Raw genomic sequence first — 120,992 nt, forward strand, 5'->3', positions numbered from 1 at the left:
TTGGTCCTCCATACAGTGCTAGTTGCTAACACTTTTCTGTGCAGATAATAAAATCACAGCAGCAATCAGTCCTACTTCAAAAGGTTAATTAGACCTTCCTTTTACTGTAGGAATTACATGTTTTTTTGACATCTGTAATAAAATTTTATGACATTTTAGTTTTTTTTGTTTTACTTGTAGAGATTTATCAGAACTAAATGAAAATAAAATAATAAAGGCATATTTTTCCAGTTATTTTATTAAAAAAAAAACTAAAATCTCATGATATGAAACAATGATTTTACACATTAAGTCAAATTTGTTTTGAGGAACAAATTTTTACCTGATAAATAAATCATTTGAAAAAGTATAGTTTAAAGAGTTTGTTTCATCAAAACATTTTACTTAAGTCTATAAAAAGGTAAAATTAGGTTATTTTACTGTTTGTTAACCTAGAGTTATAATTATAATTTTTATACAATGTGAATGTTTTAGAACATAGTAACGCACTTTTTATAGCATCAAATATTATAAAACTAAGACTTAGACATAACATTAAAAAATGTTATGTTTAGAGGTAGTGAGAGACTATTGCTAATTAAGTTTTTAAATCTTAAATTTAAGTGATAGAAACCACAGGATGAAGAATGATCTCAGAGAATATATAGAATATATTTTTTGGCACTTGTCTTCAATATTTAAGGTGTAAGACTCTGAAAATCAATTTTGGAATAATTGAAAAGGGAATTTTTACAAGAATTTTTATTCCTTCTGCTTGATTTTCACTCGTGTTCATTAAAAAACCTGATTCATTTGCTAATTAATGTCAAAATTGTGAAATCAAGTGAATAAACTAAATTGAAGCAAATATGTTAAATTTTATGCTTTAGTCGGAATGTTTTGTTCGAAAAAAAACAGCTTAAAAACTTTACATTTCTTCATTCCTGCTTAGGAACCACAGAGCAACACATTAAACACCAAAGGAGGCGGTTTTAGTGATACAATTAAAGAAAAGTCTTTTTTATTGTCACTGTAAAACATCTGTCTCAAAGTGACACTTGAATAAGTTTATAAACACCTGAAAATGTCATATACAGATGAGATTGTAAGATATTTACCATGAGAACATCCCCTGTTCATGTTTCTACCCAAGATCACACACATTTAAACCTTTGAGACACGTCACGGGTTATCCTGCCTGACAAAAATCACTCTTAAAGAAGAAGAAAGTGTGGAAAATTGTTTCTTTTTTCCAGTTTCCATCTGTTGATGACATCCAAGCGGCCATCTTGGACCATCTGATTATACTGAGAACCTTGAAAATAAAGATCTGGGGTTTAGGAGGAGAAAGATTAAGGTTTAACCTTTGTTACCGATAAAAGCAAAATGAATACTGAGGCAAAGTCAGCACAGCATCTATCAAAGCTCCCTCCAAAGCACATTTCATTAAAATACTTTACATGTAGACACAATCACCCCCCCTAGAATAACCACAGCATCTAGCTTATCATTACATCTTAATTTCTGTCTGGCTGCTGAATAAAGAGTCGGCCTCTTTATTCTGAACAAAACAAGACAAACGGGGAGTTTGGTTGTTCCTTTGTGCTCAAATCTGCTATTAACCCGGTGAGGTCATAAAGGCGTTCAGAAAAGACACTTCACAGCTATGCTTGCGATTATTAATATCCAGCATTGAATTAAAAGGGTGGTGGCGTCTGTGACAGTCCATCTGAGCTTCCAAACTCCCAGCGGCCCCCGTTTCAGTGGCATCTTCCGTCTCCTCCTTCATCCCTCTTCTCCGTCCATATGTCAATCTCTCTCTCCCGCTCCTCCTCCAGTGGATGGGTTTGTCTGTGCTCCCACATCCGCACCGCTCCGTCCCACTGTGGACACACAGAGTAAAGTTAAAATTCTGAGAAAAAAGTCAGAATTCTGAGAAAAAAAGTCAGAATTCTCAGATTAAAGTCAGAATTCTATATGTTTGTAACTGTTGCTAAAAAAATTTATTTTTTCAAATTCCTGTAAAAAGCCCTTTATATTATTAAATTAAAAATAAAAACTTAAGACAGCTTAATGCGTAAACTGAAATAGGAATTTTCAAATAAACTTTAAAACCATGTTTAATCAATTTTAACATTCAATGACTGTATTAAAAGTCTATAAAAGTTATTTTTGCTTGTTTTTTTGCTCCAATTGAAAGAAGTCAATAAGATTTAATTAGTACCCGCAGGTCATCAGCAGAATGTCAAAATAAAAAATTATGGCTTTTGAGTTTCTGTTACATGTTTCTAAAATATCCCCTTAAAATTAAGCCTTTTTATTTTTATTTTGTTAGTTTAGACGACCTAGTTTGAGAAAAAAGGGGTTAAACAGCAGCCTGAGCTTTGCTCCAAGTTTATTTAATACCTATAAAATAAAAAGACTGCCAATAGCTTTGACAATTAATAAGTGTGAAAGATGCCTGGTTATAATATATTTATTATTCTGTTATAAATCCTTTTGTCTTTGGCCTCCTCATAAAGATATAATGACTTCCTTCGTGTTATTCTGGTTGTTGCTATTGTAATCATTATAGCAGTTGCTTGAGTTGGCACTGGGAAACCAGGCAGCTGACCAAGGGGGTATCTTTTTTTCCATAACTCACAGTCTGCTGCACAGCAAATAAAAAAAAAGGCATCAAAAATTGACTGTGTTTACCATAATCTATGCAGACTGAGCAGAGGATGACAGGCAGTGGTGATAGAAGTGGGTATGCACTATATGCAGCGCCATGCTACAGAGGGACGATGGCTTCTGTTTGCAAAAGCTGTTTGACCTCGTGAAAACATCAGCAAGAGAAAAACATCACTGAACTAACTTTGTCTTTAATGCCGAAATAAGAAGGATTTTTTCTGTACAAGCATGAACTCCCATAAGGCAAAACTAATATATATATATATATATATATATATATATATATATATATATATATATATATATATATATATATATATATATATATATATATATATATATATATATATATATATATATATATATATATATATATATATATATATATATATATATATATATATATATATATATATATATATATATATATATATATATACTAGTCTGTGGTAAAGAGCTGGTTCACATCATTTTTATTTATTAATTTTTTTTAATGGTACTACTGGCTCGATTTTTACGAGAGAAGGGGAGAGACATGCGGTAACGGACCACAGGTCGGATTCTAAACCAGGTCGGCCACATCGAGGACTAAAGTCTGATTTATACTTCGAAACTAGGGTGTCTACGTCACGGTGAATGCAGAGACGTTCTCGCCCCCTCTGCAGACACTCTGCTTCACCTCTCCCAAATTATAGGCCTCTGATTGGTCAAATCTACATCCGCTTTATCCTATGCGTATCTCCTGTTGGGTACCTTATCGGCTTGTTTTGTTTGTAAGACCGCCATTGCGGAAAACATCTTGTGAAGATGGACCAGCTAGAAGAGTGAGGTGTGAGAGAACGCTGGGACTCACCTGGATCCCCGCTCTTTTTCGCCCCCATATCTCTCCATTTTGGACAAACTTGCCCCCCACTTCCTCACCACCTCGGCCGTATCTAGACCCATAGCTAGTTCGTGATTGTCCCTCTTGCATTGTGGCGTGAAATAACACAGAGCAGACCATGCTTCAATATTGAGCTGCGGGAGTATAACCAGCCCATAAGGCCTCTGTACATGGGTCGTGTGCGCCAACCACTGCCCCATCGAAGCTGCCCCCAGTTAATTTAACTAAACAAAGGATGTTTCCAAGTTCAGAGAAGCTACTTCTGTCTAGGAAGCTAAAAACTCCTACCTTGCGCTGCAAGCTGGATTGTCGCGAGATCGGAGTTTTTAGTCTCACAACAAATTAATCTTGAAAGACACCCGCTAATACGTCCGTCTCGTAACAACCAGCAGCTCGGACCAATGACATGCCAGCAGTGTTTTTTGGGGCGGGACACATAGGAATGACGACAGCAAAAGGGCCTTGCCGGCATCGCAAACATGGCTACGCTGGAATACTCACCAACTATTTCACGTTTAAAAAAGGAGCAAGGAGAAGCACTTTGTGCATTTGTAGATGGGAATTACGTCTGTGCTTTTTTCTGGCAGGATTTGGAAAAGGTTTGATTTATCAGCTTACTCCGCTAGAAGTGAAAACACTCAAGAAGCTGCAGATGAATCCTTTTCTGATGCTACGATTGGTCAAAAGCGATAATGGAAGGGTATTATGGAAGTCCCCCAATCAGCTTGAAGTATTGTACTAAACTTCCTTTTCACGGACTGACTAAACAGCAGCCATCCCAGATTGATAACGTTGAACACAACTCAGTTATACACTTATTAATCTGGCTACTGCCATGTTAAAAAAACTCCACAAGGATCAAATTAATAAACGCAATAATAAACTTTAGAACCGCCCCTGGTTTAAAGTTATGCATGAAGAGAGAAAAGCTCTAATCTACACTTACATGACAGATCTGCTTCCTCTAGAGCACAACTGTCCAGTTCTTAGCCAGCTCTTCAGCGGATCTAGTGAATCCTTTATAATTAAGTCAATTCTGAGTTTTCTAAACTTTTTTTGGATGATAACCGCCTGCTGTCTGGCTGACTGCTGTTCAGAGCGGCTCCCTTAACACTAGGACTCCCAGAATTCTGATCCTGCTAGAACTCCCACCGGCCGTCAATTTGACGGGAGACATTTTTCTCAATGGAACGCATGAGTAGTGATGATGTCATCAACTGAAATTGTTCTAGTGTGGCATATAAACCCATTGTGGATACGTAAACCTTAAAACAGGTCTAATATATATTTTTCAAAGGCTGTATTGCGTGCTATTATTATTATTTGTGTTCTAAATTCATATTAAAAACAAATCCGTAAAGTAAGACCGTTTTACTACACAAGTTCAAAGTTTGAAATTACAATTATATTTACAGAAATTGATTCCCCCCCAAACATTTCACGCAGACCACCTTTTTACATTTATGACAAACGTATTATGAAAATTTTTTGTGCAGCGCAGAAGCTCCTGGCGCTGTTTTCTGCGCCTCGCCAAAGCTGCTCTACTGCGGGGGAGGGGCTGTGTGATTATGGTAGACTACCGGCTCTGGTTTGGCTTTTGGGCCGCTGAGTACCGGCTGAGGTGTGAGCAGAGATTGAACAAAAGTTTTACTATTCTCTGATGGGTCACTGATTCTTGTGCGTTTTCCCCGGCCGTGGTTGATCATCCTCGGACTCGCTCTCAGAATCTGAGCCGCTTCCTCCCCAGTCCTCCTCATCGCTCTCTCCCCCTCCATCTGAATTGCCATCATCAATAATTTGAAGCATTTCTAAAGCCTGTTTCGCTGTTAGATTTCCTCTGAAAGCCATTTTTCCGTATTAGCCAAAGAGTTCTAGGTAGAATGTTGGTTGCTAGGCAACGGTACCAAACATCAATCAACCGTGGGAAGAGTTTACAATGCATCTAATAGAGCTGTCAGAATGACGGCTGTGGGAGATCAAGGTAGAATTAACCATAATTATTTTTTACGTTTTAATTTTATTTGAAAAAATACATAAAAATGAAGGAAATATAGAAACAGAAAAAGTTAGTTAAAATAAGAAACATAAGATTAAATTTTATATATATTTCTTTCCCTTTAAAATCTTAGAACCGTCAGAATGACGGCCTTGGGAGTTCTAGATGTTCTGCTCTATGCAGGATCCTACAGTCGCTAAACTCACAGAGCTGCTGATGATTTTGTCATCATACGGATGCCAGCTGACGTCCCTCACACACGCGTCGTGACCCGACAGCCTGGACACCACCAAGCCAGTCAGCACGTCGTAGACTAGGACACAGAACAGGACACAAATCAGCCTCAGGAGGTCTCTACTCAGATTTTAATGTCAATAGATCAGCGAGCGCACAGAGCTACAACACTCACTGACGATCTTTCCTGTGGAACAGCCGGAGTAGATGAACCTCTGCCCAGTGCTGAACTCCGGAGAGAACCGGCAGCGAATGAGCGTGTGCAGGACGCCGTGGCCGCGGTAGGTCATCACTGAGGTGTCGCCGGCCAGCTTGTGTTTCTTTAGGGCTGCCAATTAAACAGATTAAAAGGTTACATGTGTAAAAAAAACATTTTGAACAGGATCTGAAAATTACATTTTCACTTAATATGCAACACACCAGAATATCATTGAGAAGGTCAGAAGCTGAATTAAAATCATCTAATAAAAGGATTCATTAACCCTAAATGCATCGTTGTAATGTGGCGACATGCAACAAAGTCCTCCATCTTTACGCCCATAAATATATTTCTGTGATAACCATCCATTCCATCTTCTCTTTTAAAGGTATAGTCGAGGATTTTTTTCCCCCTGGGTGAATCATCTAAATAAGTGGTCCGTCTAATAGTCAATCATTCAGCTGATATATTTAGGTAAGGCCGCCATACGTCCTTGCCTAGGTAGCCATCATTTCCTGAGCATGCGCACTTTCAGGCATATATCTGTGGTGAGCTACAGCTTCAGACATTTCTCACGGCGGTTCTTTGAAAATGGCCGAGGGTCGTAAGAGAGAAAAAGTGTCTATAAAGTGCATGAGAAGAAAAGAAGGTCCTCAGAAGAGGCAGACATATCACGGAAGGCTTTGCGTGGAGAGCTCTCCTCACAGAGCATTATCGGATTTGCTGCCACAAGATGGCGCAGGCACCGTGTAGTGGAGTGGACTGGAGTGGGGAGTTATGTAATCAAACCAGGGAGCAAAAAGCAGTGATCATCTGTTCAGTTAACTTTCACTATAAAGTCCACTATATATTCCCCGCTCTATATAGATATTGAGGGATTTAGGGGTTACAGCAGACATTTGGTCACAGTAGGATTGTATGAGCTATGAGAACAGCAACTTTTAAACAGAGCGTGCACAAGGAGAAATAGGCTTGTGCACGCTCTCGCACGTGTTTAATAGGCGTTCCCTCTCGGGAGCGGGTACAGGGTTGTGTGTAGGGGTGTAAATAATAATCGTTTTGTATCGATGCATCGATCCAACAGCCGGCGATCCAATGCATCAACGTGTCCGCAAGAGAATCGATTCATGTTTTGTTTTTTTTTCCCTCCGGTCTATTTTTATCCATTTGCTCCTTGACATAATTCTCCCTCATGTGCTGTGGTGGCGCTAAACCTATTTTGCCCTCCTACCTTGCTTCCTGGTTATACTCTTACAGCAGTGTGTTGTAGTGAGCAGACATTTTTGATTTATGCTCAATATTGAAGCGTGGTCTGTGCTACACGCTGTGGGTCTAGATACGGCCGAGGAGGTGAGGAAGTGGGGGCGAGTTTAGTCCGACGACGGAGGGACATGAGGGCCAAAAAGAGCAGAGATCCAGGTCGAAAAAGGGTCCCAACATTCTCGTGCACCTCGCTCTTCTAGCGGGTCAAACTTCACGAGTTGTTTTCCGCAATTTTGGTAATAAAAACAAACCAAGCCGGCCTCCTGTCTGCAGCACTGTCTGTGGTCAGCTACAATTTGGGAGAGGAGCAGCGGAGCGTTTTTGGAGAGGGGAGGAAACGTCTGGAGCTGAGGTATTGAATTGCACTCATTGAACTGATTTTGTGCAGTATTTTTTGATGCAAGGCCTTTCAGAATCTATAACACAGGGGGATGATTATTTTCAGTGAATGAGGTTCTAATAGGAATAGATGGAGTGCAACTTTTCTACTTCTGTTATTTGCTGTAGTTTCTAAAAAAAAATGCACAACGATATAACAGCTTTCATTGATTTATTTCAAACTTGTCTAGCCTATAAGGTGTTAAAAAATGAAAAATAGTCGAATCATATTGTGGTGTATTCTTGAGTATCAAAAATAATCGAATCGTTGGGTCAGAAAATCATTACTGAATCGAATCGCCAAGTTGGATGTGATTTACACCCCTAGTTGTGTGTGTGCATTTTTTTTTAGTGGAGAGGGCGGGTCTTCTCAATAGTTCACGAAAATCCTCCACTAAACTTTTAACTCAGCTAAGATGTTCCCTTTGGTTCATGAGGAGCTCGCCACATAGAGCCTTTTTTATTCTGGATAGATCAGAGTGGACCGTCAACACTTGGATTTCACGTTAAGCCCGGCGTACACAGTGCGATTTTTTTCAATCGTTGCATGCATCTGCTGCACACACTGTACGACTAAATGCAGGGTTTAGTCGTACAGTGTGAGCTCATAGCTCACGATTAATGTTCGGTCCGACGCTCTCATGCGATCTACCCGCTCACACTGTACGATTAAAAACCACGTCGGACTCAGCTCCGCAGTGAGATGGAGCTGTTCTTTAGCTCTCTTTCCTGAAGCTAAACAAATAGAAGAAGGATATTATGCTCAATATAGTGAACCGCGCTGCCTTGGCAATTTGTGCAATTTTATGCCTGAGGGCCCTAGAAAGAAAGGGCGACGACGTATTTGGAAAAAAGGTAACGGCTGAGCCGGCATGGCTGCTGTGGTCCGTCAATTTTTGCAGATTGAGCTGCATTTCACTCATTGCATCCCTGCCATGCTGCTGTGTTTATAGAAGAATCCTTCTTTGCGCATGCACCCTGAGCGAATTGCCCACGACGGTCGGGAGAAAATCAAAAATGTTTGATATTCTCCCGACCTCACGATTCCTGACCGGGAGGTTTTCGTGAGAGGCTGATCTCCACCTGTAACCCTCTGTATAAAACACGACTCACAGTCAGGCTGAAAGTCGGCCCGACTGAAAGCTTCTCGCATGACTGAAAAATCGCAATGCCGGGCTTTACCCTAGAAGACCTATCATGCTGCTATCTTTTGTTTTAGAGCACCTTTTTTTTTTTCAGCCAAACGTCTTCCTTCCACCCAACTTTCCATTGCTTGCATAAAACACACTGTGACGAGTCAGCTTATTGAGCAATAAGCTTTGTTTTCTACTTCTCTAGTTTAGGAGGTCAATGACTGCCTGCTGGATAAACATCAGAGCCTCACATCATCATCATCATCCTGTCAGTTTTATGCTTTTTTCTATTTTCCCGATTAACCACATTTCCACCTCCCTCTAAATTAATTCATTCTTTAAATATGTTCCTCTGACTGTAATGACTGTTTTGCACAGGTTTTAAATGAATTATTGAATTAAATTAACTGTTAGATGATGCTCTATTTCACTTTAATGAACGCTCTCTCCTCTTCCTCACCTCTCTGGGGAACCTGCTGCCAGCGGTAGTCCCAGTTTTGTTGGGTAACCGCCAGGCGGGATGCAGCTAAACCCTCTTTGGGTGAGAACTTTCGGACGTCCCACAGCTTGATGGACTGGTCCTTGGAGTTGCTGATGAGATAGCGAGCGTCGCCCTGGCATGCAAAGCAGACCCAAGAGAAACTCATCATTTCCCCATCAGAGAAACTCATCATTTCCCCATCAGCTCAGAAGCTTGGGAGAACTTTTTATGATGACAGGTGGACAGAAAGGCAGCAATCTCTCCTTCCAACGCCCACCTTGCTGTGGATGAAGGTGATGCCGTCTCGGTGGCCGGCCAGCTGTCCGACGGGCTGCGGCCTGTCCTCTCGCAGAGTCCGTCTGTCCCACACCTTGCACAGAGCGTCGTCACTGCCAGAAAAGAGCAGCTGGGACGAGCTGTCGGCGAACGCCACCGCGTTCACGTCGTCCTCGTGGGCATCGATCTAAAGGGAGGGGATGGTAGAGGAGAGAGTAAGGGATTCTGAGAGGAGTGTGGGCGAAAAATGAAGCGCAGGCACACAAAAAAAATCAACGTAGACGGTGATGGAGCAGATGGTGGCGGGTGGGGTCAGGTACTGACTGCTGCACAGACTGAAGCTGTGGGAGGAGGAGGGAGCGTGGTTCTAATGCTGCCCTGAATAGAAAAGGAAGGAAGGAAAAGAGATTTCCTTTTATATCCCACAGTGGGGAGATGTGAGCTCGTCGTTTAACCCTTAGGAAGCAGTGGGCTTCCTCCCTGATCGGCAATCTGAGGTCAAAGGTCTCACTCAGGAACCCAGAGTGGTTAGAGCCAGGGATACAGCAGCCTCTCTAACAACTGACCACAGAAGGAATACACTAGTGAAATACAGATACGGTTTTCGGTTCGGTATATGTTGATTGATAGCCTGACATGGTCATGTTGCTGTTAGCATAAACAAACCGTGTTGCACAATGCTTGCACACTGTTGCACTTTTATCCACCACTTTCTTTCCGCCGTCATCGTAGGTCACTCTAAATGCAAAGTGGTCCCATACAGCAGACCTATAAAGTGCTGCTGGCGCGTCTTCCAACTCCTGTTCTTTCCCACTCGCCATACCCACACAAAACTCCACAACTGATTTTTTTCTGCTACACCCGGCTACGCCGCTTCGCTTCTTCTTCTTGTTTACTACTGGTGGTTGGCTTTGTTCCAGTACCGCCACCTTCTGCTCTGGAGTGTACACGCTTCACCTATGAGAAAAAGGAGCAGCGCATGAACCGAACGCAACACACGCGAACCGAACCGAGACAGTAGAACCGAACGGTTTTCATAAACCGTTTCATCCCTAATGCAGATCTCTACCAGATTGAACTCTGACCCATTTAATACAACATTTCTATAGTTCTGCCTTCATAATGTCGTCCAGAAGGTTAAACCTCCATCCATCCTCAGGCCGTTTTCTCCTGTTTAGCTGCAGGATGACGCTGTCACTTTGCACATTTACGTTGCCATTTGCGTTCTAACTGTATCAAATGTCTATTTCAACAGACCAGTGCCTCTTCTTCTAACCGTTAGCCATGTCTACTGTTAAATGTGTGTTTTTTGCCAAAAATCTAAATTGTGACAGTGGTTTTATTTTGATTTTATACACGCCTCCCTCCAGGTTTTCACTCCCATCATGACCTCAAATGCTCTCTGGCTCAGAGCCGTCGCTGCAGGACTTTAATGTTGTATGAAAAGTCGGCTGATTTCAACCCACTTTAAGCTTATTACTGCCACCTATAGGGCTGGAGTGTGAAAGTTAGAGTCTTACCCTTGTTTAATGCATCAAAAACCATAAATTGAGGCCTTTGAGTTTTGGATTTTTTTTTTTTGTTAAATTGCAATTTTATTAAAAATGTAATTAACTGTCCTAGCTGATATTTCTATCTCCCACCATCTCCTTCCTTTAGAATCAAGTTCTCAGAGCTTCCCTCACCTTCAGCGTTCGTTTATTCTGTTCCAGATCGAAAACATAAAGGCAGCCATCATTTGCCCTGAAAAAAAAAAAAAAACACAGACAGGAAATATTAAATTAATTCCCTGTCATAGTTTATACGCCATTCCAATTCCTGCTTAATTAATTAAATAAATGAAATGTTGTCCGTCAAGACAAACAGCTGGAACAAGTAATCCATTCTTCTAAGCTCTGCCTGTCAGTCAGAGCTTTCAGACGAGTCGTACTCACCCGCCCAGGATCTCTTTGCCATCTGTTGACGCAGCCAGCGAGAACACGCAGAACCTCCTCTCATCTGGACTACAAAGCACACATACAGACACCATTACGACAAAGCAACGCGACTGAATCTCAACCACGCAGCCTTCAGCACCGTATCCCACACTAAGAACAGCTTAATGAGGTCATTCATCCCCTCCTAAACACATTTTCTACAGGGAGGGAAACTGACACACATAGAGGGGAAGGAGACTAAATCTGACAGCATCATTCATCCAGGTGGTGATGGAGGAGGAGTCGATGAGGCCGGCTGGTAGGGAATGATAGATTACCTGCTCCGTACTGTTATAAGTTACTATGAGGGGAAACACTAACTTGAGGTCCAGGGCGGTGTGGTTTTCACTGTCGCCATCTATACTGCACATATGAACTGTGGGAGGACACAGACAGAGAGGACATATGAGAGCAATGAAAGGATAAAAAAACACTGAATATGAGGAGAAAAACTGAGATTAACCATCCCTGCAGCAATATATTCTCACTGAACAAGACTGCTGGAATTAAAGAAATTAAATCTTAAATTGAGATAAATTATCCAACGCCTCTAAATCCAGGTTGGTTTTCTTTTAATCCTATCTTTATTCGTATGGGCCAGAAAACAAAAACAGGGACAAATCAACAGATATATATCAACCTGTTCTTCTTTGGCATTTATTATATGATTGTTCCTGATTTTTCGAGTATGAAAATGCTAATAATTAAATGTCTTTACAGAAAAAATAAATGTACCGTATTTTTCGGACTATAGACTGCACCTTGCTAAGAAACAAACAAAACAAAAAAAACGGAAATGTACATATATAAACCATAGCAGGCTATAAGTCGCTGATATCTACTGAACTGTTCCCCATCAAACCTGTAGGGGGAGCTCTACATATCAGCCCTGTAGAAAGGACGAAGAAGAACCAGCTCTTTATTTCAGCTCTGCAGGAGTTGAGCCCAGTCTCTTCATTGGTTTAACAGCTTTAATGCTCCAAATAAATGTCAAAATGTGTGAATTCGGGACATTTGTTCTCCATCCTGCCTGCTGAAAGCATGTTCTTTTGCTAAAAAAAAAATTTAGCCATCTTTGACTTCCACCCGATGGCGGTTAGGAAAAATCCACACAAAAGCCGCACCTTCGTTTAAACCGCATGGTTCAAAGGGTGGGAGCAAAGTAGCGGCTTATAGTCCTGAAAATACGATATAACTTTGAAAAAAGAAGCATTAACTAATGTTTTTCTCTATTAATTTAAAGTTTATAGATGCAAGTTGAAAACTGTATTTTAACACGCTGACTATTCATAGATTTCAGTTATCTCTACAGTCCGCCTTAAATCGAGTCTCCAGAAAAGAGATGCAGCTGAAATTGAATTTAATTGTTTTAGCTATCTGCACTAAATGCTAAACTCGGATGCCAAAAAAAAACAAAACATTTATTTAATAATAAAATGTTTTCTATATTATGACTATACCTAAATCATTACTTCACCTTTGTGTTTATTATAAAAATTAAAAGACCTATTAATGGATTAAATTGGTATCAGAAGTTCAGAAACTGGCCACTGAGATCTCAGCACTGCATCTATTTAAAAAGACCAAGAAAACAAACCATCTCACTGATTTGGAGCTAAATCTCTACATGCATCTTCCTTCCGTTTGAACATACTGAGCTGATCATTAAACTACAGTCATGTTGACAATCACTTAATAAAACTAATCTGTTAACCAACCAATGACCTTTATAGCTGATTTCTGAAACAAAGGGAAAGCAAGAGACTGGTCATAATGGTCGCAGAGCCTTACTGTAGTCAGACCAGCTGGAGTAGAGCACATGGCGAGTATCCGGAGTGAAGCAGACGTCCAATACGCTCCAGCCTACGTCACGGGCCTTCACCGTCCGTTGCAGGTGGAAACGCCCCCTGGAGGTGTCGTAGAGGCGGATGTTCTGGTCTAAATGGTCATATAGACGCATGGACAGTTAAAACCTAAATAATTGAAGGTTTTATTCTCTCATTATATGGTAGCGTTGTCTTTTAAACTTGCATTAGTGTCAAAAGTTTTGGGTTTGCTCCTCACACTAGTTTGCTAAGATTTTGACCCATTCCCCCAGACAGAACCAGTGTCACTCAGTCCGGTTATGAGATTAACTTGTTCCTACCAACCCTTCAGCCCTGCCTACACTTTTTTTTAATAGGACTGAGGTCTTTATGACAGCTGCTGCAAAACATTAGATCTGTTTGTCATTTGCAGACATGTTAAGGGTCTTTTATCCAATTGGAAGAGCCATTAAGCTAAGCTTTAACTTTCTTGCTGATATCTGAAGATACTGCCTCAGCTTTTCAGCATCATGTGCGGTTTTCATGATGCCATCTGTTTTTTGAAGTGTAGATAACTGTATGTAAACAATCCACAGTCTTAAACGTCAAAATTGGCTCATTTATTCCTTCTAAGGTAAAATTTGATTCCAATTGTTTTTTTTTAAATGTAGAATATTGAGAACCAGGTTTAAATTCAACATTAACAGTTATTTGTCAGTGACTGTAGCAGCACATCAACAGAGATGTTTTTAATGAATACAGAGGAAGGTGGTGGCTATATTGCATGTTTCTAAAACACCAACAAAATAAAACAGAAGTACTATCTGAAAGATGGATCAAAATGGAAAAAAAAAACAAAACAGGATTTTAAAGCCCCTTATTTACCTTGGCAGGCAGAGAGGAACATGTTGCCCTCCTCGCTGAACACTCCGCAAAAGGCTTTCTGTATGTATTTATCCTTATGAGACACATAGTTTGGCAGGAAACTGTAAAGAAGGACCAAAGAGAGCAAACCTCTGTATTGGGTGCATAAAAATATCAAATGGAACTGAATTTATTTCTAACTGATTCTTATTGTCTTTCCTTTGCAGCAATTTCTTCAAAAAACAGAAAAAGGGAGGTGTACTCACTGTGTGCGGATACGACTGCACTCCCCGTGAGAAAAACTGGAACCTCTACATCTGCCTTGTTCTCTCTGGGCAGAAAACAATGAACATTTAAAACAATTACCCCCCCCCCCCCGTTCAAAACGCTGCCCTAACTGGACTCCCTGTAAGTTCAAGGAGCGGTCCTGTTAAAAACCGGCCGTCTTAGGCATTAGTTGGAGCTAATTGCAAATGATTCAGATGCCATCTGCTCAGATTTTTCATTGGGTCTCACCTCTGTAAGCAGGTGGGTGAAACTGTGTCGCGTTTTCAAGGACGATGAGGCTGTAGCCAGGAGGACCTGCGTTCGGATCTCACTGCGGTCCACTTCTTGTGTGTCAGGCTGGGTGTCCACTAGAAAAAATAGCAAGACAATAGCTTTAAATAAAAAGTTAAATCTGTGTATCTGTAAGGAGAAGCTGCTACTTTTTTTTATAGCACAACTCAGTGAACCTATTTACATAATAAACAGATTTGATCATTTTGAAGGCGAGGACTTATTCTGCAGGAAGAGTTGACAGGAGGTTACCTGGCGGGTTGTAGCGGTCGCCCAGACGTCCGTCCCAGGCTCCGTCGCTGTCATCATCAGAGTCAGAGTATGACTGGACCAGCTGCAGCCCAGTAGCTTCATGGCCATGGACCACTCTGACCTGGCCCCTGCTCCAGCAAAAGCATCAACAATTAGCATCCATGGGAGACGATGCAATAAAGCTACGCTGCTGCAACAAAACAGGACTTTAAAAAAAGAATGAAATACCGCTTCCAAAAAGTATACGTAGTCCCAGAGAACATGGCTCAAACACTGAAAATTATATGGTTCTTACCAAGATAAAATATATAAATACATATATTTTAAAACTTTTAGACCGTTTATATTGTTTTAAGACATACAGGTGCTGGTCATAAAATTAGAATATCATGAAAAAGTAGATTGATTTCAGTAATTCCATTCAAAAAGTGAAACTTGTATATTATATTCATACATTACATACAAACTCATATATTTCAGATGTTTATTTTGTTTAATTTTGATGATTACAAATGACAACAAATGAAAATCTCAAATTCATCATATCAGAAAATTAGAATATTACTGAAGACCAATAAAAACAAAGGATTTATAGAAATGTTGGCCAACTGAAAAGTATGAACATGAAAAGTATGAGCATGTACAGCACTCAGTATTTAGTTGGGCCTCCTTTGGCCTGTATTACTGCAGCAATGCGGCGTGGCATGGAGTCGATCAGTCTGTGGCACTGCTCAGGTGTTATGATAGCCCAGGTTGCTCTAATAGTGGCTTTTAGCTCTTCTGAATTGTTGGGTCTGGTGTATTGCATCTTCTTCTTCACAATACCCCATAGATTTTCTATGGGGTTAAGGTCAGGAGAGTTTGCTGGCCAATTAAGAACAGGGATACCATGGTCCTTCAACCAGGTACTGGTAGCTTTGGCACTGTGTGCAGGTGCCAAGTCCTGTTGGAAAATGAAATCTGCATCTCCAAAAAGTTGGTCAGCTGCAGGAAGCATGAAGTGCTCTAAAACTTCCTGGTATGTGGCTGCGTTGACCCTGGACCTCAGAAAACACAATGGACCAACACCAGCAGATGACATGGCACCCCAAACCATCACTGACTGTGGAAACTTTACACTGGACTTCAAGCAACGTGGATGAAGTGCCTCTCTTCTTTTCCTCCAGACTCTGGGACCTTGATTTCCAAAGGAAATGCAAAATTTACTTTCATCAGAGAACATGACTTTGGACCACTCACCAGCAGTCCAGTCCTGTTTCTCTTTAGACGCTTCTGACGCTGTCTGTGGTTCAAGAGTGGCTTGACACAAGGAATGCGACAGCAGAAACCCATGTCTTTCATACGTCTGTGTGTGGTGGTTCTTGAAGCACTCACTCCAGCTGCAGTCCACTCTTTGTGAATCTCCCCCACATTTTTGAATGGGTTTTGTTTCACAATCCTCTCCAGGGTGCGGTTATCTCTCTTGCTTGTACACTTTTTTCGACCACATCTTTTCCTTCCCTTCGCCTCTCTATTAATGTGCTTGGACACTGAGCTCTGTGAACAGCCAGCCTCTTTAGCGATGACCTTTTGTGTCTTGCCCTCCTTGTGCAAGGTGTCGATGGTCGTCTTTTGGACAACTGTCAAGTCAGCAGTCTTCCCCATGATTGTGTAGCCTATAGAACTAGACTGAAAGACCATTTAAAGGCTTTTGCAGGTGGTTTGAGTTAATTAGCTGATTAGAGTGTGGCACCAGGGGCCATCAATTTTGAACCTTTTCACAATATTCTAATTTTCTGATATGATGAATTTGAGATTTTCATTTGTTGTCATTTGTAATCATCAAAATTAAACAAAATAAACATCTGAAATATATGAGTTTGTATGTAATGTATGAATATAATATACAAGTTTCACTTTTTAAATGGAATTACTGAAATCAATCTACTTTTTCATGATATTCTAATTTTATGACCAGCACCTGTACTTTCTCATTTTAAGTGTTCAAAAAGCTTATTTCTACATTTAAAAAGCTTAAGTAAACTGATCTTTCTGCAAGGAAAGATCATTGCACTTGTCTTGAGTAGCTTTTCCCTGGGATTTTATTATTATTTCTTGATTTTAGACATGCTATTTTTGCAGTGTACGTTTTTCTTTTGGGGGACGCCTTTTGCTAAAGTGAAGAATCAGCAGCTCAGTAATTAGATCAATGCAAAAGGTCAAATTTAGTCATTTACATTTTTCAAAAATCACTCTTAAAGGTTTTAATGTGACTATACATCCACAACCTTTATATACAATTGGGCAGATTTCATGCACCAGGCAAAGCAAGGTGATGTGGTTATTATTGTATAATAATAATAATTTTGCAGAGGGCTGCTTAAAATGCAATATTATTTGCAATTATACATCAATTGCGATGAGTTCATATCCTGCGTGTAACGTAATATTCAGTGAGTTGTAAAGTTCAACCAAGATCAGAAACATGTAACAACGCCAAAAAGTCTAAAGGTCAGAGAGATTCCTGGAAGCACACAGAAAAAAGAGGAGTGAACCAAGTGTTGATTTATAACAACTGATATCTTCCTTGTTTATTCATTTATAGTTATAGCCTGACTTTGTAATGTTGCACATTTGGATGAGAACATATTATAAAAAACAGTTTATAAATTGTAGCATAACTGTTTTTAGCACTGAAAGGTTTATTTCCTCCTTTGTAGACTTTCTATCTAAAACCAGGGATCTGCGGGGCCATAAGGGGCCCTTCTTCAGTGGCTATTAGCAGTGACAAAAAAATAACAGAGAACCAGCGAGTGGTTTTTGATGTATTATAATAACAAATACAAGTTTTAGAAGCTTCAGCAAATGTTTTCAAAGACTATTTAAATCAGATTAAGACTTTAACTTTTAATCTTTCAATTTTAATCCACATGAGGACAAAGAATCACTGAAATAAAACTTTAAATAAAATATTTTTTTCCCCTTCAGCTGACCTCCTTCATACCTAAAAAATTAAGCATACATTTGATAAATTTAGCTAAAGGTTTCTTTTTATCTGCAGTCAGAATTAAGGAAAATACATATTACAGATGCATTACGATATTGAAACTTAATCATACCCAGAAAAAATATTCAATACTCGATACTATTTTCGATACCGCAGGAATAAAAAAAAGCCAAGTAATTACAGCCGTAAAAACATATTAATTAACATAAAAATGACCTTTTTCAATCTCACCATGGAACATGCTCGCAACAGACTGAGAGATTCTATTAGTTGGTAAAAGTTAATAATAATATGTTTTATTTAAATTGCCGTTCAAGAAACCCGAGGAAACTGTACATATAGAGTAAAAAAAAGGGGGAAAAGCACAAATAGTCGGAATGCATTCAAAATACATGAATAAAAACAAAAATAAAAAAATACATAAAAATGTATTAATTGTGTGATACATTATTCTTTTAATAATCAAATAATCCAGAAATATCATATCCATATTCAGTATCAATACTACAGAGAATTATAATTTTATCCAGACACAGCGTTTTATTAACCCTAAGATTCTATTATAGATGTGAGAGGTCTGTTCTCTATGCCTCATGCATGTGAAAACCGCAGCCTTTCTAATTTAATTTTTACATCAAATCTAGAGTTTCAGGTGACCTGTCGGCCCAACTAAACTGACCTATTTAATATTATACGCACTATAAAATAACTATCTTAGTGTACTGCTGTGAGGTAAACAGTTATTCAAAAGACCAATTCTGACTGAGTGAGTCTGAATGCATTCGAAATACATGGATAAAAATAAAACCAAAAAAATATATAAAAATTTATTTAAGAGCCAATGAAAGATTAAATAAATATAAAAAAAAATAACCCAACAATTTGAAATAATCTTTAAGTTATTTGATGTATTACTAATTTAATAATCAAATAATCCAGAAATCCTAAAATTGCAAAAATATGCAAATATTATCTGTATTTAGTATCAATACTATAGCGAATTAGAATTGTATCCAGACACAGCGTTTCATTAACCCTGAGATAATATTATAGATGTGAGAGGTCTAATCTATATGCCTCATGCATGCGATAACCGCAGCATTTCTAATTAAATTTTAACATATAATGTAGTTTCTGGTGACAGACCTTCTTAATGTTATACACACAATAAAATACCTATCTTAGTGTATTGCTGTGTACGGAAGAGGATAAGGGCCACTGAAAAAATTAAAAAAGTTAACTGATTTTTACATTTTATTTCAGTTTAATATGGAAAAAAGTCAGAATTTTGACTTTGATCTCAGAATTCTGAATTTTTTTCTCAGAATTCCGACTTTAATCTCAGAATTCCGACTTGAATCTCAGAATTCTGACTTTTTTCTCAGAATTCTGACTTTAATCTCAGAATTCCGACTTTAATCTCAGAATTCTGAATTGTTTTTAGAATTCCGACTTTAATCTCAGAACTCCGACTTTAATCTCAGAATTCCGACTTTAATCTCAGAATTCTGAATTGTTTTTAGAATTCCGACTTTAATCTCAGAATTCCGACTTTAATCTCAGAATTCTGACTTTTTTCTCATAATTCTGACTTTAATCTCAAAATTCTTACTTTAATCTCAGAATTCTGACTTTTTTTCTCATAATTCTGACTTTAATCTCAAAATTCTTACTTTAATCTCAAAATTCTGACTTTAATCTCAAAATTCTAACTTTAATCTCAGAATTCTAAGTTTAATCTCAGAATTCTGACTTTTTCTCAGAATTCTGACTTTTTCTCAGAATTCTGACTTTAATCTCAAAATTCTGACTTTTTTCTCAGAATTCAGACTTTAATCTCAGAATTCTGACTTTGATCTGAGAATTCTGACTTTTTTCTCAGAATTCTGATTTTATTCTCTGAATTCTGACTTTGTTCCCCCATAATAAACAATAAATGCAAAAATCAGTTCATTTTTTTTTTCCAAATTTGCAGTGGCCCTAACCCCCTTCTGTAGCTTGGAGGTTATTCAAAAGACCAATAACTGACTGGGTGAGTTGTCTCATTGATTAAGAGTATGTTACTACTTCCTACATAAACAATGCAAACTAAGGAGCTGTAGTATTGAACACAAGCTGCTTTCTGTTATATTTACCTTCTCAGTAGGTAAGCCAGAACTTCAGCTAAGTCTACGTCCTCCTCAAAAGCAGACTGTCTGTCCCCCTGCTGCCTGTCAGCCGTCCTCCTGCCCCGGCTGCTGCTGCTGCTGCCGCTGCTGCTCTGGTTCGGTTCTGCTCCTTCTGACTGCTCTGCTGGGTTGCCACTGGAAGAGCCCCTTCCACAAGACATCCCAGAACTGGACTGAGAGCCCATAGACTGAGAGGGCCTGAGAAAGAGAGGCAGTATTATGCGGAGGGAAGGTGCAGAGCGCCGTCTATTGAAAGGAAATGAGGGGAAAAGATGCGTTAGGTAATCATCTAAACTCTGACATCCGCTCAAGTTTTTAGATTATTTTACTTCTTTAAACCAACAAACTTATACGTTCTGCTCAAGAAAATCTACCGTTTAACCAGAGGAGAAAATAACAAAGGGTTGCATATTAGGAAGAGTTAGCTAAAGTTGCTAACGATAACATTAGCTACCGATGGACAGTCCTCCTGACAGCTTCCAGCTCCTGCGGGGTTCCGAGAGGACCTGTCCGCCAGCTGGCTCCGGGTTTCCAGCCCGCTCCTCCACACCGTGCTGCTTTCACGGAGAACAGGCGGCTTGTTTTGCTAAAGCACCGTGTTTGGTCAGTGGACAGGCTGGCCCACTCTATTAATCGCCATGTTGTTTACAAAAGTGTGAAGGGGCTCTGCGCGTCACGTGACCAGCGCTCCTCTCGTCACATAACCTGAGAGCTACGTCACCACGACACCTCGCTGCTTGCAAGTACATCCCGCAATAAAAATACCATATGGAAAGCCGTTTTAACATAAATTCGGTTTCGTCTGACCATCCATATCGTAAATAACATTTTGCCTAGTAAAAATTCGTAAATTTTTTTAAAATTAGTAAAATGGGATTTAAGATATCTGGAATTATTATTCTTCCTAATCAGAATGTAAATAGAAATATCTTAAATTACCATTCCGGATAGTCAAAATGTGGTTTTGTCTAGTCAAAATGTATTTTAAGATATCTGGAATGTAATTATGGATGGTCAGACGAAACTGAATTTATGTTAAATGGGTTTGCCATATTAATAGGTGTTTTGACTAGTCAAAATATAATCAGAGATATCTTAAATCGCTAAAACGTCTAGTCACAAAACAATTAGAGATATCTTGAACGTAAAGGCGTTACAACCCTGTTTATGTTAAAACGGCTTGCCATACAGAGTCTTTTTGTACTTGTATCTCAAAAATGTTACTTATGGTTTCATCTGACCAGAGTACCTTCTTGTGCATTTTTTTCTTTTTACTTTTAATGGGACTTCTGATGCTTTCCTCTTTCCAGCCATAACCAGATTTGCAGAATTGAGGATTTAAGTTATCTTGGCAACAGAATCTTCCACCCAAACTGGATCTTTGCAGCTCTTCCAGTTACCTCTCATATGCTTATCTGATTAATGTTGACTCTGAAATATGCTTTTTCTCATAAATTATGACAGAGCTTTAATCATTTTTGTCACCTATATGTGATATTGAAAAAAAAGATGCAGGTGACATTCATAAAACTCCCCCAAAAAGACAAAAAATTGTCATATTTCTACAATAAAATTCAAACCCTATAAGAATTAAAAAAAAAAAATATGTTAAAGATTTTTACTTCTCTTTTACTTTTCAGGAAGAGTCTATGACTGAAACCCACCATGAGGATATTCTTCATCACTTGTGCCAGTAAGTATGGAGGGTTCAAAGGGACAAAATGACATAAATAACTGTATCATTAAATAATAATTGTAAGAAGCAACTAATCCAGGTCATTGAGTTTGATAGATAATATTTACAAATTAAATAATTTGATGATAAATCTATGCAGAGAAATAATAAAATCTTTATATAAGTGAATTTATTCTTTACAATTTTTTAAATATAATTGCTTAATTTCATCATTTAAATGATATATTTTATCATTTAATTGCACATTTAATTTAATTTCATAAATCAGACTTTAATAGTTCTTTTAATTGTTTTACGATGAATTGGTGAAATGAATGTATGGTACATTTAATCGTAGATTAATTTATTTCATTATTTTACGGTACATTTAATGATATACTTCATTGTTTAAAGATTTGTTCCGTAAATTGTACATTTAATTATTAAATTATTTAATTAGATTATTTAATTTTTTTCATGGGACCATTTTTCATTTCATAATAAATTTACATACACTTATTTTTATGACATATTCATTTATTTTATTTGATATTTTTTTGTGAAAATGCTTATCATGCACAAGTCCTTGTTGCCCACTAGGTCTCAAATGGAAAAAAATAATTAGTATTTCAGGACCAATAGTTGAAAATATCTGAGTTGATATTTCATTAGTAGGGGGAATAACAGCCCATTTGTTGGTTTAATGGATCCAAAAGTATATTGTTCCTGCATGAAATTATTCTATTAAACACAGCATAAGACATTTCTGCTGTCTTGATCACAGCATCAACTAATTTATGAGTGAATCTAGTCCAGAATAAACAAAATACTGAATTACTGAGGGAAAAACTCAGCATAACCAGGATTAAACAGGTTTATGTTAAACCCTTAAAGTCTTTGTGTGACTAAAAAACAAACAAAAAAAATGATTATTAGGGGTTCATCAAAGGATATAACCTGAATAAGTTCTTGCAAAAAGGCTGAACCTTTTTAAAGAAACTACTTTCCATACCATTTTTTTTTCTTTTTTTTTTTTTTGGTAAGGGCAGCTTAAAAGTCTTGAGGGCAGTTTCATCAGTTGGACCCAAATAAAATGCTCCAAGGTCATTAAACTTTGCAGACTTTGGGATGGTAACTCTAGACAGCTCAGAAATATCTGGGGTCTATTGGTGTCATTAAGACCCAACAGTACCGGTAAGCATTACATCTCCAACTCTGTTGCTCCGTGCAGGTAAACATTTCAGGGTGTGACCTGCCTCTTGCTCAATGGCTGCCTGGACAAGCTCCAGTAATGGGTGAATAGACTTTATAATTATTTCCTTTAATTCACTAAGAGCTTTGCTTTTGGTCCTTTTATTGAATAGGCTGTCCAAGGCTGGACCATTTTATTTTTGCACTCTGTTCAGCTGCAATTCTAACTCAAAATACATAGAAATTAAATACTTAGATTGGGATTTGTTCTAGTCCATTCCAGGTTTTATGAAAATCCCAGAGCAGCTAGTTTAGACTAGTACAAGTGGGTTTAGCTCGGTTTGTTTACTTAGTGCAAGCCCCAATTGTTCAGGAGTCTTTAATCCTGAGATCAAAAAGACATGTTTGTTCAATAGTGCCTATGCCAGCTTCATGAACCTGGGAAAGTTTGTCAATCTGACATCTTTCAATAGGAAATATTATAAATAACATGTTAAGAATTGCAGAGCTTAATAACTGATAGTTAATATTTTATGTCAGAACATTACTTGTTAGTGTAATTTAACAGTTTTGGGAGTTTGTAGCTAAAAATAGACATCTGCTTTAATGCATGTTTGCACATGATTATTGAAAGAGAAAAAACACATTTTAGTTTTGCACAAACATTTGAGAAAAATAAGGATGTATGAAGGATAGAAGTTTTGTTAATAAAGAGAGGCTTTATATCCTACTGCTGCTGCTACCTTAGCCCGTCTTTGACGTAAAAATAACTGCCTTTTCTCTATATTGTTGGACAAAAGGATGGATTATTTACAGCTGCACACACATCCACAGAAAAGTGCAGCCACAACAGACTGCTGGGGTTTTGTTTTTGACCAGCTCCATGGTAATGTCTCATACTAGCATTGTTAGCAGCGAGCATCCTTCATTCATGGTGACAAACCGGTTGGTGTGTTGGGGAAACTGTCATACTGACTTTAATCTGATTAATTAATCTAATCTTGTCTCCCTATATATAGGACAAATGCAGTAATTTGATTGATTGATCGACTATTGATCTGAGAAATTTACATCAGCTCGAATAGTCATAGGAGAAGAATGTGCCAAAGAAAGAAAAATGTGCATGGGATATATACAGTATATACATGTGACAGCTTTTTTTTTTTTTTTAAACCCTCTCTCAGGCTCAAATTAAGTTGTAGTTGCAGGAAAAAATATTTGGATATTTGGAGAAAATTATCATATGGGGTAGTAATATACAATTCAGACTTTTTTTTTTGAGAGAGAGACCTTCACATGTAATGAATTCTGGGATCTTGCAGATTTGCAACAGTGTTCCGGAGTGGTAAATTAACACTGAAGAGTGAATCTGATATGAATGTTAACTTTATTTGAATGTCACAAACAAAAATTTAACAATACAAAATAAAAATAAAAACTTTCTCTCGCAAAATTAGAGACAACTTTTTCTCAAACTTTTTCTCCACTGACATCTCAAAACCTCTTGAAAAGGCAGTTTCTGTTAAACTGTTGCTCAAAATGTAGGCAAACTAGTAGATAAAGCATGTAGCATCCATTGGTACCTGTTTGGGCACACGTTGCGAATCCACAACATTGAAATCGAGATGCCTCTGGTGAAATACCCAGAGGAGATCAAATCTACCAATTGGCATGTGTCATATTTTAACAGACATGATTCATCTTATGTAGTATTGATTTCAAAATAATGGAAATTGGTAGTGATACTTACATGAAATTGGTGCTTGAAAATCTCTTTCAGTGACACCAAGGACTCAGCCATGTTGAAAGTGAGTCAGCAGTGCTATCTGATGAGCTGGAGAGAAACTGTTTGTTGCAAATGGACAACTAAGTCCTTCTGTTGTACTTCTGAGTAACAAAAGCTCTTAAAATATGGATGTGGAGTAATTAGCTAAGTAGCATTTAGCTGTTGCAAATCTGCAACATCTGTTTGGAGAGGGTTATTAGCAGGATTATTATACAGAGTTATTGCACAGGGTGCATACCTGGGTATTTATATAGATGGATATTTATATATATATATAGTTATTGCACTGGGTGTCAAATATAAAGAAACCATCTATTGCAGAGGGTATTAAATAGTAATTGTACATTATACATTGCACAAGTTATTGCCTTTATAGTTTGGCATTGTAGAGTCTGTTGGCAGCAGAGTCCGGTCTGTTGTTTTTTTTTTGTAAATTCTTGTAAAACAATGGGAACTACATCATTGTCGATCCAAAATTTAAAAGAGCTTTACAACTTTGTGTTATTAAAAATAACTAAATTTTTTGTTACTATTGTTTGCAAATAAAACATTAAAGTTTAGCTACAGTAACAATAACTGTCTATGAGTCAGTTCAGCAAATGGATGCAACCAAGTCCATTTCTGTAGTTGCATGTTCCATGAAAGCAAAAAACATAGTTAGTAAAGGATTAATACTTTGAGTTGAACTGAACATTTTCCAAGAAGGAAGATAAAAGTATATAAGAATCAGTCTGAATAAAAATCCTCCAGACAAAGGGGTGCAATTTTTTTTCATTCTACCCCCTGTGTTTTGATACGAACCATTTATAAGGGTCTGTTTAACCTTAAAAAAGTATTAATGAATTATTTGAACATCCCTGTACATTTTATTAAGCTAACTTTACATTTTAAAAAATCCTGCAAAATTATTGCCTCAAAATGTTTGCGAAGATTCTCAGTCATTCAGGTCATGGTCATTCCAAAATAAGACAGTTAAAAACAATCCACTGGACTTAGTTTCCAAGTGTGAAGACGTTTCGCTTCCCATCCAGGAAGCTTTTTCAATTCAAAATGTCAGGAACAGCGAGTTCGAGGTTTTATACTGTAGCCCAACAAAACCTTGTTTTTGTTTTAAAAACATGCAAATTGAAACGGACGAAGAGGTCCACCCCTTTGGAATGGGGGGTCGTTTGGCTTCTTTTGTTAGCCTGCAATGCCCCATACCTGTCTATGTATCTGAAACGATGGTCGTTAAAGGGAATCATTGGCCTGGCTGAATAGGAGAGGTCCTGTACAGGAGGTGGGGCTGCAAAGATAGCAGGAAGGAAGTAACTCAATTGCTGCATTGTAGGTTTTTGAAAGCTGGAACCTGAGTCTGCCCTCTCTGTTTAAGGTTGTTTTTTCTTTCTTAACATAAATGGCTTCCTTCAAGTCCCGCTCAAACCACCGATTTTCTTTATCCACAATGTGAACATTCTGGTCCTCAAAAGAATGTCCTCTGTCCATTAGGTGTAGATGTACTGCGGAGTCTTGTCCAGAGAAGGCCGCTCTTCTTTGTTGGGCCATGTGTCTGTGGAGAGGTTGTTTGGTTTCTCCAATATAAAGATCAGAGCATTCCTCACTAAATTTAACTGCATCCAGCACTCCGCTCATATATGGTTTTGGGGTTTTGTCCTTAGGATGCACTAGTCTCTGTTCAAGGGTCTTATTCGGTTTGAAATGTACCGGGATTTTGTGTTTGGAGAAAATCCTCTTGGGTTTTTCATACCAATCCATCAACATATGGGATGGCGACATTTTTTAGTTTAATCTTCTCACCATTAAGTCCTGCTGCGTGTCTTCTGGATTACCTTGCTGATTTGAAAAAAAGCCCAGTTTGGGTATCCGCAGGTTTGAAGAGCATTTTTGATGCGTTTATCCTTCCCTTCTGTTTCTGTAGAGACATGCTCAGCCCTGTGTTGTAAGGTTCTGATGACTGAAAGTTTGTGTTCCAGTGGGTGGTGCGAGTCAAAAAGCATTGCCTCCAAAAAAAAAAAGTATTTTAAACTTAAAAAATGTGTGTGCAACTGCACACAATCAGTTTGTGCCATTGATTTAACTTCATAATTTTGGGTAGACGTAACAGTGATGGTAAGTTCTTTTTGGGGAACCAGCCTTCATCAGAGATCGTCTGCTTGCATGGAGCATTCTGTTTGTATTCCAAGCTATTTTGCATAATTCCCTTATTATATTTCCACATTAGTCATGCAATTCCTCATTTGCAATTTGAGCAGACATATTACCCAGCACACTGAGATGTTAGAGTCATCACACAACCAGCAAATCACTGTGTTTCACCTCTTAGGGAGTCAAATACCTTATTCACTACAGTGCATACATTATCAACTTTGCTTGCGGTGTCACCCAGCCACACGCATTCCCTGAAAATATCACTCAATATCCAAATTGTACTTAAGTAAGAGTAGAAATACTTTATGATATTTCTACTTTAGTAAGGGTAAACAAGTATTTGGTAAAAGGCCTGTTTAAGTACTGAGTTACTGACAGACCAAAATGTAAAGTTATGTGCAAATTCTGGTATTTTAAAGACCAGGTGTAAAGTAAGCTTGTTTAGCATTAAGCTTGTTTAGTTAAAACACTGTCTGTTAAAACACTTGTTTATTAAAGCAATATTTCATAAAGATATTGCTGAAGCTAAAGTTAAAAAGAAAGTCTGTCTGAAAGTATATTTTAGTCATAGTTATTCAAGTAAATGTAGCAGTAATTACTACCTTCCTTTGACTGTGCTTAAATGCACATGTCTCCTCTTCTTTCAAACACTTATAATAATATTTAAGTTATTAAGCCTGTTTTTAATCTAATTGTACACAGCACTTATTTAAAATGAGTATAAACAAGTTGATAAGAACTGAAGTTTTTAATTTAACTGAATGCTGGATTCTACAGTGCAGCTTTAAACCCTTGTTAAAAGACATCACAAAGGGCTGTGTATTTGAACTCCATCAACAAGTGAGACTTCCTTTTTTTTTAATTTGCTGCTTTGGTTAACCTAAAATAACCATCACACTTCATTATTAATGTTCCAAAAATAATCTAAAACCACTATTGTAGTTTCTGTTCTCGTTCTTACTGCGTACTTGATGTTTTCATTCAATAGATACTTTTTATTTGAGGTTGGGCCCCCATTATTAATGTGAGACTTTGTCTTGCTAAAATCATAACCATCAAATATCTTCAGGGCAGCAAAATAAAAGTTTATTGTATACTGTTGCATACCTAATCCTGTCAAAGTCTAATTGAGCAGCTCCTAATGGCCGAGCTTCTTTTCTTGTCTCTAAGGGCACGCCCAGCCACCCTTAAAGGAAGCTCCTTTCAGCTAAATGATTTAAGGATGTCATTGTTTGGGTCGTGTCTCCGCTCTCATGATCATAGGTGAAGGTAGGAAGGTAGACCGATTTACCATGACTGCTGAGCCGATCCATGTGGTGATCTTCTAAGCCGCGGTTCTTGACCAAATTTCTTGGGAGGGGGTACTAAGTGGGAGCAGTGTTTTTTATTCCTGGGGGCACAGAAAATAGGCAGAATTTTTAAAAATGGGGTAATAGAACCCAAGGACTGTTAGTGTTTCTAGAGAGCATAGATGTAGCAGATAAAAACTCTGATCCAGTCTCAGTAGGACTGAACCCTATAATCAGAGATGGGAAGTAACGAAGTACAAATACTTAGTTACTGTACTCAAGTAGATTTTTCTGATATTTTTACTTTATTTTACTACTTATTTTTATGGCGACTTTTTACTTCTACTCCTTACATTTTTACACAAATATCTGTACTTTCTACTCCTTACATTTTAAAAACTTGGCTCGTTACTTTAGTTTTGAATCATTTCAATGGAGTTACCGTTATTATTTTTCACGTCATCAATACCAAATTCAATCTAATTGGATGGGAATCTACGTTGCATTTGACGCACCACTACAAGATGAATCGACAGATTCGGCGGTATTCATTCGCAGGAAATCATTGCAGCTTGGTGGCGGTGGCGTTAGCATAGTAGCATGGACGACGAGATGATTGAAAATGAACACAACGGAGATCTAGTCCTATTGGCAGACATCCATTTAAAATGTAGGCAACGGCATGAAAAAAGTGGTTTCTACTTTTACTTTTATACTTTAAGTAAATTTACAAGCCTGTACTTTGTTACTTTTACTCGAGTAAAGAAGTTTAATCAGTACTTCCACTTTTACCAGAGTATTTTTTAACACAAGTATCTATACTTTTACTGAAGTACGGAAAGTGAGTACTTTTGCCATATCTGCCTATAATGAAATAAATCCAACAGACAAATCAGTTACGGTTACTTGGACGGTGCATAACACCATAAGACATTAGGGTTACATCTACATGAGCCATAACACGGGCCAAGAACAGTTCTACAGGAGTGGTGGTACCTGTAAAGAACTGCCCATGTATCTCCCTTCAGTCAAAACAAGCCCCTCAGGTATCTCAGGGGCTTGAACTCTTCACTTGAGGCCGGAACTCTCCTGAACTATAAGAGGGGTAGCCACACCTTTTAGGTCAAGAACTTGGGGGGAGTTGATTTATTGACTTAATTGATCTCAAGGTTGAGAAATGTACTTGTTACTTCGGCTCAAATAGTCAAAAAGAAGAAGGTGACAAAGAAAGAAAAGGTGCATGGGGGTATGTACAAGTTGACCTTCATCCCTTTCTGCCTTGCACTCACCTCAGCTTATGCTATGGGTCTAAGGTCCCCTGACTCCTGGTACCCCCCTCCCACAGGGCAGCACATGCAGATCCATTGAACAGACTCTGGGGAACCCTCGATGACCCCTCAGAGGATGTAGAGCTGGTCCATCTCTCAACAGCCAAGACAAAGACCATGATGCTCCTCCTGAAGCAGAGGTTGGACAATCACCCAGACTCATCCTTGCCTTCTCAGGCATGCTGAGCAGTGTGATACTCCTGTAGTTATGACGTACACCCTCTGGTCCAGCACAATAGTCTGCCCGTCCAGGGACACTGTCCCCAACTGCTCCATATTGTTGAAAAGGCATTTCAACTTCAAAAGTCCACTCAGACAGACTCCTACCCCAAAAGCCTTGGCACCCTGGAGGTTTTGACCCCCTTGGTGATGAAGGACTCCAACTCCTCTCCAGTCTCTGCTTCCATCAGGAAAGGTTTAATCGCACAATGAAGTTGATCTTCAAAGTATTCCCTCCACCGTCCGACAATGTCCTCAGTTGAGGTCAGCAGCCGACCACCCCAGATGTAAACAATGTTAGCAGTGCTTCATTCTTTGAAGGCACCCAACAGTTTGCCAGAATTGCTTTAAGGCTGAGCATTAGTCTGCATAATGAATAACTTCAACCTTTGAGCATGTGTATGGAGTGGGGTGGACAGGATCCAACATGAAGAGAATATTTATTTTAGTAACATCGGCAGTGACACATTTCTGGCACTCCCAGTAATTCTTTTTAAGCGGTTGGGACTGCAGCATTTGTGTCCTTTATATTAAAGATAACTGTTTCTCTGGTGATATAAAAAGCCTAGCCACTCTGAAAATAGAAAAGAAAGTTGATCTTCACCTAAATTTGAACTCTTCCACCATCAGATGGATCATTTAATTTAAATGTTACAAGCAGAACTGTAAACATCATGGAGTAACACCATAAAAACAATTGGGTTCCCTCTACTTAAAAACCACTTGTTCATGGAGTAAGTCAGAAAAAAGAAAATAGACTTTTGGATTTTGTTTTTACCACCAACTCTCTGGGGTTATTTGTGTAAAACAAAAAGTGAACATTGTCAATAAAAAAATGGTAGCACTGTTAACCATAACAGAGTCTAAGGCTATGTTCAGACTGTAGGTCTTAATGCTTGATTCTGATTTCTTTGTCTCAAATTGTTTATCTGAAGTTACCCACATGAGGAACAATAACAAGACATGTCAGAAGTCAGTGTCAATGGATGGATTTAAAGCTGTTAAGCAGTGAAAGCAGCCGGATGATAGAGCAGACAATGCGGGGAATGAGACAGAGGCGATTTAAATTATGAATTAAGGCTTTCTGTGGAGCACTGGCAGCGACGTCTCTGCAGAGAAATGTGTGGCTGCAGCGTCATGGCCAACTGACCTGTTAAGGTGTGACCCCACCGGTTTCTTTTGGATTGTTGTATCAACCCAAATACTAATAAATCCAAAGGTTCGTCCCTCCATTTTACACCCCCTTTTACGCTGTCCTCTAGGGGTGTAAATCACACCCATCAGGGCGATTCGTTTCAGTTTCAATTTCCTGACCCAACGATTCGATTATTTTCGATACTCAAGAATACACCACGAAACCATTCGATTAATTGGTTAATTTTTCAGGCTAGACAATGTTTCAAATTTGAAATAAATCAATGAATGCTGTAATATCGTTATGCATTTTATTTGAGAAACATTTCAGAATTACGTCCAGGAGCAAATGGATAGACATGAATAGATAGCCTTGCGGACGTGTCAATGCATCGGATCGTCGGCTGTTGGATCGATGCATCGATACAAAACGATTATTATTTACACCCCTACTGTCTTCCCTTTTTTTTCCTGTTGTAGTTGTGTTTCTCCCCTCACTATCAGAAGAGACACCATCTTCATAATAATTCCCGTATGGGTCCTTTGGCTGTTCAGACAGCAGTCACATTCCCAAAGATCCGACCTGTGAACTTACCCAAGGACATGTGGCCCGGATTGGATTTGAAAAAGTCGGTTCCATGTGACCTGGTCTGTTTACACGCTCATGAAAGATTCTCTCCTGGTTCACTTCAGGAAAAGAAATCTGATCTTGGCCACATTTGTCTACAGTGTGAACGTAGCGTATGATACTGTGGGCTGGTTTCTCTTCCAAAGGCCCAGAGGCAATTGTTACTGCATGAAAAACACTTTGAGACTTCACAGGGTCAGAGTAATATACTTTTATATTTGGGCTCATCCGTGTCCATACCAGCACTTTTCTATTTTAAACCATTTATACACATATTACCCGGCAAATATAGAAGTTTACATCGGTGGTGTTAATATGAACTAGATAAGCAGATAAAGGTATTTCTAAAGAGAGATCAAGCTTCTAATGCAGGCTGCTGCAGATGGAAATTAAACTGTCGCATTTAATGAAGAGAAAAGTTAAAAAACAACATTAGAAACAGTTGATTTATTCTTATTTAATATATTGCGTGTGTGTTTTTAAAACATTTGTTGTATAGTTACAGGAGTGTTTTGAAGAGGTTCACATAGCTCTACACATAGATGCAGCCAGCCAGTCAACCAGCCGTCCACATAAGTGTGCATGTTGTCTCCAATTGACAGACAAAAATAGATGACCCTTTTTAACAAATAGTCCGTGCAGCGCTGTCACCGCCAATGACATTTACAAGAACTCTCCTACATCTGGATCCACGGCTGTTTTAGGAAGTTGAGAATCAGGTTCGTCTTCAAACATGTTTCCAATTAAAAATACCTGCAATTAGATCATTTCCACTCTTTTTTTTTAAAGCAACAAACAAGGTTTGTGCAGTTTAAAACTATTAGAACTAATGTCCCTGTTTAGTATTTTACTAAAGGATATGTGCACTCAGCAGTTTTGCATATTGCTCCGGACGATATCTTTTCAGGTAAACAGTCATCTTTCCTTCAACTCTTCTCTCGCCGTGCAGACCTGAGTGAAAAGCAGCAGATCAAAAACATGTAAGAGAAGGAGATCGTAGCAAACAGTCAGCAGTTTGATAGCATCAAGCTCACCCAGCCTCTGAGCAGTTTGTCTGATCTTCTCTTGTGCAGACAGCATGTCCCCCCCCTCTGGTACAAGGACCTCTATCTCCCCCACATGGTAGCCAAAGTCAGCTTGGTCCAGATCGATCTGCACCCCCTCCACTCCTTTCAAAGTGAAGGACCTCCGTGTTGTAGTAAACTCTGCGAAGCAGACCAGATGCAGCTCGCTCAGCCAGGAGTCGTCTTCATCAGAGGGGGTCTCGTCCGTCTCAGGAGCATTGTTTATGAGCTCCTTTACTCTCTGGTAGATTTCAGAGAGGTTGGTGATCTCCTTATACTGAGTACACAGAGACTCCTCGGTTCTACTGACTGCAGCCGTCGGGCACTTGAGCTCCCAGGATTGTTTCCGTCTGCGCAGCCAAGTGTCTCTTAAAGTCAGTTTAAAATCCGGGGTGTCAAAATACTGATCGTGAAACTGTTTCTGGCCGATGCAAACTGAAGGAAGGAATATAAAAAAACCAAAAAAGAATCAACAAATAGAATAAAAGGAAACATGTTCTGACTGTAAGTCAACATTAATTTAAATAAGTGGTTCTAATACTTGCCTCCAATGTCCTCTACCGTTTTCAAGGTGTCTGAGTCGAATATAAACTTTTGTTCCACTTCCACACTCATCTGAAACGATACAGCAACCTCAGCATGAGAAGTACTTGTAGAGCAGGCATGTCAAAGTCAAACACACCGAGGGCCAAAAAAAATATTTGCTATAAGCTGAGGGCCAAACGGGTTAAATGTTTATTAACACATATTGAAATGAACATAGTCTATTGAACCAAGATCTAACACATTGTTTTTCCATCCATCCATTATCTGACACACTTGTCCCAAGTGGGTTTGCGAGGGGTGCTGGTGCCTATCTCAAGCAGTCAATGGGCGAGAGGCGGGGTTCACCCTGGACAGGTCGCCAGTCCATCGCAGGGCAACACAAAGACACACAACCATTCACACACACACACTCATACCTAAGGAGAATTTAGACAAGTCAATTAACCCAACAGTTATGTTTTTGGACTGTGGGTGGAAGCAGGAGTACCCGGAGAGAACTCATGAATGCACAGGGAGAACATGCAAACTACATGCAGAGTGCACTAACTGCGCTTTACAAATGTGTCAGCAGCAGCAGAGGCTGATTGAAACCACAATAAAAGGAGCCGGGCACAGAATAGTGAACAGACGGCACTGTAAGGGCCGGGTTCCGCGCCTGTAAGTAGCGCTCCGTCTCGATCAGAGTATCGTGCGGATCCCACCTGCCCCTCGCTCAGCAGCGGGTCCGTCTCTATCACCTGCAGGATCAGATCTGCCCCTCCCTCCATCCAGGCTCCTTTTATTTTGGCTTAGATCGGCCTTCTTAGACAACTGACTTCAGCCCAGATTGGGTTGTTAAAGAGGGAAAAGCAAAAAAACAAAACAAAAAAACAATCCAAACATGCAAAGCACAACAAAAAAATAAAAATTTAAGAAAAACACAACCATGTTTTCCCCTGGGAATGTAGTGTTGGTGCGTACAACACAACCGTACCAAGGCTACATTCCCCACAAAGCCACGGCAGCGCGCACAAGCGGCCGTGGCCTGTGGGCCGGTTCTAATGGTAATTAAATATCATCCAGGGGGCCATGGATAAACAACTCCCTTGATGTTGACATATGTGTTGTAGAGCATAACTCGCGGAACAAAACATAATAAAAATGTTTTGTTTAACATGTTATAGCATTAATGTTCATCCTTGGAACGTGGAAAAGTTATGATGTGATTTTCCTATAAAATCGAACCTGACTATCTTCCTCCTGTTGGCAAAATGTCCCTCAGTCTTCATCTTCTCAGCAATCCTGGGGCAGTTATCGCAGCCTTTCAGAGATTTGATGTCACATTACCAGGTGACATTTCGCAGCTGGACCAGTTTAAAGAGTGTTGCAACATGCAAGAAGGTCTGGCTGCTATCCAACTATTTTAATCTCTAACAAGAAGAAAGGAGAATGCTGTAAAACCTAAACACAGGTGGTAATTCATCAAGAAATCTGAAAGATAGATGGTCTACTTTCAACTCCTCGCAGCATTTTGTCCTTGCATTCATCTGAAAGTTCATACTTAACACGATTAATCTGAATAAATCAAATTAGCAAAGCAAAAATAGTGAACTGAATGACCAATTTTCTTTCATGTTTAACAACACAAGTCACTCAAATTATAAAGGAAGTATTTCTACCATTCATTAATGACGAGAAACTTCAATTTATTTTACAGGGAAGATGTTTGTTGGCTCAATACAAAGCAGTGCATGACTATGAAAGTATAATGAAAGTAAAACGTCATCTTCAAAATATTTCACAGATGTAAATCTGTCAAAATAGAAAATGTAATTGTTCCTCAGTATTTGTTTTTTTTTTCTGCAAAGGTCTCAGACAGCAGAGATGGGAAGTAATGAAGTACAAATACTTCATTACTGTACTCAAGTAGATTTTTCTGATATTTTTACTTTACTTTACTACTTATTTTTATGGCGACTTTTTACTTCTACTCCTTACATTTTTACACAAATATCTGTACTTTCTACTCCTTACATTTTAAAAAATTGGCTCGTTACTTTAGTTTTGAATCATTTCAATGGAGTTACTGTTATTATTTTTCACGCCATCAATACCAAATTCAATCTAATTGAATGGGAATCTACGTTGCATTTGACGCACCACTACAAAATGAATCGACAGATTCGGCGGTATTCATTGGCGGCAAATCATTGCAGCTTGGTGGCGGTGGCGTTAGCATAGTAGTATGGACGACGAGATGATTGAAAATGAACACAACGGAGATCTAGTCCTATTGGCAGACATCCATTTAAAATGTAGGCAACGGCATGAAAAAAGTGGTTTCTACTTTTACTTTTATACTTTAAGTAAATTTACAAGCCTGTACTTTGTTACTTTTACTTGAGTAAAGACGTTTAATCAGTACTTCCACTTTTACCAGAGTATTTTTTAACACAAGTATCTGTACTTTTACTCAAGTACGGAAAGTGAGTACTTTTGCCATCTCTGTCAGACAGTAACCATATTGAATGTAGGTAACACGTCAGACTGGGTTACATAAAAAAAAAAAAGTATCCATGCTTTTAGACATAAATTATCTGAAAATAGAAAGAATATTGCACAACTTCAGTCCTAAGACAAAGCTAAGTTTAAAGTCTTAGAAAGGACCGCAGAAATTAGAAGAGCAACCAAGAGGCCCATGGCAACTCTGGAGCAGCTACAGAGATCTGCAGCTCAGGGGAGATGCTTTGAATTAATTTCCCATTCAACATTTTAGTCCTTTATTAAAGAGCGGCACTGAGACAGTGAATTTATCCAGAGGCATAAGCAGAATGATTCATTTTGTCATGAGCAATATAAAGGTTCCATGTGAAAAAAGGTGATCTGCTATGATAAAGGGGAACTTTTTTATTTTTCTTACAGGAAAAACAAGAAATGTATTGATAGACAAACACTTAACATCAGCCTGAACAGACCACGGACACAGTGAAACAGGTGGCGGTGTCATGCTGTGGGGTTGCTTGTATTTTTCTAGGACAGGGAGGGTTATTAGTAAGGGTGTAGCGACTGAGCTTTTAATGGATGGATCCATTAATATTCCACAAAACCACATCAATATGTGCTTGGCAAATTGTTAATAATAATGACTTGAACTAGTCTAAAATCAATATACAGGGTAATTAATTAATAGTATTGCTATTAGGAAAATACACAGAGGCACGGTGGTTTTTTAAAATATATTCTTTTTAGATGCCTTCTATGTGAGCATTTTTAATAATGAATACATTAAATGTGACTCAGTTAAAGGAATAGTACACCCAAAACATGATTAGCCTTCATTTTCTACTCACCCCCATGCTGAACAACACTCTGGAGTACTTTTTTGATATCTCAAATGCATCTGGAGATCTGGGAGGCTTCTTGCTGTCTGCTGACATTCAAATAATGGAGGTCTATGGTGACCGAGACAGAAAGGTCCATAAAAGTCCACAAAAAACGTGTCAATATTCCTCCATACTGCTCGTCCAATGTATTCCAAGTGTCCTGAGTGGGTAGCATCCAGAATTTACTCGAAACGAAGTCATTTAGAATGTTTTTAGAGCATAAACAGTAGTGTATAGGATTTCCTGAAAGCGCGCGCCGGCGCGTTCATGACGCTACGGAAGCCGGCAGACCAAACCAGATGAAAGTGCGCATTTAGCGTCTGCTCTGCCAATAATGCAAGCGTAGAAGAAGAAATGTGCTGTTTACCTGTGCAAAGAAAGAAACAACGAAAGAAAAATGTCTGAGGACTTCAGTGTTGAGGAAGAGCAGGAGTTCTTTGCCGAGCTGAATGCGCTGGTTTGGTCTGCCGGCTTCCGTAGTGTCGGGAGCGCGCATGTGCGCGCTTTCATGAAATCCTATACACTACTGTTTATGCTCTAAAAACATTCTAAATGACTTTGTTTCGAGTAAATTCTGGATGCTACCCACTCAGGACACTTGGAATACATTGGACGAGCAGTATGGAGGAATATTGACACGTTTTTTGTGGACTTTTATGGACCTTTCTGTCTCGGTCACCATGGACCTCCATTATTTGAATGTCAGCAGACAGCAAGAAGCCTCCCAGATCTCCAGATGCATTTGAGATATCAAAAAAGTACTCCAGAGTGTTGTTCAGCATGGGGGTGAGTAGAAAATGAAGGCTAATCATGTTTTGGGTGTACTATTCCTTTAAGTCTGTCTGTGATGTCATGACCATGCATAAGAGGCACAGACTTCAACCAGATTTAGATGGAGGGGGAGTCACATTTACAAACAGCGTAGCCGCTGTTGTTTATATTTTGAGCTAAGAATTTACTGAAGCAATTTCAAGTTACTGAATTGTGTCGAATCGATCTAGACCAGGGGTCTTCAACTTTTTCCAGGCCAAGAACCCCCAAACTGATTGCGAGATGGAGCGGGGACCCCCTAATTATATATGGTATGAAATTGTGTTATATCAAACTGGTAATAGTCACTCTATTACAGATGGAGTGATGTAACAAAAGTAATTTCTCCCTGGGATTATTAAAGTATTTCTGATTCTGATTCCTGGTTGATGGGACAGGTGTTGTGAATGAAATGGTGCCCAGCTTGAAAGAGCTCCTGTGTGTCGCTGAATGTCTGCATTGATGACTGAAAGACATCTTCTGCCTCCATTTATCTGTTTACTACAGTCTGTTGAATTCATGTTAATGTGAATTTAAAGACATTTCAATCAGTGGAAAAAATTGCAGGAGGAATATTAAAAAAGTCTAATCAACCAAAACTTTCGTGACCCCCATGCAGTACCTCTGTGGACCCCCTAGGGGTCGCGGACCCCCTGTTGAAGACCTCTGATCTAGATTAACCAAAATCGGCCACGACTCGAATCGGAAGCCATGAATCGTGATATGAATCGAATCTTTGTTCCAATGAATCACTACACCCATAGCTGTTAGAGTTCATAGGAGGATAAATGAAGTTAAATATAGAAATATACAGCAAGAAAAAAGATCAGAGGCTTAATAAGACTTTTTTTTTTTCTTTCAGCAAAAAAACAAACAAAAAACAAATGAATATTAATGTTGTATTGGCGCAGTCAATCCCCAGGCCAAATCATGTTGAGAATCTGTAGCAAGACTTAGAAAATGCCTTTCAGATTTTCCTTTGGTCCAATCTATGCTGAACGATTATTAGAAAGGAAAACAAGCAACTACAGTCATTTTAAAGTCACTGATTATTTCTATATTTTAGCATTTAATATAAATATTAAAATGCCTTATGTTAATATTTATTACATTAACATATAATAACCTGGTATAACCTGATTTAAATGCAATAAACCATTTACTTTTTATTTAATTCTAGAATCTTACAATAAATAATTTTAATCAACCAGCCACAGTGTTGAACATAACTGGTCTGCTAAAAAAAATGTTTTTATAGTTCACTCTGTGTCATTTTATTAAAATAGAAGGCCCTAATTAGTAAAACAGGAAAACACCTGTCTCCTGAACAGCCCGAAAAGCGGTTACAAATACCGTAAAAATAGAAAAATAACATAACTGAAAGAGATACACTTTACGGCTTCGCATACCTTTACACAGGTGAGGACTTTCAATTCGCTTTCTTTTCAGTGCAAAATTCGTACGTCATGTCCAATTAGGGAGCCAGGAAGGGTCTGAGAGCTACATTTTTGCACAGGCGCATGAAGGGGCACCTATGAGTGTCTTCTGGCGGATCACTGGCCGCCTCGGAAACGCAGACGCGCACAGATGGTGCAGTTTTAATCCCCACCGCTTCATAAATATTTACTCCGCACACTCGACTGGTTGATCTAAAACCACACCTATCATTTGATTGAAAACATGCCATAATTCGGGCAGGCGGCGCTGAGCGGAGGCTTTGCAGCCTTAGCTCCATTATTCAGCTTTAATTAACTCGTCTGAATGTGTGTGACGATCCAAGTTGGCAGAATGGGGACTCATTTATAATTCACCTTTTAATGTGAGAATGGGGAGGAAGGGTTTCATGTTAGAGGGCATTCTGTCGAGTCTAATTTTTGACACTTTTTTTCTTTGAATGTTAAGGGGAAACGTGTCCACCAGGTTGCTGCTTTAAAGATAACTGTAAAAAAACACTTTTTGATGTATAAATAATGTGTGACTCCTGCAAAATTACATAAGGGATTTCATAGTCATATATGGAGGACAAAATGTGCCACAGTTGAATAAAAAGAATACTTATAAAATAAGTACAGGTGCTGGTCATAAAATTAGAATATCATGAAAAAGTAGATTGATTTCAGTAATTCAATTTAAAAAGTGAAACTTGTATATTATATTCATACATTACATACAAACTCATATATTTCAGATGTTTATTTTGTTTAATTTTGATGATTACAAATGACAACAAATGAAAATCTCAAATTCATCATATCAGAAAATTAGAATATTACTGAAGACCAATAAAAACAAAGGATTTATAGAAATGTTGGCCAACTGAAAAGTATGAACATGAAAAGTATGAGCATGTACAGCACTCAGTATTTAGTTGGGCCTCCTTTGGCCTGTATTACTGCAGCAATGCGGCGTGGCATGGAGTCGATCAGTCTGTGGCACTGCTCAGGTGTTATGATAGCCCAGGTTGCTCTAATAGTGGCTTTTAGCTCTTCTGAATTGTTGGGTCTGGTGTATTGCATCTTCTTCTTCACAGTACCCCATAGATTTTCTATGGGGTTAAGGTCAGGAGAGTTTGCTGGCCAATTAAGAACAGGGATACCATGGTCCTTCAACCAGGTACTGGTAGCTTTGGCACTGTGTGCAGGTGCCAAGTCCTGTTGGAAAATGAAATCTGCATCTCCAAAAATTTGGTCAGCTGCAGGAAGCATGAAGTGCTCTAAAACTTCCTGGTATGTGACTGCGTTGACCCTGGACCTCAGAAAACACAATGGACCAACACCAGCAGATGACATGGCACCCCAAACCATCACTGACTGTGGAAACTTTACACTGGACTTCAAGCAACGTGGATGAAGTGCCTCTCTTCTTTTCCTCCAGACTCTGGGACCTTGATTTCCAAAGGAAATGCAAAATTTACTTTCATCAGAGAACATGACTTTGGACCACTCACCAGCAGTCCAGTCCTGTTTCTCTTTAGCCCAGGCAAGACGCTTCTGACGCTGTCTGTGGTTCAAGAGTGGCTTGACACAAGGAATGCGACAGCAGAAACCCATGTCTTTCATACGTCTGTGTGTGGTGGTTCTTGAAGCACTCACTCCAGCTGCAGTCCACTCTTTGTGAATCTCCCCCACATTTTTGAATGGGTTTTGTTTCACAATCCTCTCCAGGGTGCGGTTATCTCTCTTGCTTGTACACTTTTTTCGACCACATCTTTTCCTTCCCTTCGCCTCTCTATTAATGTGCTTGGACACTGAGCTCTGTGAACAGCCAGCCTCTTTAGCGATGACCTTTTGTGTCTTGCCCTCCTTGTGCAAGGTGTCGATGGTCGTCTTTTGGACAACTGTCAAGTCAGCAGTCTTCCCCATGATTGTGTAGCCTATAGAACTAGACTGAAAGACCATTTAAAGGCTTTTGCAGGTGGTTTGAGTTAATTAGCTGATTAGAGTGTGGCACCAGGGGCCATCAATTTTGAACCTTTTCACAATATTCTAATTTTCTGATATGATGAATTTGAGATTTTCATTTGTTGTCATTTGTAATCATCAAAATTAAACAAAATAAACATCTGAAATATATGAGTTTGTATGTAATGTATGAATATAATATACAAGTTTCACTTTTTAAATGGAATTACTGAAATCAATCTACTTTTTCATGATATTCTAATTTTATGACCAGCACCTGTATTTACAAATATGGAATTTTATAAATATGTACACTGCATAAACAAAGTTACAGATAATTACTACCAAAAGTGTAAAAATATTGAAATATATATATACTATGGTGGTACAAAACTTGATTTTAATTTCAAAATTTAAAAAAACAAATGCTAACACATTGTCGAATGATATATGGAACTTGTTAAATTGGCTTTCAAAATTGCTAAAAGCATATTTGAATGTCTTAAATTGTGTTAAAATGCAGGATGACATAATAAAAATTTGTTAGAACTGTAAATATACAGTCATAATTTACTATTACTATGTTTTTAAGTATTTATTACTGTTTTCAAGGCTGCACTTTAAAAAATTAAATTGTCTTGAGCTGTTTTAAATGAAATTTCTTTTTGTTTACACCGGTGTATTCAAAATGAAAAAGTAAATCTGTTTAAGTCTAAGCTGTCACTGTAGCTTCTAAAATAGACCATAATATCACAACTTTTGATGCCAAGGATTTTTTTTTTAGTTTTCATGTTTATTTCATAAAGAATTAAGATATATTATCTGAATGGTATTTAAGGAGAATTTCATGCAATTCTTTAATACTTTTAATTTTAATAGCATAAAAACATATAAAAAGGCTAATTATGAGAATCCCGATTGTAGTTCTGCATAGCCTCCATACAAGGTTTGTTGCAACACTGAATTTTTTTTTTAAGTCAAATTAAGTAAAACCTCAACCTGAATTGAATTGAGAATAAAATAAGTAAATTACAAACAAAAAACAACAAAAAAAAACATGCAAAGCAAAAACTAACCAGTTAATATCCCTTTCTAAATTAACATAGTACAAAATAATAGAAAATAGTAAACATGCAAATTTCTATTTTTTATTTGGGGGGGGGGGGGGGGGGGGGGGGGGGGTAGCTCAACTTTTAAAATAAATACACAAATTCTGAGTTCTGTTTTGTATTTAATTCTGCATTTATTTAAATAAATATTAACTCAACTTTACCTATATATTCTTTTTATTTCTTTATATGGAATCTTAAATTATTTTATATATTTTTTTTATGCTTTATTAACCATTCCGTGTTGAGAATTGATATACAACAGTTAGTGAAACATTGGACAATTATAGGTAAAAGTATAACTTTAAGAAAGACGAGACATAGAAGGTAAAAAAAATAAAATAAATGAAATAAACAAATAAATAAATAAATAAATAAACATAAAATAATAATATCTAGGGGTTTACATTGAGTTTATGGTCATTTACAAAATTGTATAATTTTATACCATTTTTCTTCGTCATAAATTTAAGTGATTTAAAATACAAAAAAAGTTCTTTAAGGAAAACGTTGAAGTTTGGCTTGGTCCTCATGTATTTGTTTTTGTGAATGAAAAATTTCCCCATCATGAGTAAAACATTAAAGGCTATGTCTTGCAGGTTAACTGTCATTTCTATTCCAAACAAAACACTCTCTTTGTCCAGATAAGAAGGAAATTATTTTATAATTGACCACACTGTGGCACATCCGGGGCTCCATAGATCCTGAATGTCAGCAATCAGCGTTGGAGGGAGCTGTGGTCTGTTTACTAGAGGGAAGAGGGGAAGGAGAGAGGGCAAATAAGGGAGGGGGGAAACTGAAGAGAGCAACGAGAGAGAGAGAGAGAGAGAGAGAGGGCAGGCAGGCAAGAAAACTTTTCACTTGTGAGGAGCCACAGAGGAAGCGTGTGTGCGTGTAGGAGCGGCGACCATGCAGGTAAAAACGCATTTGCTAATTGCTCCCAACTTAATTAAACCAGATCCGCGGTCGTTTAATTGCGCCCCTTCGAAGAGTGGCCTGCGACTGTTAGACGAGCGAGTAAAAAAAAACGACGGATCGTGCCCCGATACTAATCCGATCCATAATAGAAATCCCACATTAAATCCCAAACTTTTTTTTTTTCTGCCCCCTCCGTCTCTGTTTCGCCTGCTCTCCCCGATCCACCCCCCCATCGTCGAGGCAAACGCGACGGACGTACTCCTTTTTTCCAACTAACGTTTTTTTGTTTTTTAAGTGTCGTTTAAATATATCCTCAATTACGTGTTTCGGGGCTGTTTAAACAAGAGTTGAGGGAAAATACTCATGTGTTGCACCGAAAGTGTTTTAAGGTGTGGATCCGAGCGCTAGGACGCAGTCAAATAGGGGGTCTAACTAGTCACCGAGGGAGGAGGAGGGGGCGCGAGCCCAACACATCTGTAAGCGGAGCCCACGTTCATTAATTAAATGGCTTCAGTCCGGGTAGGCCTCCATTTACGCTGCTGAGTAGCAGCCGGCGGGTGGTGCAACCCTAGATGCCCGATTGGCAGCTCATAATCAGAGGGGGAAGGAAATAACTAGAGGCCGAGGTTGTTGCCTTTTTTTTCTTCTTCTTCTTTTTGGATTCTGAAGTTTAGTGTTTTTATGTCATAGCTGAACTCTTGTTTTTCGAGCTCCCCCACCTGGAGCCCCGGACAGTTTTGTTTGCAAGCGCACCCAGTCGGAGGCAGTTTGAGCAACGGGTTAATTAGCGTCGCTTGCTAACAGGCTAGCTAGCGAAGTAACACGGCTGTTAACAGCTCCGACTCTTTTGTTTATTAATTTAACGTCGGCCCAGCCCGAGCAGAGCACCGAGCGGAGATTATGCTCACTCTTCCACACCCCCTATTTTTTTTTTCGCAGCTTTTAAAGAAGTGTGTCGTTGGCCGCAGGATTATTTTCGGTAAACTATCAGCTAACGAGCATTTCCAAACAGCAGTGTAATGCGACGTAGCGGGGGGGGGCTTCACAGCCTAGCTTGCTAGCTAATTGATTCGGTCGGCATAGCTAATTAGAATGCTAATTAATTAGCCTCTTTAAGGCAGAGGGACACAGAATCTGTTAGTTTGTGGTGTTTTTGGTTACATATGTCATGCGGTATTTTAATATGACCTGAACAATGCTCAGGCAGACTCATCGAAACAGTATCTGATCACATATCCCTGCTAGCTTGCTAATTGGCAGGAGTAAGGAAGTGAGGTGGTAGCTGTGTTGGTATTTTTATTTGGCTGCATCTGTTATTAACGCTCTGAGAAAATGCATGGGCGACATTTGTAGAAATGCAGACTGTTTTGATGTCACTTTTTGCTTGAGTTAAAATGCATGTTGTTGTGGGGAGGCAATGTGATCTCAAAATAAACGGCCCAGTGTTTTTTTCTAGTGCTGCATGGCTTCATTTGCATTTTTTTTTAGCTGTTCTCCTTTTTTGTTTTTGCTCTTAATGGTTGATCATCTGTGAAATGAGTCTGAATTAAAAGAGGAATAAAACACTAGTTCTTCAATTTAATATGAACGGGTTCTTGTATTACAATGTGACATTTAAACAGTTTATGAGGAAATTAAGATCAGATTTAACAGGGTGGGATTAGTTTTACTAGAAATAACTGCATATTCTACACTTACATCTAAAATAAAAGCTACAAAAACAAAAATATCTCCATAAATACTGCAATAAACGCTTTATTAATGCTAGAATTAAGATTGGTGCTTATTCTCATGAATGATTTTAACTCAATTAAAAGAGTAATGGCATGTCTGCTTCAAATGAGATTGTTGGAAATTTAGTTGGAGTGCTTTTAAAGTGCTGAAATTAAGATTTTCATCCCTCAGCTTAAACTTGAACTAGCACTTTTTTTTTAAACTTTTGCATATACGGTAAATTTTGCTGTGTTAAAGTAACACTTTAAGAGTCCCACTTGGAATTAGTGTTAAACTAGAACTCTACATAGTGTATATTTTACTGCAGTTTTTGTTGTAATAACTCTAAAAGAGTCAATGTACTTTGACACTGCATATTTAATACTGTGGAATTTACTGTGTACATGCAGGAAATATTACGTTTTTAGGTAAATTAATACAAATTGGGCTGCCCAAAAACCTGTATAATTTGCTTCCAGCTGTGTTGTTAACAGTAATGACATACAATGAATAATAAATGCTATCTGGGGATTGTTATTGGAGTTACTCCAAACTGCAGCAAATAAGAATTGGTTTCTGAAGGGGCGGAGCAGCTTTGGGCTGAATAACAGAATAGGTGATTGGAGCAGAGGAGCATGCCTTAGATTTACTGAAGTACTATATCTACTGTAACATCTTTGTAATTTAATATGCATACATAGAGCGAAGGAAACTTGCTGAACAATCAACAAATGTATCAAGCTTTTAGCACTATTGTGGAGGATATTTGTTGTTTTTGCTGTTTGACACTTTGTAGAGAAACTTCAAGAATGCTGTTGATTATTTTAGCAACTGCTTAACCTCTTCTTCCAATTTGATCTGAAAAGATTTAATCTTAAAATATTAATTGCACGTTTCAGATGCATTTATAGAGGGGAAGAAGTATAAAAAGTTTTTAATTGGTGCTCTTAGTGGGTGGTTCTGTCTGCAATTTGTGTTTGAGTTTCTGCGTTTAGATAATTGCAGTAGTCATTAACAAAAGTGCAGTTATGAATATTCTGATTAATTATTTTAGCCTTTAAAATATGCAAAGCCAATATTTGCAGATTCAACATAGTAGGGAGCCTATCAGATTAGAAAACAGCTTTAAGTTGAGGTGGATAAATACAGGTGCTGGTCATAAAATTAGAATATCATGAAAAAGTAGATTGATTTCAGTAATTCCATTTAAAAAGTGAAACTTGTATATTATATTCATACATTACATACAAACTCATATATTTCAGATGTTTATTTTGTTTAATTTTGATGATTACAAATGACAACAAATGAAAATCTCAAATTCATCATATCAGAAAATTAGAATATTGTGAAAAGGTTCAAAATTGATGGCCCCTGGTGCCACACTCTAATCAGCTAATTAACTCAAACCACCTGCAAAAGCCTTTAAATGGTCTTTCAGTCTAGTTCTATAGGCTACACAATCATGGGGAAGACTGCTGACTTGACAGTTGTCCAAAAGACGACCATCGACACCTTGCACAAGGAGGGCAAGACACAAAAGGTCATCGCTAAAGAGGCTGGCTGTTCACAGAGCTCAGTGTCCAAGCACATTAATAGAGAGGCGAAGGGAAGGAAAAGATGTGGTCGAAAAAAGTGTACAAGCAAGAGAGATAACCGCACCCTGGAGAGGATTGTGAAACAAAACCCATTCAAAAATGTGGGGGAGATTCACAAAGAGTGGACTGCAGCTGGAGTGAGTGCTTCAAGAACCACCACACACAGACGTATGAAAGACATGGGTTTCTGCTGTCGCATTCCTTGTGTCAAGCCACTCTTGAACCACAGACAGCGTCAGAAGCGTCTTGGCTGGGCTAAAGAGAAACAGGACTGGACTGCTGGTGAGTGGTCCAAAGTCATGTTCTCTGATGAAAGTAAATTTTGCATTTCCTTTGGAAATCAAGGTCCCAGAGTCTGGAGGAAAAGAAGAGAGGCACTTCATCCACGTTGCTTGAAGTCCAGTGTAAAGTTTCCACAGTCAGTGATGGTTTGGGGTGCCATGTCATCTGCTGGTGTTGGTCCATTGTGTTTTCTGAGGTCCAGGGTCAACGCAGCCACATACCAGGAAGTTTTAGAGCACTTCATGCTTCCTGCAGCTGACCAACTTTTTGGAGATGCAGATTTCATTTTCCAACAGGACTTGGCACCTGCACACAGTGCCAAAGCTACCAGTACCTGGTTGAAGGACCATGGTATCCCTGTTCTTAATTGGCCAGCAAACTCTCCTGACCTTAACCCCATAGAAAATCTATGGGGTATTGTGAAGAAGAAGATGCAATACACCAGACCCAACAATTCAGAAGAGCTAAAAGCCACTATTAGAGCAACCTGGGCTATCATAACACCTGAGCAGTGCCACAGACTGATCGACTCCATGCCACGCCGCATTGCTGCAGTAATACAGGCCAAAGGAGGCCCAACTAAATACTGAGTGCTGTACATGCTCATACTTTTCATGTTCATACTTTTCAGTTGGCCAAAATTTCTATAAATCCTTTGTTTTTATTGGTCTTCAGTAATATTCTAATTTTCTGATATGATGAATTTGAGATTTTCATTTGTTGTCATTTGTAATCATCAAAATTAAACAAAATAAACATCTGAAATATATGAGTTTGTATGTAATGTATGAATATAATATACAAGTTTCACTTTTTAAATGGAATTACTGAAATCAATCTACTTTTTCATGATATTCTAATTTTATGACCAGCACCTGTAGCAATAGGTGGGGCAGGGGCAGAGCTTTAAAAACTGGGTACAATGGTACTTTGGTATGTCTTGGAAATAAGTTTATTTTGTGTGCATGATGGGAGTTTTGTATTTTATTTATTTTAATTTTGGTACTGAAAGGTTGCCATGCCTACTATGGCCTATTCCCATGGCTAAAGATTTTGGAGGTTGAAAAGGAACATAACCTGGAAAAATATAATGTCGATCTGACATTAGTTTTATTTTTATCAAAACAGTAAATATGCCATTACAGGGTTTAACATTGTACAGTCAGGGTATGCAGTAGGGCTGAAACAATTAATCAGATTAATTGATTATTGAAATAATAGTCAACTATTTTAGTAATTAAGCGTTAACTTGAGTGTAGATAGATTTAGCTGATAGAGAAACCCACTTAGAGCAGCAATTATATATTTTTTTGCAATTTTGACATAATTTTGGACTTGACAAAAAACTTTTCTGCCAATCTCCTCTATCCAGAACTCCTCAAGTAGAAAAGTTTTCACCCATTTTAATTTCTTTAAAAAATCTTTAAGGAACCTTTGTCGACCGATTAGTAATCCAAAAAATAATCGACAGATTAATCGATAGATCCAGCCCTACTATGCAGATTGATTGGTTTAGCTTTAGTAGTGCTGGTAAATACAGTTTTATTTATAAGGTTTAACATTAAAAACTTTCCTTTCAAGGTTTTGCGTTGTCCCACGGCTGCTTTTATCCTTCACTATTGTTCTCGGTTTGTTTGTTATAGTTGAAAATGACGTTAATATATGTAGATGAGAGGAATGTTCTAGGAAATCAGCTTTGGGTAACATAAACACAATACACCTTTAGTGTCAGCGATTACATCGGCCTAATATTCACCATTAACTGCCTGATCTAATGCTTAACCAGCCTGTACTGATTTCCCTGCTCCAAGCTGTTGATGACATTGTTTTTTATCCTTCAGGAGGAGTCTGTAGAGGCGGCGTGCAGTGAAAGGAATGGGGTTGCAAAGTGGCTGTGCCCCCTGTGCCAACAAGGGCAGTCTGACCGATCTTCCTTGTCTCTACATCTCACTGAGCAACACAGCGTACTTCCATCGTGTGTGGAAAGACTGCTGGACATTGTAAGTTTGGTATGTGTCTGTTCCTATGTTACATCACACATAAATTCAGGGTTCTTTCTAACAAGCACTTTTTTCCTAATCGCATTGATAACTAAATAAGAAGTAAAAAGAAAATGATCTGTAAAATTTTTGTTATTCAGGTTAAGTGCAAAAGGTGTGGGTCTTTACCAGTTTTAAAATGAGCTACACCCTTATGTGAAATATATATATTTTTTAAAACACTCTACTGAGCGCAATTTTTAGTTATTAAAAGAAAACCTTTAGTTATTAAAAAAATAGATAAAGTTTAGAAAAAGAAAATGAATCTCTCAGCTCTTGCGGAGAAAAGTTTCAGTCTGGTGGAGCTAATTAAAGCACTAATTAGCTTATCATCAGCATGCCAGAAAAAAAGCAGAATGTTTAGCAGTTTCAGGGCTCGGGATGTTCAGGTGTCTATTTACACTAGGGCTGCAACTAACGGTTAATTTGCAAAGCGATTATTCTGTCGATTATTTTTTTTCAATTGATCTAATAATAATCGGATAGTTAAAGGTTCCTTAAAGACAACTTTTTACCAAATGAAACCAGGTGAAACTCAAACTTTTCCGGTTGAGGAGTTCTGAATAGAGCATTTTGACAGACGAAAATACATATTTTTTTAATATTAAATTTAAAACATTTGTATTTTTCTTTTTTCTTTTTCGTTCTTGGTATAATTAATGCTCTAAGGCGGTCGTTCTGTCAGCTACAGACATGCTTTAGAGTCTTTTTGCTCCAGTTAACGACTAATTGATTACTAAATTAGTCAACGATTATTCCAATAATTGAATTATCCCGATTAATCTGATTGTTTCAGCCCTAATTTACACAATACCAAGCTTTACAGCTAAGCAATATGGCTTTGAAATCTAACCTCCATTTCTATTTTGTTTCCTCCCAAACTTGATTAATTGACTAACCTTTTATTTCTTTATAAACAAAAGAAAATGATGTACTTGTATCCTTGTGAAACAGTCAAACTAAAGCCTCTTTAGCAGTTGGTGGGTTTTTCAAACAAGGGTCACCCGCTAACAGTTGGCGTTTGCTTCTCTTCCCATTGGCAATAAAAAGCTGTCAGACCCCCCGCTGGCAAGATACCTGGCCTCAATTGCCCCACTGTCATGTCTCTGGTGACGCCATCATGCTGGGTTAGCGTTGATGATGTCACCAGTGCAACAGTAATCAGAAAACGATGGAATTAACATGAAAGTTAGCCGATGTGCTTTATTACTTTGCACTTCGTCCGAATCCCTCTTACCGGTGCTTACTTTACTCTTGGCTTGTTAGATCAGACGTAAGTGGTGCGGTGTGTTAATTTAAGGTCTACAACTAGCGATGATTTTGCAAATCGATTAATCTGGCGATTATTTTTTTCGACTAATAATGGAAAAAAGGAAGATTTTTTTACAAATATTTCTAGGTGAAACTAAAACTTTTCCACTTGAGATCTAGATAGAGTATTTTGACGGATGAAAAAGTTGTTTTTTTTATTATTTTTTTTATCTTGAATGCAAAATGTTTACTTTTAATTTTTTATATAATTACTGCTCCAAGTGGGCCGCTCTGTCAGCTAAAGACATGTTTTACAGTCTCTATACTACAGTTAAAGAGTAATTGATACTAAATTAGTTGACAATTATTTAAATAATCGATCAATCTGATTGTTTCAGGTCTTGTTGATTTCCGTACGTTGCGCTCATGGTATCATGTTAATTAGCAGGTCGACCTGGGTCTGCTCTTCTTACTGTATGTCGATCGGAGCTGAGCCATTTGAAGGCGATTTTAACCTGTTTGCGGTTCAATGTGCTGTTCCCACTGCCACTAAAAGCTGATTGTTCCCGGGTTTAAACAGGTTTTTCGGCCAATGGAAAAGGGATATAAATGTTTCTAGCTGGTGCTTATCACACAGTGAGCTTGTTTATCCATTATTAGTAAATGTATAAAAACAAACAGTGATGAACTAATGTCACTCTGAGCTATGGAAGCCCAACGAGTACCTTGGAGGAAAAAAATTCAGATTTCCTAAATATGTGATTAAATAACATAAAATTGATAAACTGAAATACAAATAATCAGTAAAATATTGAATCTTAAGGAAGATATTTAGACTATTTCTAAACAACTTACACATCCTAATTCCACAGCAACAGATTATTCACAAGTGATACAAAACTTAAAACTGTTGTTAATCTTTTCAGGGTTGAATGTTTCTGCAATTTCACCCAAACTCAGACTGTGCAATGGAAAACCCCAAAAAGCTCCACCCCCCAGCCTCACCAGGCCTCAGTTAGCATGTTAAAGTTCATGACGATGCAATCAGGGAAAAGCTGAACCAGTAGAATCTGTCTGGGAGCCTCCTCTCACTAAAGGGATATGGCAAACATTTCAACCATGAGCCCTCTGGTAAAATTGGTTTGGAAAAATGACACTAAAGTCTAGATGCGCTATGCCAGATTTGGGGAAAGAAACAAGTCATATTCCAGAAAGCGGCTCATACCAACTATTAGTCATGTGGTGGAAGAGATGATTAAATATCTTAATTTTAGGATCATTTTTATTTTTTTTGTGGGTTACTTTAAATCTTAGAGCCAAGAGATGGGCAGAGAGGAAATAGATTTACATTTTATAGATGTAAATTCTCCCCCATTTGCTTTAGCAATTACAAAGATTTTTTTACCATGTTTTAAATGCGTAGTTATCATAATCCAGTATTTTTATCCTTTTTAAAATTTCAAGAACATGGAAAGTAACTGCTAAATACTTCTTTTATTTAACATAAATCTTTTTGAGGTAATACCATTAAAAAGCCCTTTCTCTCATTGACAGTAGTGACATTTTTATCTATCTTTTTTGGCTACTTAAGAACTGCTTCTTCGTGATTTATTACTTTTTAACTTATTCTTTAGATACAGTTGCAAAGAGGAAAAGGTTATTAATGCAAATTGACTTAAAATAGTAATAGGGTTGCAGGTTTCGATGTGTACATAATGTTTGATAATGGAACAACAAAGTTTCCAAATTTGAAGCGTCTGAGCGCCATGCTGGGAAAATGTTGCACCTCAATGAGCTGAAACCCTTCAAGAGAAACTTTTATAGCACAGCGTTGGAAGACAGAGTGAGTTAGTATTGTTGCTTCTATTAAAGACGGCTCATGCTCTCAGGGTAATTTGCAAATTAAAGACTAGCCAGGCTTGCTATGTGTAATATAACCACACTTGCTTGAGTCACGCCCAAATGTGCTACATAATGACATTCGGCTCATCTGGCAGGAGCTGTTTCACATTCAAGTTTGCGACCAGAATACATCTGAATGACTCCTTCTGTTTTTCCAGGCTGTTTTAAAACGGGCTGCCAGTGGAGAAGAGTGCAAAGGGGTTCCACAGCCCACAGGTAAATGCTATGAATGTTAACAATTAAAATAAACAAATACATGTTGACATAAAGCTAAGCTAATAATTATGCATATGTAGTGTTGTGGAAAAGTATAGCAGCAGATAATCTTAACTGACCAATGTGGAAAAATCTCCTGAACATAATACCTGGTTGTTTTTGTCCTCGGTCTGTTTAAGCTGACTCCCTTTGAAAAGATCCTAGTGCATCAGATATAAGTTAAGACTTTGACTAGAACACTTCAAATCGTTCCATTCTGCACTTTAACTTGAGGTGTCTCTTTCTAGCTCTAATCCCTCTGTTTTACTTTACCACCGTAATGTTTTACTGTAGCCAAGCTCGGACTGGGAACGGTGTGTCAGCATTCACTGCCAGTCTAGGTGGCATGTGGACAATGAAATGGAATAATGTAAACGTATGCAAAACCCCATCATGCACTGCAACATATTTTTGCTAAATATTCCAACATAAATTCGCCAAATATAAGAGGAGCATCATAGTTTGTTGTAAAGAAAGCATTTCAGTTTTATTATTATTTAGTTTGTTGCAAGGGTTTTACAGTAAGAAGAAATAGAAAATGACACCATATGCTGACGGTCACAAGGATGTGCATGACAAGGAAGGGCTATATATATACTGCATGCTTCATTTAGGCAGTTAACATTGTTTTACTGCTTGAGGTCCTTGAGTTATTTACTGTCACAGGTAGGAGCTTCAGCCGGAGCGTAAGTGTTGGGGCCGGTATGATTTAAGTAGGGCCGGCCCCCGCATGCTGAAAGTAGGACCGTCCCACTGGGTAAATGCCCGGCATCACAGATTACCAGTCCGAGCCTGCTGTAGCGTCACACCAGTAAACAGGAAGCACACCTCCAAAACTAAATCACTACCTTTGTCTTATTGGCCTGAAGAATATGTTCCCATAGATCTTAGATCATATGGATCCGTTTTTCCTTTTTTTTCATTTCATTGAAGCAAGAGACAACAGTTTATTGATTTTTGGATTTGGATGCCTTTTTTTTTTCTTTTTTTTTTTCCTTTTTTTGTTAATTTCCCCAATCCCTTTCTTATCATTAAATGATGAACCCTGGACTTTATTAAGTCAAATGAGTCTAACAGAGCTTTGGATGATGATCTGACCTCTTTTATGATGTTCCATATCAGTCGTATTTGCACTCTTGGGGTAATACTTCTGGGAATGTTCCCTGCCAGGCTTTTAGTTAGGAACATTTCATAGGGTACACACCTTGGTGTATCACATCTTTAGGCTTTTGCACAGTGTAGGGGGGGTTAAGGGGTATCCTCCCACATAAATCTTTGAAATTTAGACTCTGAAACACTATTTGCTGCATTTTGGTGGAATGCAGCTACATTTTTTTTATCTTTGTTATAGAAAGTATGTGTGCTTGACTAGAGACATTTCATAAGGAATACATGAGATCAATTTTAGGTATATTATGTTTCATAGGTAATTCAAAGACTCAGAAAATGTAATGAAAGTTCACACCATGATTTGAGCAGCAAAACAGCACCTGCTGCTTTATTCTTGATGCTTGTACGCAGGTCAAGTAAAGTGTTGACAGTTGCGGCTAATGCTTGTACTCAGGCTGATTTACCACTATGCAAAACTAAGCAGTTTCCTAGCGCCCCAAGTTCCTGGGAGCCCCATAAATATCCTTTTACATGCATGGTTAATACAGATTTGACTTATTTGTGCACATTATGTTTTTGATAAAAATCCTTTCATTGATATGCTATCAGAATGCTTATAATATAAGTGTGTCTCAGGGCCCCCCTTCAGTGTCCACCACATTGGATCAGTCTATTTGCTGTGCGTGTGCAGAAAGGTCCAAACAAACGGCAGCAAATTATTTTAAAACAAATGGCGGGAAGAGCAGCGATTCCTCTTTTTCTTCTTCCTCTCAGATGTAAACACAGAAGCATGGTGGGGGTGCAGGTGAAAGGAAGTTCTTTCTGTAAAATTGGCAGACCGTAGTAGTCACGTTTGTTCAGCCATATCTTTGTGCAAATGCACCTTTTCTTTTTAGGGCTTTCAGCAAAAAAAAAAATAGCACAAATTGCCAAGGCATTTTCCTCTTCTACTTGTTTGGCGTCTGGATAGACGAGTCGGAGTAGCTCCATCTCAACGCGGAGCTGAGTCAGACGTGGTTTTTAGACATACAGAGTGAGCAGGAAGATCGCATCAGAGTGTCGGGCTGAACAAATATCGTTAGCTGTAAACTCACACAGTACGACGAAACCCAGCGGTTTCCTGCGGTGTTTAGTGATTGTGTTTTTAGTGATTAAAAAAATCTTTGATTCCTTTTGAGACGGCATGAAAAGTCAGCTGAGCACATTGCCAATATCAAAAGAAAAAGGGACAAAAGAAATTATGGAGAGGAAAGCAGAGGGGGACAAAATGTATAACAAATAATATAAGTCTATTCTATAAAAATTTCTGTATCTGTATAATAGGTCTGTTTAATGTCTTGTCTGAATTCAGAGGGCCCCTGTCTGTCCAGGGCCCCAAATTTCCTAAATCTGCCCCTGCTTGAGCTGCTCCTGTGTTCAGTGTCAGAGTGTCTTTACTATAGTGACAGTGATGAGCTGATAAAAAGTAGCTTGAATATATTTTTAAGCGAGAAAGTCCAAATTACGATCCTGCATTAAAATATTATTTCCCTGTTGCAGACGCCAGTTCCCAGATCAGCTTCTCTGATTGGTTGATATGGTTGAGCAAAAAGAATAAAATTTTACCCATTCCAGCATCTGCTGCTTGTGAAATGTTGAACATTTGAGCGAAGTTTTCAGTGGAAAATTAGGGTATACCGAGGCTATACATCCCAAAAACAGGGCGTACAATTTGTCATTTTATGTAAAGGGCGCACAATGTACGCCCATATGCATTGCTAGCTAAAAGTGTGTTTCCCACTGTCCCTTATTCATCCACTAGTGGGTAAATGTCTTCATTGAAGTCAAAATTGCCTTTGAGTCAGTGAGTTGATGCAATCAGCTGGTTTTCCTTAGATAGAAAACTTTAAATCAATTTGACTGAATGATCTGGTTGAAATGTAAATTCCCTTGAGAGTGTGATGTGAATTGGCGTTATATAAATAAACTGAATTGAATTTCTAGACTGAGTGACTTCTTGATGCCCAGTTGTTTTAAGCATGAGCTTTTGTGTCCCCTTTTCTGCTTTACGTTGTCATTCAGGTTTTATTTGATCAGTATTTTGACATAAGTTTACATTCAGATTGGTCTGAACCCCACCCCCCTTCTATCTTTTTCAGTAATTTAAATCATTGCTATACATTTTTTTTTATAACTTAGGCTGACAGAACTTAAGTGGAACAAAGGGGTAAAAAAACATAAGAAGTCTCTATGGAATATTTATGTTACTAAAGGAAAATATATGCGAAGATTAATATAGAATTTAAAACTGTAATACAAAGAAATTAAGGTTTTTTTTTTTTTCTTTTCCAGATGCTGAATTTTCACAACTGATGTCCACTGCAGAGACCCATTCAGATCCCTGCCAATCTGCAGAGTGTTCAGACACTAGCCAGACACTTGGAGACAAAGAGATGGAGGAAGAGAGATTAATGGAACAGGAGGGAGGTGAAGCCGAGGAGGGAAACCTACTCCCAGAAGCCAAACTACATAGTGCAATTGAAAACTCTGAATCACCAGGCACAAGTGAAAAGTCGGTGGGTAAAAACGGTGTGCCAGCTGAAAAAAGCACCAGGTCGTTTAAATGCAGTGCCTGCCTGGAAAGTTTCCCCAATAGGACTGCCTTGAGCGTTCATTATACGTCTGCATCCCACATTAAGAGGATGACGACGGGCAGCGAAGCCTGTGCCCAGTCTCCCTCAGCTGCAAGTCTGCCTCGGCCGTATATATCCAACAAGCCCTACCAGTGTGCTGTGTGTCGGGTCTCCTACAATCACTCCATCACCCTTGAGAGCCATATGAAATCTGTTCTGCACCAGACCCGGAGTAGAAACGCTGGCATTGTTTCAAACGGTGCAGTAACCGCAGCTGGTTTGAGAGGTAGCGGCGCTAGCGCTCCAAACCCTGCAGTCTCAACCTCTGAGAGCAAAGGCAGCTCTCTGGGGACCTCCAGCAACTGTGCAGCGCCTGGGACAGTGATGAGTGGCGCAAAAGATGGAGAACAGATTACAGGTCCACAAGTGGCGCCCTCCCTCCTTACTGCCCCGGTGGCCTCGGCTCAAGCGGTCTCCGCCTTTCTCACCCTGCTCACATCCGCCCCCAGCCCCCTGTCGCATTCCATCCTCCCGTCCCTGTTTGCTGCAGGTGCAGCTCCTGGTGCCGCTGCTCCTCAGCTCATGCCTCAGCCTCACATGGTCATGCCTCTCATCTTAAATGGGCTCCAGGCCCAAACTCAGCAGCATCAAGAGAACCAGCAAGGTCAGCTCCTTACCCAGTGCGTCCCATTCGTAGGCCTCACCCCAGCCCAGCAGGCCCTTCTAACCCAAAGACTGAACAGCTTGCAGAACCAGTGGCCCTCGTCAGTTGTTCCTGCTCACATGCAGCCCTCTCAGGAAGAGCAAGGCCAAGAGAGGCAGAGCGGCGACAAAAAATGCTCAGATCAGATCAAGAACGGAGACAGCGGTACTTTAGAGAATGCGAAGGGAGAGGGACCTGAAGGAGAAAATGTTGAGGGATCCGCAGAGGGTGCAGATAAAGAAGCCCAAGAGAAGAGCATCGCTGATGAGAATGGCGTGAAAGAACATCAGCATAGCAGAACAGATGGAAACTGCTCTACAGATCAGCCTGGCTTGAAAGGTGATGAGGAAGCTTGCCTGAAGCATTCCCCGGCAGGCTCAGGCAAGGACCTCCGCATTAGTTTGTCGCCTTTAGCATCTGTGACCAGCAATTCCAGCCTCAGTCCCATGAACTTAAATCTTACACTTAGCCCTGATTCCACCCCTCAAAAGTCTCAGTCAGGCACTACCCCCTGTGCCTCATCTAAGTCCAGCCCTAAAAGAAACGACTTAACCTGCAAACCTGCTCTTCACTGTAACGCTGTAGAAATCAATCATTTGGACCTTCCTGTACTATCAGAGTTCCAGTCTGAGGTTCTCTGGGCATTCTTTGAGTCCCGTACCGAAGCGGATGCTGCGAGTCCTCCCTGCGAGGACTGCGAAGCACTAGGTAGAGAGGTGGGGCTTTCAGAGGAGGAGGTCCGGAGGTGGTTGAGCCATGCCCGCCATACAAAGCAGAGACGGCGTGCAGAGCTGAAACAAGCAGAGGGGTTTGCGAGACACAGTCAAGGGTCTGACGATGACTATGATGATGAGGAAAACTCCCTGATAATCGCAGAGGGTGATGATGACGCTGAGGCTACAAGCAGTCAGGTCATGGATTTGTCCGGCAACAGAGGGAAGCGCACCAGGAAGGCGGGAAGGGAAGGCCGCGGGGAATCCGGTCTTACGTCCGACTCAGAAGCCGAAGTTTACACTTCAGTCATCGTTTCTGATGAGGAGAGCCAAAACGAATCGCTGCGGGAAGGTGCTGAGAGTCCTGCTAAAGAAGAAGCACAGCGAGAGGTACACGGCGACAAGGGCACAGCTGGAGGGAAAGTACTGCGCTCTACCACAGTCTTTCTCTCTGATGCGGAGGACGAGTATGAGGATGATGAGGCTGGAGGAGCTCAGAGGGCTAAGAAGAAAAAGCGCAAAGGGGATTTTGAGCGGGAGGAGGTTGAGGCAAAGAAAGACAGACAGGACCCAGATTTGGATCTTGAATTGGAAGCTCAAGGAGATCCTCCAAGTTCGCAACCTGCGGGGATTGACCACTCTGCTGCTCTACACTCTCTCCCTTTGTCCATTGCTCCTTTTTCTACACAGCTCCTTAGCCCTTATGTTCTATCTCTCTCTCCTTCGATGGCAGGCAATGGAAACAAAATCTCACTCTTTCCTAATCCCCCAACCATTAGCCGCTTCCCAGGCTCGTTACTCTCTCAGACTCTCTCCTCCCACCAAACGTCTCACTACCTGTCCAACGGGGACGACTGCGAGTCTGCGCTGGATCTCAGCATGGGGAAAAACAACTCCAAATATGCGTCTTCCTCCTCGTCTCCCGCCGATAGATTGTCTGTGCAGAAGGGACAGCTGCTGGACGGGCTTGGCCTCCGGCCCACGTCCAAAGGCCTGGTGGTGGTCCAGGTTAAACAAGAGCCCGGTACCGTTGTGCCGCCGTCCAATAGCCCGATAAACCTTGTGAACTGCAGCAACATGTCAAAGTCTCACCTCTACATGAGAGCAGACGACACATCAAAGATGGACAGAGAGAAGGAGTCGGAGCTTCCTGAGAGGAAGTCCAAAGGCAAACGGTACCGGGACATGCGGCGCTCAAGGACCATCATTCAAGCCGAACAGCTCGACATATTATACGGCTGCTACTTTAAAGACCCAAACCCTGGGAAGCATGAGTTTGAACAGATTTCAGAGTGGGTCCATCTTCCAAAGAAGGTTGTTCAGATCTGGTTCCAGAACATGAGGGCAAGGGAAAGGAAAGGTGAGGTGCGGTTCATCAGCGATGGCACCCTGGCTGCTGTCGGAAAACCTCTTATCAAGTTCACCTGGCCTCTTTCCAAACCCATATTTTCTCATAAGGCTGCTACCAATAACTCTGGGGGCATCACCGCTACCCCAATTGTCCGGACTCTGATAAAGACGGAGAAAGAGCCGGAGAAGGAGCTGGCAAAGGCAACTTTAGTGAAGAAGGTGATCCCTGTTCCCATCAAGCCCAAGGACGTAGCTTCCCCCACTGCAGGGTCCCCTGTGAGCAGCAGCGTTACTGCAGTGCCAAAGATCAAGCTGGAAGCCAGCAGCAATGTCAGTATGGTGAAAGTCTTGCCCAAAGCCCCTACCCCTGTCCTCTTATCCCCACCCAGGGAGCCGGTTCCCATCGCCCCACGGCCTCTTCAAAAACAGCAAGAGGAGAGCGATGACGAAAAAACCGACGAGGAAAAAGAGGACGAAAATGAAACGATGATCAGACCGGGGATGGCTAACCGCATGGTGCCGAAGCTGGCCACGACTCCCATCAACAACCGGCCTCCAGCCTCCACTCTAGTGCCACAAAAGCAAAATGGACTCAATTACTGGACCCCAAAAGTCCCAATTAAAATCAATACGCTGTCTAGAGAACAACTGGCACTTCCCTCACACACGCCGCCCCGCACCATCCCCCCTCCTCCCACCCCCAGCATCGCACCGGTCAGCCCAAACTTATCCGGCTCCGCAAAGGCGGCCAGCCCCTCCACTCCCATCATGGCCAAGTCCAGCCCCACAGAAAACATGATTCTGTCACCTTCATCCAGCCGCAGGCCACGCACCCACCTGTCCTGTCTGCAGCTGGCCATCTTACAGTCGTGTTACGAAACCTGCGCCCACCCCAACGCCATGGAGTGCGAGGCGATCGGCACAGAGCTCAACCTGCCGCTCAAGGTGGTGCAGATCTGGTTTCAGAATACCAGAGCCAAGGAGAAGCGATGGAGACTGCAGCAAGAGAAAATGGTACGTTACCAACTAGACGCATTTATTCTGGCTTGTTACTTTATTGTAAAATAAAGTAGTTCTTTTAGGGAGAAACTTTACTATTCTGGTCAGAACATAAAACATTTATCGGGCCCATTTGGAAGATTGGGAAAATGAAGGTCAGAGATAAATATGCCCTATTTACAAGTTTCTTTTTTCCCCCATTTTGTCAAACTCATTAGACGGAGATTACTTCATATAAATTTTTGAATTTAATTTATTGCTGTGGCGAAATGCTAATCAAATATAGCTGGTCCAATGTGGGATCCCAGACAGCTAAAATCAGGTTGGGCCACCGGTGTCAGTGATAACCGTGACTGTAAGGAGGGAATCTGGTCTTTGCTGAACTGTTTTCATTCTGCTGCATTAAGGAGTTTTTGAGCATAAACAACCGTTAAAGGTCACATCACAGCACTTCAGGAAAGTTAGACTGGTGTTTGAAGTCACTCCAAAAGTAGAAGGGACTTGATTAGAGATAGACTAAGTGGATGAATAAATAAAGTGTTGGCTGGACCTTCACCTTCAAGATGAGTAGAAAGTATAGTTCCATCAGATTAGGTAGAGCCTATCTATCCACCAGCCTATCGTCTCCGCCACATTTGCCTCTCAGCACGATCTGGGTTGTTCTTTTAATCTGTGGCTTTGCCCAGTAACAGTCTCTCATTTAATTGAATTGTTAACAGGGAATGTTTACCACTGCACCATGAGAACTTGATTTGTGGGTAATGGTTGTAACTGTGGTTTGCTGCAGCCCTGAAGCTTTACAAATAGCCTTATAATCTCATCCAGACTGTTGGATGCAGTATAACTAGTTTTGGCCTACTTCTGTGGTTAGACAGGTTTGGTTTCACTGATCTAATGAATCTACAGGTTGGGTAATGAGGCCTGGGTGGGTCTTAAATTAACCTGCTTTCCAAAACCAAGAGGGCCAGTTAAATGTTCATATGATACATTTTGGATATTTATTTTTCCTTCATAAACAAAACTGTTATTCTACCTTTTTTATATAGATACATTTCTGTTTGAGGTTTTCAGAATGTTTAATGTTTCCCTGCCTTATTATTTTAAACATGTATACAGATATCACTGGTGGTGCTTTTAAACAAATCTGGATGTTGAACTTCAAGTAGCTCCAACCTGTGGATTATAAATGTTTATAGTTGAGAGGAAAATGATGATCTGAGTCCGTAAAAAACAAATATTAGGAACTCTTATGATTGTTTCCCATCTCCGTTTACCTTCCCTAGTATCCCCTGTCGGATGGGAAGGTGGACACCAGCTCCGGAAGCTACCTTCACTACAGCGCCCTGAAAGCCAACCGGCCCATCCTGCCCAAACCCGTTCAGCTGACCATCACCGAACCCACGGCCTCTCCGGCGCCGGGCCAGCCGGCTCCAAAGGAGACCCTGACGGGCCACTGCGACGCCTGCAACGTGTCCTTCGAGTCGCGGGCTGCCGCCAGGGCCCACGTCTTCTCCCCACGCCATCTGGCCACTTTGAGAACCACTAACTTTGGCCAGCCAACGGCTCTGGTCAACAAGAACAGCTCGCAGGTTTCTGCGTCCGCTCCCGTGACCAGCCCAGCAGCCGAGGGGGAGATAGTCATCGAGCTGCCCCCCTCCTCAGCCACCAGCAACAGTTAGAGACTCAGATCAGGAATGGTCTGCACATTGACAATTGTTGGAGCCATTTGGGCTCCTCAGATTTTATTACACATATGAGCACTAACCCTCTAAAGGTAATCTTTCGCTACAACACCCCCCCCCTGCTACTCTATGCTCGACCGTCACTCAGCCTGATGACATAAACTGAGCAGACTCCACCCATGCTGCTTGTCACTTTTATCAGCTGATTCTGATGAGCGTGATGACCCTACAAAGTTCTCCTCCACCTTATCACACTTACCGCAACAATTTTTCACCCCCAAAAATCATACTGACTAACTTCCTATAATTTGTAAAGGCACTCAAATCGCAAAGCTTGACACGTTCTGTCCTACAGACTGAGGCAAGTGTTCCTGCTTTTTGGCAGCGGCCACACATCGCCCAGAAATACTGTTTTTGGGATGAGAACATGAAACACACAAATAACTGGCTGTTAGTTTTTGTTTTGTTTTGTTTCTTTTTTTTCCCTCCTCCTCTCACTTCCTGGGCAAAGCTTCTTATGATATGAGACTGAGCTGAGCTGTTGGGAGATGAGGACAACCTGGTAATAACCAGCTTTTTGGTTGCTTCAGGAGTGCTTTCTCTTTCATTTGGGATATAACAGAGGTACTATGGAAAGAGTAGGGCTTGTAAAGGTGTCTGCAATTACATCATAGTTTCATGACAATCTTAAAAATGGCTAAAAAAAAAGGGTTTTAAGAAAATAGAATCCGTGGCATACCGCACTTTGACATTTAACATTGAGATGTTTTTAAAGCATTCTGATGCAGGTGTCTTTTTATGGGAAGATAAATTGATGCATGTTGGATGCCTTAATATAAATCACATTAGATTTTTTTTTTCTTTTTGGCTAATCAACTGTAACATGCTTGAGGTGTGAGCCCAATTATTATAAAAATTAAAAATGATTTGGATGCATCATTGAAGAGCTTTTTTTTTTTACACCCATTCCCAGGGAGCCGTCTCTGAATGTCGTCATCGATGTTCAATCCCGTTAAGTAAACCTGACGGCATTTTCATGGCCAAGAATCTTAATTTATTTTTAGTTTTTTTTTTCCTCTCATGAAATTCTCTAGTTTCTGTGAATTTTAAATCCTCCCCTATGTTTGTGTGTCATTATTTTTCGGAATGTGGCTCCTCAGACTTGCTTGGGAAATCTAAATATTTGACACCCTCCTCCTGGTGCGTTAAATCATGGCAGCCTTAAAAGGAAATCCCAAAAGGAGGTCTTTGTAAATTGATTTAATCTCTATTTGGCACTAAGACTCGGACTGATTTCCCAATATTTCTTTTTTTTTTTTATACTGTAAGGGTTGCTTTTTTTTGTACTCATTTTATTCACTTGTGTGTTTGTAAAACGACGGGAAGCAATTACAACTGGTAAATGTTTTTATCTAGGTCAAAAGCCAATCCAGTCAGATTGAGAAAGCAGGCATGTTTCCCCCCTCCCTCCCTTTTCATTGGGGTTTCAAAGCAGTAAATGACTCCGGTCATGTATGTGCTGTTAGATGGGATGTTAAAACTCTTGAAACCACACCAAGGGAGACACTGGGGTATTATTAGTATCATCCAGTGGCTGATGGGTACTCTAATCTAAGCAAGTAAATTAGGAAGCAGAAAACGTGTTCACTGAGAGCTAAATAAGATGGTGCTGTGTTGAAGGACACAAACTAAAGATGTTTTCCTTCGGTTTAAGCTGTATATTAATGTTACTATTAATAGTTTTAACAAAATGCAAAACTAAAACATGATCTTTTGTAAAGAAATATATAAAAAAAAATTAACTGATATTCCAAAGTAATCCTCACTTTGCTTTCTGTCATTCAGAAACCAAAAAGCAATCTTTAGGTCGACAGAGAGCAAGAGAGGTCCTAATGCAAACTGTAAGAAGAAGAAAAAAAAAAAAAAAGACATCCCAGACTTGACACTTGCACTAGTCCACCATTTTTGCACAAGCTACAGAGATCCGGGATGAACACGGCCATCACTGCGACGTTTAAAGTGGCAAAACAAAGATGGGATCGATGTCCTTTTGAACCAAGAGTAATAATTTGTACTTGTGTTGGAAACTGTATCTTGTGTGTACGGCAAGGACTAGGGAGCTCGAACCTCAAGCCTGGGATTACACACACACACACACAGACACGGTATTGCACTGTCCAAACTAGATAATGTTTTTATGGAGATCTGCTTTATATTCCCTTATGTTTCATGGTCACTTTTGATTATCACTATTGTTATAACTGTACTACTACTTATACAATTTATTATTACTCCTCATCACTGTTTTTTTTTTATTCTTCTTGATTCATAATGGTTTTAAATGCCACTGCTCTGCTCAGAAGGAGTATGGTATTCCTATGAATATTGAACAATAATAGTGGCAGTGTTGTTAATTGTTAGATTTATAATTAAGCTTAATTTTCCTCCTCACTTGTACCTGCCTTTGTGTTTGGTCTCCATTATGCTTTCTTTGTTATACAGAAAAACAAATAAAACCAGTTGAACAACAAACAGGAGGAGGGTGGTCTGATTTTATTAAACCTGTGGAACGATGACTATATCTGAAGAGAAGTCGCTGTTTATTTGGATAAATTCTGTTTGAAAGGATCACTGTTTTTTTTTAATGTGTACATCTGTGAGATCTCAGGTTGTCTAGGTTCTGCTGAAGATCTGAATGGAAGACCTCATCAGCAGGTAACGTATTACCTTTTTTTTAGGGCAAGTAGTTTAAATGTTTGTTTAGGAAAACGATCTATGCTGACTATTTGCACAGTGCATGCCAGATATTTAAGAACTAGATAACTTAGTGGTTAAGATGAAACACCCACTGCAGAGCTTTCTATGAAATGTTTTTCTATAGTTTTATAACAGCTTTTGTATTTCCCTTCAGGTATAAAATATTTCTTATCTTGTGGGTCACAGCGGGGATTTTTTTTATTGGATACTTTCACATCTGGAGAAGAACACTTACATGCGGGTGCTGTTCCTGGACTTCAGCTTTCAACACCATCATCCCACAGCATCTGATCGGCAAACTAGAACATCTGGGCTTCAATAAACCCCTCTGCAATTGGCTGCTAGACTTCCTCACCAACAGACCTCAGTCAGTCCGGGTTGGACTGAACACCTCTGATGTCATCACCCTAAGCACAGGCTCCCCTCAGGGCTGCGTCCTGATGATATAAGACTGCGCCTCCACGTTCACCACCAATCACATTCTGAAGTTTGCAGATGACACCACCTAGGTAGGCCTCATCAGAGAACAACCAGCAGGGCTACAGAGAGGAGGTGGAGCAGCTGGTGCTGAGATAACAGCCTGATCCTGAACGTGGAGAAGACGAAGATCATCTTGGTCTTCAGGAAGAAGCGGCCTAACTACGCTCCACTGGTCAGCCGTAGAGGTGGTCAGCAGCACCAAATTCCTGGGGGTGAACATCACAGACACCCTCACCTGGACTATAAACACCACCTCACTGGTCAAAAGGGCACAAAAGCACTTGTACTTCCTGCAGAGGATGAGGAGAGCCCACCTATCCTCACCACCTTCTACAGAAGCACTATAGAGAGTGTTCTGACCAGCTGTCTCACTGTGTGGTGTGGAGGCTGCAGCGCCTCAGACTGGAAGAAGGTGAGGAGAGTGGTGAAAACTGCAGAGAAGATCATAAGGGCTCCTCTTCCCTCCATTAGACATTTAATCCCAGCGCTGCGTGTCCTGAGCCCATCACCGCTCACACCCCCACCATGGACTGTTCTCCCTGCTGCCCTCTGGGAAGAGGCTTCGCAGTTCTGTAACAGCTTTTTCCCTGCTGCCATAAGACTGTTGAAACTCTAAGCAAGTCCCAAATCGAGACTCTGCATTACACTTGAAAACATATTTGCACTACATGGCCAATTTTCCCCTCTAAAGTGAACTTATCAGCTCAGTTTTCTCATATTCTTCTTTATAAATGCAAATGTTAATTTAACTGCTGCAATCTTCTCATTCAGTTTAAAAACTATTCATTGAAATGTTGTTTTGTATACACATGGTGTATAGAAAATGACAAAGTTTCTTTCATTTAGCTCTCTTGCATTGCTCCTTTATCCACCACCTACTGGCCTAGTAGTGTAAGTTCACTAAAATAAAAAAAATTAAGGCTGTCTTTTTCTAATTTTAACCACATATGTATCAATCTTCCTACTATGTGTGAATTTTATTTCTTAAAAGAAACTTTGATATAATTAAACTGCAAAAGACCAATGTTAAAATTTGGAAAGATCAACATGATTAATCATCAGTAAAAAAAAAAAGCCTCACTTTTCTGATGTCAAAAATCATGGTTTATTTTACTTTAATCTACCTTTATTTTTATGATCACTAAATGATCTTGTATAGTTTTATTATATTCAATACAGTAGTAGACAGGATGATAAGGTCAGAATTATTTATAGTAAGCAGCTGATGATAAATAGCGCTAGAGTGTAAAGTTGGCATAGCCTTAGTGGTCAGGTGTGAGATCTTTTTTTATTTTATTTTTTTACTGACAAGAATGTTAGAATATATGTGGCTGCATTCATTTTTTTCTGTATTGATTCCAGTCAACATATAGTAGAAAACACTGAAGTATGTTCTAGTCTAAATAGTTTTCCTCTGATTGGACTTTAAGAAAAACGGGCAGTAGGAAAAACATGAGTGATGCTGCAAAAATTATATTGTATTATATAGGAAGCTGCAAGGAACCTTTTCAACTGACTGTAAAGCAAAAATACCTTATAGCGTTATGGCTTTCTGGGAAGAAGTTTTATAGGCATGAAAATGGGCATTTCAGTGTGTGTTAACGGAGCGGCAAGTTGGAAAGACATCATTCATGTCTCTAGATGTGTGAAGTTGGTAAAGACCAAATGCAAAATATTTGCAACCGTCACTGTTACATAATGCTAATGGGTTTGAATACCATGGTATGCCACACTTTTTATTTATTTTTTATTGTAAAAGCATGTATGATTATCTTTTCACTTCCCAATTACCCTGCGTTTTTATACATTATTCTCCTTTACGACTAAAATAATCACTGATCCCAACAAACTGTTGTTTATATCCCTGTCATTATTTTTTTTTTCAGCTTTTTTATGGTCATTACACCGTCAATTCAGTTTATTTATATAGCACCAATTCACAACACAAGTAATCTCAAGGCACTTTACAGTTCAACCAGATCAAACAGTCAAATTGATTCAAAGTTTTCTATCTAAGGAAAACTGGTTGATTGCATCGACTCATTGACTCAAATGCAATCCCTTACACTAAGCGGCACTTGTAGCGACAGTGGAGAGGAAAAACTCCCTTTAACAGGAAGAAACCTCCAGCAGAACCAGGCTCAGTGTGAGTGGCCATCTGCCGAGGCTGACTGGGGTTCATGCGGCGCCCATGGAGCAGCGTGGGGTTCAGGGTTTTTGCTCAGGGACCCCAGAGGGGCAATTTTTGGGACTGGGGCCCAAACCTTTGGATTTCAAGCATAATGCCCTCACCACTAGGCTGCAACTCACCTAAATTCCAATATTATTCTAGAATCTTAAATATTCTGGAGTGTCTTGTCAGTAAATGCATATAAATCAACTTTTTACACACTTTTTTTGTCTGGGTTATCTTTAGTGGTACATTTTATCTAACTGTAAATATTCTGCTTTTATTTCCATCTGTATGCTATCATACATGCAGCCTAGCTACTCAAAATCTATGAATTATTTATGCAGCATGATAGCCATTTTATTCTTAAATATTAGAAAAAATTCAACACTTCAATGCGGTTTTATAATTTTTTTTAATAGTATTGTTTCCTATCAAAAAAAATCATTCACTAAAAACCTTAAAATGTAATAGATATAAACTTTTTGGAAGAACACAGTCTGTTCCTGTTTCCATGTACATAATTCTATAGAAAATGTCTTAATTGATTTAAAAAAGAATGACCTGGTTCAGTTAGGTCAGAGAGGGTGAGGCTGTTGATATGACTCTCAAATACTACTGGAATGTATTGGGTGAGCAGCTGGCTTAAGTTATTTGGTAACGGATAGCAGTCTGATTGACAGGTATCTAATCCAATCAAATGCGTACGACGCCATTCGCGGACCGGAAAGCCCCCGCGCCATTGTCCAATGAGCACACGGCAGATACTGAAACGGTTGGTTACGAACGCTCTTTAGCCCAATAGAATCACGAGATTTACGCCCGCAGTGATAAATGACTCCGCCCATTGCCTTCCATTTCTGAACTGAGGAGACACCGCCGCGTTCGCGTACCGTCCGTACCAGTTTTTTTTATATACATGTTTAAGTGAGAAAAATAACTCGGTTCAGTGTCGTAGGTTTTGCGGAATTGCCTTAATATAGCGGAAGAAGCGGAACACTTTAAGTGTCGCGGTACGCTGTTCGAGTTCTAGCTAAAGCTAGCTTTTATTTCATATTTTAACTTTACAAAGCGGCGTTTTCCGCCGTTTTTTTTTTTTTCCTTCTCGCCGCCCCGCTCACTCTACCCCCTTGTGTGTGAGTGGGGGCCTGCAACGTCGGTTTAGCCACGAGGCGCGTCGGTTGTGTCGGATTAGAGCGATGGCAGAGTTCGGCAACGGACTAGCAGATGAATCTCTACTAGATTCAGATCCCGGACATCCCGAACTGGAGGACCCAGGTGTCGGCGACGAAGATCCGGGATTAGAAGAGGGAGAGGCCGCCATTGAAGACCCGGTGAGTAAAGGGTATTGTTCCACGAGTGAAAATCGCCTCTAGTAACTAGACGCGTCAATACAACATAGACACTGATATGAATGAAATGTAAAATATAGGAATACAGTTATTCTCTCTCCCTCCCCCCTCCTCCTCAACAAATCATGGGTCACATGCCGTTCTGTAATGCTACCTCGGTATCAACTGCCATTGTGGTTCTTTCAGTGCAGCAGTACTGGGTGGTGACATGCGTGGTGTCCGCGGCCATCTTGGCGCAAGAGCAACGCCAGTTTCTCTGCGCTAGAGAGAGCAGCCCTAGCCGGTTGGGGGTGGGGGGTTTGAAAAAAAAAAATGCAGGACGGAGATGCGGGACACTGTTGGGGCGAGCACCGGACAGGCCGCAGCCGTTAGCTGTCATTTTCCAGCTCCATCTCCTTTGAGAAGGCGACCGTCTTACGGTAATTTACCATATTCTATTTATTTTTTTTATTTTATTTTCGCTGCGGTGTCAGGCGTTGCTGTACGCGCGCGCCCGCGAATGACCCAGCGGCTAACGTTAGCATCGATGCTGCACCCCGAAAAGACCAGCGAACCGGCCAACCGTTATTCGGTTTCCGGATAAATCTACAGCGCGTCATGTTTGGCTGTTGGCCTTAATTATATCACGCGATAATATCAACTCTCATGAGCTCGTATCAATTAAGCGAACAATAAAGCTGGATCAGGCCGACATACTCTTTCGCCATATTTTTCGTGCCTTTTGGCCGACTGTGCGCGCGTTAACATGCATCACTGGGAGTTCAAAATGAACGCCAACAGCACAATTTCATTTACATTTGCACATGCGCATCCTATATTTTTGCATTAGTGCATTAGCATTTCCAATTATGTGATTACATGCTTGTTTTATTTTGTGCAAGGAAAAATCGTGGCTCGGAATGCAGAATAGTAAAAAGGGGGTCTGCGGTATTTAAGGGGCTGGGTTTTTTTGTTTGCTAGAGCAAGGAGATTGAATGAGCAGAGGGAGGGGAGAGAGATCTTGGCCTTTATATGCGACAAAAAATAGTTGAACCTGTCAGATGCCGGCGGATTATACATCCTGTCTTGAACGATGCTCAGGTTGTCTATAGTTTGAGATTCTGCATAAAAAATATACCAATTTTATAGCTTCATCTTGGCTGCCTTGCCTCCACTTTTTAGCCAATTATTGGAGGATCTAAATTTAAATTGGTCCAAGGGTGTTTCCAAGACCAAATGTGGAATATTTCAGGTGGAGGCAATTGCTCTGAATGATGCTGTAGCTACTCCCACTGTGCTGCAGTGCACCACTGTCAGACAGGAGGGACTGCTCACACGTGAGGGCACAGGGAAGTCTCTATTCACTGCCAATGAAGAGGATTTTACATGAAAATGTTATTGGAGAACTATATGAAGTAAAGAATGACAAATGTATGATTATTTGAGTGGTTATTTGCTGCATTTCATTGCCTTGTACCTGTGCAATTACAGTAAAGTTGAATCTAATCTATTTTGACACAGAGAGGTTTGTGCAGTTTAATGACATACCAATGTGTAAACACAATAATTGTGTCAATTCAATATTGACATGTGTTAGGTTTGCTGTGCTATATATTTACTTCTGTTTGCAGATGTCAGTTTTTTTTAAGGGGGGGTCAATTGGGATTAATTGCAATTAGCATTAAAAACTATGAAGGCTTTTTTTTTTTTTTAAATCAGCGAACATTTTCATCAGCAGGTTAAACTTAAATCTGTTGTTGGGTTTTATAGAAATCACATGAAGTTTAGGGTTATGCACTTTAATGTCGTAATGGGGGTGACTTTATTTGGATCTCCTACTGTGTATCTACACATTTTTTTTTTCATACCCTCGTATGCTTTAGCATAAAACTAAAATGTCAGGTCAGACTCTTTTATAAAACCAAAAATGGTATCCTTTAATTTGCAGTGAGAGGGGCTGCTGCATAGGGCTGTAGTCTGTTTCTACTGCAGTAAGGACTTTCAGACAAGTTTGTTTGTTTTTAGAGTTCTGATTTCGAGAGGCTGATTAGAATATTCCTGTTTCTGAAGGAACTGGAGGCAATTAAAGCTCGGGTCCGAGAGATGGAGGAAGAGGCCGAAAAGCTGAAGGAGCTACAGAACGAGGTGGAGAAACAGATGAATCTCAGCCCCCCACCAGGTATGTTCGTCTTCCCCATTATTTGTTTTTTTTTTTTTTTCTCTTGTCTTTGTTGCAGTGAGTTTTTTTTTTTATATGGGTTGCTTACTGTCTTAAATAGGGCTGGGTACCGAACTTCGGTACTTTTATGGTACCGACCGAAATGCTTCGGTTCTACAGAGTATCGAAACATGCCTCGTCTTTCGGTACCAAGTTTCGGTGATTGGCTGGAACACTTAAGGTGATTGCGTCATCCAGGAAAAATACACAGGTGGTCACGCCTACAGCCAGGGTTCATGTGTATCTTTTGTGAACTGGTTGCAGCGTCGCGGAACCCCTTTAAAATGCCGCCCAGGTCAAAAGTGCGGCTTCACTTTATTAAGACTGATGCTAATAGTGCACAATGCAATACATCGTGCACGGAAACAATTTAAGAGCAGAAAGTTGCTCTGTGTTTGACTGCAAGAAGAGCGGACCGCAGCCAGCGCGACCATCCTCCTCTCAGCAGCCCGTGGGCAGAGCAAAGCCAGAGCGGAGTGAATCATGCTGCTTTCAAACTGGACGCAGCAAGAGCAGCAAAATCTCGTCTGCTGCTTCCTTTTTGCTGCTTGTACCAGCTTCTGACGCGCTGCTGAAGAAGCTTTGCTGCTCTGGCTGCGCGGTCGCAAAGTGGGTCAGACGCGCGTTGGGCGGAGCTACTCTATCCTTTATTTGCCTTGCAGCTATATTTGCTGTGATCAGTGGGAATAAAGTAGTTTTATTATGTTTTTAAGTGGGAAAATCCACCTGAAAACGTGATCAGTGCAGTCAGTTCATCCTGCCTTCAATATTTCTGTCGGAGCCGCTCAGACCCCCCATACCAGCGGTGCGCTGTCAGTAGGATCCCATTCAACGGGCTTGTTTGTCAGACATGGTAATTTTTCTAAAGGAAAACTGCTAAGTAAAAAGGTCCTCAATGTTACAGTGAATATTAGACACTGAATTATTTATTTTTTTATGTAAGAGGAAAAATGTAAATGGAAAAACAGAGCTTAAAATAAAACTCAAGATTTGTACTTTTTTATGTTGTGTAATTTTCTTTTTTTTCGAATTGATATTATAAAACTGGTATCGAAAAAAGTATCGTTCAGGAACCGGTATCGAAGTGAAGGTATCGGTATTGGTACCGGAACCGAAATTTTTTTAACAATACCCAGCCCTAGTCTTAAAGACACTTGGGTTGATGCATTTGTTCATTAAGTTACCCAGTTCTCCTTTAAGTTGGCTGAAACTCAAGCATGTTTAAATGACAAAATGACTTGGAGTAGTGAGCCAGTAGGATTACTTCATATTTCACTGTCCACCCCGCCACCTATTCCACCTTCATGCTACTATTGGATGAAAAATAAAGTGTCAGGTTTTGTGTTTCTGCTGGGTCTCAGTGCAATAAATCCCCTCAGTTCTGCAGTTATGTTCTCACTGCAGGCAAATGCAACCTAAATACTTTGGTATACTTTGGGCCATTGGTGATCCATATTCAGCTTTTAATTTGAGTCAGTTATGTTCCTTTTCACGTTAAAAAAAATCTGAATTGTAGCGCCTCTGTGTTTTTTAAAATGTGAGCGCTCAAGCCCATTTCATCCAACTCGTTACCCTGGCTTTAGCCCCTTTCCAACTTAAAACGCATGTTTTTCAAATCTGGGTCGACCCGCTAACAATCGGCATTTGGCTGCCTTCAAACTGGCAAAAAAAGCTTGGTCTATCCCCTAGCTGAAAATCCGTGGCCTCTGTCCCCCAGCAGCTGCGTGTCCGGCGACGCCTCATGCCATTTACTGTTGATGTCACCCCTGCAACAGAAATCAGGAAAGTAAACAATGGAGAGCAGCATGTAAGAAACCCTGGGCGTAGTTCTTTTAATGTTTTTCTCTTTTATCTGTCCGAATTTCTCACCAGTGCTGCGCCAAATGTAAATGTCGTTTCGACTTGTTAGATCAGAAGCTAGTGGCGCGCTGTGCTGATGTCCATACGTTGTGCTCAGTGGTGTTGCTAATTTAGCAGGTCAACCTGGGTCTGGTGTTCCCACAGCATGCCGATAAGAGCCGAAGCGATTTTAACGCGGATCGCTTGGAAAGATCAACATGATACTAACTCCAGCAACAGCACTCATTGCTCCAACACATTAGAATCAGTTCTGCTCTCTTCTTCTCTCCCCTCTATTCGTCTTATAAGATGATCATGATGTCAGCTCCCATGGTTAAAGAGATTATAATGACACAGAGTTTCTGACACCTGTTATTACTTCTGAATATGGTTTGCTGCTGTGTGATGTCCACACTGTTCGTCTGTGCATATGGGCCCTGTTCGGGGCCATAAATGGTTCAGACTGGAGTCTGGTGGCTGCATGAAACTAGTAGTGTTAGCTGCCATGTGAGAAAATTGTTGAGTATCAAGCAGTGTGAATGTAGCTTTAGATGTTAGCACTGTGTTGTAGTGGTCCAAATATGCAACCATGTTAAACCTAAGAAAATGAAAGTTGAAACTTTCAAGCTGTTAGAATCACTGTTATTAGGTCTGCTTGACCTAATAACTTCTGGAACTTGCAGAGCCGTTTGATAGCTGTTTTTCTTCTTCAGTTCACAGATTTTTAAATTCCACTAGATATCCGACGTGTCTCTGCTTTAACCCAACTCTGTTAAATAACTGGATCATTAGTAGGATCATTCTGGGGGGCAAAATCTTCAACATTGGATTGGCAGGAGTGTAAAGTGTACATTTAACAGGGCAGGACCACCGTTATTGCAGCTTTTGAGCTAACGCAGGCTGAGTAGTAGAGCAATGTTTCTTTCTTGGGCTCTGATTGTATTTAGTTAATTGCCTATAGTCAACACATCTAATTTTGAAAGATGCATTTTATCATCAATTCTGTCATTACCACAAAAAAGATCAACAATTTATCAGCCTGAGCAATTGGAGGAGAAAAGGGGATCTAGGTTTATTCCTCCTGTTATCAGTACCAGCTTAAATAGTTAATATTGAAATCTCCTTAACAACTGGATTGTTGTTCTTGTGATGTACACAAATAAAGGGAACATTCAAATGACACGACTTAGTTTTATTTATTTTTTTTTTAAGCCTTCTGTTGTCCAAATTAACTCTCTGAGGGTCTTTTTACTCAAACTCACAGCCTCAGGATTCCAAGCTCTATGCCCTAACCACTAGGTCACCACTCCCCCTACATCTGCATTTGACCCATCCCCTTGGGGAGCAATGGGCTGCCATGGTGAGGTGCCCTGGGAGCAATGTGGGGTTAAGGGTCTTGGTCAGACTCCCAGAGTGGCAGTCTGTGAGCTTGAACTAAAAACCTCAGGGTTCCAAGCTCTACACCCTAACCACTAGGGGTGTAAATCACACCCATCATGGCGATTCGATTCAGTAGGGCTGCAACTAACGATTATTTTAAAAATCGATGAATCGGCTGATTATTTTTCCGATTAATCGATGAATCGGAAAAAAAATATTTTTTATATTAACCTCTTTATTCCAAAATAAACATTTTAGACAGAACAAACAAGCACACAAGTACAGGTTGCTCATTAACTGTACTGGTGCAATATGAAAAATAAATGTTTGTGTTAAAACTACGCAAACTTACATGACAAATGTAGCTGTACATCCACAAAATATAGGGTAGTTTGTTTCATAAAGCACAAAAAAAGACAGGCATTTTTGTTTTTTAAAGCCCCTAAGGGGTTCAAACAATAGGTCCCCCCATTTCAACAAATGAGTTTTTTTTAGACTAGAAGAGTTCTGCCTTTTAAGACAGGAAAGTATAGCAGTTAAAGTTGCTACTTGAGAAAATACTTAACCATAGAGATGAAAATAGCCCTGTGATTCAAATTATAAATTGTATTTGGAATAAAAATGAGAGAACTAGGGGTGCTAAAAAACACATCCTCCAAAGACAGATATTTACATGGAAATGTGGCATATAATTAATTGACATTACTGATCTTGCTGGATTTTATTCTGCTTTACTTCCATAAATTGCAGGATCTTCTTTATCTTTGCCAGAAGATTTAAACTTTAAAAGCCTTGCCTTCATAATTTGCAAGTAAATTTATTTATAAAGAAAACATAAACGCTGCTTAAGCTAATTCAAATGAAATTAAAAGTAAAATAAGTAGCCAACCTTATCACTGTCTGTAACCTACTAACACGGTAAGGAAAGCATCAGATGAGCTACCTGAGAAACCAACGTAACGTTTCCCCACTTTAAAACCAAACAAACATGGTTACTCATCCTGCTGATCAGCTCTCTTCACTGCCATTGAAGGCTCCAACGTGTTTTCTTTTCAGGTGCTGCGTCATAACAGTGGTGCTTCCGTGCCATGTTCATTTGTTTTGACAAAAGTTGCATGTTACGACTTTTTTCACTTTACAAAGCGCAGGCTATTTTAATAATTGTGATCAATTTGCGCCGTCAATCCCGCCGCATGCGCGCGTCATTTGCAGTCTGAACGCTGAGGGTAAATTCCTCACTAAATTCCTGCGGCTCTGCCTGCAGCGCTGAGAGGGATTCCTGTGGGAGAGGGAGAAAGGGGTTGGGATGGGGGGGGCGCCCCACAGCAGGCAAAAGCCGCCAGTGACACCGTAAAAAGTCGCCAGATTTGTCGCAAGTTGCTTTTTTGAAAAATAGTCGCTGGAGGGGTCTGAAAAGTCTCTGAGTTGGCAACACTGCACCTGCGGCGCTGACTCGCTCCGCCATATATTTTTTTTCCTTCCCCGGATGACGGCGGCGGCGGATGACGCATTAATCGCGGGACACAACTAATCGATGATTAAATTCGTTGCCAACGCTTTTAAAAGTCGATTTTTATCGATTTTATCGATTCGTTGTTGCAGCCCTACGATTCAGTATCAATTTCCCGACCCAAATTTTCACACAAATGACTCAAACCCACAAGGGGTGTGTAAGTCATCTTTTTCCTCCGCCATTTGCATACCCAAGCGGAAAAGCTAATAATTAAGGAACTGTAAGGCCAAATGATTTGTGAGACATTATTTGAAAGCTTACACATTCTTGTTTCTAAAAATATGAGAAGTGTGACTTAAACACTGCCTAAACTGCATCCGTTCAAACGTGACTCCTAGTTTTGTTTTTTGTTTTTTTTTTTGTTTTTATATTTCTGGAAAATAGTAGGTCTTTTCTTAATAGCAGTAACAAGGAAAGGCTCGATACTATATAATAACTTTGTCAGACCTATGGGACTTTTAACTTCGTGTTTCCAAATTGTGCTTATTGCTGTTACACAAAATTTTGAGAAAAATTCGCACTGAAGCATTTTGATGACCACTGAACATTTTTGAAGCATTTTGAAGCATGCAATCAATTGTTTTCTGTTTTCTTTTGTTGGCTGGAAAATTATGAACACAAACATACCCAAGATCGAAGGCAGCTGTTTCGGGAAATAAGTCTTATTAGCAAGATGCTAAGCGTTAGCCCTGACAAGCAAACTTTTATTTTTATTACAAATATGCTGGATTAGATTTAATTGTTGAACCCTGATAAACAAGCAGGATATAAACAGTTGAAGATTGGATTTATAAAATGGCCTCAGGATCTCTTTAATACAAAAGCAAAGAGCGGTTGTACTAGACTTATGTTTTTTTTTTTTTTTTACCCCCTGCATCTTCTGGAGATGATTATATAACTATCTTGTTATCACGGCTAAACCATTAATTGTTTTCTCGAAACGATTAACCTGTAAGAGTAATGAATGAGGCTGGCCAACAGCCCTGGATTCCCAGTCAATCAATGCCTGCGGTTCCCGTAGTTGTGCAGCAGCGGTTTTATCAAAACCTTTCTTCTGGACTCATTCATTTCAAACTGTTGTCTATTCCATTTGCACAAAAGCTTGTGAAATTGTCAGTGTTGCTACCTAAATGGTCACAGAATTTTGATTTAATTCATATTCTGCGTTGTTTACGTGTGCTCCTAATTTTTTTTTGAGCAGTGCTTTTACAGTGCTGTCCCACAGGTCTGTGTGCATGTCTGGTCACTACCATGGTAAAGACAAAGAAGCCATTACAAATACAGACAATATTCCTACAGAAATGTTCTTTTGCTATTCCTGAGGCCTTCATCAGAAGTAACTTGGTACTTTAAACCTTTGGAACACAATCCTGTTGTATGCAAGGGGGTCTTTAATGTATATTGCATAGCACTTCTTGTTGGAGATGAGAAGGTAGATCTGTTGGTGTGTAAATGTTATGGATGACAACCATGCCGTGTCGACTCTCTTGGTCCATTAAACCAATAACATTAAGGGACAATTGGAGACATCCACCACAGCACCTTTAGCCATAATAATGTCAAATGATTTAAAAATGATACTCTAATTGGGCTGTTATTGCTTTCAATCAGCTTTACAGCTCTAGAAATGCTTTAAACGCATTTAGTTGCACATACATGTGAAACCTGTCTGACCAGTCAGGAATGTTGAAACCGTAATATTTCAACAGCAGTGTGTGTAACAAGGTTCAGTGTTTCCCATTTGGTAAAACCTGCTAATTAAGGTTCCAGAGCTGCATCTAATGGACCCTGTCTGTTTCACAGCAGTCTTATCATCTTATCTGCTTTGTTTTTCTCCTCCAGTTGGTCCTGTCATCATGTCCATCGAGGAGAAGATGGAGGCAGATGGCAGATCTATTTATGTTGGCAATGTAAGTCTTATTTTCTCACTTGGACTCATGTCCACCATGTATCTCAGTTAAAGTTCAAGATCTCCAAAAGATATACATTTTTCCACTTTGTGTAATTATTTGGGTTGATCTTTATAAGTAGACCAGTAACCATTTTTATTTTTGCTTTCACTTTTTAAATTGAACCCTGAAATTTTTAAGTTCCACTTGATGAGGCACTTCCATGTTTTTACTGTTGAAAATACAGCTGTGAGTTGGCTGATGGTATTAGGATAGTTCCTGTGCTGTGAGCTTCAACTCCCTCCTGCTTTGTTAGTATTTTCTTTTCTTCCTGACACTTGTGAGCACTGCCCTGCTGTGGCAGATACATTGTGACCTATGAAACCCATCAACAGCGATAATGTTTGCAAAACAGATTTAAATATGTTCATTTTAAACACCAAGGTTATCTTATCCAGTTTGAATTAAACGTGATATGTTGTCTCCCAGTGACGTACTCATATGCCTTTTCATATCGTCTTTCATCAGGTGGATTATGGAGCCACGGCGGAGGAGCTGGAAGCTCACTTTCATGGCTGTGGTTCAGTAAACAGAGTCACCATTCTATGTGACAAATACACAGGGCATCCCAAGGGGTAATAATGCACCCACTGTTCTCTTTTGTTGTCCCTTGAGTTTCTAAGGATATATTTGGTAATAGTTTTGATCGATTAGTAATCAAATGTAGCGTTTCCCTAGAGCAAGTTTTTTTTTATTTTTATTCAGCTTCAGTTATCATTAAAGGAGGTTTCAGTTCAGTTTGGTTTGTTTAAAACCAGACCTCTAGCAGAATTCAAAATTGTCTTTCATTTTTGTATTTAGACATTTCTGTATCTTTTTTTTCCTCCCACTTTTAGTTTTGCTTACATTGAGTTTGCAGACAAAGAGTCGGTTCGGACAGCTATGGCCCTGGATGAATCCCTTTTCAGAGGCAGACAGATAAAGGTGAGACTGTTGATCTACAGCCAAGGAGAAATGAGCGGTGGCAATCCAAACGAACTGTAACGTTCACTGAGTCTCCTTAACCATCTGTAGGTGGGAGCCAAGAGAACAAACAGACCAGGCATCAGCACCACAGATCGCGGTTTTCCACGGGGTCGGTTCCGATCACGGGGAGGAGGAAGCTTCGCCTCGCGTGCGCGATATTACACCGGTTACCCACCCAGAACCAGAGGACGGGCCTTCAGGTGAGCAGCTGTGGAGACGTCTTCTGTTTCATTCCCTTCATGCAGACCATGCCATTCACAGTTTGATCTGTACGGTAAATTATAACTGTAGGCTTAAACATGAAGGAAAAAGGCCTTCTGTTTTTGTTGCAGTCTTAGGGCCATCTTAGTTCAGTTCAATCATGCGTAGCTGTCCTCTCTTTGGTCTTTGCTACCATATTTAGAGCAGTTGTTGCTCAGTAAGAACAACTCCTGGTTTAATCTCTTTCATTTGTGTAACAGAAAATGTCTGACCCTCAATGTCAGACTCTAATCAGCCACTCCACCACATTCCATGAAACCCTTGCTCTGCTAGTTTAATCAGTGATTTAAGACACATCGCAGGATAAGGCACTGAGAGGCTTTAGATGGGAGCAATAACACTGATATAAATGGATAACACAGAAAATCCCTGAATTACTCATTTAACTGTTTAGTTTGTTTGGTTAAAGAAAGTCTAATGCTAAATATTCCCCTGTTACTGTTTCTAACAGCGTATTGCCCCTCCTTCATTAATCAGCAGCATAGGCTAATATGTAGTCCTCTCCCCCAGAGAGTAGCGCACAGACTGTTCTTCTTGAACCGGCCTTGATGGGGCCCCATCTGGTAGCTACATCAGGAATTTACCACCAGTTTATTTCAGATTGTGCTGCAATGGAACAGAATGAGCTGAACATCTGGTCCACATGTAACATTTCACCAGTGCTTTGTCTTGTTGTGGTATCTGCATCAAAATCTTTGCATGGAGCTTTTGCAAGCTTGGGAAGATTTTCACTTTTTGGCTGTAATGATGGAGTCACGCTCCAAAAGATAACGTACTTGTCTGACTGGAAATGTTCTCTGTTCTAAACTAATTCCTCCTCTGCTACCATGTAATGGTATTAAAGGATTATGCTGCCAAATAACATTTGTGTAGTTTCTACAATTCGCCAACCCATTGGAAGAAAGACGTGCTACTGCTGCTAACATTATAAACTATATAGATTAAAGTTAATGTTTATAATGCTGCATGGTATTTAAAACTGCAGTCAGCGCATTATTGAAGTGTGAATTAACATGGTAACAGAGATGCTTGAATGCAGGATTAGGTAGGCCAAAAAATTTCAGGTCTACATGAGTAAAATTATTTCTAGCCAGAAGTAATTTGGTATCTAATTTAACCATCTTTTAGAACCAAATCATTACATTTCCTCTGATCTGAATTGAAGTCCGTTCCATTTATAATCCTTAGTAAACAGCCTGTTTTACACAAACAAAACCAGCTGACCTTTGACTTTTATTAAAGATAAATACTAAAGATGGTTCAGCTCTATAGAGAAATTTGATTGAGAGATTTTTACTTTCCAAAGTAAAGTCTTTGACCTTTACATCTTATCTGTCCCTCCATCTAGAATGTGATAATCTGTGGTAGTTATATTCCTGCTAAACAGTTGGAATATTTAAGGCTATGTTCACACAGCAGCCTGAAGTGACCCAAATCCCATTTATTTTTTATTTCTCATAAACAACAATGTGAACGGCAACGCAGAAAAATGGGATTTCACAAAAAATCGGAATCGAGCATCAAGGCCTGCAGTGTGAGTGTAGCCTAAGTTTGTATCCATGACGACCCAAACAACAAATGTTGCTCTTCAGACCATCGTTTGTATGGATGCCATCCAGCAGGTCTGGATTGTAGTAGGAGCTAACACGGAGGTTGGTCTGAAGAAATTATGTAGACACTTTCAGAGCAGTGGTCTGCAGCAACAGGTGGGGGAAGGGGGCCATGCTCCATTCAGTTGAAATGAAGAACATTTTCCTGATGGGAGCATCTAGGGCTGGATGTGATCTCATATCATTATAGTGATTAATCCTCCAAGCACGTGCAGTGAAAAGCCAAGATCTGATGCCTGCCTGAATGTAGAATGGTGTGCATGGGTAGTTTTTCCTTTGTTTGGATTTTCTTGTCCTTTTTTTGCATGAACATGACCCTCCTCTCACACGGCACACACTCTCCATCAGCTCAGTGTCAGCTTCACAGCGCTCACTCCCAGAAACGAGGGTTCATTACTGCAGCCTGACCTCGGCATCTGGCCTATCAACCAGTGGACCGTCGGTCCCAGTGTGACCTGTTGGTGCTGTCTGTGTGACTGAGAGAAAATATGTGAAGCTCTGCGTGGCACCACTGTATGTCGCTCTGTGTTTGAATGTGGGATATAATGCTGCAGCTCTGAGTCATGTGCACAAAGTGTGTGTGTGTGTGTGTGTGTGTGTGGTGCTGTTTGTCCTCATGGTCTTTCCCCACAGTGACCCCAGAGGAGACTCACACACACACACAGAGAGAGAGAGAGAAAGAGGGAGGGTGCCATTGCTGTCCCCTCACACCCCAACACTTGTTTTCACCTTATATCTAAAATAAATTTCCTTTTTTTTTTTTTAAAGCTGCTTCCAGCTGATTTTTATTTTTTTTCCAAACTATAGCCTTTCCTCCGCACTGATTTTTAAAGATAGTCTGTCTACTTTATTCGTTTCGTTTACGTCTAGGCCTGAATTCAAATCTCTTCTCCCCTCACATATATCTATATATTATCACACCAGGAAATTGGTGTCCATCTTAAAGCGAACAGGAAAAAAAATCTCACCCTCTTTTTCTCTCTCTTTTCCAGGGGCCGAGCGCGACCATCATCGTGGTATTCCCCTTACTAAACACCCCCCCCTCCCCAGTACTCCCTTACTATCAGTCCCCCCCTCCCATCTCTGTTCCATTTGAAAACACATGCACACACATGACCACACACTATGAAAGTCCCCCCCCCTTCCCTCCCCTCCAAAAAAGAAGAAACCACAGAGGAGAGGATTAAAAAAAATATAAAAAAGACAAAAAATGGAAAAGAAAAAAGCCTCTCCTGGACAGAGAGAGACTGGCTGGCCGGTGTGAGATTGTGTGAAAGCGTGCGTGTGCAGAGCGTGATGCGGTCACACCTGGTAAGGTAAACCTTGGTTGGCCATTGGTGGGGAGGGACATGCGCTGGCAGTTATTTGTTGGTTTTTGTTTGTTTATGAAGGGGGGGGGGGGGTTAAAGTGTTTTTTAAAAAGAGAGAAAGATGGTATCTCAGGCTGCAGATGTGTCTCCTTTGGTCTGGCTGTGACCTACTGCTTTCACACCATCACCAGTACAGCCCACCCACTCACCTTCCACCACCATCAAAAAAAAAAAAAAAAAGAATGGGAGGTAGGGAGAAAAAATAGGGAGGGAAGTAAGGTTCACTATTCAACTGTTTTTTGTTGTTAGCGCATCAGCTTGTTACTTGTAGTTTGAGTGTTTGTTGATGCAACTCTGTTGTCTGGAGTTTGTCATTACTCCCTAACCCCCCCCTCCCTCCTCACCTCCTTTTGTGTCAGTTTCCTGGCTTTTACACCCCCTCCCCTTTTTTTATATTAGTTTTTTTATTTATGGGTTATTTTCAGCTGTCCTGTGCTTCCTGGACAGCGAGGAACTCCATGATTCTTTTTTTTTTCTTCCCCACTTTATTGATTAGTTTTTTTTCTTTAGTTCCCTCCCCCTCTACACCTTGTCTTCCATCTCTCCTCCCACTCCACCTCATCCTGTCTCCCCCCCTCCTCTCTTTGTATATTAGACCACTTCTTGTCGTTTCAGGTTTCAAGACCAGTGGAGGCTGACAACCCCTCCCCAGGTGGCGCCGGCCCCCCCCACCGTCTCGGCAGCATCTCTGTCTCTCTCCGCTCCTGCTATGCACACTCACCCCATCCTATCAGTGTGGGGCGGCGGGGGAGGGGGGCAGGGCGACCACAGGCCTACCGCTGGAGGCATTTACTACAACAGCAAACGCTGACGACGCTTTTTAACTAACACCTTAAAAAAAAAGAAAATAAAACACACGCATCACACATCGTCCAAGACAAACATACACACCTAACCAAACGCAGCAGTAATGACGGTCAGCCAAGCCAACACATGACTTCTACACCCAGAGCCGAAGCCAATAATAGCTGAGAGGCAGACAGGCAAGTTAAGAGGGGGGGAGAGTGAGATGGGAGAGTAGGTGATTCATTATGGAGGTGTCCTGAGGGCGCCCCCTTTCTCTGAGCAGGCGCAGTGCAGCCACGGCTTGTCTGAGAGAGGCTGCTGAGCTAACAGCATGGATTTCAATTGAAGAGTGGGCTGGAGCTGTTTTTAGGGTGGGGGAAGTTGGGGCTAGGGTTTGTCTGGAGACCTTTTTGATTTCTTTTTTTTATTTTGAAAAAAAAAAAGGGAGGGAGGGGTTTGACAAATGTTTTGCTTTTTTATTTTTAATTTTTAACCCATGAGTCTGTAATTAGGAGGAAAAAAATAAAGACATTGTGTAAAAATGGAACCGCGTCAGCCTTTCTGTTCATCTATTGAAGGGATTAGATGTGTTTTTTTTTTAAAGGTAAATTCCTTTTTTGTCCCACAACTCCACTCTGGGAGCAGTGGGCTGCCATCATGCTTGGCCCAGTGTGGGGTTAAGGGTCTTGCTCAGGGACCCAGAGTGGCAGTCTGTGGGGATCGTAGCGGGTACTTGCAACCTTCCCTTTATTGGCCCTCTACAGATCTTCCATGTGGGATGATGGGTAAAAAACTTTTTATAAGGATCACTATAGGAAAAAAAAAATATCAGAATTGTTTACTCAAAAAGCTTAATTTTGTTTTTTAAGAAATTATCGATCTCTTTATAGAGAATGTTTCTAAATCTAAGGTTAACATCAATTTAAAAACTTAACTAATGTTCAATAAATGAGCCAATGAGACCAGCATAAAAATGTGCTTGAATTTACATCCTTATATGGTTATAAGAATAAAGGGCTTAAATCACAGAAGTCCTAGTTCTGTAAAAAATAAAGACATTGTGTAAAAATGGAACCGCTAGCTGGAATGACTACCTTTTTTTCTTTTGGCTTCTGAACCGCAAACCCTTAAAATATAGTTTGAGTTTGGGAACCATGGAAAGAAAAATGATAGAGGTTAAAAAATTTGATGGAATAGAAAATCCCTTTATTGTCCCAACATTGGGAAATTCAGGTGTTTAAAGCAGCAAAAAGATAAATGGTCACAGAAATGTGGTGCTTTAGAAAAATGTATAAGAATAACAAAATATTGACTGGATGGGTATTTGAAAACAACAGATGTACAAAAGGCATGTTTAAGATAGAAACTGTTAAATCAGTATGAATATAACAACTTATTGAAGTTGTTGGGAGCAATGGCGGTTATAGTTACAGCTGCTGGGAGGAAGGATCTGTGATAACGCTTCCTGGTTCATCATCCCTGCTATTAATGTGATGGAACTAGGTGCTACATGGGTCCCCAATATAAGCTAAAGATTCAAAACCATTTAGAGAAACTTAAGCTAAAGGCTCAGATGTGATATTTGACCAGAGGATAAAAGTCTTAAGCCTGGCTTTGGTTGAAGAAAATTTGTTTCTGAGTTGATGAACTTTCTTTAAAGTAGATGCTGGGATATTAAACCAGCAAAAATTTCCACTTTGGAATCTGTGTAATGACCCACATGAAGCCCAGATGGTCATAACTTGGAGGTAATGTTGGCTTTTAGCTGAGGTAAAAATGCTAAATAAAAACCTCACAGCAGTCAGAAAGGTTGGCCAACAATATAAAAGTATTAAGCTAATCAAACAATCTAAATTGATTAAGATTATACATAAACATGCAGTCTGCTCCTTTAAACTGCTCTTCCCATATTTTGATTTGTAGTAGGTGGCATTGTTAACCAGTGCATATGTTTCTGGAAGTAAACCCTACAAACACCGAGCTGAAATCATTTCCCCAAACAGACAGTTCCCTAGCATTTGTGTAGGATGTACAACTTTAGTCTGATGAAGCAGTAATGGTGTTGCAGTGTTGGTATGCACCCCCAAACCGAGTGATGTGTGCCAAATAGCTGCTGCTGGCAGTGTGTTAAGTGGAGCGAGCAGCAGTGGCCGCCATTAATCCCCCACCAACATCTGGCTGGGTGTCCAGCAGCTGTTCAGAGCGCTGAACGCGGCTACAACCGAGAGGGGTTTTAATCGGACAGGCTTTAGTACACACATCCCATAGAAATGGTAATAACTTGTAGGATAAAGTATATTTAATGCTGTAGTATTTGCCCCATTTATGATGAATGCAGGAAACATGGGTGCCCTCTGGTGGTGATTGCTGAAATTGATTAAATGGGAGGGAAACAAAACCAATCAAAACAATGTGGAGTTTATTCAACATTAGTTACATATTAGAAGTTTAACGTTGGAAAACAGTCTAACAGTTGGTGTATTAAGCTTTTAAATCCCTGAACAGCAAAGTTGGGCTCATCTGTGCTTCTTGAAGGCTGTAGAAAGAAGAAAAAACGATGAGCCATCTTAGCTTAAAGGTAAAACCAAAGCTTAAGTTTAGAATAAACTTACCTCTCCTTTTGGTTTTCTTTTTCATGATTTTCTTCTTTTTCTTTGCTCTAATGGTTTCCCCATCCTGGACAATAAGAATAAACCAAAATTAGCAATGAAATAACAGCAACCGGTGGAGAGTTTTACTGTGAGAACACACCTGTCCACCTTCACCGCCCGTCAGAGCTGTGATGTCGCTGAAGTGCGTGATGCCGCTGAGCTGGCCGGACATGGCCATGGTGCTCCTCTTCCTCGCCTTCCTCTCGTGCTTCGGCACGTTCAGACGCACCATCATCGACTCCTCGTAGTTCTTCCTGTGGAGCTCCTCTCGGCCCTCCCTCTCCGACTGGACGTCTCGCCTGTCCCGGATCTCCTCCGGAGCGTCGCTGTACTGCTGCCTCAGCTCCTGGATCACGGAGCTCCGGAGAGCCACCCGTCGCTGCCGCTCCATCTGAGCCTTCTTCCTGTCTGCCTCTGTCATGTCGCCATCTTGAAAGGTAAAAACCGCCTTTATTAACATCTGAGAAATTAGCTCAACTGAGAAGTTTAGCTCTACCATCGGAGTGGAGTGAGGTTACCGTAATGCACTGGTGCGATCTTTGGAGGTATATATTTCCTGCCACTAGAGTGAGCTGCTTTCTTGTCAGAAGCTCCCTTGTTTGCTTCATCTTCAGAGTCCGATTCGCTCAGCTGGACAATAAGACACAGAAGCATCTTTAATTTATTCTATAGCCAAACTAAAACATTAATAATCCAACAGATAACCGAAAGGATAATCAATACCTCCATAAATTAAGCAAAGTTATGAGAAAAGAGAGAAAAACTGACCTTGCTGACGAGATTTTCCGGATTTGGACGCAGATGCAGCGGGTCATTTTCAGCTAAAAGAAAAAGAACAAATGTATTCAGATCATCCTGCTACTGATAGGCTACTAGAGGTGATCTTTAATGGAAGGAAAACTCCAAACTCGTTTCACCTAAGCTTCCAGTAACAGCTGTGCGCACCAGTTTGTCAATCTGGTACTTCAGTTTGTGGTCCAGAGGTCGCATTTTCTCCAGAACCTTCAGAGAAGGAAAAACTCTCATTAAAAAGGAAAAACTAAATCCATCTTAGACAGGAACTGTCCTCCCTCTGAAAGGCACTCTTACAGTTCTGATTGTGACCACTCTGCTCAAAGCCGCGCTGTCCTTTATCTTCCCTCCTTCCGTCTTGATGCTGATCAGATGAGTGAGGTCCTGAAGGTAGAAGAGCAGGAGGTTGTAGCGAAGGTCCAAGAAGGACAAACCCTGCAAGGGACAATAAATATATATACAAACTAAAGTATCTGGTCAAGTGTTCATACTTTTTTTTTAGCTTCTTCATATTCTAACACTATAAAACCACAACCATCAATGCATTTCACAACATAATGATGTCACAGCCCTAAACGAAGCTGTGCTCAAGTATTAAGTGGAAGCCAAATGATGTAGTTTGCTTTTTACAAATAAAATCCTCCAAACAGAGCATTGTGAGCATGGTGGTGGTGGCATCATGGTGTGGAAATGTTTTTGTTAAGCAGGGGAAGGATGATGGAAGGAGCTAAACCTGAAAATAATAAAAAACACTTCAAATTTTCTTCTACCTTCCAGCAAAACTATGACGGTAAACAAACAGCTGGAGCTACAGTCGTTCAGATCAAAGCATTTCAATTGGTTTCAGTCAAACTTAGAACTGTAAGTACGGCAGTTCTGAGGAGATAAATGGATTTAGGTCTGGACTTATTCCAACACATCAACCCGCTTTGATCTGAAGCATTAAAAGTGTTGCTCATTCTGGATGTTTCCACCTCAGCCTCATGCCTTCCTTCTGAAACAGAATTTTGCAAAATTTTTGGAAAGAACCACCCTCTCCTCTTTAAAAAACAAAATGCACATGCACGACCCTGTACCCGTGCACGAGCCCATTTCTCCTCGTGCACGCTCTGTTTGAAAGTAGCTGTTTGCATCGCTCATACAAGCTTACGTTCCAAAAGAAGGTTTGCACGTCTTCCACTATGTCAGACTGGGGATGAGCAAGTAGGACGACCTTACGTAAACATATCACCAGAATGATTGACAATTAGGAGGACCAATTATTTTGATGATCAATCCCCCCAAAAAAACATCCTCTGCTATACCTTTAAAGGAGAATTCCGGTTTTTAACACTTTTAGCCCATTTTCTGTAGTGTCCAGGATGAAATCGAATGATCGACACCAAAAGTTTGACAGTTGGTCCTGTCTCTGCTTTTTGGCTCATTTAGAATCCACCCCTGGCTGCTTCAGAATGGCTTCCATAGTGCATGTCCGATAATGTCCTTAAAACAACCTTAAACGTTCTTTTTTTAAAATATGCTACTCACCGGGTCGTCAGCGCTGTTCAATGACGTTCCAAAAAAAGTTTCATAAAGAAAAAACGTTCCTGTAGTGTTTTATTTAGCATTTTGTAAATCCCATTGAGTTCTGTAGGAATAGTCAATATTCCCCTGCCACCGGAAACGGAAATGGGGCCTGTTTACACAGTTGTAGTCTTTTCGCTTCACTCTGTGTACTCCGACGTCGAGGTGCTAACGTCTCTGTTAAACACTTAAAAAAACTCTGAAAATGGAATACGAAAGGTGGATTCTTGATTCTCGTCGTCGGAGTACACAGAGTGAAGCGAAAAGACTACAACTGTGTAAACAGGCCCCATTTCCGTTTCCGGTGGCAGCGGAATATTGACTATTCCAACAGAACTCAATGGGATTTACAAAATGCTAAATAAAACACTACAGGAACGTTTTTTCTTCACGAAACTTTTTTTGGAACGTCATTGAACAGCGCTGACGACCCGGTGAGTAGCATATATAAAAAAAAAAAGAGCGTTTAAGGTTGTTTTAAGGACATTATCGAACATGCACTATGGAAGCCATTCTAAAGCAGCCAGGGGTGGATTCTGCATGAGCCAAAAAGCAGACACAGGACCAACTGTCAAAATTTTGGTGTCGATCATTCGATTTCATCCTGGACACTACAGAAAATGGGCTAAAAGTGTTAAAAACCGGAATTCTCCTTTAAGGTCCACTAGACTAACCGACCTGAAGGAGGGCATTCCCACAGCATGATGCCACTCCACCATGTTCCAATTAAATAGTTTTATTGCTTACCTTTGAAGTCTTGAACACTCCATCCTTAACTTTGGTCAACAGCTCATGGACATGACTGGTTACTGATGCCACCTAAAAGGAGAACAATCGTTTATAGAGGGAGAAAAACCAATAGGAACACGAACAGAGCAAAGGTCAGCAGCTCTGTTATTTTCAATGTGAATAAGTCGCTTATATTCGCTCATACTGCTGTTTTATAGCCTGATAAGACATCCAGTTACAGTTTAAGGAAAATATTAACCTTCTCCCTATGGCGTCGTAAACAAAGATACATTATTATTATGCTGATGATTCATTGCAGATCTTCCAAAAAGAGGATTTTCATGAGATGTTTTTGTAATATAAATAAACCCCTACCTGCTCCGTGAGGTTATTTAACAGCTGCACAGCTCTGGGTACATCGCTTTCGATTAGATCCTGTAAAAATAAGAAAACCAATCCTGTTAGCAGACATGTAGCAGGAGGCGATCATGTTTTATCTGTAAGCGAAGCAGATTCGCTTTAGAAAATTAATCCCCGACGTTAAGAGGAATATAAGAGATTAGTTCAAGGAGTTAACAGGGAGGTAATTAAAAGCTTTAGAAGTAGAACAATAAAGTTGTAATAGTGGTTTAACGCGGCGGTTAGACTCACGTTGACAACAGGAGCAGCCATTTTAACTTCCACTGCTGTACGGAAGCCGCGGAGGGACAAAAATCTGAAGTTCCTTCGCGCTTTCTGTAATGTTGGAAGCTTAAATGATTCAAAAACGTTGAAAAACTTAATCAAAATGTACGGAAGAGGATTAGCACCAATGGAGAAAAAATAAATAAAAAGTTAACTGATTTTAAAATTTTATTTCAGTATAATATGAGAAAAAGGTGAGAATTCTAACTTTAATTTCAGAATTCTAACTTTAATTTCAGAATTTTTACTTTTTTCTCAGAATTCTGAATTTAATCTCAGAATGTTGGATCTTAATGTAGATGGGCACCATGAAGGAAGAGATGTGGGAGCGCTCAGCTTCACTGACAAAGATGTGGGTTGTTTGGGTGGGCCAGGAATACGTTGGTGGAAAATGATGGAATTAAGGCAACTTTTTACTTGCCCGAGTTGTCCCCGGTGATGTTAATTAAAGTTCAGATTAAAATCAGAATTCTTAGAAAAAAGTCCGAATTCCAAGGTGAAAGTCATAATTCTGAGAAAAAAAAGTCAGAATTCTGAGAAATAAATTCAGAATTATGACTTTTTTTCCCATATTAAACTGAAATAATATTTAAAAATCTGTTAACTTTTTAATTTTTTCAGTGGCCCTAATTCTCTTCCGTAAAAATGTCTTCCGAAAGGCTTTTTTTTTTTTTTTTTTTTTTTTACTCGTCTTTAATCTTTAATCTAATTTTGAGCTGTTATGTGCTGTTACTTCCTAACCTCCTACTTCTATTAACCCCACTAAGTGACATCTGGGCAGCTTTCTGAAGAATGATGATCCACCTTCATTTTCTTTCTGGGTCCGAATACAAGACAGTTTTTTGTGCAACAGTATCTGTAGGCCCTACTTGTGCTGTGATGAATTATCTGTGTAATAATTTACCTATAGACTTTAAATAAACATGCTTGCATATGCTTTAATTTATTCTGCACTAGAGCAAGTTGGTGCACCAATGCTAAGAAATGTTCAGTTTGCTTTTCTCCATCTTGGCCAGCAGCAGCTTAATTCGATCATTGCATTCATCAGTGAGTCTCTATGTGAAGCAACACTATATGGTTTAGAGAGGGGAAATATTTACTGGTTCATCACACACACCAAACTTATAACGAAACTTGTTATCCAGGTCTCGGTGAATACAATAAAGGTTTAAAGACAAAACAACTGTATTTCAGTTCTTGTTTTTTAACCCTTTTTGCACTTTTATTTTTATTATAAAAAGGTAGGTCCTTTATTTCCAATTCAGTAAATTAAAATATGCAGAGGCTCAATTATTTGTTTTAAAGTAGCTGTGGAAAAACTTTTTTTACGGAAACATATGTGTAGCATGTACTTAATATAGTTTCAAAATTGTTTTATAAGTCTGATGTATGATTATACTCTTAAACATCATGTTTTAATTATCCCCAAAAGCAGGAAACACAATTTACAGAAGTTACAGCTTGAAAAATTCAGTTTTACTTCAGTCAGTATGGTCACTTATCCCCCCGTAGCGGTACCTGTCCACTCGTAGATGTCATATTAAAACCACATCTCTGATAAGACTGCACTCTCTCTCCAAATAAACTCTTTCTATTCAAATAAAACTCTTTTTTTCTTCTTTTTTTTTTTGGGGGGGGGGGGGGGGGGGGGGGGGGGGGGGGGGGTTAGATTTGGTATTTTCTGGTCTAAAGTCATCAACTACTTGCACTTTAACATTAGTAAACGTGCCTTTTAAAGGAATCTCCTATTTTTCAGATATTGTGCTGTAGTTCTGGTTGCACTTCTAACTTTAACTCAATAATAAATTAGGTTATTTTAAACATAAAGTCCAAAATTATTAATATGTTGAAATGCTTTTTTATATATGGATATAAAATAGAGCTATACTCAGACTAAACTATTGTTAAATAGAACTTTCTGACATAAACAAGTTCATTTTGGCAGTCAGACATCCTGCGCTGACTTCATATCTCCATTGTCATTTAATAGAGGGCGATCAGATAAAGACATCCTGGATGTTTCCTCACAGCTCAGGCCTCTGGGATTCCTCCTGAACTTGATAACCACCTGTCCCCTCAGAGATGTTAATGAGACATAAATGCTAATTGTAGGGCCCCTGGTTGCGATAAGAGGGTAAGTGATGGCTCAATGTTACAGTTTTTTTGTTTTTTTTTCGGATTTCAGAGGAACCCATGAATGGAAGTTGAATCGTCTTCCTAAAAAGGATGAAATGTGCAACAGTTAGTGTCTGAGAGAGAGAGGAAGTGCTGATGTGATCATCAGAGGGGTACCTGCCTTTCAGTGTCCTGTCTTAAAGTCATTACCACTCACACAGCCCGAGGAGAGATACGGAGTTAGAGGAGAGCCATGGTAAGTCACAACCAAGCTTTAAATTAATCGAAATTGGCCTTAATGTTAGAAATTGGAATAAAAAAAAATGGTGCATTCAGTAAATCCACCAACAGAGTTTCTGTTTTAATGTGAGCTAAATACGGAATATACTCTCAGCTTTCTGTCGTAGGCCTGTTTGGTAAAATTAACTACTTCATCATTACTGTCTTGTGGGCATGAAAGTCCAAATAATGGCAATAATTAGTTTTATATATTAAATATATCAAGTATGTGGATAATTTTGACTTTTTGCATCAAACCAAACAATCTAAAACATGTACTGTAATGAGATTTCATGAGTAGCTAGTTTAAGAATGCCCCCAGAAAGGCTTTCAGCAACCACTTACCATTCTTATTGATTATTTTATCACATATATCTATTTAAAGTATAGCATAAAATGTAAAAAAAAAAGTAATAATTCACACTATTTTTTATGCAGAATAAACATATTTATGTGGGTTATATCTGATTTTAATGTTCCCAGTTTAATCGGTTACTTTTTCTGTATAAAGTTTGCATATATTAATTAATAAGCAACAATTTGTTGTAATTTATAACGATCCTACTATTAAAAAAAAGCTGTCTTATGAGGACGCACTGTATATACTGTATATATCACATGCACCTTTTTCTTCCTTTGGTGCATTCTTCTTTTCAACTTAAGCCGATGCAACGAGTAAATTTCTCCACTGTGAGATCAATAAAATTAATCAATCAATTTATTTTCTATAGGTTGTTAACAAGTTGTTGCATGAATTATTTAGATAATATTTAAGCTCTACTGTTTCAGTTAAAGTAACATGATGATAAAAGCATGGATTTAATCTAATTCTGCCATCAACGTTCCGTACAGATGTCAGATTCCAGAGTGTCCTCTGTCATCCAGGAATGGGTGAGCTCGTATCCCGCTCAGCCTCACAGCCAAACCCTGAATCCTGTCTCCAACCAAGCTGCAGCCTCCAACCAGATATCTCAGATGGACATGATCTCATACAACCAGTCCCAGGGGATCATAAGGGGGGGTGCTGATGACAGAGTGGTTGAACAGATGATGGGGCTGCCCTACCTGTCCTACAACACATCCTGTTTCAGCCACGGTTCTAACTCAGGGAATTCGAACCACCATCAGAGCCATGCAGGCACTCAGCAGGTGAGTCTAGTGTTGCATTGAAGGAGTAAAAAAAACAAACAAAAAAAAACTCTCTGTTTAAATGTTTCTGTGCTTCTCCATACAGGATTTCTCCCCCTTCCTGCTGCCCACCCTCAGGGCCCCTGTGACCAAGAGAAGCATCAGCAAGGATAGCGCAGAGTACCGCCTGAGGCGTGAGAGGAACAACATCGCAGTGAGGAAGAGCAGGGACAAAGCCCGTAGGAGGATCATGCTGACCCAGCAGAGGGCCCTGCAGCTACAGGAGGAGAACCAGAAGCTGCAGATGAAGATAGGACAGCTCACCCAGGAGCTGGACACTCTGAAACACATCCTGTCGCAGCGGCACCTGCAGGGAGCCGAGGAGGGAGCAGCACAGGAGGCCGGCATCTGAACACGCATCACAGCTACTGCTAGCATAGACATGAATGTCAAACGACTCAAGAGTCTCATTTACACTAACATTTGCGAATTTTGGGAAGTGGAAAGATTGACTATAGCATAGGTTTAAGATGTGTGCTTCTTGAAGTTGCATAACGCTTAAAAAAAGCAGAACTTACTCAGAGTCTCCTGTCAACCGCACAGAGGTTCTGTTCGCCACCCTTCAGCTTTAGTGCATCTTAAACATTTCAGTTGCTTTGGGTTTTAAATGCTTAATGTTTTAACCTAATGACTGATTATGAAAAGGATAAATTCTTTCAATCTCATGCTGTAATATTTCACACCACAATAAAAGCCAAATGATTTAATCAGGTTGTGTTAACCTCAACACGGGAAAGGTTTTTAAAAATACACTTTAGTTCTATGTTTTAACTTTTATAAGCAGAATCCAGAAATTACAAAAAGTTATAAATTCACTTTATAATTTTGATTGCTTACATTAGTAAAAAGCTTTAGTTGGTCAACTGTATCAGCTTTCTTGCACTAGTTAAGGAATTTAAATGGAACCTTGGTTTTATTTAAACAAATAATCAAACAAAATATCTAAATTTCAAGCACATAGCTCTGGAATTCCACTTCAATTACCTTTTTTATTTTAAAAGACGATTTTATTCATGTTTTTTTTCATCAGCTTAGTTTTTGCTAAGGGTAAAACATTATGAGCTATAAAAAATTTACAGTTTACAAGCTTTAGCTTAGCTATTGCTGCTGATTAATAAGATTTGTTTACTTTAGCTCACGTAAGTAAATGATCCTGTCCTCTTAACAGTTTTTAATTAAAATGAAAGTAAACCAATTAAGTTTATCATAAATAATCTCATGTTTGATTTTATCCATTAAAAGAAAACTATTTGTAAATTTGCTTTCTAGACAACTGTTAGCTAAGGATGCGGTGTGCAGCTAAATACAGAGATATAACATTTTACATTTTTGAAAATTATATTTAAGAGGTAAATTATTAAGTTTGGATGTCCTGATTCCCTGTATTAAAAAAACAAAAAAACAAAAACAAATTGCAATGTTCTATTTTTGGCTATCTACCAATTAAGATAAAAGATTGCTTTTAGAAAAAACATGATACATTAGAAAGAACAATTTTAATTATATTTAACAACAAAGCTGAAAAGTTCTATCCATCTATGATATTTTTTTTTTCCTTTTCTTTTACTGTTTTTGTCATTTCTAATACATTTTTATAAATTTGTTTTTATGTCAGCTAATTAAATATGGAAATGTTCTAATATGGCATACTGTATTTTTTTGATATATACATTCAAAATAAAGGATGTGATTGATTTTATATTTCAGTCTCTTCAATTTGTGTCAGCTGCAAAGACAAAAAGAAAAAATAACCCTTTGATGTTCAAATTTCCCACAGTGAAATTATGGTTCAAATGTAGTAAATGAAGCATTTTTGGGTGAAAAATATTATTTAGGCATTTTACGAAGTTTTAATGTATTAGAAAATGCAAAAAAAACAAAACAACTAATTGTCAGTTTGTAAAACATAGAAATAAACTCTGTGGATGTAATTTCTTTTTGTAAAATCAGAAGAATAACACTGAAAATGCAATAAAATAAAAAATAAAAATGAAAAGATAAATCATGAAGATGCAAACTGGTCGACGGGACATTCATGAAAGTTGTCCACTGTTTCTGTCAGTCAGATTTGTTGTATGATTTCTACTTCATAACCATTGACTAATCATTTTACCTGACATTTGTTGTCTTCTTCAGAGCTGATTGTGAAGTCTTATTGCCCAACAGAGTTACACAACCACCCGTGGTTTGTAGTGGAGGCAACGCAATCTAAAAATCTTAGTGCCTCCATCCACTAATATTTGATTTATGCCTTTATATTGATGCAAATTACTTTAAATTTACTTATCAAGATATTGTAGGAAAATCTGATTGGTTATTTTCTATGAATAATTAGTAAAATATTGTCAAATAAAGAATTTCTTCTCCATTATGATATTGTTTTTCAGTGATACACAGAATAATGGTTGTTGACATCATTCTTTCTTCATTTAAACATCTAAAAAACAGAGCTGTAGGATTCCTAGCCTTAACATTGCATAGAATCAACATTTTCTGTTGCTGTATCATTGATTCCCCACAGCATCCTTCATCAAGGTACATGGCGCACACCAGCCGTGCTATTTCCCATTAACCCTCTACCCACAGAAACGGACGTCATGCCATGGACCGTTGTGCCCCAGCGGTTTCCCTTTGTGGGATGGCCAAGATTTCAACACAGTGGAGGACAGAGCTGAGGAGCTCAGAGATAATATCAGTGTTTCGCGCTGCCAGGGCCTTCCTGTGGCTGTGATGGTAATGAAGGGACACAGAGATAGCAGACAGAAATGAGGGGGTGGGGGCATCCAGCCAGACATTTGGCTTATTTACGTAATGTAAAATCTTAGATTTTTGGCTTAAGATTTAAGATTCCATTGGAACTATAGGGGAGATGAAAACCTATTTGATTAACTACTAATTTTTACTGTTTCTACTGGATAAAGATGCCCCAAGTTAATAAAAGTTATATTAAACAAACAGAACAGTGACTTAGGATGACAACAATCAGTAAATAACATGAATAAAAGCAATATGAAAACATGAAGTTAGTGAAATATCTCAAAAAACCAACACATTATGCCTCGATCGAAGGTAATTAATGAGCAGATGAAAGAACTCTGTCAGGAAATGGTTTGAACCAATCTGAAAGCCATTAGTCATGAAATATACGTATCACATTGGGGAACCTTACCTGGACTAACCAAAATTACTCCAAAAGTGCAGCAAAGACTGCGACTGCGACATAAACCCTAGTCTGCATCAGAGTTCATGTCACAATAAAATAAAGGGCATCCATGGGAGAGAGCTACAGCCAGAACCTCACATTCCCTTCAAACATCTAATAATATTCAGCAGATTGTCAAGACAGAGGCCGAATGCATTTTATTTTGTTTCTACTGAGATTATCTTTGTTTTATATAGAAATTGTCATCCATTCATCTTCTGCTGCTTTTTGTCAGGGTTGGGGGGGGGGGGGGGGGGGGGGGTATCTTGTGCCTAGAACTGGTGAGCAGCCCACACTGCAAAAAAATCTAAATATTGATATGTAATTTTTTCTTAAAATAAGTGCATTTGTTCTTGGATTGAGGAGGTAAAAGAGACATTTTGCTAATAGATCAATACAATTTACACTTAAAATAAGAAAACACAATTGCATTGTCTTATTTCAAGTGCATAGGATCTAAATATCTTATTTAAAGTGTAAAAATACTAATTCCATTGACTCCATCTCATTTACCTACTCAAATTAAGGATAAATACACTTAGTTAAAAAAAATTGTAGTTATTTCTAGATTGTTTTTCTAGTCCAGGGTTGACCAGTCTATCCTAAGGCAACAAATACAGCGATGCAAAGAAAAACACACATGTTTGTATTTCTATGCATATTAGGAGTTTACATTGATTTACATTCCTTTTAGATCCTGAATTTATGCCTAACCCTGACATTTACCCCAATTCTAACCCTTTTCAGTATATTTCTAACCCTAACCTTAAACTAAAGTATTTCCCACCTTACATCTAAACTAACTTTGTAAGGTTAAAAATGGGGCTGCGCCACATTAGGACCAGACTTTTGGCCCCATAAGGTCTGTTGGTCCTCAGAAGGACAAATAAATATACCCAAAACGGTCCTAAATATGTCATACACTCACACAAACTTGTCTCACTATCTTTGTGGGGCCTTTCCATTGACCTAATACCTGACCCCAATGTAACCTTAATTAATATCTTAGTCTTAAACGTGACCCCTGATGTAAAAACAGCAATTCCCCTCATGGGGTCCAGGCATCGGGCCCCACAAGGAGCAGTCGGTCCCCACAACAATGTATTAAAAACAAGGGGTCTTAAAGATGAAGTGATCAGTGATATTTTTTTAAATTGTGGGTTGAACACAGAGAGAACAAATGCATGCAAAGGGAGAAAATGCAATCTCCATGCAGAACGACGCGGATCCAGGAATCAAATATAGGACCTCCCTGCTGCACGGCTACAGAGCAAGAAAGAGAAATATTTCATTTCAATATTACATTTCAAAGAAGTAAAAAAAAAACAATCCACTGGACTTTGATTCCATGTTTGAAGACATTTCACTTCTCATCCAGGAAGCTTTTTTAAATGAAAAATGTCAGAATTAGCATCAACTTCCAAGCGTTGTAGAGTTAAATTAAATATAGGAGAAAGCTGCAACAGGCCTTGTTGCTGGATACAATTAAACGTTGATATCCATTTTGTTGGTGAATAAGACCATTTTTAAACTTCTTACACTTTTTCTACATTTATGATACTTTGAAGCATTTCTTTTATTTAACATGACATTTTTCAAAAAGCAAAAATCCCCTAAGCACAGCTGCAGATCAGCCCAACCAAACTTAATCTCTTCTCTGAGTCTTATTGGGCTTTTTCTCTTTTTCTATGAAATACAAACAATTGCTTGTGAAAATTTACAAAAGGAGAGTGAAAGTGCAATAAATACCTTTTTTTTTTCACTCTGACATGTCCTCAGGCAAATAAAAACTTCTGTGTGACCGTGTCTGTTGAAATGTCCCACAGCGTCATGTGGGGCAATCTGTGGTCCCAGGACTGCAACATCTCCACAGAGTTAAGAAAGTCTGTATTTCACCTAATCCCTAACAAGTTACTCAACTTTAGAGCACCATATGGACCTCACCACAACCCCGCCAACAGAGCTCAGCTCCCAGATCATATACTGATAAAAAAAAAAAAAAAAATGTAAGTTTTATATTATTGTAGAAGGAAATGAGAAAAAACATTTGCAAGTAACGTTGGGTGATGCTTTTAAGTTCAGGCAGTTAAACCCCCCTGAAAAAACTCCCCCTAAATGACCTGTTAACAAACTGCAAAATGGGTTTGCCATATCTTAGATAGAAGAAGGAAAAATAGAACATTCAGAACCACCAAATATAATGTTTATTGTCGACTGAAATACAAAGCCTGGATGAGGAAAACACATTAACTCTGCTATAAATATTTAATTTTATTATAACTTCCTTTGCAGCCTTCAGCTCTGATGGTCCTGTCATGCATGCCAAGTGGAGCAAACACGGTTGGACATCAGTTACCACATTTTATACTAAAAAAATTTTGAAAATGTGATTTACTGTGGGAATAATAAGGGTGACACTTGTTGCAGAAGATTCTCTGGTTTGCTTCTTCAGACAAGCGGCAGCAGCAGGGTCAGGCACAGAGGAATGAAAGACCTCCATGAACCCCTGTCTCAATCTGCATGGAGGAATATTTGGGTGTTTGACATGCCACCTCTGGGTCTCTTATTTACAGCGCCACCCTGTGGCAGAAAATATGAAGAAACAGAAAAGAGCACAGATAGACAGACAGCTCACTCTGTCATGCACTGTTGGAAAGTTGTGATTTATGAGATACATAAACACATATAAGTTTATGATTTTTTTACATTAAGAAAAACTGAGGAAATCATTTAAGTCTGGTATATATTTGCATTTAGCCCCTTTGAGTGATTACTTTGAAGAACCAGAGTTTACTGCATTAAAGCTTAAAGTCTATTGGGAATAATGCCACCAGATTTAATCAAACATTCTGCCTATTTTTTTCAAATCTATAGACATAGATTTCTATACATTCTTGTTTGCAAAATAATTTAAGTTACTGACCCCATCTTCTCCGATAGGCCTCGAATAAATTCACACCAATCTTCTACCTTCGGAATTCTCCTTTTTTGATTAAAAAGAAAAAAATCTGTTCGCTATTACAATTTTTAACCTTAGAGATTTTTAAAGGACATTAGGTAACAAACAGCATCATAAAGTCAAAGGAACGTGGCACACAGGAAGAGTTAAGGATCTGCACGTTTTAAGTGGTTATAAAACAACTTCCCAAGTTTTGATCGTAAAACACAACAATGTTTATATTGTCACCTGAACAACTGCAAACCTACAAAAACACCACTTTTGTCTCAAAGTGACAGGCTGGTCAAGGACTGCAATGGTCAAAAGCCCGTGGTCATTTTAGAGCAGCTGCTGAGATCTGTAGCTCAGGTGGGAAAGTTCTTTGACTACTTTTAGTTTTTCGCAGGTCTAGTTTAGTTTATATGTAAGAGGTCTTTTAGTTATTAGGCTCCTCTCTTATAGAACCAGCTACCAGTTTAAGTCTGTGAGGCTGACATCCTTTCTACTATTAAGATTAGGCTTGAAACTCAGGATAACAAAAGCTATCCTGAGGTATCTCTATAGTTATGCTGCTATAGGCTTAGACTGCTGGAGGACATAAGAGCAACTTTTAACCATTCTGCTTCATTGTATCTCGGTTCTCCCATTCTGCAGTATTTGTTGAATGGTTACCCCTAACCTGAAAAAAAAAAAGTTTTCAGTGTAATATGGGGAAAATGTCAGAATTCTGAGATTAATGTCAGAATTCTAACTTTCCCCCCATATTAAAATGAAATAATATTTAAAAATCAGTTAACTTTTTTTTTTTTTTTTCAGTGGCCCTAATACTCTTCCATATTTTTCTGTACATGTCATGATGGTTTTTAAAGATCTCACCCACATGCAGAGTTTCACTCAGAGAGCCAGGGGAAAAGTTAACAGGTTTATTGAGAGGTTGACAAAAATAACAGAGAAAGAGATTATAAGCAGAGTTATCACAGTGGGACTTCAGCGGTCTGGTGATCCGGAACTGGAAACTGTTAGGGGAGATCAAAAGGATCAGTTCAAGGTCCGTAGGGAAAATGAATGAGATTGGTGAATTGCTGGAGAAGACTCACGTTAGGGAGATTCTAGGTTTTCCTTGGGTCCAGTTTGTGGGGGGTTTAATCCTGAGATGAAGGAACTCGTTGTAGGGCGGACGGCAGACTTGCCTTGGGTCCAGAGGAGCAATGGAATGGACTGTCACCGGGTTTTCCTCAAGTGGGCTCGAACAGATCTGGTGAAGGTTTCCCCTAGTTCAGTGTGACTCGAATTATTGCTTCCAAGGGGGGGGGGGGGGGGGGGGGGGGGGGTAAAAGGACCAGGCTTATCCAATGGATCAGGAGGGCATCCTACTGGAGAACAAAGACAAAGGCAAGGCTTAGACTCAGAGAGACAAAGCAAAGGTTAGACTCTGCTAATCTTGGTAAGGCTAGAGTACCCAATACTGCCAAACACTCTGGCGTCGAGGTGGTGACAGTCCGCAGCTCAAGTACTCCTCTGGTAATAACCCAACGAGCCGCAGGTGTGCAGGGAGGCCCAACGAGGACAAGGCACCGCCTGGTGGTGGGGAGAGGAAAAAACACAGAAAACAACCCACACAAACTGGAACCCTAACAGTATATCTTTTATTGGAAATTTAGATTAATATTGTTATTTTGTTATGTACGTATTGCTGTCACTTGAGAAAATAAATATTTTTCTCAAATTTTATTTCAGTGTAATTTGGGGGAAAAAAAGTCAGAATACTGAGATTAAAGTAAGAATTCTGACTTTTTTCCCATATTAAACTGAAATAAAATGTAAAAATCAGTTAACTTTTTTTTTTTTTAGTGGCTCTAATCCTCTTCCGTATTTCTCTGTATATCTTTTATTGGAATTTCTAATGAATATTTTTGTTTTTGTTTTGTTATGTACAGAAGCGTATTGCTGTCATTTGAGAAAATAAATATTTCTCTCAAATTTTATTTCAGTGAAATGGGGGGGTCAGAATTCTGAGATTAAAGTCAGAATTCTCACTTTCCCCCCCTATATTAAGCTGAAATAATATTTAAAAATCAGTTAACTTTTTTTTCAGTGGCTCTAATCCTCTTCCGTATTTCTCTGTATATCTTTTATTGGAAATTTAAATTAATATTTTTGTTTTGTTCTGCCACTTGAGAAAATTAATATTTGATAACAAATATATTGTGTAAACGTGATAACTTATATGCTTTTAGTCAGTAGTAACCGCGAGACTCATTTGTCTGGTTTTATTTTGGAGTTTATCCTTTTAGCAGCCACTTTTTTTGTCAAAGTGAATCATCACTTTACGTACACGATCTTTGTCGGCAGGTTAGACGCTTTCTTGACGATCTCAGACGATTTTTCTCGAAGTTCTCCGCCGCCGGTCGCGCTGTCCCCTTTAAACAGGCGTCTCTCCGCAGTTTTCCACCCTCTTTGTCCGCCTGTCTGCTCATTCCCCTTTAAGGTGATGTCGTACCCACTTCTGGCTTATTATTCCCTCTTGTTCCTGTTGTAATGTCGGCGCTCGGACACTCGGACTAACAGCAGCACCGAACCGGGTCCCCCATCACATGTCCAAACCCCGGAGCCTTAGCTGAGCTCCGGACTGACAGTCGCCTGCTGTCCGAATCAAAGGTGGGGAACACCAGAAGCTGCTCTCCTCCTGGATAGAAATGTCTGCTCAGATGTTAGAGAAGCAGGCTGGACCAGCTGAGGATCGGAGGATGTGGTGAAATCCGTCCAAACCCCGCGATGTTACGGATGTTTGGAGGAAACAAGGCGCTCATTTCTGGCTCCAGTTTAACCTTCTTTTAATCAACGGTAAGTGAATGTGGGGATTTACTCTGGGAGCCACGCAGATGCTGGAAAAACATCCGCTTTTATTTTTGTTTAGTTATTTTTTTCCGTGGCAGGTGTCTTTAACAGGGGGGCCCCTCCATCACTGCTGCTCTGTTTTCAGAGGCCAGCCAGTTTGGCCCCTGGTGTTACATTCCTTCCACGTCCTTTCCCTTCAACCTCCTAAAAAAACAAGAAAAAAAGCTCTTATGTAACCCAGTGGGATTCCTTTTCTGTTAGACTTCCTCGCCCTGTGGAAGGAAAACACTCCTGCAGGAGCCCCATGTGGGCAGACAGGCTGTCCCAGAGACACATCAGAGCTCCCTATACTCACAAAACTTTATTATCCTCCAACAAAAACAATGATCTGGATTTTAACTGATGGTTATGAGGTTGTTATTAAAGTGATGTCAGACTCTGTGAGGCTTTTATTAGGTTAGAATGATGTAATGAATCCATAGAATCTTCTCATTGTATTTAAAAGGAGATCCCACAGCATGATGCTACCACTACCATGTTTTTCTGTGTATTCTGTATTTTTTAGAGCTCTGTGGACCTCCATCCCCAAACGATGACATCCCCCGACTCGCCTCCCCTCATCTCCCCTTCTCCATGTCCAGCGCCTCCCCCGTCCCTGCCCTCCTCCCCGCTTCCTACCTCCCCGGCCCCGTCCTCCTCCTCCCTCCCCGCCCCGCCCTCGCTGCCCCCCACAGGTGAGGTGATGGTGCTGGCTCTGGGCAGGAAGAAGCAGCGCGTGCTGATTGCTCTCTCCATCCTACCCAACCTTTTCCTGGCCTTCCTGCTCTCCTCCGACCCCCTCATCACCCTCTCCCCTCCCCACCACTGCCGCCTGCCCGGCCCGTCGCCTGCGCCGGAGGTCCTGAACGCCTCCCTTCCCTGGGAGAAGGGGGTGAGGCCCGGGGAGACGGGGAGCCCATCGCAGTGTAAGCAGTACGCGAACAGCAGCCAGTCGGCCGTGGTGGACTGCGAGGGCGGATGGGACTACAACGTCACAGAGGGGCTGAAGAACAACATCGTGACGGAGGTAAAGCTTCAGCCTCTGGCCTTCTGCTGGGTGTCTTTGCTTTATTTTCCTTTTAATATTAAAGGCAGCTGCCCATCCTGGCAGGCTGTGCTAATTCCATTTAGCATCACAAACTTATTTAAACAGGGGAACACCCAAATAAAAGTCTGTGTGACGCTCCACAAGTGTTTTATAGGATTATAACCCTCTTAGCTTCAAACAGGATTACATACAGAACATTCCTGGCTACTTTCGGCTTTCATTCATTTCAAGTATTATAATAATCTAAAAAAAGCTTCCTTGGATCTCCTAATTGGTGACATGCTGTTTCCTGTTCATTTCAACATACTTCTGTATGAGGCTGCGTTCCTCTAGGCCTCTCCTCCTTCCACAGATAACCAACCGGACAGCTTTTTTGATGGTTTAAATAAATGTAAACACTAATGTGAATGAGAATAATATAATTATACCTTTTTTTTTGTTCTGATTCACTAAATCCATTTCCTTCAACTAAAAATGTTCTGAACATTTAAGGATTAAAATCAGTTAAAAGATGTAACTATTTAAAAAGATGCAAATAATATTGTTGAATAATAGGCCCTATTTAAGGTGAAGGAATAAAATGAAATGAAAGGTAACTGCATTTAAATGTGATATGATGTAAATGATATCTACTTTTTACACACAGGAAGTATTAAATAGTGAAGGTTTTGCTTACAAATTCTTATTTGGCTATTAAATGTTAAAACTACTTGCCATAATCGCAGAGGAAACCATTAATAACATGATTTAAACTTGATAAAAATACATCAGGGTTATTATTTTGTTAAATAAAAGTTTTAAATAAAGGACAGATATAAGAAAGTTTAAAGAACAGATGGGGTTGGGGGGGGGGGGGGGTGTCAGCCTTACAATAGTGTACAAATAAACGCAGCAGCTTTTCTCTTGGCTTTAAAGGAGATTGGATAGAGATAAAAACTCCTCCTGTTTTGTACAAAGCACCACTTCTGCTGCTTCTGCTGCCTTCAGCTACAGATGAAGCAACAACTTTATGAGCGTCAGAGTCCGTTCGCTTGTCCTTAGCGGCTGTCAGTAGGAGCTAAAGCAGACGACATGAACCAGGAGGTAGTGCAGGCAGATCTGCAGTCTTAAAACGACATCTTTGCTAAATGTTGTGCTCCTGGACCAGGCTAGCTGCTCAATGCTATTCGGTTTTTCTATAATTCACACACAAGCAGAGAAGAAAAATGCACAGCAGTGCTGTGAATGAGGAGCAGCCAGCAGGAGTGCAAACAAACAGGTTTAACACTTCGGCTGGTACTGTTTCAAACATCTGGCGGCCATGTTGGATTTAAAGACAACAAACCCCTCTTCTTTTGCTGCATTTTTGATGTTACTTGGAAAAACTGGAGGTAAAGCTGTTTAGTGTAACACAGGAACTCTGCCGTGATGATTTTTTACAGACTTAGGGTGGGAACGATTCTCAGATCTCTGTTTCTGCTGCTAATCGAAAAGAGTTGGGACTCTTTTAGGCTCCCTTCGCTATCTCCTGCAGGTTCTTCTCATTTTCATCTCTTTCAGCTGGATGCTGATGCGGTTCAGGCTGGGATTTGTTATTTTTTTATGTGGTGAAGTCTTCTGAGAAGTCTTCACCTTAGGTGATCTGCGGAAGTCAATGATTGTCTTTGAGTTCAGGTTGGTTAAAGGAAAAAACAGCAGGACTGTTTTTTTTTCCATATCCATTTGTAGTTCTAAAGGGCTTTTTTTGGGAGGATTTCTGGGGTTGAACCATTTAGAACAGAGACCAAGGCATTCAAATAAGGAAATATTTATTATTTGGGAATGAAGGACAAAATAAATCTTTTCTTCATTCTAGTTTATATTTACACGACTGCTTTGGCCAACATCAATCATTTGCTTTCCAGCTTTGTGCTCCTTGAGTATAAGAGAATAACTTTGTATCCTGGAGCTTTTAAGCTGTAATTAAAGCAGCAGCTGATTCCTGGACTTCATCCATATGCTCCCTCTCACCTCTACAGCATGCATCATGGATTGTAAACTTGTCGCCCCATTTTTTTTCTGTTTCTGACCACACTGCTGTAGGAGCCCCACCCAGTCCACAGAGTTGGGGCAGTATGCTAGTAATCCACCCACACCACTGCAGCACACGGAAAAAGGCTCAAACGCTGCCAAGGGAGGCATTTGGATGCAAAAGCATCCGTGTTGTGAAAGCGTTGCCCAGCAGTGCTCACACTCAGGTTTGCAGACAGGATGCTCTGCTGTCTGTGAGGCTTTTCCTCCTTTATTTTGTGCAGCGTCTTTGTGCTGAGGTGGCAGTATGTTTGAAATGAGGCAGGAGAAGCTCCTGATTAGCTTTAACTCCGACACGGATCGATAAACTTTCCCATTTCTTTAAAGGTTCGCCTCCTTTAAGACGTCAACGCTGTAGATGGAGTCTTTCAGGAGTGTTTGAAACACTTTCAGATGTTGCTACAACAAACATTAACTGTGTAACATTGGGATTTATTTATTGAGATCAAAACAAAGTTGTTTTTTATTTGTTTCAAATTAAACAACTAAAAAAGTTCAGGTAGATTTGCACATCTAGAAACAAAATTGGTGACTTTTTTAGAGAAAAGCAAAAATAAAATATTAATCAGTCAGTTTATCCGGAGGAAAATGATTACCTGCAGATTTAAAGAGACATTATGGAGTTTTCTGTGATGCTGCCACCTGTGGCTAAAACACAGAACTGCAGCTCTCCTCTGGTCGATCTCGTAGGTTGCACTCGTACTTGGCAGGGTTGATTTTCTCATTTTTCGTGGGGTTGCCATTGGTGTCTGAGTTAAGCTGGATGCCGGTCGCAGTTGAGCGTCCACAAAAAAAAGTTTATAATATAATACTTTGATTCTTTTGTAGCTCGGAACCATTTGGACACGCTTGACACCGAACAGCGCGAGAACTTCCGACCCAAAGTAAATTCAGGAAATGCTAAGAAGCGTCGCTGCTCAGTCTTCTACTCAAACGATGTTTTAGTCGTAAAGCGTCAAATAAAAAGACTGTTTTGAAGCTATTTTCAGTAACAACATGCGTAATATCACAAGATATCAAGATTTGCTTATATTACGGATCTTTGACTAGACCATTTTATTGATGGATATGTTTTAAATTAGAGCCGATGCTCATCTGAAAGGCTTCTGAAAGGCATGATGCTGCCACCACCGTGCTTCAAAGCAGGGAAGATGGAGCGTTTACCATGATGTTAAGTGTTTTTTTTAAAATGCATGCTGGAAAATCTGATGGGATCGTCTTCTACTTAGTTGAGTCAAACTAATTTATTAACGACTTTTTTTTTTTAACCATTGCTTGCATCTCCCTGGATTTAGTCCACCATCTTTGGGTTTTGGCTGTCATAACATTCCCCCAGCTGACTTGTGGTCTAGAGAGCTCAGCTTCCTCTCTGATCATTCTCTCCTTTCTCAGCTACTCAGATTAGGTGGACTGAATGTTTTTAACTGTTAAAAATAAATCTTGTTAAACCAAACTCTGCTTTAAACTTCTCTGTAGGCTACATTTCTCCTTGCCCTTCATTTTTCATTTTTTCCCTAATGATTTCTCTAACAGACCTTATTTACTGGTCAGGTGACCTCAAGGGTGACGGGTATGTTGTTTTTTTCCTTCCTCTAATCAATGAAGGCCTACTGTGTGGCCTGGCTGCAGGTTTGCGTCCCTGTGAACAATCTCTCTGATCTCACCAAACCAGTCAGGTCAGTTTCAGAACCTGTTAGTTCCCATTCCCGCTCCGCTCCTGTCGTGCAAAGCATTCCGGCCGTGTGACTGCCTTGCAGCCGGGCCGTCCCTTTGTCCGACCGCTGTGTTCTTTTGTGCTCCTGTTACCCGGGCAACAGGACGGCTGATATGACGTGACGGTCTCCTAATGTTTCGGCTCCAACTCCCTTCAAACCGGATCGTTCAAACCGTACTTTGCTTCCCTTCAGTGGAGCTTAGCTCATGCAAATCAGTGGATCCGTTTAATGAGACCCAATCTGAAAGCAGAGAAACAAATGTTCTATTGACCTCACTTTCTTTAAGGCTGTTAACCGGTATTCTACCTCACCTTCTCTAACTAAAGAGATCGAAGCTTCTGTTCGATATCCCTCCTCTGGTGGACTTTCATCACTGATTTCACTGATTGTTTACCACGGCTTTCTGTTCATTTTCTGCACTTCGATGCTCGTCCAAAACGATCTTTCTGTAAAATGGAAATGTCCTGACTGCAGCAGGTCATGTCTGACAGCGCTCTCTCTCTCTCTCTCCGTCTGTCCAGTGGGATCTGGTGTGCGCCCAGTACTGGCTGGTTCCGGTGGAGGAGGTGTGCTTCATCCTGGGCGTTCTGATGGGCTGCCTCGGCCTGGGCTACGCTGCTGACAGGTAATGTATTCGGTGCTCAGTGAATGAAGAAACAATCTAAGCAGCGTTTTTCTTCTTTCTTACAGATCTGTTCATTTTTCTTTAATCCAGTCGCTTTGGTCCAGGTTTCCTCTGTGGAGATTTATGTATTTGTTTCCAGTCTGTGGAACAAAGAGATATAAACTAGTAAAAAAAAAAATACTATGGAGTCAATGAGCTTGTTGTTAGCACAGCTGGAAAGAAAGATAGACATGTTCAACCTTTGGTGAGATCGGAGCTCATGTGTGAAATTCAATGAGTTATGGTGAACTGAACAAGCAATAGTCAATAGTTTCCAAATGATTGAGTTCAGGTGTTCCAGTCATTTCCTGGTTCACAGCTGCCACACATACAGACATTATCCTGCAGAAGGAGGATCCATTTTTCTGTTCCTTTCTACCAAATATTTCACAGGTGACTGTTGGTGATACTATAACTAATTTAAAGGGTTATGTATCAGCAGCTACTCACGAGGTGGAAGGGATGATGTCACCAACCTTTTGCAGTCAGTTTCACACCTTTAACTTTCATTTGGCCTTTAGAGTTGATGAAAAACAGTTTGTAGAAAGCAGAGCTGACCGATACGTCAGCAGGACGATATTCTAGGCTGCTAGCGTATTTTGTGCATCTGTGCAGGTGTTTGTCGATTCATTACTGCGTTCAGCAGCCATGTTGGAGATCAGGAAACGCCCATGCATTGCTGCTCCGCCCATTTGCATCAATGTTTTCTTTGTTTTGTTTATAAATGTGTGAGACACGTGTAACATTTGCTATCCTTGTTTCATTTTTTACCATGTAAATAGAGAAAAAGCGATACTGCGGTTGGTAGGGTCAAAATAATCGGCATCAGCCTTAGAAATTCAATAAAAAGAAGCTGCATTGGTCGATGTAGAGAATGAGCTTTAGGAGCTTAAACGAGTAAATGTTTCCTTTCTGTTTGGGATTTTCCAGGAGAAAAGCTCTTGTTTAGCTGGAATGCGTTAAAGAACGGCTGGTGGTGAAGGTAGAGAAGGCGTTTTTTTTCCTTTTTTATTTAAATTTCAATTTGTTTAATTCAGTTTCAACATAATGAAATGTTTCAAAAAATGTTTGAACTCCAGCTCTGTAGCAACACTTCTATCTAAAGGAAGTCGCACAAACTCTTGTGCCGTTTCTCAATTAACAAGAATGCGAGTACGGACTCATGCCCTTGCCAAGTATGTGTTAGAGAAGAACGCAGGAAAGTCGGGACTTTCGCAGCATAAATACTGGTCAATTGGAACTGAAGCGTGCTGATGATGTCACCACACGCTCAGCTCGTCTAGAGCTGCATTTCACCTGCTGTTATTAATAGTCTCTAGATGCTAAATTCTTACTTTTTTCATTTAGTGGGGGAATAATATTTACCAAAGTCAGATAAACACAAATCAAATTAAAATTTTTCCAAATAAAACAAGAATATATCGCCATCAGAGCCAGCAGTCCTTCACACACGGCTATGCAGAGAGAGGGTTGCTGCAGACGGGCTGCGGTTAGCCCTGGCTGCCGTTACCCTCGGAGCTCCGCTGGTTGCCGCAGTGCTCTCAACTTCTGAATTTTTCTTCAAATTACGCATTAAATCGGTAAATGGACCATATAGTGACAGTTTAAAGTATAATATTCTCGTCTCAAATAATCTTAAAATGTACTTTTATTGAGCAACAGAAAAGAGAACTTTTAACAATAGTCTGAGCTCTGTAGGTGCTCCAATGGAAGCTGCTGCTGCAGTGCATGCTGGGACAGCTGTCAATCTCAAGAATGGACAAGTCTGCTCTGATGCATGCTGGGTAAAGAGGGAGGGGCAAGAACAACATACGGGAACTTTGTCCTTTCTCTGTCTGCTGTTCTGGTGAATTGGAACAGTACTGGGGCTGAGGTCTATGACGTTTCACGAGTACACGAGCACATGAGAATGCACAAGTACACGTATTGAGAAACGGCCTTGGTCTCAACCTGATATAATGACTTTAAAACAAACTCATCTTAATCTGACCTCACAAATGCTGCACAAATCCCCTAAAACCCAGTCCTAAAAGTTGTATAAAGCCCTACCAAAGCCCCATTGAAAGCTTAGCTACCTTCATATTACACCCTATTGATTAATAATCGGATCCAACTCTAGTTTACGTCTTCTATCAAACTCGGATGTGGCAGCATCATGCTGTGTGGAGGCTTAATCCCTGCATGAAAATGACTTTACAACTATCTATTACATTTCGATTTGTCTGTTACAGAAAATCCCCAATTAATTACATAAAAAGGTAAAGTTTTTTTAGACCAGATAACCATAGATAGTGACCCTCTGCAGCTTTCTGCTAAATGGACCCGGGAAAGGTTTAGCCGCAGTCCTGGTAAGATTTGGAGGGAGATGATGTCATTCCAATCAGCTAACGACCCTCATTAATTTCCTGACCTGCTGAGGGTGTGTTAGGGCGAGTAATTTAATGCTGGATCCTCGAAGGACCCAAAGAAGAGGCTGCAACAGGAAACAGGAGACCGCCAAACTGTAATTCAGGACTGATATACGGTCACTATTGATTCGCTAAGCATCTTAGTTTTTTGGCTTTTTGAGGAAGAAGAGTTATTTAAATTTGTCTTGAAGTTAAACAATGTTTTTTTTAAAACAAACTCTTTGAAATCTGAAGGTAAATAACAGATTTAACTCTAAATAGTCTTGTTTATGTCCCCCCATCCTCTTCTTTCTTTCTTTTTTTTTTTTTTTTGTTTTAACCCGATCTTAGTTCAAACGTGTCTCAGCTGCTCCTCTTTGTGTTGCTGTTTCTGCAGGCTGGGTCGCTCCAAAACCCTGCTGATCTCCCTCACCCTGTCGGTGGTGTTCGGGGTGCTGGTGTGTGTCTCTCCGTACCCCTCCATCTTCATCGTCATGCGGTTCTGCCTGGCTGCCGCCAGTGCAGGCGTCTATCTAACCCTGTATATCACCCGTAAGTAAAACTTGTTATTGAAATAGCGCAGTAGGTCTCCCTGTTTAGTTTTTAAGTATTATCTGCAGCAGCAGGTTGGTTTTTCAGTATAATTCAGGAAGCAATCGGTGTGTTTTATCGAATGCTTGTTAAAACTCTGACTGTTTGATCTCTCTGGTCGTCCTCAGGAGCCTCTGAGGCCTGATAGGTTATGGATATATGTAACATAAAAGAATGACTATTTAGGGCATAATTAAATCCTATGGGGATTTATTCTGCGTTTTATTAGGATTTGTGCTGCCTTAACCGAAAGGCAGCACAATCTTCACAATCATTCACAATCTAAAAATCTTTGATTTTATCTGTATTTTAGGTGAAAAGGCCAACATAGTCCAGCATGTAAAGAATAATCATGAATTGAAAGGAAGATGATTCACGGTTTTTCTTTTTTCTTTTCGGGTGGGGGAATACATTCTGAAAAGTGTGGCATGTGTTTGCCAAAAGGGTCTTTAACTCTAAAACGTCTAAATCAAATAGTTGAAATGAAAACGTAGCTCAGTGGCGCAGTGGGTAGCACTGCTGCCTTGCAGCAAGAAGGTTCCGGGTTTTATTCTCTACCCAGGGTCTTTCTGCAGGTTTGCATGTTCTCCCTGAGCATGCGTGGGTTCTCTCCGGGTACTCCGGCTTCCTCCCACAGTCCAAAAACATGACTGTTAGGTTAACTGGCTTCTCTAAATCCTCCTTAGGGCTGATTTATTCTCACCAACCAGGTTGTTTGTGTCGCAGTGAATGCAAATGTGCCTCTAACCCTTCCGCAAACACTCTGCTGCACCTCTCTAAAATTGTAGTTGACCACAGACAGGAGGCCTCTGATTGGTCAAATCTACATCTGCGCTATGCTATGCGTATTTCCTGTTTGCTACCTTACCGGCTTGTTTTGTTTGTATGACCGCCATTGTGGGAAAACAACTCGTGATGATGGACCAGTTAGAAGAGCGAGAAAGTGCAAAAGAACGCTGGGACCCTTTTTACACCTGGATCCCCGCTCTTTTTGGCCCTCATGTCCCTCCGTTGTCGCACAAACTCGCCCCCACTTCCTCACCACCTTGGCCGTATCTAGACCCACAGCTAGTTCGCTAGTTCGTGATTGCGTTGTGGCGTGGAATAACATAGCGCAGACCACGCTTCAATATTGGGAATAAATAAAAAATATCTGCGACAAGCTCACTGCGACACACTGCTGCAGGAGGATAACCAGCCCTTAAGGTGTGAATGGTTGTTTGTCCTGTTTGTCTCGGTGTTGGACGGGCGACCTGTCCAGGGTGGACCCCTCCTCTCGCCCATTAACGGCTGAAATTAGGCACCAGCATCCCTCGTGACCCCAGCAGGGATAAGCGTGACAGAAATTGGATGGATGGATGAAAACGTAGCCGAATGATAAAGATGGAATTAAATTTAAAATTTTACGAATCTGGTTTGAATCGATTCCTTTTGATCCAAACCTTTCTGAAATTAGATTGCTGGCATTAAACATTTTGTTTAGGTTTTACTTTAGTGACATCTTGATACCCGTATTATATTCAGCATTCAAAAGCAATTAAATAAAGTAATGGTAGTTAATAGCAGCTGTAAGGATGGGTGGGAAATACAAATTAGAAAAATCCCCAAATCTTTGGTTAAATGAATCTATCTTTAGATAGATTTAATTTATAAGCATTTTGATTCCGAATCGGAAAATTTATTTTGTGTAACACAGCACTACTAGATTCAGTTCAATTCAGTTTATTTATATAGCAAAAATTCACAACACACGTCATCTCAAGGCAATTCAACCAGATCATACAGTCAAATTGATTCAGTTTTCTATCTAAGGAAAACCAGCTGATTGCATCGACTCATTGACTCTTCAGCAATCCCTCACACTAAGCATGTTTGTAGCGACATGAGATACAAGTCGAACAAAGAGAGCTTTAAACAGAGAAGCAGCCCAGAGATCCACGGTTTAGGTGGGAGAATCTGCCAAAGGGGGAACAAGAAACTTAACATCACCTTAAATACATCAGTCTCATCACAAATCATGGTGGTGGAAGCATCATGCTGTGGGGATGCGCTTTAAGAAAGGATGGACACCATCGAGTTAAACAACCAAAGCTGCTGGTAAATTAGTACGGCCTAGTCAAAGCCTGGAACTAAAGACATTAGTGAATATGACTTTGAAGAGAGACTAATCTGATCTAATTTGGTGGAGTTTGAGTCTCTAAATAAAAAGCTTATAGAGACGTATCTGTTTAAAACATTCATTTAGGATCAATCTATAGAGTTTTATGTGTACAGTGTAGTAAAAACGATGCATCCTCTCCTAAAGTTTCACGACTATTCGCTGATTTTTGTCGATGTTCCTGTTCTCTGGGACAAAGGGGGGTGAATACTTTGGCGCTTTATTATTTTTTACCCTCAAAGATGCTGTTTGGTTCCTGCTAAGACCAAACATCCCCCCCACCAATCCTGATGTCAGCTTGTTTGTTGATGTAAGTGACTGATATGTCTGCTCAGGCTCGCCTGGTTAAATATCCATAATTAGCTTTTAATTGGTGCTTTGAGCCAGAGTCAAAAGACTGCATTTGTAAACAGCAGCATGTAATTACCTAGCTGGTTTACCATGCTAAAAGAGTCGAATGTGTTTGCAAGACGAAAGCTCCTCTAGATTAGAGTCAGACACGGAAGATTAGCATCCTAGAGGAGAGCAAATTAGACTAACGATGTTTCCTTGCCTGCTAGGTCTGGAGCTCTGTGAGCCGTCCCTCCGGCTTGTGGCGACCATGCTGGCCGGACTCATGACTGTGGCAGGAGAGCTGCTGCTGCTGGCCGTGGCCCTGGGCTGCCAGTCCTGGAGGGGTCTGCTGGGAGCTGGGGCGGCCCCTCTAACACTCTTCCTCAGCTATGGGTACAATCACTTACTAAAGTACTTTACTTCCTTTTAAGCAAAAGAACTTGAGAAATGATGGCCTCAGTATTAAAAGCACCTGTTTCTGAGAGCCAGCTGGCTTCCAGATAGCTCTGTCAGATTGTATTGATCTCCTCTTTGCTCGTGTCAGAGCACATTAGAGCCACTTTATTCAACGTGTCAGCTTTCTGCTGGAAAAACAAGCCTTCAAACTTAATCACATCTGGTTATTAGCAGATTTGTAGCAATAATCTGAAAATGTCAGTAAGAAGGGATTAAAGTCTCGCACCGCTTGCTGACCTGCACTGTTTATTTCCTATGATGGAATAAATCCTGGCTGCTAAATCCACCTTAGCTTTCAGATGATTAAGTTTGTGGCCAAAGGGTGATTATATTTGCTTTTCCTGTCCTGCAGTATTCCCGGTGTGTTCCCAGAGTCTCCTCGCTGGCTCCTCCTCACAGAGCGATCTGCAGACATGAACGCCTTCAACGAGAGAAGGAACTCCAACCGAGACCTGAGGGATGACGAGAGCTTCACAGGTTTGTCCATCTCTGGGCTTCTTTTTTAAGTAATGCTTTTAAAGTAGCACTATGCTAAGCTAGTAAACTAGCCCCACCCGCCAGCGGCCAAAATCATTTTTGCCTGCGAGTGGTCTAGCCTCGATCAATGCCTTAGAACTGGCGGGCCAATCACAACGCAGAGATGTGTTTTGAACTTTTCGATGCAAAGCTGGCGGGGTATTGAGGGTGTGACGACAAAGCTGCGCAACGCTGGAGAAACCACAACAGGAAGATGGCAACAACTATTGAACTATTGACTCAGCTTTGGAATCAGTTTTGGAAGGATTAGACTTGGGGTTTTCTTTGAAACGTGAGCAGGGAGAGGCTCTACGCTCATTCATTTTTAAGAAGGATGTATTCGCCATTTTACCGACAGGCTGTTTGTTTACACTCCCCCACCAGCTTTCTGCTGCACTTCCTACGTCACAGTCAGTTGTACTCATTGGTCAGAGCGTTAGCCAATAGGCACAGACATGGTTTGATAAACAACTGGTTGTCTTTTGATGTCTCATTCATCGGGGCCAGACTAAATTACACATTTATAGGATTCCCGCGGGTCCTTAAAAAGTCTTAAAAGGCATTGAATTCTTTAAAATAAAATTAAGGCCTTAATTGGTATTAAAATGTCTTAAATCAGTCTTTCGTAGGTCTTAATTTTTAAAACATCACAAATAGGATTATTTTTATAACGATTTATTTTTGTAATCTAAATAAAACGTTAAAATTGACATTTTTTTTTATTATTAAAAAAATATATATAGGCTCACTATTATTGGTTCCGCCATTTACTTTTTGTCTGGAAAATATGAGCAAGTGTAAATGTAACCAAAATTGTCTCCAGCCAAGAGTTTTCTCCATGGCTAAAACCAGGGAACATACATGAGGCTCAGTTTATTTTGTGCAAAAAGCAATTCAAGCTCAGAACGATGGGAATTAAGGCAGTGGAGTCGCACATGCGAAGCACGAAACACAAAGCGTCAAAATGGAGTTACCGAGAAACAGCCGGTATTTCTCAGTTTTGTTCCACCCTTGTCTCTGCAACGCCTCCACTTATCACCAAATCAAACATACTAAGAAAACAATGCAAAGAAAAATAGCTGCAAAAAGACTTAGCACTGGTTATGTTGTGGCTTTAAAACTGATTTGTTTTATTCCCTGCTACAACAAGGTTTGTGAATTCAGTTAAATAATTGTTAAATATATCTGTCATTTGTGTGTTTTTAGCTTTCTTCCTGTATGGGAAGCTTTTCCAAATGTGAAACATTAGTGCAGTGGTTTATGTTAAAATAAACCTTTGGGTTAAGTTGTCGCAAGCAGGTTTTTCTTGTGTTTCTTGTAAATTTGGTCTTAAATTTTTATTTCAAGTGGCATTAAAAAGTCTTAAAAAGTCTTGAATTTAACTTGCCTTATGCTGTAGGAACCCTGATTTAATCTCACATTTAGTCTGGTTTATCAGGCTAGCACTATGCAACATTTTAATTTATTAATTCAGTATTTTTATATCTTAATATATCATCTTCTAAGTCCCAATAAATGGTAACCTAAGTGTTTATGAGACGATGGTGGATTCTGTCATCTCCCTCCTACTTTCTTTGGCTGAAAAACACACTTGCAGTTTTCTTGGTCACCGACCCGGTGGCAGTGTCACTCTTTTCTTATTCTAGCTGTAAGACGAACAGCTTTTGGCATCCAGATGTGAAGCCATCGGCATCGATAGCCACACGCCTCTCAGTGGGCTAATCACAGCTCATCATTTACAGATGCTTTGCTGAGATGCCAGGGATAGGGTCGCAACCGTCTGATGAAAAAATGCTGCCTTTTTCTCTCCTCTTTATAAAATAAAGAAAAAAATCTGTTTAAATCAAGCTGCTTGACTGTTAAGCAACAGGCTGCAGGCTAGCTATGTGAGCTAATAGCCCGACTAACATAAGCTTCTTACACTTTTTTCTTTGTTTTATTTTATATATATTCCCTTAAGGGTTTTTAGCAAAACCATATTTATAAAAAAAAGTTTTAAAAACAACACATTAATGTTCAATCTCTTGCATTAAAAGCTGCAGGAATAGTTTTAAATTGAATGAACTAAACCATCATGTTAAAGTTTTTGTGTGTAACTGAGATATTGTGTGATTTTCCTGCTAAAGCAAACATTAAAGTAGCTCAAATTATGTATTAAATGCGTTAAAAAAAGCAGCTATAATGATGTGCTGCTGCTGTAGAAGATGACTTAAGCCAGGTTTTATTTACATACAAACATGTTTGCTGGGCTGTGATCAGGTGAAGCAGCTCTTTCCAGCATTGCTTCTGTTTTGTCAACTTTACTTTATCCTGTCATCTCCCACAAACCTCACCATTGTCTTTTTAAAGGGAAATAAACCGTGTTTTTCTTGTCTTTGTGTTTTAAACGCTGGAATGTGTGACAGTGATTTTTAAGAGAAACTGTGTTCTGCTTTGTTTATGAGGTATGAGGAATTTAGAAATCATTGCATTTCCTGCAACCAGGATCGACTCAGATTCATGTTTTTGGTAACAAGTGAAAGAATCATTAAATGAGATAATAAAATGATTGTGAGCCTTGGTACCTGTTGAATGAGCATAAATGGTATGAAGTGATAGTCTATGGAAGATTGAAGCCTGACCACGATAAAAACATCCTCCCTTAATTTAAAATAAAGTTTTGTATTTAAACTTAAAAAAAAACAACATATAAAAAATCTCCAGTTATTTCACCCATAACAGCTTAACAGCTAAATGTGTGGAGGACCCATAAATAAACACGTCACTTATAATCAAAAGTCTGAAAACATACTAAGTTAATTAGTTTGAACGTGAATTCATGAAGATTATCCTTTAAGAATTAAACTAATTAGTTACAATCAACCAATCAGTTATTTAGGATTGGAAATTGATCAGATTTTCATGATTCCAATTCCCTTATCGATTCTGTTTAATGAAAAAGCATTATTGTACAATTTCGGGAAATAAACTCATCTCCCCCTGATTTAAATAAACTAGCGTCACCTTTCTCTCGCTCCCTGAACTGCGGAGCAACTTCATAGCATGTTTCCTTACATCCATCACAATAGCTAGAATCATGTAAGAATTCCAGCTACCAGGAGTTTTAATTAAACATGCTAGCAATGAAGGGATGGATTAACGAGAAAGGCAGATTCCTTTAATAACCCCAAAGAGAGGTAGGAGATTGGTTTATTTTAGAATGACATATGATTTACTAGGAGTCACATTAAGCACAGGCAGTGATATAAAACTAGCTATAACCAGAGTTTCCTTCCATGCTGGTCGTAACTTTAGCTTTTGTCCGGAAGCGACAAAAACATTTGTTAAAATGTACGCCATGTAGTGTGTGCAGGTGTTTCTGCATGTTGGATGTGTTTCCTCCCAGGGATGCAATTGCCACTTTGCAATGATTGCAAAGCGCCTTGTTGCCATCTTTCTCTTCTTTAAAATGAACCCAAACTATTGATCGCCTTGGCCGCTTTTGTTTTGCTTTTCTAGACTTACGTTTGGTCACATCGTACTTGCTTACCGAATGCCGTGTTCGTAACTTGCGTAAAAAACGTGACGTAAGTCGTGCTGCCCAGAGCGGCTCTGGTGCAACCTGGAACCGTTATCATTAAATCATTAAATGAGCTGCCAAACGGTGCCATGGAATTGGAACACATGGAACCGGTTCTGAACAGGAACCGGTTTTAGAATCCCATCTCTACAGTCATTTTCAGCCTAAAAGAGGCAATTTTCTTAAAAAATACCATTGCTAGAAGCATTATGTGGTTAGGTGATATAAAAAAACTTCTAATAACAACAATTAACACAGCTCCTCTGAAAAAAACCCATCTGTCACCATGTAGATAGAAGCAAGCAGTGGATTTGCATCTCTCTCTTAGATAAAGCAGCTGAAACGGCTATCGCTGCGTTTTTCATTGCAAACAGTCCCCAGGATGAAAGGCTGTTCACACAAAGCCTGCTTCTATTGAGGGTTCCTCCTGTTAAAGGGAGGACCTCATTTCTACTGGCACTATATGCATGTTTAGTTTGAGGGATCGTTGCAACATATTAAGGCTGGACGATGTAGAAAAAACATTTATCACAACTTTCTTTAATATAACTCAGTTCAATATTGATCCAAAGGGGAAAAAGCCTTAGAAAGACTGTTAAAAATCCCCATAACACATGCAAGTGCAAACTTATAAGCGCTTCAAAATATTTCCTAAAAAATCTTTTTTTATGTATAAAGCACTAAATAGAATAAAGAAGAATAACTAAAGCAAATACAAATTATATAAACAAACAGTTAAAATTTAGAAACAATACAGAAATACTTGGAAAAAAAAAGAAACTCCCCAAAAAGTACATAAAACCTTAAATGTCAATCAGTAACAATAGGCTGCAGTAAATATTGAAACATTGGAAAAGTCATCTCACGTTATTAAAAAAGTTTTATTGCAGTATAAATAGATACTGATAAATGGAGGGATTGCTGCAGACTGGATAGAAACCTTTACTGTAGTCATGGCAACGTGTTAGGGAGGCAGCAGTGGTACAGTTGGACCTTAATGGTGGAATTTTCGTTCTTGTTCCTGCAGAGCTGGACTCAGAGCCGGTGCCGTCCTCCCGCCCCCACCTGTCCTTCCCTGAGCTTTTCCACAGCAAGAACATCTGGAAGAACCTGTGCGTCCTCGGCTTCACCTCGTAAGTCACCCCCGCATTAATTTAGCGCCATCTTTTGTGTCAGTGCAGCACTTTGTTTAGGGGCCTGCTGCAGCCTCATATTTCACTCTGTCTCTGAAGCCTGTGTTGATGCACCCGGGCGGGCGGGCGCTCGCTCACTCGCTCCCCTCATCTCTCCCCCTCAGATTCATCTCTCATGGCATTAGTCACTGCTACAGCTCTTTCCGTGGTGACGTCAGAGGCACCGCCCCCAGCTTCTACTGGACCTACCTGCTGTCTGTGAGCGCGGGAGGCGGCGCCTGGCTGCTGCTGTGGGCGACGGTGGACAGGTGCGGTCGCCGTGGCATCCTGCTGCTGTTCATGACGATGACGGGCCTGGCCTCTTTGATCCTCCTGGGACTCATGGAGTGTAAGCTGGCTTTGGAGGGCAGCGGGGAGCTACGTCTCGCTTTTCTGCATAAATATGAACTCAAGCAGGAGACACTATAAATAGCTCAACAAGGTGGAAACAGAATCTTTTCATCTCACTGGAAGTCTCCTCCTGCTGTTTGGCAATGATTAAACAAGGCTTTTGCTGGGATTAAAGTCCAGTTTCTAATGATGGAGACAGATTTAAGTTTATCTGAACTTTGATCGGCCATTTACCTGCTGGCTCTGACTGATTAAAAGCATACCGGTCTGCTTGGTTCATGGAAAAATTCAGCCTATGCTGTTTTTTTCTTTGTATTTTGTGTACACACATTTTAGAATCTCTGTCTCCCCCCGGTGGCTGACAAGTAACATAGCACTTGGCTTATGTAGGACACTGCAGAGAAAGTAAAGTCAAAGCTCTGTCAGGTGTTGTGCTGTAATCATTCATCAGTAACTAACAAGGTGATAAAACTGCTAAGCCAAAGGAAGCTGAGTTCACCTTCATGCCCCCCCCCCCCCTCCCCCTCCATCAGCACTGATGTTCCTCCTCTCCTCCCTGACAGATCTCAGTGAGACGGCCATCACCGTTTTCTCAGTGCTGGGGCTTTTCTCCTCCCAAGCCACCGCATCCCTCTGTGTCTTTTTCACCGCAGAGATCATGCCAACCATCATCAGGTAAAAAACACAGCAACTACCGCCTTTCTCTAATGACCTCTAATGACCCCAAAACAGATCAGAACAAACGCAGTAGATGAGGAGGCAGGACATGTACTCTATCAGTACTTAGCAGGTTTATGAGTCAACAGAGGCTTTCAGCCATTAAAGGAGATATTCAGTAAAACTGTGTTAATGTAAATGAATTATTTCAGATTCTCATGTGGAAATTCAAAGTAAATGTCACAGAAAATCCCAAAAAGAGAGCAAATGTTATCCTCACAGGCTGACTTAAAACCATCAGATTTCTACATGTGAACCACTTCTTTGTTATTTCTCAGTTTAGATCAAATTCGCTCCATATTTCTCATTTTATAAACTCATTTAAATAATTCATGTGCAAACAGCGTTCTTTAAGCAGGTTGAAACATCCTTTTTCTAAATGCAGCTTTGCTGCATGTTTCTACACGTCTCCTTTATACAATAATAAATATAAAGATTAAAAAGAGTTTTAACGCAATAAACCTTAATGTATAATCTAGTGAAATAAAGTTTGAGTAGAGCAGTGATGGAGATTTAATACCAGTGTTTACTCATCATTATTGGGGCTAAAATGCATCCATTCTGTCAGCTAGAAAGGGATTAATGTAAAACATGAAGACTGATTTTGTTTTAGATTTTAAAATAAGGAAAATTTTTTTAAATAAAGATGAAGAATGGATTTTCCTCTATATGATATCTTTTGATTTAAAAACAACATAACCTTTCAGTTAATAACAAGGAAAATAGATCTAAAAACATTTTTTTGGGTTCTTTTAATCTCATTCTGCTGTAAAAATTAAATCAAATATCTTTTTAAAACCCACTAAAACTTCTAAGAGCTACTGTGGTTTGTTCTTTATATAATCTAAACCATTATTAGGAGGCCCAGTAGAACCTTTGGCTTAAAAAAACACCTTAAATATTAAGATTAAGATATTTAACCTTGATGAAAACTGGTAGGACTGATTCTAAACAATAAGCTAAGCTAACAATGAGTTTCTGGAAATCTCTGAGCTTGATATTTAAGGGAAACTATTATCTCAAGCAAATGAATCTGTGTTCTGCTTTGTTTAAGAGGAATGAGGAACAAGGATGGATTCAGATTCATGTTTTGGGCAACAAGTGAAAGAAACATTAAATGATGACAAAATGCTTTCATTGTCACCCGTGGTACCTGTTGAATGAGCATCAATATTATGAAGGGATAATCTATGGAAGATTGAAGCCTGACCACGATAAAAACATCCTCCCTTAATTTAAAATTAACTTTTGATTTTAAACTAAAAACTATCTGAAATCTCCAGTTATTTCACCCTTGAAAAATAGGAACAGCTTAACGTATAAATGTGTGCAGGACCCATAAATAAACACGTCACTTATAGTCAAGTCTGAAAACTAACTTAAATAGTTTGAACATGAGTTCATGAAGAGTTTGTGTTTGAAGACAAATTCCTTTAAGAATTAAACTAACTAGTTACAATCAACCAATCAGTTATTTTCAGCCTAAAAGAGGCAATATTCTATATTCTTAAAAAATACCATCGCTAGAAGCATTATGTGGTTAGGTAATATTAAAACAACTTGTAATAACAATAATTAACACAGCTCCTCTGTAAAAAACAATAAGTTTCTGTAAATCTCTGAGCTTTAGAGATTTAATCAGGAAACCTTTCAGTCTGAATGAACTACAGAATACTGAAAATTATACCGGAAAGTCAACCAGCTGTTTAGCTGCTTTATATTTTGATATTTCATGTAACATTATTGTGATCCTGTGGTTTAAAGAGGATCTTCTGACCCTAGTTATACGTCAGTGTTGATAAAGAGGAGACTCTGTGTTTTCAGGGGCAGTGGCGTGGGCGCCGTGCTCGCCCTGGGCTGCGTGGGCCGCCTCAGCTCCCCCATCATGGACCTGAGGAACCACTACGGCTACTTCCTGCATCACGTCATCTACTCGTCTCTGGCGCTCCTGGCCGTGCTCTCCATCCTGCTGCTGCCAGAGAGCAAGAGGAAGCCTCTGCCTCAGACGCTGGGGGACGGGGAGCAGTACAGACGACCCCCGCTGGGCCGCAGGAGGAGGGACAACGTGCCGCTGCTCGCCACCCCCAACCCAGAGACCTAAGAGGAGAGCGGTGCAGCGAACAGAGGGCTGAATGGAGAGAAAAGGGCTGCGAAAGACTTTATGCTTTCTTAACATATCATATCACACTCATGTCATTCCGAACGCAGACGGACTGGTTGATCTGCCACACACCTCTCTGTTTCTCCTAACACCATCCAGGAAGCTCTCATCTTCTGCTAAGAGGCTCACCAGCATCCCGCTACGCCTCCCTCCCTCCCTCCATCCTCCGTGTGTCTGCTGTAGAGACGGCGTCCTCTGATCAGGCTGCAGTCCTTTCTAACTGCTCCTGCCGTTTGTCTTAACCTACATGGAGGATTTTCTGTCTGTTTTTGCTGAGGGGGAGCACAGGATATGTTCTCAGAGGTGTAGGAAATTAAGTTTATCTTTTTTTTTAAATAAGTCGTTTATGGTCCGACCTGGCACTGAAGCCGAGGAGGACAGAAGCGGTAACAGAAACGCCTTGTAAATACTCTAGATTTTTGGACTTCTTGGGGGGCGTCTGAGTTTTGTTTTAACACAAACTCTGAGGCTGGAAGCATCCAGTATGCTATGCATTGGGTGAAGGAAGTATAGCACTTTGCAAATCTTATTTGTTTTTTTGTCCAT

General features: G+C 39.9%; 7 protein-coding genes across 13 annotated transcripts; 4 read left to right on the forward strand and 3 right to left on the reverse strand.

The window, feature by feature from the left end:
* Window positions 1–969: 969 nt before the first annotated feature.
* On the reverse strand, window positions 970–20,785 carry dcaf11 (ddb1 and cul4 associated factor 11). Its single transcript, XM_038275612.1, has 15 exons — window positions 20,559–20,785; window positions 20,072–20,350; window positions 14,951–15,078; window positions 14,657–14,775; window positions 14,407–14,471; window positions 14,162–14,262; window positions 13,263–13,409; window positions 11,793–11,847; window positions 11,430–11,498; window positions 11,181–11,238; window positions 9,497–9,682; window positions 9,199–9,352; window positions 5,941–6,093; window positions 5,738–5,844; window positions 970–1,862 (listed from the first exon to the last, which is right to left on the reverse strand). The coding sequence occupies exons 2-15, from the start codon at window positions 20,287–20,289 to the stop codon at window positions 1,740–1,742; spliced, it is 1,683 nt and encodes a 560-aa protein (XP_038131540.1). The 5' UTR covers window positions 20,290–20,350; window positions 20,559–20,785; the 3' UTR covers window positions 970–1,739.
* Window positions 20,786–31,698: 10,913 nt separating this feature from the next.
* thtpa (thiamine triphosphatase) lies at window positions 31,699–38,849 on the reverse strand. The gene is made up of 4 exons (XM_038275599.1): window positions 38,694–38,849; window positions 33,112–33,181; window positions 32,537–33,001; window positions 31,699–32,453 (listed from the first exon to the last, which is right to left on the reverse strand). Exons 2-4 carry the CDS (start codon window positions 33,179–33,181, stop codon window positions 32,353–32,355), a joined length of 636 nt encoding a protein of 211 aa, XP_038131527.1. The 5' UTR covers window positions 38,694–38,849; the 3' UTR covers window positions 31,699–32,352.
* A 3,745-nt stretch (window positions 38,850–42,594) lies between these two features.
* On the forward strand, window positions 42,595–62,912 carry zfhx2 (zinc finger homeobox 2). Of its 5 annotated transcripts, none has more exons than XM_038275619.1 (5): window positions 42,595–42,709; window positions 48,147–48,314; window positions 51,656–51,713; window positions 55,194–59,254; window positions 60,523–62,912. In XM_038275619.1, exons 1-5 carry the CDS (start codon window positions 42,704–42,706, stop codon window positions 60,916–60,918), a joined length of 4,689 nt encoding a protein of 1,562 aa, XP_038131547.1. In that variant the 5' UTR covers window positions 42,595–42,703; the 3' UTR covers window positions 60,919–62,912. The 5 variants fall into 5 exon arrangements, with proteins under 5 accessions (XP_038131547.1, XP_038131548.1, XP_038131551.1 ...); XM_038275620.1 differs by having other exon boundaries at window positions 48,147–48,305; XM_038275621.1 differs by lacking the exon at window positions 42,595–42,709 and adding an exon at window positions 43,043–43,338.
* Window positions 62,913–67,197: 4,285 nt separating this feature from the next.
* On the forward strand, window positions 67,198–81,994 carry pabpn1 (poly(A) binding protein, nuclear 1). Of its 3 annotated transcripts, none has more exons than XM_038275603.1 (7): window positions 67,198–67,662; window positions 69,730–69,838; window positions 76,452–76,519; window positions 77,027–77,133; window positions 77,395–77,482; window positions 77,573–77,724; window positions 81,381–81,994. In XM_038275603.1, the coding sequence occupies exons 1-7, from the start codon at window positions 67,528–67,530 to the stop codon at window positions 81,574–81,576; spliced, it is 855 nt and encodes a 284-aa protein (XP_038131531.1). In that variant the 5' UTR covers window positions 67,198–67,527; the 3' UTR covers window positions 81,577–81,994. The 3 variants fall into 3 exon arrangements, with proteins under 3 accessions (XP_038131531.1, XP_038131532.1, XP_038131533.1); XM_038275604.1 differs by lacking the exon at window positions 81,381–81,994 and adding an exon at window positions 80,388–80,987 and having other exon boundaries at window positions 67,201–67,662; XM_038275605.1 differs by lacking the exon at window positions 67,198–67,662 and adding an exon at window positions 67,956–68,099.
* Window positions 81,995–83,950: 1,956 nt separating this feature from the next.
* Window positions 83,951–87,958, reverse strand: ngdn (neuroguidin, EIF4E binding protein). The gene is made up of 10 exons (XM_038275587.1): window positions 87,938–87,958; window positions 87,662–87,721; window positions 87,305–87,376; window positions 85,292–85,429; window positions 85,120–85,204; window positions 84,971–85,023; window positions 84,721–84,832; window positions 84,303–84,631; window positions 84,164–84,227; window positions 83,951–84,087 (listed from the first exon to the last, which is right to left on the reverse strand). Exons 1-10 carry the CDS (start codon window positions 87,956–87,958, stop codon window positions 84,068–84,070), a joined length of 954 nt encoding a protein of 317 aa, XP_038131515.1. The 3' UTR covers window positions 83,951–84,067.
* Window positions 87,959–90,166: 2,208 nt separating this feature from the next.
* On the forward strand, window positions 90,167–93,132 carry cebp1 (CCAAT/enhancer binding protein (C/EBP) 1). The gene is made up of 3 exons (XM_038275618.1): window positions 90,167–90,341; window positions 91,217–91,513; window positions 91,599–93,132. The coding sequence occupies exons 1-3, from the start codon at window positions 90,339–90,341 to the stop codon at window positions 91,902–91,904; spliced, it is 606 nt and encodes a 201-aa protein (XP_038131546.1). The 5' UTR covers window positions 90,167–90,338; the 3' UTR covers window positions 91,905–93,132.
* A 6,898-nt stretch (window positions 93,133–100,030) lies between these two features.
* On the forward strand, window positions 100,031–120,741 carry slc22a17 (solute carrier family 22 member 17). The gene is made up of 10 exons (XM_038275614.1): window positions 100,031–100,536; window positions 101,096–101,596; window positions 105,903–106,006; window positions 108,830–108,984; window positions 111,742–111,907; window positions 112,323–112,447; window positions 117,073–117,178; window positions 117,343–117,566; window positions 118,132–118,243; window positions 120,110–120,741. The coding sequence occupies exons 2-10, from the start codon at window positions 101,123–101,125 to the stop codon at window positions 120,384–120,386; spliced, it is 1,743 nt and encodes a 580-aa protein (XP_038131542.1). The 5' UTR covers window positions 100,031–100,536; window positions 101,096–101,122; the 3' UTR covers window positions 120,387–120,741.
* The last annotated feature ends 251 nt before the right edge of the window (window positions 120,742–120,992 follow it).

This window comes from Cyprinodon tularosa, unplaced genomic scaffold (assembly GCF_016077235.1).
Source record: "Cyprinodon tularosa strain WSP-4 unplaced genomic scaffold, ASM1607723v1 ctg97, whole genome shotgun sequence".
In the NCBI taxonomy this organism is placed as follows: Eukaryota; Metazoa; Chordata; class Actinopteri; order Cyprinodontiformes; family Cyprinodontidae; genus Cyprinodon; species Cyprinodon tularosa.

Bases quoted from the DNA above. Each gene is read 5' to 3' on its own strand.
- pabpn1 (XM_038275603.1), top strand. From the start codon at position 67,528: ATGGCAGAGTTCGGCAACGGACTAGCAGATGAATCTCTACTAGATTCA. The intron at 76,520-77,026 runs GTAAGTCTTATT...GTCTTTCATCAG, and splicing joins GATCTATTTATGTTGGCAAT to GTGGATTATGGAGCCACGGC. The intron at 77,483-77,572 runs GTGAGACTGTTG...AACCATCTGTAG, and splicing joins TCAGAGGCAGACAGATAAAG to GTGGGAGCCAAGAGAACAAA.
- zfhx2 (XM_038275619.1), top strand. The intron at 51,714-55,193 runs GTAAATGCTATG...TTTCTTTTCCAG, and splicing joins AGGGGTTCCACAGCCCACAG to ATGCTGAATTTTCACAACTG. The intron at 59,255-60,522 runs GTACGTTACCAA...TACCTTCCCTAG, and splicing joins GACTGCAGCAAGAGAAAATG to TATCCCCTGTCGGATGGGAA.
- ngdn (XM_038275587.1), bottom strand. From the start codon at position 87,958: ATGGCTGCTCCTGTTGTCAAC. The intron at 85,024-85,119 runs GTGAAACGAGTT...TTTTTCTTTTAG, and splicing joins AGCTGTTACTGGAAGCTTAG to CTGAAAATGACCCGCTGCAT. The intron at 84,632-84,720 runs GTAACCTCACTC...TTACCTTTCAAG, and splicing joins GATCGCACCAGTGCATTACG to ATGGCGACATGACAGAGGCA.
- slc22a17 (XM_038275614.1), top strand. From the start codon at position 101,123: ATGACATCCCCCGACTCGCCTCCCCTCATCTCCCCTTCTCCATGTCCA. The intron at 111,908-112,322 runs GTACAATCACTT...CCTGTCCTGCAG, and splicing joins ACACTCTTCCTCAGCTATGG to TATTCCCGGTGTGTTCCCAG. The intron at 117,179-117,342 runs GTAAGTCACCCC...TCTCCCCCTCAG, and splicing joins TGCGTCCTCGGCTTCACCTC to ATTCATCTCTCATGGCATTA.
- cebp1 (XM_038275618.1), top strand. The intron at 91,514-91,598 runs GTGAGTCTAGTG...TTCTCCATACAG, and splicing joins GCCATGCAGGCACTCAGCAG to GATTTCTCCCCCTTCCTGCT.
- dcaf11 (XM_038275612.1), bottom strand. From the start codon at position 20,289: ATGGGCTCTCAGTCCAGTTCTGGGATGTCTTGTGGAAGGGGCTCTTCC. The intron at 11,848-13,262 runs GTAAGGCTCTGC...GTCCTCCCACAG, and splicing joins CTCCAGCTGGTCTGACTACA to TTCATATGTGCAGTATAGAT. The intron at 6,094-9,198 runs GTGAGGAAGAGG...TTTAATTGGCAG, and splicing joins GCAGCAGGTTCCCCAGAGAG to CCCTAAAGAAACACAAGCTG.
- thtpa (XM_038275599.1), bottom strand. From the start codon at position 33,181: ATGAGTGTGGAAGTGGAACAAAAGTTTATATTCGACTCAGACACCTTG. The intron at 33,002-33,111 runs GCAAGTATTAGA...TCCTTCCTTCAG, and splicing joins AACGGTAGAGGACATTGGAG to TTTGCATCGGCCAGAAACAG. The intron at 32,454-32,536 runs GTGAGCTTGATG...CTTTTCACTCAG, and splicing joins ACAAACTGCTCAGAGGCTGG to GTCTGCACGGCGAGAGAAGA.